The sequence below is a fragment of the Onychomys torridus genome, chromosome 12 (genome assembly GCF_903995425.1).
Source record: "Onychomys torridus chromosome 12, mOncTor1.1, whole genome shotgun sequence".
NCBI classification, from domain to species: Eukaryota; Metazoa; Chordata; class Mammalia; order Rodentia; family Cricetidae; genus Onychomys; species Onychomys torridus.
Window position 1 is genome coordinate 18328728 of NC_050454.1, and position 130131 is coordinate 18458858.

Sequence of the window (130131 nt, forward strand, 5' to 3'; positions counted from 1 at the left end):
TGTCTTTCCCACACCGAGTCTTCTTCCCCCTGCAAACATCCGCTGTCCTCAGTACTGCTGCTCCTGTAGCCTGCCGGGAGGATGGTAGAAAGCACCTTCCACAGCAGTGGTGACAGTCTACATCCGTGCTGTACAATATGGCAGCCACAGACTGCACACAGCTACGGACCGAAGCACTTGGGGTGGGATCAGTGTGACTGAGGAACTGGACTGTTAACTACACTGAATTTCAGTGAGTGTAAATCTTAATTGGAATAGCCGCACGTGGTGAGTGGACAGCAGAGCCCCAGCATTGCGGTCTGGATGCATAGTGGAATCACGGGGGAGAGTCTCTTTCCTTTTCTTTTTTTAGATAGAACTCTTTTCATTGATTCTTTGGAAATTGCACATGCACCCCATCCCACCCGTATCCCAGTTCCTCCATATCCGCCCTTCACCCTTAGAGCATTCCCCACCAAAGGAAATTTAAAAAAGAAATAAAGAGAAAATAAAACAAACAAAAAAAGAACACAAAACAAAGCAAAACAAACAAACCACTCCACTCCCCCCCTCCCCCGTTTTCCTACCTGACTGGGGAGATTCTTAAACTACCAGTGTTCAGATCTCACCCTAGTGGTGTTTCTTATTGCTTTGGAATAAGGTCCATGCCTAAGGCAGTTTTCAGGAGTTTCTCTCCCTCCCTCCCTCCCTCCCTCCCTCCCTCCCTTCCTTCCTTCCTTCCTTCCTTCCCGAGAGCTTGGTTTCCATCTTTAACCGGGTCACATCCACTTCGGCCTCTCCACGCTTTAGCTGGGTATTGCAGCAGGAGGATTTGAGCTAATCAGCAATGAGTGACCTCCAGCACAGGGCACCCGAGCAGCCATTATCCTTTTCCATCCAGTGTCTTCTTTCCTCTTGTCAGGGTTCGAGTGAGCCAGGATGGGCAGTTTCTGCACTACATCTTTCCGTACCAGTTCCTGGACTCTCCCGAGTGGGAGTCATTGCAGCCTTCTGAGGAGGGGATCTTCCAGGTAATAAGGAGCCCCACGGCAGTGCCGCCCACCTCTCACTGGAAGCACCCAACATCGCTGCCTCCCTCGCTCACATCTGCCCTTTGACCATCACCAAACGTGATGCTAAGAGTGGGTGGGGTCATGATCTCTGCCTTCGGTGGGAGAAGCATGCCTGGGCTTCCGAGTCTGGGGAACAGGGAGGGGTCCCTGACAGGCAGTCATGTCACTCGTCACTCGTGTGCCTACAAACCTTCCAAAAGACTAATGCTTACAGGATTTAAAAAAAAAAAAAAAGAAAAAAGAAAAAAAAGCCCATCCTAACTAACTCTTAGCACTCGCTGGCTGCAGCTCCAGCCCTCCTGGGTGATGCTGCTCATTCCAGCTCTGCCGAACACCGGTCCCCCATCCCTTGACCCTGCTGTTGCCCCTCTATCTGAAATGCATTTTCCCCTCTAAACAAGCGCCATGCTCCCCCCTCCCCCGCCCCCCGGCACTCTTCTGAGGGCTGCTCCGGCTCACCTTCCTGCCCCTATGTCCCACAGCTTGCTTCAGCTCTTCCCTCTGTGCTGGCTCTGTGCACATTGCTCACTATTCTACTGACGTGAAGACATCTCCATCTCTCTGTCTCTGTCTCTGTCCCTGTCTCTATCTCCGCACTCCAAAATACAGTCCCAAGAACACAGTTTCTACCGAACTGGTTGCCCATGAGCAGTTGGTGGCCTGGAAGACTTGATGGGTCACTCACACCCATGGGACCACGGGGAACCTGGCCACTTCGCCCCTGCTGACCTCTCTGCAGCCCTTCACATGTGTGCTTCTGGACGGCCGGTGGCTAGAAGGTGGCATGCGCTGCATATTGTATTGTCTTGCTGATTCACACAGCTTGCTAGATTGGCTATTACTCTTAACAGATAAAGCATCTCAGGTTCCAAAGCATCATGCACTCAGCCAAAAAGTGGCAAGGCCAAGGAGCCTGCATTTACTGCCTTTTTTTTTTCTTTAAGAAATGAAAGGATGGTTGGGGATTTAGTTTAGCAAGTGTGAGGCCCTGGGTTCGATCCACAGCTTTAAAAAAAAGGAAATGAAAGGACTTTATAAGAGTCGTTCATTCAACCCCCTTAGGGACCCTGCTAGACAGTTTGCTGATCTTTGGTTCTGTGTGTCTTCTATGATGTCTACCAGAGTCTTCTAGCCAGCATATGAGCTAACCCCAGAACAGATGCTTGTCAGGCAATGCCACTGTCTGGGCTGGCTTCTGTCCCAATCCTGGCTCTTAGCTCTGTGGTGATATTGTCAAAGAGGCAGTTTTGCTACCATTGACAGGACCACTAGCCACTGACCCCCTCCAGTCACATAACCTCTGTCCCGTCCCCACCCTCTCTGCCTCGCCCAGAGGCATTCTCTGGGAACTCCCTCAGACCAGGAGAAAGGCCAGAAGAGCTGGGTGGCTGGAGCCAGCCAGGCCGGGCTACAGCACTGACAGGGAGGAGCAGGTGGGTCATGCTCCAAAGGGAAGGCTGTCACCCCAGATGGCCTCTCGGCCTGGAACGTAAGCATGCTCCTCTTCCTCCTTTTATATCTCATGTGTGTGCCTCATTTAGAAGCAATGAGATCCACACCCTTGCTGTTGGCTGTGTAAAGCCCCATTTCCTCTTTGCAGGTATCAAATGTTCTTGTGTTATAGTTCATCTTGATCTTGCCTCTTGCATAGCTTTGTTGATTGGAAGAGCCTGAATCGCCATTCATAACACATTGAACAGAAATGTCCGCCTCTCAACACTTCAGTTACCCCAGCTCTGCTGGCTGGTGGCACTGTGACGCTTTCATTATTCATCCAGAGCCGAGCAGAGGCACATCCCACGGAATTTACCATTAGCCTCCAACCTGCGCCCCGTTTTACGGGACTCGTGTCCTGTTTACATAAGTTCTCACGAAGAAAAAGCTTGGAACTTATCAAAATTTTATTACAGACAGTCTAGATGCTGGTGAGGGGCATGTGCAATAGGTAAATGCTGGCTATGCAAGCATGAGGGATGACTTAAGATCACCAGCACCCAACAAAAAGCAGGGCATGGTGACACGTGCCTGTAACCCCAGCACCAGGTGAGGCAGAGACAGGCAGATCTAGGAGGGGCCAAGCGCTTACTGGCCAGCCAGTCTAGTTGAATGTCAAGTGATGGGTTTAGTCTCAAAAAATAAGGTGTAAAGCAATTGAGAAAGGTACCTGAAGTCAACTTCTGCCTCCACATGTACATGCACAGGCCAGCACACCCACATACATATATGCATACATGCCCACACATACCCCCCAACACATACACCCAATACCCCCAGCACACACACACACACACACACACACACACACACACACACACACACACACAAGAAAGTAGACTTCTAGAGCACCTTCAGGGAAGGACTTTTTTTTTTTTTTTTTGAGACAGGGTTTTTCTGTAGCTTTGGAGCCCATCCTGGACTAGCTCTGTAGACCAGGCTGGCCTCGAACTCACAGAGATCCACCTGCCTCTGCCTCCCGAGTGCTGGGATTACAGGCATGTGCCACCACTGCCCAGCCGGGAAGGCCCGGCTTTTTAGTCCTTAGTTGTGTGTATGTGGTAGTGGTAGTATATGCACCTAGGTGCAGTGCCCTGGGAGGCCAGAAGAGGGCATCAGCCAAAATTATAGGCTCTCGCGAGTGGCCTGACATGGGTGCTGGGAACCGAACCCAGTTTCTCTGGAAGAGCAGGAAGTGTTCTTAACTATTGAGCCATCTCTCAAGACTCCAAGGAAGGACATTATAAGACATGAGAAAATGACGCTAGGTTGTTTGACAATGTACAAGACTGTTAGTCTTCATTCATCGTGTGTTCCCTTCAGAGATGCCCCTGGAGAACTTAGTATATGTCAGGCACTGCTAAAAGAGTTTGGAATACATCAATGAACAGCACAGATCCTGCCCTTATTTAAGTTACATTCCAGCAGGAGAGACAAAAATAAACCCCAGATATAACAAACAGATGAATGTGCCGGAAAATACTAGCCGCTAATTAAAAGAACAACAGAGAACACAGTGTAAGGTTGCGGTTTAAATACGGTGCTCATGGGTGTCCTTGTTAAACGAGTGACAGCCGAGAAGGGCTTGAGAGGGGACAGTGTGCACTCTGGTCATCTGTGAGGCAAGTGCTGGAGTCCCGAGGGAGAGCTGCAGGTTTCAGGCACAGAAAGGGGAGCACCTAGAAGTGGGATGCATCTAGCAGAAGAGGAGGCTGCAGAGGTGTCGTTGGAACCAGATTACATAAGGGCCAGAGCATGTATTTTCTAGATGGAGCCCAAAGGGTTTTCTAACAAGCTTAATCAATGAAGAAGGAGGCTGCTGACCTGAGCACCGAGAAGGATGGGGTGGCTGCAGGAGAAGCTTTCCAGAGAGGAAGAAGTGCATTTTGGGATGTGTTCAGTTTGCTTCATCTTGAACAGTGGGGATGTTGCAAAGGCAGTTGGAATAGTCCAGTCTGGAACCCAGGAATGAGGTCTGGGCTTGAGAGATGAATTTGGGAATGGGTTTTATGCAGATAACTCTAGAAGCCATTGGATGGGCTAGCCTTGCCTAGTGAATAAGAGGATAGAGACGTGGTCCAGAACCTGGCCTCCTCTGTTACAGTTAGGGAGAAAAAGAAGAACCAGAACTGAACCTTGAAAAGAAGTCAGGAGGTTGCCCCAGGCGTGTTTGACACCCTGAGAAACCCAGGAAGTTAGTGTGCCCAAGAGAGGTGACCCAGCAGAGTGCAGCTGACCTGTGGAAGCAGCAACTGGGAGGCCACCAGGGGTCTTGATTGACAGGAACAATGATTGACAGCCTTATTTGCCCAAGAGCAAGCCAGAAGAAAGGAGACAGCAAGTAGAGACAGGTTTCTGTGGAGTTTGCTAAAACGTGTGAAAGTAGGACAAAGAAAAGGCATTTAATATTTTATTTCATTTTTTTTTTTTTTTTAATGGAAGCAGTAAGAGCCTACACCGGGGAAAGCCCATAGTCACTGTGTCTGATCTTACAGACATTGGCATCATCCAAGTCGGGACACTGGCAGACGTTTATCTGCTCTGCGGCTGGCACCAGGTTCTTGTCTGGGACTTTCTGCCAAGGCAGAGGCTATGACTGAGCATGACAACCACACGTTCAGCTGTTGGTAAGGGACAGATTGTGAGCGTTCTATTCAGAATTCTTAGAGGCGACGTGCCCGGACACCATATTAATTTAAAGGATGTGACCCAGCTAGTGAGGGGGGAAAGCTGAAACCAGCAACAGCCGCTGGCCTTGATGACTAATTTAGGACCTTGGTCTAACAGTTAGTTGAGGTAGGCAGCTGTGGGGAGTAGAAGCAGGAGATGGTACATCGGACACTGAGGAAGAGGAAAGGGGGGTGATGGGATGTAAAGTAGGCAATGCCAGATTTTGTAAGTTGTGTCTTTTTAAAAGACTTATTTTTTTATTTTTATTTTTTAAAATTATTTATTTATTTATTTGTTTGTTTGTTTATTTTTGAGATGAGGACTGAACCCAGGGCCTTGTGCTTGCTAGGCAAGCGCTCTACCACTGAGCTAAGTCCCCAACCCCGATTTATTTTATTTTTAATCATGTGTGTATGGAGGGGTATGCGCCTATGAGTGCAGGCCCCTGCAGAGGCCAGAGGCTTTAGGTCCATTGGAGCTGAAGTTATAGGCAGTTGTGAACTGCCCCAAAGTGGGTGCTGGGAATCGAACTCAGGTCCTCTGCAAGAACATCCAGTGCTGTTAACCTGCTCAGCTATCTTTCTGGCCCCAAATAACAAAAAAATTTGAGGATGCTTCAAAAGCCACCAACTGTATTTCATAATCAGTATAAAGCACCCAACATGGTGCCTGGCATATAGTCACAGCTCAGTAAAGGTTAGTAGCCTTGATGTCCATCTTCTCCACTCACACCCTAACCCTGCCAGCAAAAGGATTGCGTCAGCCAGATCTTAGCAAATTGTCTAAGTCTATTCCCTTTCCTATGCTATCCTTGCAATGATTCCATTTTAATCTTAGCCTGCATGCTGCTCATCTTTGGTTTTGGTTTTGAGACAGGAGCCCACTCTGTAGCTCAGGCTATCCTAGAACTCACTATGTAGCTCGAAAGTGGCTTCCAGTTCCTAGCCCACTGCCTGCACCTTCTGAGTACTGGGCTTTTAAAGCATGAGCCACCATGCCTAACTCATCATTTTAGCAAGGATTATGGAGGCCTACTGTGTGTCAAGAACATGTTGTTGTTTATTTCCTCTGCCTGCATAATCTAGTTTGCACCCTGGGCACAGTGAATATGCAGATATCCCTCGGCCCTTACATAAATAATTGAAGGAGGGGACCTGTTCCATTCTGCTCATGAGTTTCTTTTTCTATGCTTTTATTCCTCAATTCATGAGATCCTCTGGGTTTGTAAGCAAGTGAAGAGCCAATTCGGAGACTTGTACCCCAGTGCTCTGTCCATCTGATACATCCTGGTGTGCTAATTTGTAGCCTTTTCTCTCAATAACCCCACCCCCCAGCTCTTTTGGTGACTGTGTCCCAGTGCATGGCTGCCTCTCCTCTTAGTACTGGAAATTCAACCTAGGTCCTTACATACCCACGCTAGGCAAGTGCTCTACCTCTCTACCACTAAGTTATCTCCTTCCCAGACCTTGAGTTTCTCCTCCAAGGTGCCCCAAGCTGGCCTTGAACTTGCGTCCTCCCGCCTCAGCCTCCTAATTAGCTGGGATACAGGCGCAGGCCACCAAGCCTGGTTCTTACGTCTTTGTTCTTAAAGGTGGTTCATCTTTAGTTCGTTCTCTCTTCAGCCCTGGGATGCTGCCCTCCCTTTCTTAGCCTTCCAGTCAGAATCTTTTGCAGCTATTGTTACCAGCAGTGGAACCACAGAATGTAAGAACCTAGGAGAGGGCACGCCTATAATCCCAGCACTCGGGAGGCAGAGGCAGGCAGATCTCTGTGAGTTGGAGGCCAGCCTGGGCTACAGAGCGAGTTCCAGGACAGGTTCCAAAGCTACACAGAGAAACCCTGTCTTGGAAAACAACAACAACAACAACAAAAGAACCTAGGAAAGGAGATACACAGACTGAGGCTCCAGGAGGTCGTGGACAAGTGAGCAAGGGACTGTCCCCAGTTCCCGACACAGGAAATGCACATCACAATGCACACAAGAAGCCTGTTCCTGGATTTCTTCCCGGCTAGGCCGTAGAGAGCTGTCAAAATCAAAATACTTGTTTCTCTGCACTTTAAACCTCCCTCTGCTCCTAATCCCGTAGGTCACGCTGACTGCCGAGACCGAATGCAGCTACATTTCCTGGCCCCGGAAAAATCTCCACCTTCTTCTAAACAGAGAGCAATACATCTCCCGCCTCTTCGCAGCCCTGCTGGGCTATGACATCTCTGAGAAGCTCTACACCCTCAATGACAAGCTGTTTGCTAAGTTTGGGCTGCGCTTCGACATCCGCCTCCCCAGCCTCTACCACGTGCTGGGGGCCTCAGCCTCAGATGGAGGACCGGAGTCGGAGAAGGACGACGAAGAAGTCTTTGAGGCAGCTGTGTCCCCTGCTCAGGCCAGGCCCATCTGTATCCTGCCCACAGCCCCTTGTTCCCCACCTCCAGCTACCACCAACTTCCCTGTGCCTCTGTCTCAGGCCAGGATGTCCAGACCTGACAGCGGCACCCTGGGTGAGGATTCCACCAGTCTGGTGCTGGAGGATTTCGAAGAGGTGTCAGGATCAGAGTCGTTTATGGATTATAGGAGTGATGGGGAGTACATGAGGTGAGGGCAGAGCTAACATGGGCACACCACCAGCTAAGGATCCTGTGTAAGTATGCAGAGGGGAATGTGCCCGGTTCTGCCAGTGCTGGTTGTCTTGGCCTCTTACAGTGGAAGCATGGCTTCGGAGGAGTCTCTTTCAGAGGACCCGCTGCTGTAACCCAGACCTGTGCTCACAGCAGGTGCATGCCTGCATGAAGGATTTTCTAAACCTACTCACAGCTGTGGTTACATTTCAGAGAACGGACTGATTGACATTTAGAGCAGGCCGGAGGGCCACTAATTTTGGGGGTTGGGAGGGGCTAGATTTTGCTACTAGCTACTTAAAAGCTCTGCTGGGACTAAGGAGGTATTGTCTGTGGCATGTATTTCCAAGGGAAGAGAATGCTGGCGTTATTCTACTGATGGTCTCCCTGGTGGATAGATTAGTTCTGGGAAGCAGCCTTTCTTAAGACTTGATGGGACGGACTGTTAAAATCAAAGAGACTAGTGATGGCAGGCAAATAGTTCTGGAAAGCAAACGGCCCTGTCTTGCTTTCTCCCTGGCCAGTGGCAGACGGTCCGGTCACTCAGGCAGAGGCCTGGACACTGCTTCGATTTCAACATTACCGTGACAGGTGCAGGGCAGCCGGGCTTTTCCCAGCAGCCCACATGTGTGGGCAGTGGCCTGGGCCTGGACCTGGGTGGCCTCCCCATGCAGGCAGGATTTCCCTCCTGCCAGTGTGTACCTGGAAGACGGCTGTTTTCAGTAGTTCTGGGAAGTCACTGTCATGTTCCCCTGCTTGATCTTAGAATACTGTGACATTTTCCTCCGGGCTCTACCCAGTCTTGGTGGAGGCTTGGCTTTTCCTGAGGAAAACCCCTCCGTCCACAATCTGGAAGGCATTTTAAGTACCAGGGGCACCGCCAAAGGGACCTGTGGTTCTTTGGGAAGCACCGACAGATTTGAGGAACTAGCCCAGTGCGGAAGGCCTCTGAGGTGCACGGAGTGAATGAGTAGATGTGTATTTCCAAAACAATCCACGTAGCCGGTGAAAGAAGCAAGGGAGATGAAGGCCGTGAAGACAGACATTGGATGTAGAGATAGAGAACTTATCATCTTCCGTGGAGGAATTCCAAGGCGCTGAGCCCCACGATAGCCTAGTTTATTTTCCTGTTCACTGGCCGCCTCTCTGTCTTTCCACACCTCCATCTTCCTCCTTGCTGACCAGTGTGACCTGTGGGTTCTGGTGCTGTCCAGCCTGCCTCAGCACCTCTCCGGCTCACAGAGCTCTGACTTCTGCCTCCTTTCCATCCCTGACTCCTCCTCGTCCTTATGTCTCAGTTGGTGGCTCTAAGTGTCCCTCTTCCTCCCCACCTGCCCTGGACTTCTCCAATGTTAGTTTTAGCTCTGTTACCCCCTCCACCCACCTTTGCCCAGTCTCTGGCTTGGCTCTCTCTTCTCTTCCCTAAGCACCCTTGTGTCTCCATTTTGCTAATTCTGAACTCTAACTCCTCCAAGGCCAGTATTTCTCTGAGGATAAAGAAAACCACTCAAATGAAGGTCCCCAAGGCCCTGACTTTAAGGATCTTTCCCAAACGTCAGAAAACAGGCAGCATAGTAAATAAGAAGGAGACTAGAACGTTTGAGTCTGGCTCCTCAGCGAAGGAAATCAGGACAGAGTATACTTCATGTGAGCGTTAGAAACCGCCTCAGCAGGAGTAATCTGAGGCATCCTTTTCCCGGAGCCTAACTCACTTTGGAAAATCAAGAGATGTCTTGGGGTTCTTGCAGGACCTCTTCATACAGTGTGTGATTCGCACTCAGGAGCAATCCATTGCTCACACCAAGCTGAAATCCGTCTAACTTTCAGGCTTGAACTCATCTTGTCCCCTCCGAGAATGATTCCAAATTGTCCTTAAGATCTTTCCCAGAACCACTGTTTGCCCCCATCCTCCTGTGTTTCCCTCTGTTATTTAAAGCAGCAGAGAGGAAGGAAACCCCAGGTGACTTCTACTTTCAAGCCACTGAATGTTCCGAAAGAGGTGAAGACATAGTCATAATCGGTCATATGTTAGACAGTTTCCATGTGTCTGCCTCTCCTTCCCTCCCTGTGACCTACCCTTTGCCATTCCCACAACTCGACAGAAACAGGACCCGGTGGAAGTGGTTTGGTTTCTGACAGCTGGCAGCGTCCTCTCCCAACCGAGGAGCAGCCTGGGAGGAGGCGGAGAGAGACCACGTCTAGCTCCCAAGCTTCAGAAGAACCGAGTGGTGCTGTACCCCATGCTGCCCCCACCCCGCCCCCCTGCCGTGTGTGTGTGTGTGTGTGTGTGTGTGTGTGTGTGTGTGTGTGTGTGTGTGTTCTGACAGAGACAGCTGTCACGCTGCCTTCAGACTCTTCCCTCAGAGGGAAAGCTGATGGCCTCCAGTGCAAGTGAACAGCTCCTGGGCAGACTCCTGGGCTAATTTTGCTCTTAGTAGGCTGGCAGGCTCTGCAGTCTCCTCCACCGTGGCTGATCTGCTGGCAGAGGCCCCCTGTGGGAGTCAGGTCCAGGGCAGCAGTCCCTCCCCGCAGGGTTCTCAGTTCATTCTTCCAGTTCTGCTCTGCAGGCCTCATCTTCCCACCCCTCTGTTTGTAGAAATGAAAGGCAGGGTCTTAGAAAGCCTGTTGAATTTCAGTGCGGGACTGGGGTTGTCTTTATCATCCATGAGCAGCACGTGGGAAGCAGTGTTTTCCTTAGAGCATCCCGGAAGTGTCGACAGAGAAGGATAGAACTGTAGACCAAGAGAACTTCAGACAGACAGTTTCAGAAGTGCTCCTCCCCCACCCATCCCAGAATGGAAGAACTGAAAAGCACAACTGCCCATGGCTAGGCATTGGGCATGGGGTCCACAGGGGAAATGGAAACCCAGCAAAGATCCTGTGGTACTGGGCAAAGCACTCTGGAGCCAGGTACTGATACCCTTTTTATGTTTCTCTCCACAGCTTCCAGAACTCCTCTCCAGAACTCTTGTCAGGTTATGTCCAGAGCACAGGCCCCTTTGGCTCCAACCCATACTCCTGAACTTTAAGGATCATAGAGCTGCTGTGTCAGTGGCCAGATGGCTCTCTTCCATGTTCCCTGAATGGTCACATCCCTCCTATCATCCATCTTAAAGATCTGGGGGCACGATGGGAGACGGACATGCCCTGCCGGCACCACAACTGCCCCAAGGGTGCCATGGAGAAACTTAGCTTCATCAACTTTACTCGTAGGAGGAAGGTCCAGAGGCATCAGGCCTGACTCCTTCTTTTATGGCTTGTAGGACCTTGGCTGGTTACACAGCCTCTGAGCCTGATCTGTCAAGTGGGGCCAGGAACTCACCTCACAGGGTTGTTGTGAGGAGCCAATGAGTTGATTGGATAGAGCACCCATGGTGTGGCATGGCCTTGGGCATGCACTCACTAAAAGCACCCCATGCCTCTCCCGATGTTGTGGCTTTAATTTGTCTGAAAGGATCCAGTGAATTTTCCGTGTGGTTATTTTTTTGTTCCCAAATAAGTTGTTTTTTTTTTAGCCGAGGATCGCCCAAATAAGTTTCTATTGGAATAGAAAATTTTTTAAGCCCTGATAATAATAATGCTTTGCTGAATCTATTCTACGTCGTTCTTCTTTTCAAAGTTCCTTGTATGTTCTGGTTACCTGATGCTGTGTCACAGCTATCCCTAATACAGTGACTCCAGACGGTTGTCATTATTTGTATTGCAGTGGGGACTAGCTTGGGCAGCTAGGCAGTGCTCACCTAGCTCCGTGCTATTTCTCATGCGGCTGCTCTCCGTACATGCTTGGAGCGGGAGGCATCTCAAAGGCCTCCTCAGTCAACCTGTCTGGGGTGAGACTAGAAAACTCATCAGGACTGATGGGCTGAGGAGCCTCGCCCCATCTCCAGTGGTGGGCTGTGGCTGACATGTAACTCTCTAGTATATGAATATACCACGATGCACTCATGCAGTCTACTCTTGGTATGCACGTGGATTATTTCCAGCTTGAAGTGATTAAAACGGTGTTCCTGTGGACATCCTTGTACAGATGTTTTGGGATGCATATATTTGCATTCCCTATACCTGGGAGTGGTACCCTCAAGGCACGACTCAGGCATTGAGTGTGTACACGGTCAACGACTGTGGATTCTGCCAAAAAGTTTTCCTCAATGGCTGTGCCAACGTGCATTCCTTTCAGCAGTGATTGAGAATCCCTCTCCAGTAGTTGTCATGATATTTTCCTCATCTTTGCCTTTTGGGCATGAATAGCAGCATTTCATTGTGGCTACAGTTTTAATTTTCCTGATGAATACTAATACCTTTTTTTTCTGCCCCCCCCCCTTTCTTGGCTAGCCTGGAGGCTAGCAAACTCCAGCTTTCTCCCACACCCCCGCCCCAACTTCCTCAAAGCTGAGGCTAACATGCTGGGACATGTGGCTTTGTTACATGACTGTTGGAATCCCAACTCCATTCTTCATGGTGTGAAACAGGTGCCCTTAACCATGGAGCCATCTCTCCAGCCCCCCCAATGCACCCCCCACCCCCACTATTATGAAGTGGCTAGTCTCGTCTCTTAGCTATTTCTCTATTTGCTTGTTTCTCTTTTCCTTACCAGTTTAGAGAAATATTTTAAATAGCCAGGTTAAAAATGTTCTGTTGGCTTTTATACATTTCCCCCCAAATACATACTGTTTCCTCTAACTGGTGCCTTTCGATGAGCAGAGGTTTGGTTTCCCTGTAGTCTTGGCTTTGCCCTTTTCCTGAGGCTAGGGCTTTCTGTGTCACGTGGAAGGATCTTGTGTCCCCCTGAAGATGGCCTCCGTCTCGACCTCCTAGATGTTTTACAGTTCATGGTGAGGCCTGGTGACAGCCTGTAATGGTTTTGAAGTATGGCATGAAGCAAGGCTTCGTTTGGGTGTCCGGTTGCCTGGGCAGTGGTTACCGCAATGGTTATTTTAACCCTAGTCCTCATCACCACCTTTGTCAGAAGCCAAATGTCCCCGTCCCCAAGGCTCTTTTTGGAGCTGTGCCATTGCTCTGTTTGCTTTTTGTACCAGCCCTGTGCTACATCCCGGCTCTCCTGTCTGTAGTTCTATCCATTAGTAACACCACCTTGTCGTTGTGATGTCGTGCTATAGGAAGGTTTGCTATCTGGGAATCCAACTGTTCCTCGGGTCTTGGTTGTTATAGGTCTTTCCCTTTACACATACATCTACACAAGCTTTACAACCGGCATGTCCGTTTTGAAGAACAAACAGATCATGTGTGACAAAGCATTATCTTTACGACACTGGGTTTTAAACCTGTGAACATGGTTTGGCATTTCATTTACATTGGTCTCCTTTGAATCATATTTTTTTTGTTGTTTTTGAAGTAGATGTCCTTGCATATTTTTATAGTTATTCGATGAATTTGATGTGATTATAAATACTATCGTTAAATACTTTTTACATTCTGATCATCCATGGCTGCTTACATAATACAACTAATTTTTGTGACTTCATCCTCCACCCAGTGATTATGATAAATACATGTATTGATTCTCATTATTAATCTATACGTTCTGCAGCATTTTCCAAAGATGAAATAGTGACAGTTTTATTTCTCCATTCCCAGCCCATACCTCCCCTTCTTCCTTCTCTTCCCTTTCTGGTACCTGTTGGTTAGGTAAGACCTTGTACAGAGACAGAATGCATGGCAGACTGTAGCTAGGTAGGACCTTCAGGACAGGGGCAGAGTGTACTGCAGACTGTTGGGTAGGTAGGACCTTCAGGACAACAGAAGGCATCTTCCTTTTACGCTTATCTAGAGGAAAATATTTTTGATATTTCGCCACTAGTCTAAGGGGTGCTGCAATTTTTGTTTTGTTTTGTTTTTGTTTTTTGTTTTTTGAGACAGGGTTTCTCTGTAGCTTTGGAGGCTGTGCTGGAACTCGATTTGTAGAACCAGGCTGGCCTCAAACTCACAGAGATCCACCTGCCTCTGCCTCCCGAATGCTGGGATTAAAGGCGTGCGCCACCACCACCTGGCTGCAATTTTTTTTTTTTTTTTTTACTTAAGAAAAAAGCAAAACAAAAACAGGGTCTCTCAGTGTTTTCAACTAGCAACCTTCCTGTCTCTGCCCCTGAGCATTGCTTCCACCAGCATGTACCGATGTATCGTGGCTTTTCTCTTTCAGATGAAAGTTCTCTATATTCCTATTTCTTTAAAACATGAATGACTGTTGATCATATCAGATGGTTTTCTTTGTCTTTTGTTGCTCTTGTTTTGTTTTGAGGATTTCATGTAGCCCAGGCTGGACTGAAACTTGCCATGTACCCAAAGACGGCCTTGAACTCCTGGTCCTCCTGGCTCCACTTCCCAAATGCTAGGATTATAGCAGTGTGCCACCACACCAGGCTTCTCCATTTATGGAGATTATTTTTCTCCTTTGTCCTGTTAACACCACAACTTCTACAAATAGAATACTTATTTTTTTTAAAAGCCAAGAAAAAAAACAAAGAACAAAACCCCCTCTGCATTCCTGGAATGAATCTATCTTATTCCTAAAATACACCCAGCTTTATGATAATATCATGTATTTCTGGATTTCGTTTGAGAACATGTTGTCAGGTTTGAAGATCAGAATCACACTCACTTTATAACACAAATTGGGATCTCCCTCTCCTCCCCTTTCCCTTTTCCCTTTCCATCCATTCTCTGGAAGAGATATTTAAATCAAGCATCATTTTTAGTCACACCCAGCTGCCTCCCGCTTTGCTCACTCTCTCCTCTTTGCTAATTTGTCCCTGCCCCAAACCTTGGGGACCTTCTGTCAGACTGCCAGTTCTGTCCCCAGACTCTACCCTCCTCTACGGTCAGCACTAACATGGAGCATTAGACTCCCTGTAATGTAAGGGGTAATGTCCCTCCTCGCCACAATCTCTTCCGCCCACAGCACAAGGCTCATTTGGATGTGTGGGAATCTGAATGCCTTTCACCATTGTGTGCAAGAGTCCAGTGAAACCACCAAGCTAGACCACTCCATGGGGGAGAGAGAAAGGTTTATTGTGGGTCAAACTGCCAAGGCTGTGGACAGGGGCAGGAAGAAGTAGAATGGCGGAAAAGCAAACGGATTTTACATGACAGTCATCAAGGTGGGAATCTTTGAGCTGAGATTGTTCAGACTGACTAGGAACTAGAGTCCCCTTGCTTAAGGTAGTTGGCCTTTGGGGACAGATTAAGGAATTAAGGGAGATCACTGATAAACAGAAATATGCCGGATGAGATCGGATTTTCTGGTAAACAGAAACCCGACTTTAGGCTCTGTTTACCCGATAACAATCCTTGTGTTTACCCAGCCAAAGTCCTTCTGTTTAGGACATTGTCACCAGCACTACCATTTTGGGGAACCCGATTTGGACCTGACAGCGGTAGGTCATCATTCTCCGGCTCAAAATTTCAAATGATTCTCTATTCCACTTGAATAAAATCTGAACCTCTTACTGTATGACATTGGCATAAGGTTTATTTACTGAGGGGCCCTGTGACTGATAGGGGCATCTGTCTGTCTTGCTGCAGTTCAGTGATTCAATTGATTTTGATCATTGGGTGCTGTCATCTTTCCTCTGCTTTGACCTGGGAGCACTCACAACCACTCATTGATTAGATTTTGTCACACTGACCCAGTTAACGTCAGCTTTGACTTCTGTCTTAGTTAGGGTTTCTATTGCTGTGAGGAGACACTATGACCATGGCAATGTTTATAAAGGAAAACATTTAACTGGGGCTGGCTTACAGTTTCCAAGGTTTAGTCCACTGTTGTCATGGTGAGAAGCATGGCAGCGTGCAGGCAGACCTGGTGCTAGAGAAGGAGCTGAGAGTTCTAGACCTTGATCCACAGGCAGCAGAAGGAGACTATGTGCCATGCATGGGCATGGCTTGAGCATATGAGACCTCAAAGCCCACCACCCACACAGTGACACACTTCTTCCAACAAGGCCACACCTACTCCAACAAGGCCACACCTCCTAATAGTGCCACTCCCTATGGGCCAAGCATTCCAATAAGTGAGTCTATGGGGCCATACCTATTCAAACCACCACAGCTCTGTTGATCAAAGGGGCAGGCAGAGACTAAGGAGAAGCAAATGGATTGCTAGGCAATTTCTACTCTTCAGTCTTTCCTGTCTGTCCTCCCCCACCCCGCTTCTCCCCGACCCCATCCACACTCCAGCATGTGCTCATCTGCACTCCTGGTGTTCCAGCCACAGCAACCTTGTATTTTGGGTCTTTGCAGTTGTTCACTTTTCTGAATGTTTCCACCCATTCCTTCTCTTGGCTAGCTTCTTCTCATCTGAGCCTCACAGCAGACGTCACCAGCCCAGCCAAGAAGCCTATCTTATCTCCACACCATCCCGTGTCCTCTTACCCTACTTAAATGTCAGGGGTCATGTTTTCTCTCCTCTCCCCCTCTAAGGTTTCAATATTATGCTTGATAGAACTTAGGTGCCCCATACAGCTCTGGTGTTATTTTTTTTTTTCCTGAAATAAGATTGTATATGTATTGTGTCTCTTTCATATACATTTGATGATTTTTTTAAAAAGGCCCCTGTTAATCTTCAGAGGTTCTTATCAACTCTTGATGACCTTCTCTGTGTTCTGGACACACTGGCTTGCCTACACAAAGCCCAGGGATGGAAGGATGAGTGAGGATGTCGGCCAGTGTTTCACTTCCAGAGGGTACTGTGTCCATACACAGAGCTGTCTCCCCTTCAGAAATTTACCTAGAAGCTGTGAGACTTCACTTTTGGTATACTCCTCCAACGTGATCCTTCCCCAGAGTACAGTTGACCACGGTCACATGTTTACTTTGGACGGGGAAGCCCAGGACATACTCACTCCACAAATCTGATTCACACAGCCTAGAAACTGAATCTTTGCTCAGATGCCGGAAGCAGCCCTCTGCTGGCCCACTGCCTGAATCCAATCCACTACTCAAGATCCCTCCATTCCCACTCAGCCCTGCCATGCACCCACTCTGTCATCCTTCTCTGTGGGGCCCCTGGACCACCTCCCTCAGCTCATTTCTCTCCAGGTTCCCTCCCAGGCACGTGAGTGCTAGGAAGTTTCTCCTCATTACTATGGCTGGGCATATCACAGGGTCTCAGGCTTGGCACTCAGTTGGCAGTTGTTAGCCATCTATTCACCTCTGTTGCTGTTATTGGAATGGCTTGCACATTCCTTTCAAGGCTGGTAAGGTGAACACTTGGGATTTCTGTATTTCTCATGCCATTTACAATTTTCTCAGCTTCTCTCTTCTATCCAAGTCAGGGCGCTTTCTCTGATTCATTTTTTTTTTTTTTTTTTTTTTTTGAGACAAGGACTCACTATGTAGCTCTGGCTTTCCTGGAACTCACTCTGTAGACTCTATGACACTGTGTAGCCCAGGCTGGCCTCGAACTCACAAAGATCCACCTGCCTCTGCCTCCTGAGTGCTGAGATTAAAGGCATATGCCACCATACCTGACTCTTTCTCTGGCTCTTTAAGAGCAGTGAGGAAGGAGGTTTTTCTTTGTGGTTTCTTGAGACCCTGAGCAATTGCTCAGGCCTGATTTTTCCCCACCTACTGTCCAATGAAGCTTTGTCTTTACATACATTCTCTTAAGTGCCAAAGAGGAAAATATTAGTTGTTCTTAACCTTTATCCTTTTCAGTTTCTTCCCCTTTCCATGAATTTCCTTTTTCACAATCCAATTTCTCTTCACTTAACCACTTATATTTTTCCTGTTCCCCAAACATAGTTCCTAAATTATTTTAACATTTGACTTGGACATAAAAATGCACTTAAAAACTCACATTTACAGGGTGTCATTTTATCTAACCTAGTAAGCATGACTTTGATGTAACTTAGCATATATATTTGATAAAGTCTTTGGTTTCCTTGTGTGTGGATGCATGATGCCAGCTCTGGCCAGGGACTCTGTTTGGGATCCAGAAATCAGAGATGCCATTAGCCTTGGAGACTTCAGGATCCAGGAAAGGGTCGTGGAACCCTCTGTGGTCAGAGCTCATTGGCCCCCTTCCTGTTTTCTTTTTGTCCAACAATATTTCTGTCTTTGCACGAATCGTTTAGATCCACGGTCTCCACTCTGACTACATGGTAAAGTAAACTGAGACAAAAGAAGAACACCATGGGGGCTGATTGTTGCTAAGGCAGGCTGGTGGTATGTGAGTTTTTACCTTTCTGATTTTTTTTGTATATGGTTGGTTCTTAATAAGATAAATACATAAAAATGTTTTATACATGTGCTTGTATGTGCACTCTAAAAATTGAAAAAAAAAAATACTGATAACAGGCTCAATAGAAGACCAGTAACGACAGACTTCTTAGGGACCCTGGGCCTGGAATCTAGAAACACTACCTGGGGGTTCTTTTTGTTTGTTTGTTTGTTTGTTTGTTTGTTTGTTTTGTTTTTTGAGACAGGGTTTCTATGTAGCTTTGGAGTCTGTCCTGGACTAGCTCTGTAGACCAGGCTGGCCTCGAACTCACAGAGATCCACCTGCCTCTGCCTCCCAAGTGCTGGGATTACAGGCATGTGCCACCACCACCCGGCTACCTGACAGGCGTGTGAAGACAGGAAGGTAACTGAACTGGCAATCCTGGCTTCTTGAGACTGTGAGCAATTAGCTCTCTCCACCTCCTCCTCCTCCTCTTTATCTTCTTCTTAGTCCTTTGAGACAGAGCCTCATTCTGTAGCCCAGGCTGGACTCAACCTCACGGCAATCCTCCTCTCTCAGCATCCCAAGTACTGGGACTACGGACAGGAGCCCCTCCCTGCACCGGACGTGGGACTATGGACTTCTGATGAAGTGCCAGATGGCTGCTCCTGACTAAGCAGCATCGGTATAGCCATCTACACACCTCTCACACTATCTGAGCCGCAACAACTGAAGTGAATTGTAAACCAGCTGCGCTGGCCTGGGGAGCTCTGGCTAGGGCTCTCCTACCAGGGTGAGCCTCGGGAGCGAGTGCTTCTCACCAAGTGGGTTGGGACCCCTCCTACAGCGGTTGCATATCAGCACCCTGCATGTCAGATGTTTACATGATGATTCATACCAGTAGCAAGACTACAGTTCTGAAGTAGCAACGAAATCATTTTATGGTTGGGGGTCACCACAACATGAGGATCTGTATTAAATTAAAGGGTAAAGTTGAGAACCACTGTTCCAGAAGGAAAAGGTCTGCCTGTGTTAATCATACTTACATTCTTACCATACAGGATATGACCAAACACTTGATATTACCAGAAAAATGTCTATTAAATCAAGTTTGTTAAAAATAAGGGTTGGGCCGGGCGGTGGTGGCACATGCCTTTAATCCCAGCAATCAGGAGGCAGAGCCAGGCGGATCTCTGTGAGTTCGAGGCCAGCCTGGGCTACCAAGTGAGTTCCATGAAAAGCACAAAGCTACACAGAGAAACCCTGTCTTGAAAAACCGAAAATAAAAATAAAATAAAAAATAAGAAGGACCTATGATATGGCTCAGTATAATTACACTTGCTGCCAAGCCCGATGGACCTGAGTTCAACTCCTGGAACTCACATAGTAGGAGAGAGCCAACTTCCAGAAGCTGTCCTTTGGCATCTGCATACATGCCATGGCATGCTTCCCCCCAAATAAATACAGGGTAATATGAGAGGGCATTGAGTTAGAACGTTCTGTCAACAGGGAAGCAAGGTTAAGAATATAGACCCAGATTTTAGCTCTCACTCACCTGGCTTTATATTCTTATCTAGTTACTTTATTGTGGGGCATTTCAGCTCGCTCAAATGTAAAACTGCACAACAAGCAAAACAGCGACAACCATAAAAACCAAACAAAACCAACATTTTGCACCAAATAATTGTGAGAATTTAATAAATCTATGTCTAGAAGTATAAAAGCCTTTAAAACTGTACCTGACACATAGTGAGCATTCAAACCCAATACATTACAGTTTCTATCAAGAATATTAACAAAGACACAGTAGGGACACAGAAAGGACTTGCTGAATGAGGGAATACGCCTTCTGGTTTTGTGATCGCTCATCTCTGCTTAGATCCATTTCCCTGTACTTTCCAGATAAGAAACATGGCAGCCGGCAGGTTCTGAGTTGAACTTTGGGTGAGTGTCACAGAAAATAATCAGGAGTGGAGGCAACAAGTTCAGGAGCTCCGGGCCAGCTTGAGCTACTAGAGTCTCTGTCTCAAAAATCAGACCAGCAAACAAAAAGAGAGAGAACTCACGCTTGGGCTGGCTTGACTTCTGAATCTCAGCCAGGAGCCTGAAATGAACACGGTGGGAGTTTTCAAGTTGGAGTTACAAGAAAGAGGGGACATTCATAGGTGAGCCATTTCGACCCCAATGCCGCAAAGTGAGGGAATTCACCAACTGGGTTGCCCTTTCCAGGAGATTTTACCTAATTTTCCTTCTACCTCTCAATGCAAAGGGGTTAAGAATTGCTTTCAGGAAAAAGTAAATGAGAATCAAGAGGAAAGATATAATGATTTAGCGGGGGAAGGTCCTGAAATCCAAGATATTCTAAAGACATCAAGAGAATTCCATGACAAGTCTGGAGCAGAAGAAAGGGTTTCAAGTGGCTTTGGGCAGAGCTATCTGGCAGAGTCGAACAGAATGGACCGGAAGTGGAAGGGCCGGAAGAAAAGAGTCCAGTACAGAGGTCAGTGCCCAAATCCAGGGCTCTCAGATAGCCTAGAGGGGAAGGAACAGATCCCAGACTTGAAGAAATCAAGAGCCATTGTGTGAGTGTGAATCAGGTACTGGGACAGCGCTGGGGGAGAGAAATGACTTTTATTTTTAGTGCTGTTATGTTCTGAGTCAAAGATGACTCAGTCCTCAAGACTGGACAGCTGAATTATCATGGCCGCTGTTATCACAGGAGAGGACAGACATCTGGGCCAAGACGCTGATTTAGCTGTGGATAGTGAGTGGGCTGTTGTCAGGGTACCAACTGGACACATGAGGCAAGCTGCTAGGTGCTGTGGGATGTCTGTCTTTCTGTCTGCTGTGAATGTATGTTGCTCCCATTGGTTAACAAATAAAGCTGCATTGGCCTATGGCAGGGCAGAATGTAGCCAGGTGGGAAATCCAAGAGGGATAGAGAAAGAAGAAAGGCGGGGTCAGGGAGAAGCTGAGAGCCACCACCAGGAGAAGCAAGATGTGAGAGAACCGCTAACACCATGAAGCCACGTGGCAAAACGTAGATTAATAGAAATGGGTTGGATTAAGTTGTAAGCGCTAGTTAATAATGAACCTGAGCCATAGGCCTTATAGTTTGTAATTTATATAAGCCTCTGAGTAATTTTTTGTTTTGTTTTGTTTTTTGAGACAGGGTCTCTCTGTGTAGCTTTGCGCCTTTCCTGGAACTCGATTTGGAGACCAGGCTGGCCTCGAACTCACAGAGATCCACCTGCCTCTGCCTCCCGAGTGCTGGGATTAAAGGTGTGGGCCACCCTAAGCGGCTGTGGGACCATGGGTGGGAGAGATTCATTCAGACCACAGGATGAGGCAGGATTGGAGAAATTTCTGGCTACAGCTATGGCTCATAAACAGTGTGTGTGTGGGGTGTGTGTGTGTGTGTGTGTGTGTGTGTGTGTGTGTGTTGAGAATCAGAGGAGACATCAAGTACAAGGACTGGGTTTTCTTATCACCCCCAAACTCTTCACAAAGCAAAAAAAAAAAGCCTGTCTTTCTTGAGGAGGAGGTAGGGGGCTGCGATGGTCATCCCATGTTCAGATGTATGCCCAAGGGTGAGACCAGGAGTATGTACGAGGCTGGGTAAGCAGTATATCACTTTCAGAATGCCAGGATAAGGAGATCTAGGGCTAGGTGAAGATTCAGTAGGTAGGAAGATTTATATTCCAGCCTCATATCTCCTGTGTGTCATATCTTTCGGGGATCTGAAATGTTAAACTGTAACACTGGCAAATTCTCAAGCAAGATCCATAAATGAAAACCATTCTGGATACCTATGAAAAGACAGCAACTGCTCCTCTCATCTTCTCTGAACCTTTAACTTTGCTGTCTTTAATTCGATTTGAGCTTTCCTTGTATTTCCAATGAATTATACTGTGGGTGGGAGACACAAAGAAGGAGAAAGCAGAGCTCCTGCCTTTAAGAAGCTAAGTCTTAGCTATCACAGAAGCCAGACATACATGCAGTAAGCCACTGAGGACCATTGTAAGGCACTGTAGACACCCACTCAAATGACATGTGAGTCAGGTTTCCTAGAGGTGGACCCCAAACAACTGGTGGACCCCAAAGGAGGACTGCAGGCTCAGGAGCAGAGGCATGGAGCTGAAACTGGCCACAGGGTATTTTAGGGGACTATCAGTTTTGGCACACTGGGGAATATGGCAGATCATTTTTGATCAGGCAGAGTGGCACTCAATTGAGTAGAGCTCTATGTACATAGTCATTTTGGTATAAAATACTTGTAGCCACTTAAGCAAGAGCCATGTAACATGATGGATAGAGCTCAGATTCTGAGGTCAACTGGCATTGAATCATGAGTTCACCTACCAATAGATGTATTTGTTTGTTTGTTTTTTTTTTTTTTCTCTTTGGGAGCACGCCACTCACCTCCCAAATAAACACATGGAGACTTATTCTTACTTATAAATGCCTGGTCTTAGCTTGGCTTGTTTCTAGCTAGCTTTTCTAACTTAAATTATCCCATTTCTCAGTTTGCCTCTGGGCTTTTTACCTTTCTTTATTCTATATATCCTTCTTTCCTTCTTACTCCAAGGCTGGCTGTGTGGCTGTGTGGCTGTGTGGCTGGCCCCTGGTGTCCTCCTCTCCTTCTTTTCTCGATCCTCACTCTCACTCCCCAGATTTTTCCTTGTATTTTTTTCTCTGCCCAACAGCCCCATCTGTTTGTCTCTCCTGCCTCTCTGTTGTTCGTTCATCTCTATTAGACCATCAGGTGTTTTAGGCAGGCAAAGTAACACAGCTTCACAGAGCTAAACAAATGCAGCATAAAAGAATGCAACACATCTTTGCGTCATTAAACAAATTTCCCACAGCATAAGCAACTGTAACACATCCCAAACTAATATTCCACAACAACTAGATGTACCAGAGTGGGCAAATTATATAATTTTCCTTGTCCCTTAGTGTTTTCACATGTAAAATAAGGTAACACATGGAATTATTGGGAAGTTTATGGAAGATATCTAAGATGTGTGATTAGAGCCCTACCCATCATAAAATATGTGTTCTGGGAGTTTTATTTTCATTGACAATGGGATTGATGGAGCAAAGGGAAATTTATTGTAAGAGTACAGAGTGACCTTATGGAATTAATGTCAAGACTACTGCTAGGTTTCAAAATTGGACCAATCAGAGAAACAGAAAGTCATCGGGAACCCAAACACTATCTCCTTTTCTGTTTCTCTCAGGGGATAGACATTGTGTTTCTCTTTCCTTACAGACTAGCCTTCCCTGGTTCTCCATTCTTGTGGGGAAATGGGCTGCTTTCATTGCTCAAGTTTGTACATAACAATTCCATCCACCAGAAGAGAAGAACTGGCTGTCTCTTAGTTGTAGTTTCAAATGTTGAAGAATAGAGTCTATCTGGTCCAGCTTAAGTCAGATGTCCACTGCTGGTCCATTCAGTTGAGGCTAAGGACGGGGTCTTTCCTTTCAGTTCTCAGAGAAAGGGCCCATGAAAATGCCTTCTGACCTGAGCAATATGATTTGTAGACAGTGGTTCCCTAGGAATTCAAGCTCAGGGTATCCAGGAAACAACCTCTGAGGTCTTTGACTTGAATGAGAGAGTGAGTATATGTTTTATTTCAGATTTTATGGGGACTTAGTGCTAGGGAACTACATTAATCTTCTTCTGAAACTTGTCGCCAGGCATGATGGTAACTAAAGCACATGTAGCAGAATAATGTCTTGCTAGAATCCGCCAGGTTTCTTCAGGAGCTGAAACCCCGTGACTCTGTCTCTTCCGAGGGAGGTAGTCGACAAAAAAGTCTGTGATCTCAGAAAGATTGGCAATGCAAAAGCAGAAACACAAAAGCAAAGTGACATGCTGGGCTTTTTCTACTGAAAACAAACAAACAAACAAACAAACAAACAAACAAAAACAAAACAAAACCTAAACAATATTGAAAAACGCCCAGTCAAGGGATAAAATAACAATTAGTGACAGTAAACAAAACGGAGAATGGAAAATGAGTTTGTTTGTTTGTTTGTTTTTAAAGGATCAGTAAAGCTGATACATCTTTAGCAGGACTTACCAACAAAAATGTGAGAAGATTTAGTTTCTAAAATCAAGAATAAGAGACATCATACTGACCTCATAGAAATAAAAATGTGTTAGAGAATACTATCAATAATTGTACATCAACAAGTTAGATAACAGGTAAAATGGACAGGTTCCTAGAAATGTCTAAACTGCAGAAACTGACTCAAGAGAAAAAGAAAATCGGAACAGATCTCTAACAAGCGAAGAGATTGAATTAGCTAGCAAGAAAAGAAAACTACAAAGAAAAGCCAATGCTAACATTAAATTAAGTCATAGAAGAGAAAATACTCCATGGGACAATTTATTTGTCTTCTAATAAGTAGTGGGACTATATTATCCTCGTGTGCTAGCTGATGGTGAAAAAAGCATTTCTTTTTTCAAGGAGGGATTTATAGCCAAGGCACGATCCGTGAACCACCAGACACTACCAGAGTCATAGAACTCCAGAGAGAGCTGTGTGCCCAGGTCTCTCTGATTGTAGTGATCTCCAACCAGGCTCGTGTCTCCTCGTTCCTCTGTCTTCCTGTTCCCCTCTCTGTTCTCTCTGTATTGATGGACCAGCCCCGTTCTCCAAAAAGAACTCACCAGCTGAAGGTCTGAGTTCTCAGTCGGCTGTCTACACCTGCTTGGCTGGGATTCCCATGTGAGGGTGGCTCACTTGGCTTGCAGGGCTGGCTGCCTGGTCACATGACCTGCGGTTCTGTTTCCTGCTTGGCTGTTACTATTTGAAATTTTTAATAACTTTTCTTTTTTTAAACTATGAGTCCATATGTTAATTTCATCTGGCCTTCAAAAGTTCTGTAGCCAGTCTTGGGGGTTCCACTGTGGGCCTTTGAGGCGAATTTACTCGACCATGGTTTTAGAGCTCTTTATACATAGAAACTAATCACAGTTCTGTTAATGCCCTGGATCGGGACCAGACTGTTGGCGTTTGAGTCCTGGCTCCTTTTCATACCCGTGACCTTGAACATCCTTCATTGTGTGAACTGGGGTGATCACTGCATGTGTGTTACAGGTGTGTTGACCACACGTGTGGTCCACAGGAAAGCACTGATTCTCTTGTGTACCTGTTCCAGAACCAAGTTGCTTTAATCTTCCATCAGCTGTGTAGACTTGGTGGTGAATCTGACTTTTGAGGTGAATTAAGCCACAATCATGCAGATCTCAGCAGGGTTCTGTGAGGAATGCATCAAGCATTGCATCCTGCTAGCAACCTTCCCTACCACCGACTACCTCACCACCCACTACCTCCACAGACATCCCAGCTACTTAAAGCCAGGTTTCCCAAAGAGAAGGCTATGTGCTTGGACAGGACGCTTTTAGGAAGTGCCCAGATCTACTGCTGTGTGGTACAAAAAATTAATAGTAAGGAACTTCCAGTCCACTGATTACATGTGTTGTTAATAGGAGGTGTAGTGTTTTTATACACACACCCCTGTGTGTGTGCATGCGCGCGTGCATGCGTGGCGCGCGCGCGTGTGTGTGTGTGTGTGTGTGTGTGTGTGTGTGTGTGTGTGTGTGTGTGTGTATAATCATCACAGTGCATGTGTGGAAGTCTGAGGAAAACTTGGAGGAGTTGGCTCTTTCCTTTCACAGTGTAGGTACTGGGGATTGAACTCAGGGCATTAGGCTTGGAATCGACGTTTACCCACCAAGCCATCTTGCTAGCCCAGTGGATGAGTTTTGAAAACTTCTCTCATAAGTTGTTAACATTTGTTTTTAGTTAGGGGAAAAAAGGGCCTGCTGCTCAGGGGCCAGGAGGCCACAACATCTATTTGGAACTTCAAACATTACTATGTTCCCATTGTATTTATTTCTAGGGTTAGTCTATGATAAGAGAAACTAGTTTCCCATATAAGGCAATGAACTAATACTTCTAATGGGACACACAATAACATGTGGGTACATTTAGCGATGCTTTAAAACAAGACGACATTAGTAAAGAAACACAGGCTGGCCGGGCAGTGGTGGCCCACACCTTTAATCCCAGCACTCGGGAGGCAGAGCCAGGTGGATCTCTGTGAGTGTGAGGCCAGCCTGGTCTACAAAGCGAGTTCCAGGAAAGGCACAGAGCTACAGAGAAACCCTGTCTCGAAAAACCAAAAAAAGAAAAAAAGAAAAAAAAAGAAACACAGGCTGTTCCCCCAAAGACAGTGCAAAGCTTAACCAGAGTAGCAGAAGCAGCAGCATATGATATAATTTTTTTAATCACCGAAGTGTAATATGGCTTATCCATACTTGGAAGAAAGTAACCAGCATAAGGGAAAATTGGGGAAGATGTATGGCTAAGTCGTGTCTCCCAGGATGGCCAACCTCAGTTATAACCATAGGAACCTCAGCTTGATGAAGCCCGAGCCAGCTGAGGTCACCTCCAGAGAAATCCACCAGATGTCGGGTCGATTGGAGGCTTTAAAAAGGAAGGAAATCACATGCCTGCTTACTGGAGAATGCGTGGAGTCTTCTTCCCATGTGACCTTTTCCTACAGGCTGTGGCAGGTGGAGAAGGAGGCTCACGGGTGAACATTGCGTCACTTGTCTGTGGCTTGCACTGTAATAGCTCAGAAAGGCTGAAGCTGTGGCTTCTGCACCCTGCACGACCTGCCCAGATGATGTAAGCACACCCTCTGGTTTACATCATTCTTCCTGCCTTTGTGACAGATTGAACTAAAAGTCAGCAGTTGCTTCAAAGCACATGTATTTGAGTTGTGTTTAAAAAGAGAAGTATCGCTGGGCGGTGGTGGCGCACGCCTTTCATCCCAGCACTCGGGAGGCAGAGCCAGGTGGATCTCTGTGAGTTCGAGGCCAGCCTGGGCTACCGGAGTGAGTTCCAGGACAGACACCAAAACTACATAGAGAAACCCTGTCTTGGAAAAGAGAGAGAGAGAGAGAGAGAGAGAGAGAGAGAGAGAGAGAGAGAGAGAGAGAAGTATCTCAGAAGGAAAGTAATGAGGGTAAATGTAATCTCTTCATTCTTAAGCATCCTCTGTCTGTCTGTGCCCTGCTGCATGCCCTGGACCTCTGTGGACCAAGTTGATGAGTTTCTTCTCCTCTTGCTTCTGCGGGGGCCATGAGCAGGAAGAGGGAAGAAGAGTGAGGCGGAAGAGTCGTTCTGGCTGCCTTCTTGCCGTTGTCCATGACTGCGGCTCCGCACCCCCAGCCTCTCTTTGAACCGTCAGAGTCGTGGCAGCTCTCACCCCACCAGCCACAGAAAACTGTACAGTTCCTTGGAATTTTACCCACAGGATTATTGTAAAAAGTCTTCTTTCTCATTTGTTTGAGAGTGTCCCAAGTAGCCCAGGTTGGCCTCTCACTTGCTAGGTAGCTGAGGATGACCCTGGGTTCTCATTCCTCTTGGATTTACCTCCCAAGTTCTTAGGTTTCAGAGGTTCGTACCACCAGCCTAGTTAAAATATTCTTAAATTCTCTTCAACTTACCCAGTGTGAGATTACCGTTGGAGTTTCACTGAGCTGTGGCTCATATAAGTTACTTTAAAGATCAAAATTTGGGAAGTAATGACCCAGTGAAAAGCCACTTTCTTCCCCAAAGCTGTCTCATCCTCCAAACCTCAGTCACCTGAAATAAGCCAGTGCAGACCTGAGAATTCCACATCTGTTGTTACCTCCTACCCCATGGACGATAGATTTCCATTTTAAAAGAGAAACACTCTCAGGTATCAAATCTGTATTTCTTTTTATGTTCTATAACAGATATCCAAGAATAACAGCTTAAACAATAAATCTGTCTTTCAGTTTTTGTGGGTAAAGGATCCAAAACAGGCAGAATTTTCTAGGAGGTTTCATCTACTTTGGCAACTGTTGAATGTTGTTTTTGAGACAAGTGAATGTCGTTTTGTTTTGTTTTTGAGACAGGTGATAGAGATTCACAATACGCCCCCATGGTTGTGCATGCCCAGCAGACCTAGACAGTTCCGCCTAGCCATTTCTGGGTCAAAATAGCCATTTCCGGGTCAAAACTTCTTGTATGACCAGGACCCCGTGGCTTTGCCTAGTTGTGTAAAGTGCTCAGCGCAACCATGTGATCTACATGCATGCGTGGAGTAGCCACATGAGCCTGTGTGCGCAGGCGCCATATTCCCCGGCTCCTCTCTATTCATGTGTCTTTTTGCAGGCCTGTTCACATCTGTCTCTCTCTCTTATCTTAATAAAACTCTTGTTAGGGGATTCTGTCATGTTTTGTGACATTTCCTCGCAGGGTAAGAGGGCTGCCAAATAACTAACAACAGGGTCTTATTGTGTGTCACTGGATGGCCTGGCACTCACCTGCCTCAGCCTCCTAAGTATTGGGATAAAAGGTGAGTGCCACCATGCCCGGTCCATGATTTTTTTTTTAATTGCTTGCTCCACCTAGAATGTTTCCACTTCTAAGTTCAGTCTGGTTATGGCCAGAATTAAATTTCTACTCTGCCCAAGACTGCTAAAGATTGCCTTGTCAAAAGAATTAAAGGTAATACAGAAGATTATATGTATCTGTGATACGCTGTCCATTACAAAATGAACCTGTTCTCCTTAGATGAACTGCAGATCCTCTGTAAATCACTTTTTAATTTTAAAAAACCTTTATTTGCTTAACTACTCTCTCTATTTCTATGTATATGTGTGTATGCATGCACACCAGTGTATGATCTCAGTGGCCCTTTAAATAATTGTGTGTGTGTGTGTGTGTGTGTGTGTGTGTGTGTAATAAAATGACATTTCAACAAAACAACCAAAATGATTCAGATATTCCATGATAGTTTATTTGAAACATTTCTCTGCGAGTGTTTTCCATTGAATCCTAAGTATATATACTTAAGGATGTGAGACAACTGCAATTGTGTAGAAACAGGGAAGCTGAAATGGTATCTATGTAAAGCTTTGAAGCTGGTGATGGAGATCAAGTTCTGTAAGATGAGTCATCTGTACCCTCCATATTAACTACTTACGGGGAAAACCACCAAGAATTTGACCTTCCCCCTTAGTAGGAATGGAGTGGAATAAGGTGCCCACAAACAAATCTCTTCCCACACCGCCCTAAAAAAAAAAAAAAAAAAAAAAAAAAAATCCAGGCCCCTGCCTCTATGTCAGCTTGGTCTACACACAGGCTATTTTCAGGTCCTGAAAAACAGGCATGCTTGCTTGCAGACTCACTGGCTCGGGTATGCAGACTGTCTTCTTACTGTATGTGAAGAGCAACAGCAGGCAGCTTCTTGGTTACCAGAAGAAAGAGCTCGAAGTTGTATGCTTTTCCTGTCCCCTCATGTCTAGTGAAAGAGGTCTGCGTTTTCCTACAATAAGGACTGCTCCTGTCCTCAGTGTGCTAATCATAAGGTGGTGAGACTAATCATTGAAGTGCCTACTCAAGGCAGAGGAAAGAGTCGACACCCTACACCCAAGAGTGCTGCCGATGACACATTTGAAGTAGAGGCTGAGGCAGGAGAAATACACCATGATAAACGTTCCGATACAATCTTAACTCAAACCGAATGCATAAAGCAGATGTAAAAGTTGCATGTACTTAAGCAGGGAGGAGAATTAAGACCAGCTTCTCTGGCTTCCTTCCTAAAACTCTCAACTCAATATGACCCTACGGAAGATCCAGGAAAACCCAGGGTCTCAGTCAACTCCTCTTTGAAGATGGCTATCACTGTAGTGAGGGTGAGCTTCATCCAACAACATCCCTAAGGTCCAGAACTGGCCTTGGTGGTGGCGTGGGGATGCCTGCCCGGGGATGGGTTCTATGACTCACCTGTCATTGACTGGCAGAGGGGCAGTACAGAAAGTCCCAGTAATGGTAGTCCTGTCTTTTTTCCAAACCCTGCTGGGAACTTGGAACTTGAGCTTTACTTGGTTTGTCTGGCACTGGGGGTTGGGGTGGGCAATGACTCCTCTCCCTTCAAGTTGCTGTCTAGGTCTGAAAGGAAAGGGGAGAGGGGATGAGTCACCATGGCTCTGCATTCCACTTCCTCTTTGTTCCAAGGGGCTCTGCTGGCAAACCTGGTTGGCTGTGTGCACAGAGGCACTAGCTCCTTGAAAATGGAGACACAGCAGTTTGTGCTGGCCTCACTGGCCCCTCTGCCCATAGATGAACAGTTTTGAACATGACCCAGGAAACACTTGTTATTATTATTATTTTTTTTTTTAATGATTGGAAAGTCAATAAATGTTTATTTAAGGGACTTCACGTGTGTTTCCTTTGCTGTCTATCGAGGTCACTCAAGTTCAAGATTTCTGAAACAGGGGTTGGGGATTTAGCTCAGTGGTAGAGTGCTTGCCTAGCAAGCGCAAGGCCCTGGGTTCGATCCTCAGCTCTAAAAACAAAAACAAACAATGATTTCTGAAACAGCTCTTTCTCAAAGAAAGATGCTTAATTCAGTTGTGCTGTGGGAAGAACTGGTTGTCTGGGACCTGGGCAGTGGATGGTGGCTGTGTCCTTCTTTCCTGGCCTCAGAGGCAGTGGGGGACTCTGAGAAAGAGGGAATGGAACCGGGTACAGCTACTTCTCCATTTCATAGTAGGTTGGGTCCAGCTTCGTCAGCCCAGTTTCCTGCTTCTTTCCCATTTACAGAGTGATAGTTCTTCTTGGTGTATTTTTATCACCCAGAACTAGGCATACAATTTGTTTCCTTGTTTTGCAGGAAGAGTCTCTTTAAGTATATATAAGTTGCCCCTGATCTGAGTGTTTTATAATATGTCAGAAAAAAAAAAAAAAAAAAAAGGTTTTTCTCCCTTTAAGAAACTGCTTAGCTGGTCGGTGGTGGCGCACACCTTTAATCCCAGCACTCCAGAGGCAGAGCTAGGCGGATCTCTGTGAGTTTGAGGCCAGGCTGGTCTACAGAGCAAGATCCAGGACAGGCTCCAAAACTGCACAGAGAAACTCTGTCTCGGAATAAAAAAAGAAAAGAAAAGAAAAAGAAACTGCTTATTTCAAAGGCCTTGTAAATTAAAAGGAATATGAAAGACGCTTTGTGTGGGTGGCTGGGCCTAGGTAAATTCTCCAAATAAAAGGAAATCTTGGGGTTTTACAAAAATAATAGGAAGTTGGGAAAGAACACACTTCTTCCCGGCATCCATCCTTCTGATATCTGAAATTTTAATTAAGAAATAATAAATGAAGGTCAAAGCAATTGCATTCTGTGTCTTTCTTCAGAGTCCTGCATCTTCCTTTGGGAGTGAATCTTCCTTTGGGAGTGAAGGCTGACTGCCTGTGAGGTCCACTGAACACCGAGAGCCTCAGATGTGGCTTGTGCCCAGAGTCTCCAGTGACTGGTGGGAGGGGGCAGGGTTTTTAAGTCTCTCTAGAAGACCCAACAAGTAGGTGCCATGATCCTGCTAGTACCCATTGATCTACCCTTTGGCTGGAGAGACAATGGGAAGCCGTTCTGGAAGCAACATAGCTTGGAACACACACAGTGCAAAGCCCTCAACTCGCTCGATCCCCCTGAAATCCACAAGCTGCTGTGGGTACCTGCAGATTCATATGGCAGTGTGACCCAGAGGGGCCTGTATTTGCAGATAGACCACTGTCCAGTGGCAGGATGTTTGGGAGCTCAGGAGAAATGATCTCTTCCTGGTGAGACTTGTCTTCTCTCATAGTGCAGTTCAGCAGGGCAGCCTGAGAATGTTCCCCACCCAGAGCTCAGAGTGGTCACTCTCCTCTGTTTAAAATGCCCAAGGGCTTCCCTAGCTCCTCTCAGAACAGAAGCAATCTCTAGTTTGTCCTTCCAAGCCTGATTTGTCTCTCCAGCCATTTCTTGTCCCAGATCCCACACCTTGGCTTCTCCTCCAGGCACACCTATGGGTCTGTTTCTCACTAACCCGTCAGCCAGCTCACTCCTGCAAATCCTCTGTTCTTCTTGTTACATCCTTGGACCCACTTAGGTGTCGACCATGTGCTCTAGTAGCTTCTGTTCAGTGGACCAGGGAATGTTTAAAGGAGTGTGCACTGATCATTTCCATGTTTGCATTCAGTTCACTTTGCAAACCTTTGTCTGCAGCAGATTCTGGCTAGGGCACAGGCCTCTGAGGGTCTCTGGCTTGGGCAGGGCTTGTGCAAGGGTGATACTTCCTAGGGGGTTCCAGCTCTTGCCCAGCAGCCTCTGCTGAGATCAGGTTCGGTGGGAGTCAGTCCTCTGGCTTTGCCAGTTTACCCCTTCTGTGGTAAGCTCTCCCCTGCCTCCCATCTCCCCCAGCTTTCCCAGTACAGTTATAATTAGCTTACTCTGTCACATCCCTCCCTGGGTCTCCTCTGCATCAGCTCTGTTTTCCTGACGGGACCTTAACAGAATCAGTGTGATACATGATAGACTGCTTGCTACTAGCTTGTGAGTAACTTATCCCAGTTGCTTTTTAAAGAAACATAGACCCTTGTTCCGGACTTCCCATCCTCTGCCAGGCTTGTAGCACCCTGAATCTGTAGTTCTTTGCCCTCTGGATCCAAGTCTGGTCCCACCACCTCCCTGCAGCCAAACCTGCCCCGAAAAGGAACGGAAATGATAGGGTCTGGTTTCACTCACTGGAGCCACCCCTTCCGGCTCTAAGCTCATACTGTAACTGGCCTCTGCCTTGGGTTCCATTCAGGCAACAGACCCAGTTCTGCTCCTCCTCCAACATGGAGCAGTTCCTCAGGCCCTGGTCATCCCTGCAGAGATCGTGACTGAGTCTCTCCTTCATTGTTGATATCCCTAATACAATTCTACCTGATCCCTGAGCACCGTTTCCAACTCAGAACTGGATTACTACAGGCTAATCACCTTTGGCGCTGCCCACTAGCCTTGCTTGTCTGCCTCTGAACACACTGTGCTAAGGGTGGTGCTGATCTCAAACATGCAGCTTGTATCTGGGAGGAGATCTATAGTGGGCACTGTCTCCAGCTTGGTGGTCTAGGCCCAGCCTTTAGCACTTACACTGTGCCTGACCTGGGCGTAAACATGCATGAAAGAGGGGCTCAGCCATCTAGGACACTTACGTACATGGTGATCTTGACTGAGGAGGTAATATTGTTGCTAAGGAAGGTGACCTCGATGATGGTATCCTTTTTCCTCTTCTCCTTCAAATTAAACTCCACGAGGCTGTGATGCACTAGGAAACCAAAATACAGCAAAGGCTTGGAAGACGGCATAGGTGCCAGAGGGAAAAGTCCCACAGAGCAGCCGCGTGGCTGGGATTCTCCACCTCCAAGGCACTGCGGGAGGCACAGGCTGCTAGTTACCATGGGTCCCCCGCTTGCTTCCTCCAGTGCAAACTTCCTAAAGTGGAAGTAGTTATCCCACAGGCCAGAGTGAGGACTGAGAGGATCAATGTACACAAAGTCCTGAGGACAGTGTCCTCGCCTGGAGGACATTCAGAAAGCGTTAATTTTTATTATTGCTTGTCACGCAAGAGCAGTTCACGCTTCCCTGTTCGGTGACCTTATTGCAGTGACGTACTATTTATAAAATTGCACTTGAGTTTACTCTGTGTGTGTGTGTGTGTGTGTGTGTGTGTGTGTGTGTGTGTGTGTGTGTGTGTGTGGTACATGTGGAAATAAGAAGACAATTTGCAGTAATTGGTTCTCCCTTTCCTCCATCTGGGTCTCAGGGAATAAACTTTAGGTCATCTGGCTTGGCAATAGTCAAGTTTACCCACCAGCCTGTTTTGATAGTGGTAATGTAATCCTGAGACTATCAAAAAGGAATCATCATATACTGCTAATGTTTGAATTTCCAGAGCTCCTCTAAAAGTCATACTTAAACTTCGTCCCTGGGAGATGGGCAAGTGCTTGATGTGAAAGCATGAGGACCTGCATTTGGACCCCAGCACCCATGCAAAAAGCTGGGTGTGGCAGCACTTGCCGGAAACCCCACTGCTGCAAGGGTGGGGGTGTGGAAACAGGCAGGTCCCTAGATCTTACTAGTGTGTTGTTAACCAGTCAGGTTCAGTGAGCACCCCAGAGCCTTCCTGAGTAGATCAGTACCTCATACAAGGGATGGAAGAAGAAGGACCTTTTGGCCCTTCTACCCTCTATTATGTAAAGACCCAGTGACAGCAGCAAGATGCCATCTTGGAAGCAGAGAACAGCCCTCAGACACCAAATATCAACACCTTGACCTTGACCTTCCTAGTTTCCAAAGGCTGAGAAAGTAGACTTCTGTTCTCTATAAATTTCCCAGTCTCAGATACTTTATTACAATAGCATAAACAAACAGGGACATATACCAAATGAACAACCCATGTAACAAAAAACAGCCTCCTTCTTCCTCTCCCACATCCAGTGTCGGTGGCTGTTACTCTGACACTCCCTTGAGCAGTGAGAGGCTCGGGCTCTCAAGGTGGGTGTCATCAACATAGACTAGGTGAACATCTTGGCTCATGGCGACATGAAGTAATAAGGAGCTGCTGACTGCCTGAGGTACTATGAGGTACCACTATGAGATATCTCATAGTATTTTGCTGTCACTTTGGTCTCCACTGTTTTCCCTGGCTCCTTTCATGATGGGAGCACAGTTAGAGATGTAATCATCCTTCACTCTTCCCTCACCTGTGTGTACTTTTTCCGTCTGACTGTTGGGGAAACAGCCAATGGATGCAGGTACGGAGGCTTAACTTTGAGAAGTGGTGTGATCCATTTGAGTCCAGTGGGCTTAGAAACAGACTCATTGACAAGCGTCAACATACTAAGAACTCACGAGACAAAGGAACCTGCAATCCTGTCCCCTCCAAAGAGAAGAACATTCAGTGTCACATGGCTTCTGTCTGTCAGTTGATTACTATGGGCTGTGAATTGGTATGGGATGGGTAAGGTTTCTGAATAGGAGTAGAAAACATTAGCTGACTTATGAGACCTTCAGGAATGTGATTCTTTGGGCTGAGTTTAACATATAGTGTATGTCATCTCTTTCTATGTTTGTTGAGATGGTTTCTTAGGGTGGCTTCTCTTTTCTCTACAGTGCCCTAGAAACCTGGGGAGAGCTGGGACTGCTGCTGGGTGGATGGGAACCTGCAGTGAACAAAACAGCACAGGAAGTTGACTCAGCTGGTGGCACACTGAGCCCTGGGTGGGTAGTCAGAAGGCACAAACTTAAGGCCAGGCCCCGATGCTGACAAGCTGCGCCATCTTATCTAAATCACTGAACCTCGTTGTCTCTCGGTTCCTTTACATGACAATGGTGAAGAGTTCAAGAAGTGAAAAGCTGTTCTACAAGAGGAAACTAACATTGTTTTTAAAATTGTTATTTGGTAGACAATCAGCCCTCGCTTGCACATGCCTGGCAGAAATTGAGGCAGTGGGAGGAGGGGGACCATTCTGAAGATCAGTGCTGAGGTGGAAACAGGTTAAGAATGCTGAGTGTGGCAGTCCAGCGCCATGATGGCCTGAGCCTCTCTAGAGAGCTGGAGCTGGCCCATGGCCCCAATGAAGCCTAGTTAAACACCCTTCGCCTAGGGAAAGGATGGTACCCTGCATCTGTCCTTAGAAAGAAAGGCTCAGGGCTGGAGAGCCGGCTCAGAGGTTAAGAGCACTGACTCTTCTTCCAGAGGTCCTGAGTTCAATTCCCAGCAACCACATGGTGACTCACAGATCTGGTGCCCTCTTCTGGCCTGCAAGCATGCATGTAGGCAGAATACTGTATACAAAATAAAAAAATAAATAAATAAATCTTTTTTAAAAAATGCAAAGAAAGAAAGGCTCAGAGTTTAGGAGCAAGCAAGCGTTCACACTGGCTGGTTTCCTGTGTCCCTCTGTGGTGTTTGAATGGATAGGAACGTGTTTCTGTGGGTCTATGGGAAAGAGTTTGCATCAAACATGAAACCAGAAATGCTCCGTGACCCTGCCTCAGCAGGGACCTTTCAAAAGCTCAGAAGCTCCAAGCTCCCCCGGCTTCCTACCCAGTCTATTCTTAGCTACACAGACACAGAGGAGCTGCTGAGGTTGCTGCCAACTTGCCCTGACTGGAATGAGAAGCCGGGACATCTGGGCTCAGAAGCACTGTCTCTGCCACCACACACCACAGCCTTCCTGCTAACCTCTGATGGCTCCACTGCCAGGAGAGTGTCAAGAAGAAGGAACCAGGAATCGAGTATGGTGGCATGAGGTGACATGGAAAGGGTCAGAAGACCAGATGTCGAATCCTGATCTCTCCGCTGCCCCTCTCCCCCGTTGTGTGCCTCAGGCACTATCTCTCAGAACCTCTCTCAGAAAATCCCACCTCTGACTGAGACAGCTTTGTTCTTCAGACATAGCCACATCCATGAAGCTCAAAACATCCCAAGCTCAAAGCATCCCCATTGAGGTCTCCAATTCTTTGCCTAAGGGGAGAGAATGATTAGGTCCCCGGCTCTGAGTCACCACACCACTGACTTCCTCTCCCCTCCTTTATTCTCACAGTTGATTGTTGCATATGGGTACTATTATTGTTCCCATTTCCCACAGCAGGATATTGGGTTTCAGAAAGATGAAGTAACTTGCTCCTAATTACTCAACTAGAAAGCAGAGGAGCTGAGATCCAAATCCAGGTCTGTGTGGCCACAGAGTCTGAGCCCTGAGCTCCAAATCACTGGGCCTGTCCAGTAAGTGGAAGGCTGTCGCCACAGACATCTCTCCAACAATGCAACACAGGCTAATGAGGAAATCAGCTCAAATTGAGGTGACTTTATAATTTATCATCCAAGCTGGCATGTCTTTTGTCCTGTCAACATCGTAGAGCAGACAGGAGTCAATTCTTTCATTCCACCATGTGGATCCTGGGGGTGGAATTCAAGTTTTGATGGCCCCAAGACGATGAACACAAGCCAGGAAATATAGTCACCCCAGTGAAGCTACGAATAACATGGGTAGAGTTCTGGCTTGGTGTCTAATGGTTTCATGGATTCCAAGACTAACTTTTACTTTAATGTTGCATCCTTTATAATCATTGGCATCTTAGCTTCAAAGAAATGCAGCGAGCAGCATCTGTGAACAGCTGGATTGTGTCTACGGAGAAGAAGGTGGCAGAGGTCATGAACCCCTGGGTTCTGGCCCAGGAGGCTCTGCTGGAGTGAGAAGTATGTGGTGTGGGCACCAGGAGGGGAGAGAATTATAAAGGATGGCATGAGTCAGGTATCCCAGAGTGAGGGGTACCCCTAGGAGGGAGACAAACACCTGCCTTCCTTCCTCTCTCCCTTTCTCCTCCCTCCTTCCCTCCTCTTCTCCCTTCCTTCTTTCTTCCTTTCCTTCATTTCAAGACAGGCTCTCTCTGTGTAGCCCTGGCTGTCCTGGAACTCACTCTGAAGACCAGGCTGGCCTCAGACTCAGTGATCCTCCTGTGCCTGCATTCTGAGTGCTGGTATCAAAGGTGTGTGCCATCATAACCAGCTGGGCACAAATTCCAATGAGGGGAGGAAGGAGGGTGACTATGCCATCAGAGAGATGCTCTTGAGTCTTGAGTCCTCACTGTAATGATACTGCTTGGATGTATTCTCACAGTTCTGGTTCTGCCTGAGATGACCTCTCAGGATATCTCTGCCCAAACCCATCACCTCCCATCTAGACTCCTACGCTGGGGTAGATGCAACTCAGTTGGGAAGCCTGGACATCCCCGGCCTCCCACCAACACAACTCTACCTATTTCCTTCCAACTCACCACAGTACGGGGCCCTGGACGTAGTCAGGAGATACACTCTCACTTCCTTGGGGAGCGGCTCAATCTTGACACCACCTTGTTCCACCAGCCCTGGAAATAAAGAAGCCAAGATGACATAGTTCTGAGAAGGCCATTTCTAGGACCCAGAGTCCCCAGTCAAGTGTGGACTCACTCATGTACCCAATGCTCCACAGATACTTGACTGCACATGAGTTCAGGCTCATGCTACATGATGAGTCCCAAGAGCCTATCCAAGTTCAGTGTGGTGTAAACATGAAAGTCAACAGGAAGTGCATTCTTCGGCCCATTCCACACATTCATTTGTTCTCTTTTAAAATGTATTTGTTTGTTTGTTTTGTGGGGGCACCAGGGGATACTTGGATGCTATAACACACATGTGGAGGTCAGCGAACAGCTTATGGGTAGGTAGTCAATTCTTTGATTCCACTCTGTGGATCCTGGGGATGGAATTCAGGTTTTGATGGCAAGAACCTGGCTGCTGCGCCATCTCACTGCTCTCATTTGACCCATACTTGGTAGATCATTGTAAGAAACGTAATGTTTTGTGTCTAACTTGCAAACCAACTCATCATGGTTGCTTTAACGGCGCCTGCATCCTGTTGCTCTGAAGACTGGAAGACAACACTTGGATAGAATGTGCTCAGAGATGAGATCAGAGTTAGGACAAGGACCCGCAGGGTGAAGAACCTTGGATAACACACTTGGAAGGGTATGTGGCCAGCATCTCTGAGGTTCAGTGTGAGGGAGAGCAGAGAGAAAAGCTAGGTTGTAGTGATATTTAATCTGTGTACCCCAATAAATCTTATCTGAAGATCAGAGGAAAAAGTCAGCCACTACATTAAACATAGAAGTCAGGCAATGGTAGTGCATGCCCTTAATCCTAGCATTCGGGAAACAAAGATCCATCCCAATCTCTGTGAGTTCAAGGCCGCACTGGGAACAGAGCCAGGCATGGTGGCACAAGCCTTTAATTCCAACACTAGTTAACCATAAAGGTCTGGAGGTCTGTACAGACAGACAGGAAGTGACAGTGCTGGGCAGGAAGAGGAAGTGATGTAGCTGGGCGGAGAGAGGAAGTGAGATGGCAGGGCACAGGAAGGCATATATAGGCATGAGTATATAGGAAGTAGGTTTCTTTGGAGGCTGAGGGTTGGTAAGGTGAGGTTGGCTGTGGCTTGTTCTATTCCTCTGATCTCTCAATTTTAACCCCAATTTCTGGCCTTTTTTATTATTATTAATAAGACCGTTTAGTAATTCATTTTAAACTGGGCAGACAGCGGGAAGCAGCTGTTAAACCATTTGGTCCAGCACCTCTGAAGGGAGGCCAGACATTTGTCCATGGAGGAGGAAACAATGCCAGTGTAGGCTGTTATGGGGCTGTATCTGCCTTTCACGTTTTGTCAAGCTAGTACCATGTCACCGTATGAGCAGTGACAAGCTGCTGTGTTCTGAGTGTCAGCCAGGGATGGTGGGGAGTGGAAAACTGGGGAAACAGGAAAGAGCTATTTTTTGTTCCTAGAGTTTTTGCCCCTAGGATATGAGATGCAGTGATCTCCACAGGTGAGGAGAGGTGTGATCATCCCTCAGTCTCCTGAGAGTGTTTTCCCCAAACTGGCCTGGGTCATGCAGAAACACACTTGACCTGCCCTGCAACGAGTCACCACCCCTACCCCAGATGTCATGTGGCCACCACAATCTCCCACTTCTAAAGACAACCTGTGTGCAGCTCTGGGGAGGCTCTGCCAGGCATACACACAGAGCCAGCATGACATCAGGGAGCACATAAAAGGTGATGGGGGACACAACCAACACCCATTGTCGTCTTCCAGGTGAGAGCAGGCTGAGTACTTGGTGGGATAGTTCTTTTCCCAGATGGACAGACTCTTGGCGTAGGTCAGAGGTGCTCTGACAACGTGGTTGTCTAAACAGGGCAAGCACAATCACAGCACCTGTCAACAGGCCAATATGCTAGGGAAATCTCACAAGGCCCCACCCCTGGATACAGAACTACAGGCAGTCAATGCCCAGAAAAAGAGAATCATTCTTCTCCAAGGATGAACCTGATAGGTTATCCAATCCTGAGTGGTCAGTCCTAAATGTGTGTACATGAGAACAGCGCTAGCGCTAGATGGATATGGTGTGCGTAAGTGTATGTGTGTGTGTGTGCGTGTGTGTGTGTGTGTGTGTGTGTGTGTGTGTGTGTGTGTGTGTGTGACAATAATAATTATAGAAGAAGACATCTTGACCTTGAGACAGAGAGGGAGCAGGAGGCACTGGAGCAGGGAGAAGAAGGGATGAAAGTGATGTCAATACAGCACTCATATGTGAAGTGCTGGAAAAAAATTAGTTTTTTAAAATTTTAAGCTATTTATTTATTTTTAACTTATTTTATTTTATTTTTGCCATTTTTTTAATTTAAATTTTAAAAATTACACATCAGCCATGGGTTCCCCTGTCCTCCCCCCTCCCGCCCCACCCCTATCTTCCCCCCCCACCCCCTCTCCTCTATTCCCATCTCCTCCAGGGCCAAGATTCCCCTGGGGATTCATTTAAACCTGGTGGATTCAGTACAGGCAGGTCCAGTCCCCTCCTTCCAGGCTGAGCAAAGTGTCCCTGTGTAAGCCCAAGGTTCCAAACAGCCAGCTCATGCACTAAGGACAGGTCCCGGTCCCACAGCCTGGGAGCCTCCCAAACAGATCAAGCTATTCAATGGTCTCACTTATCCAGAGGGCCTGCTCCAGCTGGGGGCTCCACAGCCTTTGGTTCATAATTCATGTGCTTCCATTCATTTGGCTATTTGTCCCTGTGCTTTTTCCAATCTTGGGCTCAACAATTCACACTCTTACAGTCCCTTCTCTTTCTCGACAATTGGACACCTGGTGCTCCACCTGGGGCCTGGCTGAGAATCTCTGCGGCACTCTGCCTATTCCTGTTCTCATGTGGAATTTACAAACCCAAAGAGGTGGCGAATAGTTAGTCCTTGAACTCCCCTACATTGCCAAGGGAATGAGATCTTACCAATCCTTGGACAGGAGAGCAGGAATGGGTTAAAACAATCCAGACAGTCTCCAGCCAAGAAGGCCTTGTAGCTGGCGCAGGGAAAGGCCATCAGTGGGCAGGTGTTCTCCAGAGCACTGATGTAGAGATGGACAGCCCTCATGTGATCGCAGATCAGGTAACTGTAACCTGAAAGAGACAAAAGCCACATCAAGGTTTCAGTCCAGACTGGCGGGAACTCCCTCCCTGCCACTTACTAGAACTCCACTGGATTTTATAACACAGAAGCCTTTGAATAGACAGCTGTCCCCTGAGCCACACCTTAGCAACATTAATAGACATGGTACCTCAGTCTCTCTTTCGCTTTTAATTTTCCTGAGAAGCTTTGCCTGCCGAGACAGTTGCTTGATTTGATATTGAGTCTTATGTGATCAGGCAAACTCTCTGGTAAAGAGGGAGCATGCAGAGCTGGGGGTACCACCTCTACAGCCAAGATGGTTGTCTCTCTGCTTGTCTATCTCCTCATCAATACCCACAAAACAGTTTCCCTACCCAGCAAAGAAATAGTCTAGAGCAGTGGTTCTCAACCTTCCTAATGCTATGACCCTTTAATACAGTTCCTCACTTTGTAGTGACTCCCAACCATAAAATTAATTTTGTTACTTACTTCATAACTGTAGTTTTGCTACTGTTATGCATCATAATGTCAACATCTGATATTTCTGATGGTCTTTTATGACCCCTGTGAAAGGGTTGTTCAACTTCCAAGGGGTCACAACCCACATGTTGAGAACCTCTGACCTAGAGTCAACAGCCATTCATGATTAGTCTTTTGATTATATGTGCTGTAACTTACCAGGTCCAGTAACTGATCTAAAGAGCTTTCCAAGTATCCCAATTACTCCAACTTGATTTTATTGTAGTTATTTACTATGATTTTTATTTTATGTGCTTTGGTGTCTTGCCTGCATGTATGTCCGTGTGCAGATGTCAGATCTTGGAATTAGACAGTTGCTTTGTGGGTGCTGGGAATTGAACCCAGGTCCTTTGGAAGAGCAGCAAGTGCTCTCAACTGCTGAGCCATCTCTCCAGCCCTGGTTATTTACTGTTTAAAAGTTATAACCACTCTGGTGCATGCAACACACACACACACACACACACACACACACACACACACACACACACACACACACACACACACACGCACGCACGCACGCACACAATCCACGTTAAAAGGTAAGGAGCAAGGCACAGCCATAGCATCTTGGGGCCCTTGGCTCCCCCTACGCCACATACTCTCTTGGACTGACAATTAAGGATAAACTGTGTTCACACTCCTTTCTCCTGTGGTCTGGATGCTTTCTACTGCCACGCTCCTCTTAGCATCACCGGGGAACTGAGACAGGCTAGCTCCCCTTCTCAAACTGCATTATAAAGAAATGAAAAGCAGCTAACTGAAGTGCCACTAAGAGCTTCTAAAATCATTGAAACCAAATCAACCCTCCTGATCAGAAGAGCTGACATGTTACTAAAGTTTTCTAAGAAGCACGTTTTTGAAAAACCAGAAAATCTGCCCCCCCCCAAAGTACTTATTTGATAAAACTGTCAAAAGAATCACTAAAATGGAGCCAGGTGTGGTGGTGCAGGAGGCTGAGGCAGGAGGACAGCTGGGAGTTTGAGGTCAGCTTAGACTACAGCATGAGATATTGCCTCAGAAAGCAAACAAAACAAAAATCCTTAAAATATTAAGAATTTGGTAAATAAGAAACTACTACAAACATACATGAATCTGCATTTAACATTCCAAATGAAGTGCCAATATATTGATTTTAGTCATAAGCAAAATGTAAGGCTGAACACTCTTTGGTGCTTAGCTCTTGACGGGTTTAGTATGATTTAAAACATATTAAATATATTTGTTATTTAAATACTCTTATAATTTAAAATACATGTTAAATATTTTCAAAAAGAGAATTCCAGAAGAATATATTTAGGAGAGAATACATTAAAAAAATTATCTTTAAGATAATTTTGGAGGTTGGGTATAGCAGAACTTTGTAGGCACAGGCAGATGGATCTCTGTGAGTTGTGAGGGCAGCTGGGTCTCCAGAGTGAGTTCTAGGACAGTCAGGATTATGTAAACAGACACTGTCTCAAACCAAACAAAAAGAAAGGAAGGAAGGAAGGAAGGAAGGAAGGAAGGAAGGAAGGAAGGAAGAAAGAAAGAAAGAAAGAAAGAAAGAAAGAAAGAAAGAAAAGAAGAGAAAAGAGGGAGGAAGGGAGGGAGGGGAGGGAGGGAGGGAGGGAGGAAGGAAGGAAGGAAGGAAGGAAGGAAGGAAGGAAGGAAGGAAGGAAGGAAGGAAGGGAGAGGAAGGAAGAAAGAGAGAGAGAAAAGAGCTGTACAGTGCTAGGCAAAGAGCCTTCGGCCACGCAGCTCTGGTCTGATGGCTTACTTCTGCCACAGTTCCATTCTGAAGAGGACGCAGCTGCTGGGGCCTTGCCACAGATCAGGTCTCGGGAAGGAATAGGGGTTATTGTCCTGACTGACGTTAGATCATGGCAGAGCCTAACATGAAATGGGATGACATCACAAACATGAGGCCAGCTTCCAGTAGCAGAGACAACTCTCCGGAATCCATGGGCTCCAAAAATAACTAGTACATGCTAAGACACTGTAGAACATAGGGGGCATCATCAGGAAGACGCCACGTGACCCACACTGGCTGTTCAGAGGGAAGACATGGTGAATACTAACTCTCCCCGGTTTGCTGACCTGCATGGAAAAATGTGGGACATCCGGGCTGGTCTTGACCTCCATTGACAAAGTAGTCCACATGTCCCACAGGAATCCGGATACCCAAATCTGAAAGGGCGGAACCCTGTTAGCATCGTGCTTCAGAGCATACTTTCCTGGTCCCGCAGCAGGGTGTTTGGGAGTCAGGGTCTTCCTCACTCCGAAGGGTTAAGCCGCTTCACAAGGCAAACCATGCTGAGCAGAAGCACACTACAGTTTATAGGATAGCCAGATTTTCCCAATAAAATCAGTCTTCCTTTTCCATCACATTTGAACCACATGGTCCTCTTTCCTGTTTCTAAAACAAGTCAAGCACTGGTCCACATCTAGGCCTTCCTTGGTCCATCTTCTTCTTCTGGCTCTCTTCCCAAGGCTGACTCACTCTCCTCCACTGAGCCTTGCCTACTGCATAGATGCTACTCAATAATCCTGCTGAAGCAGACCCCTCTGAAGTTACCCTCTGTCGACACCCTTTCTTACACAACATATCATGACCACATGCATGTGATAAGGACAGTCTGGAATTGGGTCTCTTTCCTCAAATGAAGCCTTCAGGTATTCTCCTGACCTTTTGGTTGTTTTTCTGAGTCCTTGACACCTACCTACCACAATACCTGCTCACAGTGAGTGGCTAGTAAGTAGTTATTGGATGAATAAATGAACAGATGCCTAACTTCATATCCCTACTCATTACTGTATTCTCAGGACTAGCTACCTAGCTCAGTAAATATTGATTGAACAAGCAGAATTATTATTTGCAGTCCCATAAGGAAGAGGCTCCAAGTTCAAAAGGCCAAAGAGACCTCAGCCAGGGAACTATGAATCTAACATGAGACATATTTAGTAAGATTGGCGACAGAAGAGTTTTACTTCATTTTTAAAATTTGTTTTTTTTAATATGAAATCAATGGTTCAATTTTTATCATATAAGACACACATAGCAAAAAGTTACCATCTTAATTTCCTTTCTTTTTTCTTTTGGTTTTTCGAAACAGGGTTTCTCTGTGTAGCTTTGGAGCCTGTCCTGGATCTCACTCTGTAGACCAGGCTGGCCTTGAACTCACAGAGATCCGCCTGGCTCTGCCTCCCAAGTGCTGGGATTAAAGGTGTGCTCCACCACCGCCTGGCTATCATCTTAATTTTTTTTTTCCGGAGCTGAGGATCGAACCCAGGGCCTTACGCTTGCTAGGCAAGTGCTCTACCACTGAGCTAAAACCCCAACCCCTCCATCTTAATTTTTAAGTAGACAGCTCAGTGCCTTTACTGATTGTCTACATTTATATAGACATTATTCTATTATTATATAGAATTATATATTGAGAAGTCATTGCCACTCTTTATTGCCTAAATGTCACTCTCCCAAACTGAAACTGTACACTAAGTGCTAACTCCTCATTTCCCCTCCCTCATTCTGTGGTACCCATCATTGCATTTCTGTTTCCATGAATGTGACTACTCTTAAGTAAAGGACTTACCTTGGTCCTGAGCAAGATAAATTAGCCTAATAGAGGAAGTGTTGAAGGATCTTGGTATATATCTGCACAGTGAGGTAGGAACAGGGTTGGACAATATGACTGCACAGGCTTCTTCATGCCTTGTGTGCTTTGGAGGCTAGAAGGCTAGACCTAAAGGGATGAGACACAGACATCTCTCTCCCTTGAATGGTAATCCCTTTTGGTCTAAACTGACATTGTTTCTCTTGTTCATTGCAATACACTGGGCACAGTGCACACCACAGGGACATTTCATTTCTAATAGAAACAAGGATGATTGTCTAATCCTTTCCCAGGTGGTCAGAAAGACAAGCTGGACTGAGAGTGGAGACGGACTTTCCTGTGTGTGACTATTGGAAGGGGATTCTCTCTCTTGACCTGGGACTGGGCTTATCCTCTGGGGAAAAGGGAAATCCTCACTGACCTGCTTGTCTGGGGAGTGGAATGCCCCCCTCCTCAGGGGCCAGACACATACAGCCTAAAAAAGCAACATGATTTTCCCATATGTAATCCAGGCAGCAATGCCCATCAGCACAGGGTTTGGTATTGAATCAGTGAGATTGCCAAACAAACAATTTTGGTCCATGATTGAGAGTCCTCTGGCCTGCTGGTAGCTTACAATAAAACTACTAATCTCCATGGTCACAACAAGGACAATGATAGCCAAAGAATGATCTCAAAGCTGGAAGAGACCTTCAAACTCATCCCAATAAGTTCCTCACTGTTTTAACAGAGGCTCTGCCAGAAATAGGGGCTCTCTGGCCAGGGCCACACCACTAGGTGCATCCTAGCCCTCATCCCAGGTACATCATTCCAGCTCACAGTCAGTGTCTGTGTGGATGGCTTCTACAAAGAGGGCATCTCCAGCATCCAAGCGTTCCTCCAGGCTGGCTCTGGTGTACTCTGGTCCAGCAGGATCTAGCCCTATAAAGACAAACCGCTATTAGGATCCTCTTTCCTCTCACCTCCCAGAAACACTATGATCTACACTTTGCCCTCCCCCACAATCCCTCCAGTTCAGCTCATAGAATCATCCAACCAGGACCAGGGGTTGGAAGAAGCAGCCCAGGACCACTTTACCCAGGAAACCCCATACTCTGTTGCCTGTTGTGGTACCCTCTCAACGGCCCAGTTTTCTGGCTCTAAAATGAACATAACAACAATAATATCAATTTGGCAAAGCCAGTGACAACTGGTTTCACCCCACAGGGCCTCTCTGGAGGATTCTATGAGGCAGACAGAAGGATGTGGGCTCAACATTCCCTGTGTTCACTTCAGAAGAGTCTCTAAAGAAAGCTCTCTCTGTAACAGCTGAGAGGAAAGATAGAGAGGAGATTTTTTTTTTGTTTTTTTTTTTGTTTTTTTACCTGTGATCCGTCCCAACTGGCCTTTGTAGAATTGCCCCACCATGCCTCCAACATGAGCTCCTAGACTAACACCGATGATGTGGATTGAGGACTCCGACACACCCAGCTCCTGGAATGGGCAATGGTAGATGGTGGCTTCCAGCTGGGCTGAAACAAAGGCCTTGGACACCACGAACCTTCCCACATGCTTCAGAACAAGGAAAAACCTCTCATCCACCAATCACTGTTTCTCTTTCTGGGTTCTGCACCCCCGGTTCCCTCACTTCCAAGTATGCAACGACCATGTCATTTCTTGGGAGAGACCACTAAATTTTACAGTGTCAGCAAACCAGTTGTTGTCCAGTGACATGTTTTATGGAGGCCTGAGGACCTTGGGGAGGTTCAGTGCCCTGCCTGTCAGCACCCCAAGAATCCAGCTCCAGATTTAAGATGAAAACCAGCTCCCTGGCTGTCTCTGCTCCTGCCCCCAATCTCCAGGGGGATCCTTTTCTTTCTGGCTGCTGTGTCCTGCGCAAAACTTACCCAAACCTTTCCTGACCTACCAAAAGTTTGCTGAGGAAACGGGAGATCTCCAGGCTCAACTTGACCACGTTCTCCACAGCAAAGAGGTAGACACCTGTAGAGCCATAAACCCAGTCCACTGCAATCACATTGGCATCTGTTGCCCGCAGGAGAGTGTGAATGAACTTGTCGATCCAGGAAGGCTTTGTTCCTAATGCCCTAGATGTGAGTCAAAACACAGAGGAACATTACTTGCCAAACTGACAGCCATTGACAGAAACCCCAACTAGTCCCCAAACTAGAGAACTCAAGATTGAGGACAGCCAGTCACACAGTCCAAGGGGCAACATCATTCTAGAGTCACCAGTATATGTGGAATCTTTGTGTAAATTATCTGAAAGTGCCTCTTGTTCCAGGTAGAATGGAGAACTCAGGGCAGATTGCACCCACACCTACCTACCTTCCGTCTGCCCCTTTGTACAAAGCTCTGTAGACTGTCTGCACTGCTCTGCCTCTGGACTATTGGAAAGATAGCTCTGCACTTGAAGTTAAAACGTGCAGTTTGAAACGTGAAGTTTGAAAGATAGCTCTGCACTTGAGTTGAAACGTGCAGTCTAAGTTCTGATTCTAAATGATAGGTTCTTTCCTTGAGGAGGCTTTCATTCATCCACGTGCCCTTCCATTCATTCCCAGCATGTTTATTGAGTACTTATGGGTTTAAGGGTATGCTGGGGGATTTCCAAGATATAAAGACAGGTCCCTGTCTGCCTAGAACCTACTTTTCCAGGAAGATAATGTTAGGAAAATTTCAGAAAGATTTGCTAACAGTGTGGAAAGACATTCCAGCTCCTGTTGTGGGACACTGCGAGCATGCTCACAAGGAGACAGGAGTACAGATGGGATATGCCCTTTGGAAAGTGAGCCCCGAGGTTAAGAGCCGAGCTGCCTGATGAATGCTCTGATTCCATCAGCCATGCCCGGGCTGGAGACACACACTCTGCCTGGGATAGTGACTGAATTTAAGACTTGTTAAAGACATGACTTTGGGAAAAGAAGGAAGAGTGACAGCTCGGGGAAGATGTGACTGGGGCCCTGGAGCATAGAGAGGCCAGATGTGAAGAAGTGAGGAGCACCTCTTCAATGGGTACCCCGACTCTATGTGCCCTACAGTCTCTTTCTCCCTTTCTTTTCAGAAACTATCCCATTTTTTGTTTGTTTGTTTGGTTGGTTGGTTGGTTGTTTGGTTGGTTGGTTGTTTGGTTGGTTGGGTGGGTTTTTTTGGTCTTGCCAGTGGGCTTGGGAGAAAAGACATTTGAAGAAAGGGTTGTGATTGAACTGGACAGTAGGGTACCAGAAACTGCAGAACTGTCAGGCTCCTGAGAAATGCTAACTCCTGGATATGATGGAAGTAGTACCATACACAAAAGTTTCTCCAGTCAAAAAAATCATGGAAAAAAGCAAAGAAAAAAAAAAGAGGAAATAAAACCCTGGGCAAAAAGTACCATGTTGTTATCCTCAAGTGAGTGCGTAAAACCTGTGACCTCATTTTCCAAGATGAATCATGCTGTACAACCACACTTTGGGGGATAACAGCACAGGTTTTTGCCCAAGAACCATGGAGACTATTCCTCTATCCTCCTCTTTAATCCAGATGTGGAAACTGGGATGACTTTTCCAGGGTCATAAAAACTGGGGAGAGGCTTAATGGTGTGCTAGCAAGAATGGGGAACACCAAGTGTGCAGAGTTCACAAGAGACACCTTCAAGGACATGAGCGAAGGAACATGTGAAGGGCAGTAAATCCATGCCCCCTCATACCCCCAACAATCGTCCCATGGCATTATGGTCTCTTGGTTCTTAACTGAGAAGAGCCTATTGGTTACTTAGCTCTCACCTGAATCCATGAATAATTAGTTTGGTTCCCAGACTGATGTTGAACTCAGAGTTTTGGATGTCACTGTTTTCTTCTACTAGCTGCCCACAGCTGGGGTCTGAAGGGGTAAAGAGGAGAAACTGGACCTTGAGGTTGGTGCCTCTGAGGAGGTTGGCATTCTGGAAGTCAGTGCACTTTGGCTGGGTGGTAGGAGGTACATTCCCTAGAGGAAACAGAAAAAACACTCAGAGCGCGGCCATCTCTTTTTAGAAGGACGATGTCCCCAAAGGAAGAAAGGAACAGGAGCCGTGAACACAAGGTGTGGTATGAGTCAGCTAGCTCAATGGCGAACCGCCCATTCGTCAAAAATCACATCAGTTCTGGAAGCAAAAATCAGTGCATAAGTCTCATGCCTCTGGGGGAAATGCCAGAGAAGACTGTGAATTTTGTTTTAATCGAGCACATTAAAGACCATGGTGAAATGGCTGATGTGGGACAGAGTGACGTGGCCTGTGAAGTTAATCCTGTCACCTTGACTAGATTCAGAATTCCCTTAGAAGCACACTTTCTGGGTGGGACTTTAAGGTGTCTTCAGAAGGGATTAGCTGAGGAGGAAAGAACCACCCTGGATGTGGATAGCATTATCCCAAAAACCAGGATCCCAGACCAAACAATGGAGAGAAAGGGGAAAGAGCCAGATAAAGACCAGTGTTCATCTCTCTCTGCTTCCTGACGTGGATGCCATGTGGCCAGAGCCAGCACATGACCAGCACCTCATGCCCCACTGCTGTGCCTTCCCATCATAAAGCATTGTATCGTTTTTTAAACCCTCAGATGAACCAAACCTGTCTTCTTTTAAGTTGCCTCTATCAGTTACATTCTCATGGTGATGAGAAAAGGAGCTGGTACAAGTCCTTCCCCCTAAACCATACCTGAAGTCCTGACAACATGTGCCTCAGAATGCGGCCATGTTTCGTAAGGGGACTTTTTACAATGATAACTAAATTACAATGAGACCTCAGTACAATATGGTTGGTGTCCTTATGAAAGGAGAAATTTTGACGGAAATGGAGGAGAGGTGATACAAAGTGGCACAAGAAGAAACCAAGGAAAGCAGGCTGGGATAGGGTCCCTATGAACCTCAGAAGGAACCAGCCCTGTTTGACACTGTAAAGAGCCTTTACAAACCACACCTGCTTATAACGCTTTTCAATATACTCCTTAGACACAATATACTTCAGTGTACTGGATATTTTGAGCCAAAGCCACCAAAGATCTTTGAACAGCATCAAACCAAACAAACAAAATGGCGATATAAAACGCTTCCTTTCCCAAAGGGAACATACAGCTCATCTCATTTGAGCAGCCAATCTCCATGTCTACCTCTGTGATGAGGAGTTGTGGTCCCCAGGTCCCAGCACTTCTCACAGGAACAGACTGGAGCGGGGGTGAGATGTGTTCTCACCCAATACACAGCACTGTGGCAGCTTTCTAGAGTTACTGCTATGGAACAAAGATTGCAGACTTGCTTTTTTGGTTTTGTTTTGTTTTGTTTTGTTTTTTCAAGACAGGGTTTCTCTGTGTAGCTTTGTGCCTTTTCCTGGAACTCTCTTTGGAGACCAGGCTGGCCTTGAACTCACAGAGATCCACCTGCCTCTGCCTACCAAGTACTGGGATTAAAGGCGTGCGCCACCACCACCCAGCGCAGACTTGCTTTTATGGAGACCTCTTCTCTGATGATGACAGCACCTTTAGATTCTGCCATGGTTATATGTAGTGGGTAGCCGGTCCAGCTTTGACCTGGAAATACCACCCCCTTTGAGGCTTCGGTAACTGTCATGTCTACAAGGCAGAGCCAAGAGAGGACTCCTGAAGACCCGAGGTCCCGATGCATGAGCTCTCTTGGTTCCTGGACCCTGGACGCTGGAGGTAGACCGAGCAGAGTTCTCCAGAGAACACCTCCAGACTGTGCCATACCTTTCCCAGACCCTGTTACCTATCCCTTCACTTGTAAGTTACCCCACAAAATAAACCTCCCTTTTAACTTCGTGGAGTGGCCTTAATAATTTCACCAATAGTCATATGTTATCAGAAGTAACTGGGACACACACACACACACACACACACACACACACACACACACACACAGAGCACAATGAAGACCTAGGATGCCCTGGAGTGTGAAACTGTTGTTCGTGGCTCCTGGGAACCCAGCCATAGAGAATCCCCACACAGCATCACTGCATTGCTGAGTCTGAACCCTCTGGTGTAGCCCTTCCAAATAGCCAGGTCCTCGGCACTCCTGGATCAAGCCCACTCTGAGCACAGCAACCTTTCCAGTCGACAATTCGAGCTCCCACAGTCAATGAGAAAGATGCCTGTCTCTTCTGCGTCATCTGCCTTTCCTAGCCTGGCAGTAACTGATTTTCCTTTTCGAGCATTCCCTTTCTCTCCCCCTTCTCATTTCGTCTCCAGCAGCACTGGAGATTGATCTAGGGTAATGTTAGTTAGGCAAGTACTCTACCACTGAGCTGGAGTACTAGTCCTAACAGCTTTCTAACACGATCTTCTTACAGGGCTCCACACTGGCCTCAAATTCATTGGCTCCTTGCCTCGGCTTCCTGAATACCAGGATTATAGATGTGTGTCCCCACCTTTGGCAGAACTAAAGCCTTTCAAAGAAGAATAGTATGTCCCCTTAGTAAGCACTATGGCTTGAGTATAGCTGTGGTATTCCACCCCGCCCCACCCCCATTCTGTCCCCAAGATGACAGACAGTATTGAGAGTTATAGTGGGTTTTTAAGAGGTGGAGCCCACCCAAGTGTGTGGCACACACATGTAATTCTGTCACCTGGAAAGCAGACAGAAGGATTGTGATCTTGGGGCCAGACTGGGCTAAATAATGAAACCCTATCTCAAGAAACAAAGACCGGGAAGGTATGTCGGTGGTGGAACACTTGTACAAGGCCTAGGTTGGATCTGCAGCACTGGGAAAAAAGTGAGGCCAATGACCTCACTATGGATATGCCCTAGAAGGGGATGGTGGGACCTCAGACTCTTTATTAACTCTGCCTATGCCTGACCCCTGACACTTTTCTCCTGTATGTGTTTCCATTATGGCATCCCACTCAAAGAAGAGGCCCACCCAGTGGGGCTGCCTGGTCTTGGACTTGCACTTCCGAAACTAAATGACGCTCACTTCTTTTAAAGTTAGTTACATTAGGTATATTTTGTTGTAGAAATATAAAACTAACTAACACAGCAAGGCCTTGAAGTCACCAAAAGGATCGATATCACTCAGACAGCATCATCTAAATAAATATCCAAATTAGAGACCAATGGCAAAATTAAGTTTAAGATGCATGGGAAGTATAAGAACACTCTTAGGCAGCGTGCCTGTTAAGGAAGAACCACAGTGGGAAAGGAATAATAAAAAACTGAATGGCTGAGAAACACATCCGTGTTCAACTCCGTGGGGTGGCTAATGCAGCACTGACCTGACATACTGGGAGGCCATGGCACCAAGATGACTGAGTTCCCAGGTTAGCAAACAGAAACTCAGTGCAACAAGCGGAGAGCTGGAAACAGAACGTAGGCCTGACCAACCAGAAGCAACCCACTCACCTCTGGCCAGGGACTTTAAGCCCACCTTAACCAATCAAATAGCTTCTTGGAACTGTTCATCTTTTAAAGCTTTTATTTTAGGGCAATCGTGGTGGCACACACCTTTAATCCCAGCATTTGGGAGGCAGAGGCAGGTGGATCTCTGTGAGTTCGAAGCTTGTTTATGTGAGTCAGTCCTTTAAGGAAAGAATGACACAGCTCCTCCAGATAGAGAGAAAGAAACAGGAAGGTCGCGGTTGACCTTGAAGAAGTAGAACATGGGAGGTATGAGCAACACCCTCAGCAACTCAGTCATTGCAGTGTCTGAGGACAAATGTCTTGGACTCATTTCGCTCCATCACCTTTGGCTTTGTCATCAGAATTCAGAGTTCAACCATCCCTGTCTGCCTAGTTACCACTTTGGGCTGAGCCACAGCTGTTTCTCAAGATCACTGCCATAGCTTGTCGCTGCTCTTCCTAACTACACTGTGGTTGGACCCTTTGGTCTAATTGTAGCGCAGTGACCAAGATAAGCTCCTCTATGCAAAAGCCTTTGGTAGCTCATTCAGCATAGAAGCTGATGTCCACGGAATGGACCGCGCCGCTCTCAAGGATCTTGTCTGACCCCTTGAGAGCCCTACCCTGTAGAGGGCATAGAGGTCTTTGTGTTCACAGACATGCACTAAGACAGTAGTTCTCAACCTGTGGGTCATGACCTTTAGGGAGGGTGGGGTGTCGAATGAGATCTTTTCACAGAAGTCACCTAAGACCATCGGAAAACACAGATATTTGCATTATGACTCAGAACAGTAGCAAAATTACAGTTATGATGTAGCAATGAAAATAATCTTATGGTTGGGGGGCCACCACAACATGAGGAACTGCATTTAAGGGTCACAGCATCAGAAAGGTTGAGAACCACTGCACTAAGAGAATCTGGAATGTTAAGTACCCAGGGTTGTTCCTTCAAGGGAAGGAATGCAAAACCTGCTTTTCTCCCAGAAGGCTGGAGCAGACATGCTTTCTAACCTGGACACCTTTGTGTAATCTGTGTGGCTGGAGACTTTCTGGCACCAGACCCTCCTCCAGACACATTCTCATGAACTTGTTTTTTCTCAGTCAGTCTATGGAATCTATGTGTATGGAAGGTGTCACATGTACTTTATGAAGAATTTCAGTAGTCATAGCTCATCTGTATTTAGCTTATTTTGTTCCTCAAAGAGATTTAGTATGCTTTGTGTGAATGTGGGACTGAGTTAATCATCACAAGAATAGTTTTCCCCAGATTGTGCTATGTTTAAATAAGCCTAAAATAAACCCCTCAGGTCAGACTCACTGGCGGTGTTGTGTGGAACTGCCTTCTTATCTCCCATGGCTTGTCTCTCAGCTGCCAGTGAAGGTCACAGGGACCCCTGTAAGTTGCACCCAATGTGTGGGGCTTGACCCTAGAAGGTAAGACATATTTTTCTTTAAATAGAAGCAGAGGGTAGGAGTTTTGTCCTCTACCCAAGGATTCACGACCTAAGTGAGAGAAGGAAATAGCATAGGTTCTTTTCAGTCCTCTGAGACAAATAATTTTATGTTATTATTGAGATGTCTGTTCAGATCCAGGGAGCAAAAATATTTAAAGCAACAGCTCTGTGACTTTGTACAAATGACTGTAAAATTCAGGGAGCCATTGTTGTTGACAGATGGGAACACATAGGAGCTAATATAGAAAGAGCCATGAAGAGGGGGATGAAATCCCTGCCATTATTTTGCAATCTAGACTATAATGAATTGGTTGAACCCTCTTCAGGAGGACCACCTGAGGAGGATCATCTGGACACACCTCAGCTGGGGACTACTGCTCTTACATTCAAGGAGACAGGTTTAGACATGTTGCCTTCCCTTTCCAACACCCATATCTATATACATTTACAACAAATATTCATTCTCGTCAATCTGCATATACTCCCTCACTTTAAGAGACTGTCATGGAAGATGAGGGACATAACCAACAGGAAAATGATTGGACCAAATGCCCTATCATGACGGCTTTTACAATGCCTGTGATTTTTAAATCCTCAGAACCCATGTGTGCTTCAATATTGTCCACTTACTTTTGAGTTCTTAAAGAAGTTCATAAAACTGGCCTCTGTTAATGGCATACATGCTCCATTTACTGATATAATGTTGGAACACTTAAACAGGGGTATTGTTGCTCCTTGACACTATAAGCAAGTATTTAAAATTTCCTTAGTCTCAGAACAATACTTAATGTGGAAAGCAAATTAATATGACAAACATGATGAACAGGCAGAAAGAAACCTTAACAGTAACACCCCTATTAATTCCGACATGCTTCAGGGATCGGCACAGTATAGTGATACTCCAGTACAAATGAATGTTTCACCCCAATATTTTGACAAAGTATGCCTTTGTGCACTGTGAGCTTGGAAAGATACTGATTGAGAAAGTGCATTCTCTGGCCTCTTTACAGCAGAAGGTTAATGAGCTTTGGCCTGAGTTTCTTGCGTTCACTGGGAGAGCAGCACCACAGAAGGTGGCTCAGGGGGCGCACTGCAGATATCCTCATCAGCCATCTTTGATGGGGCTGTCAGAGTGTGGAGCTGCCAGAGCATGCTGGTTTTTCTAATGGGGTGCAGCCACTCAAGACATTGGCAACTTGTCTTGTGTTGCAACAGTCACTGCAGCAGCTACTGAAAAATCTTTCAAAAGAGATCTTGCTTGGAATTCCAAAAGAAAGGATCTTGGAAAAATGAGTGCAAAAAATAAAACTAAATTTAAAAAAAAAATCTAGTAATCTGGGCCTTTGCCTTTGCCTGTGATAAAAAAGGAAAACATTGGGCTTATAAATGTCAATCCAAATTTGGCAAGGATGGTAAGCCTTTAAACTCCCAAGGTGGCAACATCCAGCCTTAGAATCAAGGGGGAAATGGACCCAGACAACCAAAAATAAACTAGACTCAAGGGAAGTATCCAATTATTTAGGAGAAACAACAGGTTCTATGGTAATGGGATTAAATCCCTTGGCTTTATGGACAAGATGGTTATCAGTGGATGGGTATCCCATGTTGACCTTATACATTGAAAACTATCACTTTAGAGGCATTCTGGACACTGGGGCAGATCATTCAGTTATTAATCAACAACAATGGCCCCCACACTGGCCAATGTCTAAAGGCTGGCCTTTACAAGCCATTGGAGGCTAACAGGATTCTTTAAAATGTACTAACATGTTAAATTGGGCTGACAAAGATTCTTCTGGCACTGTGCAGCCTCAGGACTTTCACAAAATTTGTGGGGAAGAGATATATTACAACAAATGCTAGCAATACTACCACTGCAACTAATGAATCATCTGATAATTCTAATACAGGAAAGTATAACCCCCTTCTATTGGAGTCATTGATCATGGTCCGTCCATACATCCTTTAAAACTTCAAAGGGTCTCTGATAACCCAGTATGGTATAGAAACAATTGCAGCTAGGACGTATAGAACCTTCAGTCAGCCCTCGGGATCCCCCCAGGGCACGCCTGTGAGCACAGAGATCTCTGTGCCCCCTACACTTCCCTAAATCTTATTTTGCACACTCTGTTCCAGCTAGGTGTCCCCTTGGTTCTCTCTTCTGTCAGAAGCTCTTCAACCTGCCTGTCCTCTCTTTCTGGAATGTTCTGCTAGGCATGTGCATGGTTAATTCCCTCCACCCCATCAAGCCTGCCTGTCAGATGCCATTTTCTCTCCTCCTTTGTACCTTTCCTCAGATCCCCTCAATCTTCCTTACCCTGATCTCTTTACTTTAGTAGAAACCATCATCTTCTAATCTACTCTGCACTTTTTATGAGATTTTTTTTTTTATTATCTCCTGCATTAGAATAGATTTTGGGTTTTTTGTTTTGTTTTATTTTGTTTTCAAGACAGGGTTTGTCTGTGTAGCCCTGGCTGTCCTGGAACTCCCTCTGTAGACCAGGCTGGCCTTGAACTCACAGAGATCTGCCTGCCTCTGCCTCCCAAGTGCTGGGATTAAAGCTGTGCACCAGCAGCAGCTAGAATAGATTTTCAAGCAAGGCAAGGTTTTTTATCCATTCTGTACACTCTGTTGCTTAGCTAGCACCTGCCACACATAGTACACTCCAAGAGCTGGTTCTCCAAAAAGGATAATAAACCAGATGTACTTTTGATAAGACAGAGTAAGAAAAAAGGAGGAAGTCACAGGTAAACAATATCAAGAACAGAAAAAGGAAATCAATACAGACACAACTGATTCTTTTTCAAACCATCAAAGAACATATTTAACATATTTATACCCAGTCAGAAACTGAGAGCACTTTTTTTGTTTGTTTGTTTTGTTTTGTTTTGTTTTGTTTTCAAGATAGGGTTTCTCTGTAGCTTTGGAGCCTGTCCTGGAACTCACTCTGTAGACCAGGCTGGCCTCGAACTCACAGAGATAGAGATCCCCCTGCCTCTGCCTCCTGAGTGCTGGGATAAAAGGCATGTGCCACCACCGCCCAGCCAGAGCACTTTTAAAACTAAAGCACAAAGGAATTAAAATGGTAGTTTTGAAATCATTCATAATAAAACTCTAAAAGGACAGATAGACTTACAGAGGGCTTCTACCAACCCCCAAATCCTCAATTTCACTTATTTTTCCAGAGAACAACAAACAGGAGACAGAATATTAACTTGTTTTATGAGAATAATCAAATTGTCAAATCTAGATAAAATACCAGCAAATCAAAATCCATCAAGGATAACAAGAATAAAGGGCACAAAATATACCATTTTGCTGGGCAGTGGTGCTCCGTGCCTTCAACCTAAGCACTTGGGAGGCAGAGGCAGGAGGATCTCTGTGAGTTCGAGGTCAGCCTGATCTACGGAGTGAGTTCCAGGACAGTCTCCAAAGCTACCCAGAGAAAACCTGTCTCGAAAATAACCAAAAAAAGAAAATGAGTGAGTTTCAAAGTGAGTTCCAAGGCAGCCAGGATAGTTACACAGAGAAACTCTGTCTCAAAATAAAACAAACAAAAACCTGAAACCAACACAAAAGTAAAATGAGAAGACCAGCATCCACAAAGTGTGCTCTGGTCTCCACATGCTGACCCCTCCCACACGTCAAGTACATATACACAGTAACAACAATAAGAAGAATGAAATTACAATTTAAAAATCCCTTTATTCCTTGGACTAGCCTCTATCTGACCATCATGTGGTCTTTGTACTTTTTTCGTTTCAATTTCCAATTAGGTTTTTTGCTACATGCATTCTTATCGTTGGGCCTGTTTTTATTTTGTAACATTTTCTGCCTTCACTTTTTTTTTTCCCTCTGTATTTTCAGTTTCAATTTCCCAATTAGGTGTTTTTTTCCTGTATGCATCCTTGTCATTGGGCCTATTTTTATAACATTTCTATCTTCATTTTTCGTACCCCTTTGTATTATCCGTATATTTATTATTTTAAAGTCTCTAGCAAGATTTTTTTTTAAGTTTGTTTCATTTGAAAATGAAAAAGGCGATCATCGAAATAAAAAAGGAATCAACACTGCAGCTCTAGAATGGACGTATTAGAAACTTTTAAAATGCAAATGTATAGGAGCTATGTGTGAGTCTGGAGGTAAAATGTGTCCTTCGCATGTGCAAAGCACTAGCTTAATTCCTAGTGCCACACACACACACACACACACACACACACACACACACACACTTGAGGCTGTAGCTCAGTGGTAGAATGCTTCTTGGAATATGTGAAACCCTGGGTTCAATGTGCAACACCACCAGAAAATAAACACAAAACAAGACAGACAGGCTCTAATGCTAACCTAGTCATCGCTCTCTGAAGGCTTCGGAGGCAGAAGCAGGAGCACCAAAGCAAGTTCAAGGCTAGCCTGGTCTACATACACACCAAGTTCCATGCCAACCAGGGTTCATAATGAGACCATGTCTCAAAACACAGAATAAAAAGACCTCAGTAAGACATGAGAAGAGAAATATTTACAAAGGTAATTATTAGAACTAAAGAAGTTTGGTTTCTCAAATCAAAAATTCTCAGAGTGATGGGCAAGAATTAAAGAAATCTGCAATCTCTGTGAGTTCAAGGCCAGCCTGGGCTACCAAGTGAGTTCCAGGAAAGGCGCAAAGCTACACAGGGAAACCCTGTCTCGAAAAAAAACAAAATAAATAAATAAATAAATAAATAAATAAATAAATAAAAAATAAAAATCTGCAATAGGCATCAATTTGGCAATAACTAAACAGTACAATAATGCAGATGATCAGTGAGAAGAAATGAGATTTTATATATTGCAGGCGGGGCTATGGCATGAGTCAACTACTTTGGAAAACAACTTGGTGATAACGACAGAGGACCACTGAGTCGGGACTCCATGGTTCCGTTTTCAGAAAACAGTCTTAAATGTTTCACATCGCAGCAATGTACATGACAGGGGAAAAGTCTGGGGAGGATCTAGCTGCATTTTAGTGGAGAGAAGTGAAGAAACACTGTGTTAGTTTGTGATTTCCTAACCGGTAATGTGAAATCAAAGAGGATCAGGGGAAAAAGAAGTTCACATTTCTTCATTTGTTTGGATGGTTAGGACGCTGATAAAAGACTGTCGTGGTTTCTCAATGATTTTTCTTATATCCTCGTTATTTTATAATTTTCTTACATTCACATTTAAAAGACCAAATAGTCAATGGAAGGAAGCATCAAAAAGTCAGAAAGGGGTTAAATACACCCCTTACTTAGCCTGGGCCGCAATGGCGCATGCCTTTAGTCCCACCACTCAAGAGGCAGAGCCTGGTGGATCTCTGTGAGTTCGAGGCCAGCCTGATCTACCGAGTGATAAAGGCTAAATATTTGTGTCTGTGCGGTTGGGTATGGGCAGTTATTTTCCCAACTACTTTATTGAAGTTTTACATAACTTTTATATAAAATTTTATGTATTTTCTAACTTTTGTCCAGAGTCTCCATTCCTTTTTTTAAAAAAAGATTTATTTATTTGTTTTCATTTTATGTGTATGTGTGAGTGCTTACATGTATGTCTATGTAGCTCATGCATGTTTGGAGCCCAAAGAGTCTAGAAAAGGTTGCTAGATGCCCTGAAACTGGAGCTATAGGCAGTTGTGAGCCACCAGGTACATGCTGAGAACTCAACCCTGGTCCTTTGTGAGAGCAACAAGTAATCAGTGAGCCATCCCTCCAGCCCCTTCCATTACTTAAAAAATTAATGATTCAAAACAGTGCAAAGGGGATGATGGAGGTAGTATATAATCTATCAATATAGAAAATCCCTGCACATCCCTAAAAATAAAATTAAAAATCTTAAACTTTTCTCTCCATATGCCCTCTCCCCAGAGGTAACTTCTATGCAGATTTTATTAACTTTTTTTTAACCTTCAGAGAAAAACTAAATATTAGCAGGAATAGATTGCATATATTTATGTATTCAGTTGATATTGGTTTTATAAATGGAAAATACCTAGAATTTAACCAAAGAGGGGGGGGAAATCTATTCTGCAAACTTAAAAGCACTAGGCCTCCAAGAATACGTCAATCAACTCAGAACACAAGACTCTTCAGAGAAAAGAGAAGTGGCTGATGGGAGAAAAGACCATAGAAGCCATTTCAGGGTAGTCTTTTGTAAGAAGAAATGGAAGGTGGTAAGGATGTGTTCCAGGTAATGGAGCCCAAATTCCCTGGGAATGGAGAACTGGACTTCTAAGTTCTCTAGTCCTGGGGTAGATTTTCTCTGGATAGTTAACTCTGACAGTGCTATTAGGCTTTAGGGGCCAAAAATTCCCTTTTAAGCAGACCTGGGAGTTCCCAGCACAACAAGGGCTTTATGGAGGCAAGGGGACCTGGAAGACAACCAGCCAGCCAAAGACAGAGTCTCTCATTCAGAGGGAAGGGAACATGTCTATACCCAGGACCATTCCCTGACCACAGTATTCCTCTGAGGCCATGAGAGGTTCTTAGACCATATTGCGCTGGTCACCTTCACTCTTGGGAAAGGGAACTTGGAAAATTCATGGATGGCAGATTCGGCAGATAACAAGTCAAGTGGCATAACTCCCAGGCTCCGGGGAGGGACACACTCTATCTCTTTCATCCTCACATTCACACAGAGCTTCTTGGGTCAGGCACACAGAATGGAAGCTACCCCAAGCTGAATTCCATCCACCCTCCTTTACACAGTCCCCCTCCCCTACTCCAGCCCCCTTGACTCTAGGTATCGGCGTGTTTCATGTCAAAAATGTGCTTCATGACTGTTCCAGTGATCACTCTCTAAAGTCCTCTGGAACTGCCCCGTAGCCAAAGTAAGAAGCTGTATTCAGTTCCAGAGGGTGGCTGTGTTTCCTCCATAGCTTCTCAGGGTTAGTGGATCTCAAGAAAGCTCTGGGAGCCTTGCTGTTTGTCTAGCTGTGCCATGGGGGAAATGATGTAAGAAGGAAGGCATAATTTTGCCCTCATTGAGATCACACTCTGATGGGAAATGGCCAAGTCGGTATTTGTGAGACCCTGCATTAGTGTGGACCCAGTGAGAGAGTGGGAGCCTGAGGTGGAAAGACTGTTGCTCAAGAGAAGAGGAGAGCTCAACAGATTAGATGTGATGGAGCACATACATGTCAAGGCAAGGACAGAAGATGGAGGTCCAGGGCCTCAGCTGTGGGAATCAAGGGCTTGGGTGAGGTCAGACAAACTAGGCCAGCGTGTGGAGTGAGGACTGAAGAATCTAGGCTGATAGTTGATGAAATTGAAAATGAAAATCTTTCATCATCATCCTAGATGCCTTACCTACACATAAAAGCATCCTGTCTGTTTAGGAGATGTGAAAGGATCATTGTCCCAAGACCACCGAACCTTGCTTTTGGGTTGAGATGAATGAATAATTAATTTGGCCTAGATTAAACCAAGGATCTTACACATACTGGGCAAGAGCTCTACTACGAGCTATATCCACAGGAAGGATTTCACACCCAGGCACAGAACATATATTTTACAAATATAAAAATATTTTGTGCACATAAAATGTCTGTCATAAGGATCACACTATATCTTCAGAGCTGTTTCTATAATTTGAATACAACTTCATACCTTATTACAATTGAAATCTTAAAATTGTGGCTCTCGCTTTATTTGGTTGTCTTCATTTTGGTGGCATACCAGCTGGCGAGGGATTTGTAAGCAAGAGGAAGGAGGATGTAGACTTAAATATTGGCTGGCCAAGGGTGGAGCTTGCAGAATACTTCCATGTTCCAAGTCGTGGCCTCCCTCCATCACATGGCCCTGAAGATACTTCAGAATTGGGAAGGGTGGAGATTCCCACCACAGCTGAATGGAAGGTGGGCTCCAGCCAGACATGCAAGGGATGGCATCACCTTCAGCTGCCTGTGGAGGGATGGGTATCACAGGCCATACTGACTACTTCTTTGCTGTTTCTGCCTGAGCTTCCTGAAACCCCAACTAAATCTCTAGCCTCTCCAGAGAATACAACTGTGCTCTTAACTGGTCTGTGGGTCACTTTGTGAGCAATAACTAATGTGGGTCACCCTAGAGACTCTTTTTGGGGGGATGAAGTAATTTTTCAGGCTAGGATTATTTAGCCAGCCTACATAAATGTCGGGAAATGGAAAGAAGGCCCACACCCAACTGTTTCCTCCTAAGAAACTGAAACTCCAGGCTCAAAGGATTCAAGGGTAAGATACCAGCCACTTCGGCTCTCAAAAACTCAAAAGTTTTGCTGAGAAAGTGTAAATAAACATGAAACCTATGGGAAGCTGGACCATAAGGCCTGTGGCTAGGAAATGTGGTGTTCAGAGAACACCTGGAATACCATCTGACTCAGGTTAGGAGTGACTTCAGAAAATACTCAGGGACCATAATGACTCCGCACCTAAGGCTGCTTGTCACACCCAGCCTGATGCCCTACGATGATACCCACTGATGTCCAAGTTGTCCTCTGACTTCAACATGATCACTGATGAACACACACACACACACACACACACACACAATCAGTTAATGTAATTCATAAACATGTTTAAAGAAAGAAAACACCTGAGGCTATGACCTGCGTGGCCATGAAGAATTATGCAGGTGCCCAGCCAGGACAGCAAGGTGGGTGGCAGAGGGGTCACCTTGGTCAATAGGTACATTGCCACCTCCCTCCCTCACACCCCTTTGATCTCTTCCTTTCCCTTGCCTTGACCCCCTGTCTCCTTTAATCCCCCTTTCCTCTCCTCTTCTTCCTGTGGCTGCCCTTAAAACAACTATGCTCTTTTCCCTGTTCAATCTCCACCTATCCGCCAACCATCTGGACTTCTAAGCATAGTTTTTAACAACAGGAAACATGAATCCAATAAACACGGTCACTGTTGACAGCAGTTAAGGAGGGAAGGTAGAGAAGTCACTGAGAAATCAACAACCTTGGCTTGCAAGGTCTGTGTGAAGAAAGAGCGGCAGATACAGGCAAGCCAGATGATGAGGACTCCTGAGATCTTGCTTGCAAGTGTTGCCTACTCTCGGCTTGCATGGGCACCTGGAATCCTTCCCACACTTAGAACTGGATTCGTTTTTTTTGCCTTTGCCGCAGGTACCTGGCTCGGGACTTCTGATCTCCTTCCTTCTGTGCCTGAGACTCTGAGCTTGCTGAGAGGTAAGGTTACAAAGTGTAAAAACAATTCCCTTCCAGTCTTCCCACCCTCCGATTTCAAAGCCCACCCTGCAGTGAATGCCTCCTGCCCCTCAACAGGGATAGAACAGCCCTGTGGTGGCAAGGAGCCTCCTGAGCTCTCTTCTCCCAGCCACGCCCCCAGCTCTCTTTGGAGCATCAGGGATCCCTCCTATCCTTTTTCCAAAATGGCTTCTGGCAGTTCTGTCCCCCTTTATCCCACCAACTACGCACTAATAATAAAAATCACCTGAACATAAGCAACTGTCAGAGATCAAATCTGCACACAAATTACGTTCAGTCCTTTACAGCATCCCCATTGGTACAAATAATCACCAAGGACACATATAGAGAAAAGCCACTTCCTCAAAGCCTTGCAGCTAGTCAGACACAAAGCCGGTATTCCATCAGTGTCTGCCGCCTCAGCATCTGCTCCCTCTGTCCCTTGCCTGGCCGTCCACTGAGCAGCAATGCAGTACTGCTCACTGAGCATGCCCTGGTCGCCTTGCAATGCAGTATCACTCACTGAGCATGCCCTGAATGCAGAGCACTGGGCGAAGTGTTTACAAGAGACTGGAGAGCCCCAAACCCTCCCGCTGTGGGAACAAACAAATGGAGCAGCACCTTGAATAGGCACCCAGGCTGCTCCGAGAGAATAGATCCATGCGAGTTGGACTTGGAGCAGCGAAGGAGGGCTGAGCAGGGTAGCAGATTGCTGTGAGGGAACAAGGGAGTAGGAAAGACCCCTTGCGAGAGGTGAAGGCTAGAAACAGCCCCAAAGTCCGAGCAGCTCCAGCTGGGAGTTTAGAAGCTGAGAGATGAGAAACATTTAAGGGAGAGCAAAAAGCAGTCTGTTTTGGGGGGCAGAGGGGGGGCCCTTTTGAGAGTGCTGCTCCTCCCTCCGTGTGTGTGTGTGTGTGTGTGTGTGTGTGTGTGTGTGTGTGTGTGTATGGATATGTGTGCATATGTGTGAGTGTATTTGTGTGCATGTGTTTGCACATGCATGTGTGCGTGCATATATGTGTGCATATGTGTATATGTGCACATGTGTGAGTGTATTTGTATGCATGCGTTTGCACTTGGGGGGAGGGTGTATGTGAAATTACTATATTAAGAACGTGGGTAGCATGTTCTAATTCTCACCAGGGGAAAGATACAATGCAAATGGCATCGGAGGGAAGCAACTCTACCAGGCAGCTGTGGTTAGCAGGGACTACTTATTATGATCCTACCAACGGACACGGCTGACCTGAGCCTGAGTTGGGTTGGTAGAATTAGAACACCTGATAATCTCAATGACAAAACTGTTCTTAAAGTTTGCCAACATTCATTTGGCAAAATTTAAATTAACTGCATCTTGAAACAGTGGCTATTTGTAGGGTGAAAACACGTATCTATTGGTTACACGTATTTGTATTTATAGGGTGAAAACACGTATTTATTTGGTTACAATCACCCTGACTTGCACAAGGTGAAAAGGATTGTAATTGGGGTGTTAGAAAATGAGTCAGGAGGTCAGGGGAAGTTCAGTTTTGGTAAGCAGAGAAGGCACTGATCTCGCCACCATTCCCATTATGATAGTAGGGTTTTTTTCCTTCTTTTAAAATCACCCCTGGGGAGATAAAGGACTTTTAGGGGGCCTTCCAAGATCGGTGCTGTGTAAGATGACAGGTTAAGAATAAGACTCCTCCTCCCAAGGTCCCAACCAAAGCTTACCTGAGCTTCCAATGCTGAGCCACAACAGCGGTCCCCACAACCAGAAGTGTCTCTCCCAGAGGGCAAGAGGCATCGCTGGGCTGGAGTCTTGGAGCCAGTGGTGAAGGAGAGACCTAAGTATCACACAGTCCAGCCTCCCACTGAACATGCAACACCCACTTGGGACTTAGTGATCATTTGCTGGCTCCATGGCTTATAAAATAAGTAAATAATAAATAAATAAATAACGCTTCCTGCTTGTATAACCTCTAGAGTTTTCAGTTTCTTCTTCTCAATGAAAATGAGCACCCTTCCCACACTTTTTTTTTTTCCCCTTTCTTAAACCAGGGGACGTTGAAACACACTGTTCTTCCTCTCTGTGCCAAACAAGATCAGGAAACGGCTTTCCACGCCTCTCCCATTTCCCATTGTGAAATGTCAGTGATGACCAAGGCAGCCTTTCATCTCCCTGTGGTTACAAAACTCTCACTGTAATGGAATTTCTGTGGACATGTTTGGCCCTGGGAAGACAGAGCGGCTGGGGCCTGAAAACCTCTTTCACTTTTGGATGCCCGGGGCCTCAACCAGTGTGCAGCCAACAACACCCATATGTGTACATCTACTGGAAAGGGTAAAAGGAGATCAAGTGTGGTTCTGCAGAGTGTGGCACCACAGCCTCTTGGGGTTAGAACATAAGGTCCAATGGAAGGGGTAGCGCTGAGGGGACTGTGGTTGACGTGCGTGCTTTACAGCCCTGCCAGGGAACATTAGGAAACTTATACAAAGTGATGCAGAGTAGGGGGCTTAGAGCAAGACAAGTCAGACCCAGAACACAGGCTCTGAACTACTGCCCTGGAAATGTCCCTGGGGCAGCCTCGTCAATTGGTGAGTACCTGGTTCAGTAAGAGAGCCTGTCTTAAAAGATAGAGTTAGTGAAAATCAATAGACATGGACCTCTGCTGTACACACAGACAGACAGACAGACAGACACACACACACACACACACACACACACACGCACGCATGCATGAAATAAATAAATATTTAAAAATTGCAATGTATAAACATGTAGGATGAAGAAGGAGTCTCTACTCACTATTATCCCCTACTTCCAGTCTCCAGAGGGCACAGAAGGCCACATAGTCATGCACAGAAGGCCACATGGTCACCATTTTCTTGTAAGTCCTCTGGAGATAGTCTATCTTAACTCCCACCCCTGCCTTTTAGAACAATACAGTTATAATCTATTACATACACCGTGTGTGTGTGTGTGTGTGTGTGTGTGTGTGTACAGGAGTGCATGAATGTGCAATGGCACAGCACATGTTGTCGTCAGAGGACACCTTGATGGACTCAGTTCTCTCCTTCCACTTTGTGAGACCCAGGGATCAAACACATGTCATCATGCTTGATGGCAAGCACCTGTACCCATTAAGCCATCTCTGCAGCCCCACAGATCTTCCAGACATTGCTTTTCAAGCTCACAAATGTATCTTAGAGCTTCCTTGTTCTTGTTTCCAGGATGCTAAGACCATGTCATAAAGTTCTGAGGCCCAATCCCAAATGTACCCATCCTACAACACCCGGGAGCCTAATTTTCCCCCAAGTTCCTCTCCAATTTGAGTTGAGGGTATGACATAGGAGTTCCCACTCCTGGATGCCCTGTATGTCCTACATGTAAGCATGTGAACACATGCACACACACATGAACAAGGCTCTATAAGTGAAAACAGCCAGGGACAGTTGAGCCATCTCCAACTGACCCAGCTCACCTTTCTTGCTGGGAGCTCTCAAGAGCAATTGCAGACCATGCAGGGAACGAACATAGCATGCCAAACCAGTAGAGAACTGGCCAGATGAATCTGGGCCCTGATCCAGCCTTTCCGCCTCCTCTTTCCCAGAAACAGGAGGATCTTCAATGTTTTAGCCCACAGAAGCACGTATCTCTTGTGTATAAAACCCAGGGCTGACTGCCCTCTGAGTCCCCGAGCTGTTGTGAAGTGGGACACATACAGGGGACAGCATTCCTGAGTCGTGGGGAATGGCTAAAAATGCATCCTAGGCTTATGGTTTCCCTACTCTGTGGGTAATAAGTCTACTTCCTATAACTTGGGAGGAGGAGAGGGAGCCCTGACTCCGGTCTAAGGCAAGTTAATAACAGGAATGCAATGAAGCCATTTCATACAATCTAAAGTCTTATGGAGAAAGAAAGCACCATATGATCTTCGCACCACACCACATGGTTTTAGACCCCTTTCTGGTTTTTTGTTTGTTTGGTTGGTTGGTTTTGTTTTTAGCCAGGGCAGTGTTGACAATTGCCTGTTTAAGCTAGACAAGGGCTATGAGACCGAGCTACATCCTCAGCCACAACTTCCATTTCTAAAGCAATATTCCTGCTTTCCCAGAACAAATAGATGGAGACCTGCGCTACATTTGTCCAGACAAAAGGTCACAGGGGAGGGGTGGGGTTTCTCAGAATAGAAAGATGCTGAGTTCACAAATGACTCCAAGGCTCCAACTGTGCAGAGAACCGTTTGTAGCTTTGGAATGAAAGTTTGGTGCTAAAACTCTATGGCTAATGTTTGTTCTCAAACTAAAAACTGTAAGTCTTGCAGGCTTATCTTTGGGGCTGCAGTACTACAAGGCAGAACCAAGAGACGCCCTCGGGAAATAAGACATGTGGGTCCCTTGGATTGAGTCAAAAAGTTTCCCAAGTGGCAGAAGCAACCGGCTTGCGGTGGTGTGTTTGGGGATCTCCCTGTATCTCCCATTTCATCACAGGCTGGCAGAAAGAAGACGCCAGGTGCACGTTTGAAAGAGATGTCACTAGCATTTAGATAGCCTAGTTGCACATTGCTACTCTTCCTTTGAGTGCTTGTCATATGTCAGGTATGTGTGCATGCAAAACATACAATCCACAAGGCAGGTGATGTTACTACCTCTGCTTTGCACATGTGGAAATCAAGGCAGAGCCTGGTTAAATAATGTTCCCAAGTCCACACACAGTAGCAGGGCAAGTTTTCAATCTAAAAAGCTGGCACCAGCAACTGCATTTTTATCCATTAAATATGGAGACTATTGTGGGTATTGCGTCACCTCCCAGCAGCCCTCAAGGTGGGCAACATCACCCTACTTCCATTAGTCCTAGTGATGTGAGGCCCTGGGAGCAAAGTGGGCTCTCAGAGGCAGTTTTCTGCACAGTATCAGAGCATTGCCTTCCTTAGTTCTAACGGTACAGCTGACACCCATCTTAATGCCACCTCCACTGGGCTGTCTCTGGCAGAGGTCATCCTGTTGGAGTTTTTTTTTTCAACCATCGTTTTTTGCCCTCTCAATTCTTGCCACTTTCTTCCATTCACCAGTTGTACTAAGAAGAACTTGAAGTTGTTATTTAAACAAGTTTTTGTGTGGCGGGCAAAGGTAATTTGAGAGTATGTACCCTAGGCTTGCCTGGAACTCATTATGTAGACCGGGCTGATCTTACATTTACTATGTAGCCCAGGCTAGCCTCAAAATTATGACGATCTTCTTGCCTCTGCTTCCAGAATGCTGGGCTTACAAGCATAGAATACCATGCCTAACTTAAACTTTCGTAAATGTCTTTCGTCTAGAATGCCTATATGAAGAAAACACAGTCAGCCCCTGAAGTGGGCTGACAGGTTCAGTGTTACCGTTACCTACTAGCACTGACCAACATGGGGAAGGGTGTGCTGGGGAACACTGTGGTTGGAAGCACCATTCTTTATTAGTAAATGAAAATGTCAGTCCACAGTTTCACAGAGAGGAGAAGTCAAAGGATTCTCTGCTCATGTGCCCTGTGCATCTCCTCTATCTGCTCCCCATTTGTAGCCTTTGCAACAAACTGGTGCAGTAAGGTGTGTCTTTGAGGACAAGCTGCCCCAGCACTTAATCAGACATAAGAAGGAAGTTGTGGGAAGTCTGGCTTACAGTCATGAGACACACACAGGTCAGTCTGGGATGTGAGGAGAGACTCTGAAATGGGAAGGTCTTGTGGGTTGGCACCCTCAACCTGCAGATCTGATGCTAGCTCTACGTAGATGGCATCAGCACAGGATTTGAGGGCAAGCAGCTGGTGCCTTCTGGGGATTGGCTGGGGGTGTGGGGGAAACAACCACCTCAGATCGGCTGTTAAAGTGTCAGGTAGTGTGGGAGGAGGGAAAGTACTCCAAAGCTTAACCCATTTCTTACAGTCAAATCTGGGCATAAAGCCCAGCTTGCTCTCATCCCAGCTGTGCCTTTGCATAGACAACAGCGCTCTGCCCCACTGTCATGTTTGGTTGCTCTGAACGATTTAAAACGGGGTGACACTTTGTCATCTCCCCCCCCCCCCCCCCCCCACCCCAGCCGCTGCCCTCTTCCTTTCCCTTTGCCATGTGGAAAAACCCTTAGCTATTCCTTAGAGGCCACTCCTGAATTCCAAAGATTAAATGATGATCGTAATATCGGCAAGGCTGCCTATTCCTTATCTGGATGCACTGGGCGGATAGGCTCCACTCCTACCCTGCAGTAGCTCTGTAGCTGCTAACAAAGGGAAGATGCAGGGTTTCTTGTTCCAGTGAGGTAGAGAGTGAGGGGCGATGGTGACTATGGTTAGAGACTGGTGAACACGGGACTTAGGACAATGTCAATGTTGCAGGACATAGAAGAAATCAACTTCAGGCAGTAATAAGGCACCATCAAGACAGCAGCTGTCTGTCCAGGACTGCCCTGGTTTTCAGCATGTGTGTCCAGTGGATAAATATGATGGGCTTATGGTGGGACCACACTTCTATTGAGGTGCTTGGACATTATGCATCTTACTGATCATCATTTTCTTGGTTCTCATCCTTCCTCTCTCTCCTTTCCCTGCTTTCCAAGGTCACCAGTTCAGAGTAGTGTTTGAGGAGGAGGTTTGAGAAAAGACATCTGAAATTCTGGAATTTCCCAGTGTGCCTGTGGTGAAGTGAGACTCGGCACACAAACAAAACAGGATGTCCAGCATCTTCTCTTGTTGTCTCAGTGGTTAAAGCCCTACCCTGGATCTCAGCAGACGCTAGAATGCCCGTAAGTCTCCTGAACTCCCTCCCCTGCATTTTAAAGAGACCTAAAAGGGCTTGGGAAGGCAAACCCCAAACTAGTGTGATGAGCCTTCTGTCCCACAAACCCAGTTTACACCAGGAAACCGAAGTAGGAATTGCAGGAGTCAGAATTTTGTGGTTGTAGTGAGAAGGGAGGGAAATGGGTTCCTGTCCTTACCCTTGGCGGTGAGCCCAGTGAGGCCTCCTGGAAGACTTAAGTAACTATGTGGACTTCACTGTAGTAGCTGGGCCTTTGCCAGGCATGACCTTGGGACTGACCAAAGATACCCAGCCACCTCCCAACAGATTCAGTGTGGGAACAGAGCTATGAAGATATAAAGCAGACGACAGGCTCACTGGAAGACAAGCAGTTCAGTGCCATCAGCTGGCTAGTTGCAAAGGTAACTTGGAGAGCTATGGGGGATGGGAGGCTACCTAGCAATGCTCACTTAATAATATACTGATGAAATGCCTGCTTTGTACCCGGGCACTGTGCAAGTGTCTGTGTGGAGCATGGAGACAAGCCAAAGGATGGGAACACAGTGTGAGGAGTCATGACGGCAAGTCCCGAGAACACCCAACAACAGCATCTGCCAGGCTTGCACTGCTCGGGGACTGCAGGAATCCAGGTGAGAAAGTCAGTGCCATGATGTCGAGGGAGATTTAGAAGCAGGAGCGGGCTTGGTGGCATGCACCTTTTTATCATGGTGCTCGGGAGGCAGAGATCTCTGTGAGTTTGAGGCCAGCCAGTCTCAAAAAGAGAGGAAGGAGGAAATGATGATAGTTTTAAAGTACAGGGCTGGGGATGTAGCTCAGCTCACAGAATGTTTGCCTAGCATGCACAAAGGTCTAGGTTTGATCCCTCGCACCAAATAAATTGGGCATGGCATTGAACGTTCGTAATCCCAATACACAGAAGGTAAAGGCAGGTAGATCATCTTCAGTTACTTAAGGAGTTGGAAACAGCCTAGGTAAAGACCCTGTCACAAAACAAAGAGGGAAGGATAGAGGAAGAAAGGAAGGAAGGAATGTACATTAGTGCATTTGGATGTGGAACTGTCAGCAGATTGTAGTGGTTTGAATAAGAATGTCCCCCAAAGGCTCATATATTTGACTGCTTAGTTGCCAGGACATACCACTATTTGAAAGCATTAGGGGATATGTTCTAGTTGGAAGAAGTGTGTCACTGGGAGAGGGGGTGCTTTGAGGTTTCAAAAGCCCATGCCAGGCCCAGTATTTCTCTTCTTGCTGCCTGCAGATCCAGATGTAGAACTCTCAGCTACCCCTCCAGCACCATTTCTGCCTGGGTACCACCATGCTTCCTGCCATGCCGGTAAATGAAATGAAGTAAACCTCTGAAACTATAGTTAAGCCCCAATTAAATGCTTTCCTTTATAACAGTTGCTGTAATCGTGGTGTCTCTTCACAGCAACATAACACTAAGAGTGATGTCTTAGGATCCCCATTGTGGCCCTGTTCTCAGGCCTTAAAACTGACACTTCAAGAATTTCTGAGTCTTTACATGAAGACATTCACGTTTGGCTTGCACACAGCAAGCTGAGAAGTCCCAGGGAGTTAACAGCATCCCTGGGGGTGAGCCTTAACCAATCAGGTGAGTCAGTGGATATACACTCAAAACTGGCATGGCCTTTCACCAGGACAAGGCTAAAGGCTGCCTTGGATAGAGGACCCAGAGAGAATGCACCCCAAATGGCTGGGGATCCCTGCTCATTCACACACCCCATGTGTCTCCCTTCCCTCTTGGCCTCACTTCCCTGTTCTACTTCCTGGAATTGCCACCCACATAAACTCCTTGCACTCAAAGCTTTGCCTGAGTCTAGTTGGCGTAGGTGGGGGACCCAATCAAGGAAAACTCAGACAAAGCATTTGGAACAATTCCATGATAAATACGGAGACTCAGATACAAGGCGTTTCTGGAATGGGCAAAGTGGACATCATCAACTGAAATAAAAAGATTCTCCAACAGAGATGAACACAGGAGATCAGGGAAGTGTGCGAACACAGGAAGGGAGTGTGGGAAGGTGCAGCTAAAGGCACCCAAGGAACTTGTCGTCTCAAAACTCTTTGAGCACGAGATTAGGATTCTTGACTCTTGAAAGGTTGAAGAAACTGAGCAGAATCACAGCTTCGGGGAAAGGAACCACCAGGAACAAAAAAACAAAAAAACAAGAAAACCACCCTCTCCCTAGGGGCCAAATGTAGTTTCTTTTTTTGACCCAAGAGAATACAGAGCCCTGGCTGCCTCTTCCAGCCGCTCTCTGTACTCTAGCTTCTCATAGTTAGAAGGACTTACTCCTTCAAAACCATGCATAACTCCCCACCAGCAGCCAGCGATGGTTGCTGTGGAATCACTGTCTCCACCATGAAAAAAGGCTCTGTGCGCAAGCTCCTTCCAGGAATCCCCTGCAGCAAGGAGGGCATCATAGGCAATCATGGGGGCATCGTGTCCGCTGCTGCCACCCCAGCCCGAGTAACTCAGGGAGATGTAGAACTGATCCCTCTCCTTCACATCCAAGGGCTGATCGAAGACGGGGGCTGACTTGCCATCCAAGATTCCTCTAAGTTCCAGGTACTTTTCCCATTCTTCCTGGAAGTAGGACCTGCGGAGGGGAAATCAATTAACAAACTACTGTCAAAAGCTATATGGAAAAGTACCAGGTAGCTATGTAAAGAGAGAAAAGTCCAGAATGGCTTCAACTCCTCGTACTGGTGCCATAAACTCATAGGAGGGAGGGAAACCCTAAATTAAGTCTACAAGCCATTCATACTTTTTTTTTTTTTTTTTTGGTTTTTTGAGACAGGGTTGCTCTGTGTAGCTTTGGTACCTTTCCTGGAACTCTCTCTGTAGCCCAGGCTGGCCTCGAACTCAGAGATCTGCCCGTCTCTGCCTCCCGTGTGCTGGGATTAAAGGTGTGCGCCACCACTGCCTGGCTCCATTCATACTTTTACTAACCACCCACAGAAACCAGGTATGGATGAAGTTGCTCAATAAGGAAGATATGTGTCAGGCTTTAGGATGAGAAATAAATATTTGTTTTTCTGGGTCCAGAGCAGTATCTTATTGTCCTTCTAGGGGAAACTCTGGGACACTGCAACCATGGGCAACTTCAATAACAGCCTCTGAGCCTTTTTCTTCTAAGAAGGATAATGTGAAAGTCAGTCATTAAAAGGGGAAGAGGTGGCCTGGTCACTTAGCTCCTAGAGAAACCTATCTCTTGGGCATTCTAACCAAGGGTTCTGAAACATTGCTTCAAAGCAATACCAGAAAGGCAAATCTTAGGGAAATAGGAAATAGGCAAGAAAAGAGCATCTCTGCATCGGCTGGTCATAAAACTTATAGAAAGCTGGACTCCAGAATAGAACCCATACTTAAGAGATGACTCCGGGTCCCTACACACTGAAGCATCCACTTGACTGCTTCTGGCAACCATGACTGGAAAGGAACTTGAACCCTTAGCAGGCACCTTGAAGGAGGCAGGGTTGTGAGAAGTGTGATGGCAGCCGTGACCTCTGAAGCCCTAGGCACACATATGGTGCATGCGCATCCACAGACACTCACCAGTGTTGCAGATTCTCCTTCACAAAGTGGCCTGACTGGGTAATGTACTTCTTGGCTTCTGGAAGCACCTCCAGCAGCCCTTTTCCCCACTGCCATGGTGATTTGCCACTCACGGCATACGCTGTAAAAAGAGCCGATGCAAGGCTTCCAAGGTAGCCTGTGGGGTGGTGGTGGGTCATCCGGCCACTCTCAATGCTCACTTGGATCAGTGTGTCCAGCTGGCTGGGGTGAGGGAACCTCAGCCCGATGCACATGGCACGCATAGCAGCCCCGCAGCCACCCTCACGGCTGCTGAAAGGAATCCTCCAGCCATCGGCCTTATTGGGCTCCAGTCGCATGGCATTCTGCATGCAAGCAACACCTAGGGGTGAGTCGGTAGAACAAAGGGTCAGAATCACCAAAACAAAGGACCCAGTGAGAATAAAGAACTAAACAGACTCCCAAGGTTCTCTGAAACAAAAGAGAAGCCATGAACATATGATGGGGATGGCTTATCAACTTCAAACCCCAACCCAACAGTAAGCCTTCTTTATATATAACCCTAAGTGTGATATTATGAATTAACAAAGCAGCATATACAGAGTAAGCCTTGAGATCTCTCCAGTTATTAGAAAACTCACAGTATCTCAAAAGGTAGCTGTACTATATTTGCTTTTATTTATTTTTGAAAGAAAGGCTTTCTACATAAACCAGGATGGCCTGGAACTCTCTATGTATCCTAGGCTGGCCACAAACTCTTATTAATTCTCCTGCTTCTGCCTCCCAAGTTCTAGGACCACAGGTGTGCACTACCATGTATTATTATTTTTTTAAATGAATAAGATAAGACTCAAGACTTAGGGAACTTAAGGTCATAGAACCAGCTAGTCTGTGACCATCAAAAAATAATCAGACATCCGGGCGGTGGTGGCGCACGCCTTTAATCCCAGCACTCGGGAGGCAGAGCCAGGCAGATCTTTGTGAGTTTGAGGCCAGCCTGGACTACAGTGATTCCAGGAAAGGTGCAAAGCTACACAGAGAAACCCTGTCTCTGGGGGAAAAAAAATCAGACTCTATAGCCGAAGTCCTCTTTGAGTGTAATAAGAGCCTATTAGGGTTCCTGACTGCCAGAAAGAAACTCCAAGTTGCAGAAGAAACACTGGGCTTAGATCGGGAACTATGGCTGTCCTCTACATGACGAGCCGGAGGAGGCTTGTCCCACTTCCGGAGTGGACAGCACCACTGAAGGAGCCAAGCAAGGGCAGCAGCATGCTCTGAAATGCAATGTCACTGTCCCCTTACTCGGCAGTTTATACCCAATATCCATGGCTGACATAGGTAGGCAAATAAATCCACATGTCAAACTCAGAGGATAGTAGATGTTAAGAAAGGATGACCAGAGATGGGTTTTTAAAGCCAGTCCTTGGCATCAGAAGAGGTCCTGCATTTGATGGTGAGGAATTCTTCAACCAGGAGTTATTATGGCTAAACTGTGTTCGTATGCTGAAGTCCAAATACATACGTTGAAACTGTAACATGCAGTGACTTAATTTGGAGATAGTGCCTTTCAAAGACGTTTAAGCTAAGGAGCCATTAGGGTGATACATAACTAAATCTAGCAAGAAGCATACGGACACACAGACACAAGGGATGCAATGCACAGGAAAAGAGCACATGAGGAGCAGAGATGGTGTCCATCTGTAAGCCAAAGAGAGAAGCTCCAAAAACAAATCCAACTTAATGCAATATGGCTGAGGCTTTAGAAACCAGAACACAGGAAGTCTGTTTTCTAAGTTATCCAGCCTAGGACACCTTGTGATGACTAATACAGGAAGAGAGGTGGGTCAGGGAAAAGGTGACCTAAACCTGGTGGTCTCCAGGGGGCCAAAGTCCCCAAAGTGGGTGAGAGCCACTATGAGCAGAACTGGAACCAGAGCATCTCCATTTTGTTGTTGTTGTTGTTTGTTTTGTTTTTCAAGACAGGGTTTCTCTGTAGATTTGGAGTCTGTCCTGGACTAGCTCTGTAGACCAGGCTGGCCTCCAACTCACAGAGATCCACCTGCCTCTGCCTCCCGAGTGCTGGGATTACAGGCGTGCACCACCACCACCGGCAGATCACATCTTTTTTTAAATTAGAAAACAAAAACAGTTTTCTTTGTAATTGTTCACAACAAAAGGTAGAAAATACAAATAGAAGGAAAATAACAAACTGTAACTACTTCCGTAACTTAGGTAGAATTATGAACAAATTCATGTATATGCTTTTAGACTTCTCTCAATGGAGATAAGCAATTGTTTTCGTAGTGTATGTGCAAGCGTCCATGTGCGTGCAGAAGCCAGAGGAGGTTGCCAGGTGTCCTGTCTCTTTCTCGGACACTTGATGCAGGGTCTAGAGCAGGCCAGCAAGCTCCAGTGATCCTCCTGTGTCTGTCTCCTTCTGCACAGGGGTTACACATGTGATTTTTTTTTTAATGTGGGTGCTGGGGATTTGAATTCCAGTCCTCATGCTTGCACAGCCCATGTTCTTATCTGCTGAGCTGTATCTTCAGCACTTCCCACATCACCCCATACTCCTGATCTTCCTGCTTCCATCTCCCAAGTGCTGGGATTACAGGTGTGCACCACCATACCTGGCACACTTTTGTACTTTAGCAAAATTATTTTCATAACATGTTGTCCTGAAATCCACTTTTTTTTCTATTTCATAAACAAAACCTTTCCATATTAGTAACTATTCATCTGCAGAATTTACAAAACTGTGAATGGGCCACCATAAATAAGTTACAAGAATTCAAATCTACACTACTATTTCATTGATATTTAAATGTCCCACAACTTTTTTTCTCCTTCCGAGTCTCTGGAACAGAATCTCACTATGGAGCCTCGGCTGGTTTTGAAATAAAAAGTCCTCCTGGGAGTGGATGATAGGCTCATCACTACTCTCTAATCCCCATCAAACTTCTGTGTCTTCCCTGGACCTGTTTCTCCATCCTCAGGAGCCTCCTCCCAGCAGCACTATGGGAGCCCACAACTGACTCAGTTTCCCAGTTTGAATCTGAAGTCTATTCTGAGTCAATAGAGTTCAGGCTTGCTTGTTCCAGGGCCGTGAGAAAGTCTTGATTTAGCCTATGGAAAGGAACACACTATCTAGCTAGACCCAAGCTGCTGCTGCCAGCCAGAGGTACACTGAGACAGAAAATGAATCTGCCTGCTCCTTGACTCAAGGATGGGATAGATAGTGGTTGAATGCCTGTGCTGTGCATTGTTTTACCTCTGTCCTTCAAAACTGTATAAACTGGCTCTGAAATAAACTCGGGACTGTCTGGCATTGACCGGCAGTCCTCTCGACTCTTTTCTGTCTTCTTCATTGTCTCTACAATCCCCACGCCTCTACCCAGCTACCCGGCTGACTAGTCAGCAGGCTCCTCCGACACAGCACTCACCTGGTGCCCGGTCATTCATGTCTCCCATGCAGTCCTGGTAATGTTTAGCTAACAGGGAATACAGCTGAGGCAATTTGGGGGATGCGCCAGCTTCCACGAGGGCTTCTGCGGTAGCCAGGTGCATGACCGTGTCATCACTGACTCTCCACTGGGCCACGTCTATGGCTTCCAAGTCACCCATCTGGGCCAACTGCCGGTGTATCTCCTCCCCGTCCCGGAGGAATTCCCACTTCCCGTTGAAGTACCCCAAGGCATCTCCAGCCGCGCTCAGCACCATGGCGGCCACATACCTCTCTATCAGCCCCCCACCCATGCTGAGCTCGGCACCGTCGGTCTCGGGGGAGGGGGGCGGGCAACTCAGATGCCTGCAGGAAGACGGGGAAGATGAATCAGAAAAAAAAGCAAACCAACAAAAACCCGTGTTTTATTGAGGACTACCCCCGTAGGCACTGTATTGAGTATTTCCCATTTAATCCTCATAACTGATCTATGAATTGCTACCCGATGCATCTTAAACACGAGTAAATCAAGCATCGTGGAGATAATGCAGTTTTGTAAGTATTAAGAGAACTGAATCAGGCCCCAGAGCTAAGGAGCCAGGAGGACTCTAGCACAGAACTGACTCCCAAGACGTGTCTCTGGGTCTCGGACTCTTGGGTAGCGGCACACCCACTAAGTCCTACAAGCCAACCTAGGCCTGTGGTTTTCTCCTTCGGTGACATGCGGCTTGAAAGGCCATCTTTCCCTTATGTAGATTGTGACACTACGGGTAAGTGTTCACAGATGAGGAAACAGAAACCCAGGGAAGCTAAGTTCACACAGATAGCCAAAACGTGCAGACCCCAGTCTTTGGGTTCCCTGCTAGAATGCTTCATACTACATTACATGGACTCAGCCCTGGCCTTAACCTGGGGCAACTTCTTTTTTTGTTTTTTTTTTTGTTTTGTTTTTTTGTTTTTTTGGTGGTGGTGGGGGGTTGTTTTTGTTTTTTGAGACAGGGTTTCTCTGTGTAGCTTTGGAGCCTGTCCTGGAACTCACTTTGTAGACCAGACTGGCCTGGAACTCACAGAGTTCTTCACAGGAACTCACTTGCCTCTGCCTCCCGAGTACCAGGATTAAAGGCGTGTGCCACCCCTGCCTGGCTTTGGCAACTTCTTGATGGCTCATGTAAAATGATAATGATTTAAAAAAAAAAACAAACAAAAAAAAAAAACCCAACAACCTCCCAGACGTGTTATAAGGAATGAATGAGTTTCCATAAAATGCATACTGAGCACAACTTTGAGATTATTATTAACAACCAGTTCTATAATTAAGCTAGAATACTTTGCCCACATGCTTTCCTTTACCAGAAATATTTATATTTTGTTTTTCCTTTTTTAAAATGATTTATTTTTATTTTATGCGCTATGGCTTTTTGTCTGCATGTGTGTCTGTGTGAGGGTGTTGGACCCCTACAACCGGACTTATAGGCATTTGTGAGCTGCCATGTGGGTGCTGGGGATTGAACCTGAGTCCTCTGGAATATCAGCCAGTGCTCTTACCTGCTGAGCCGTCTCTCCAGACTGTTTGTCTTCTATAGGGTAAAAGCTGTATAGTACCAGAATCCAAATGATACTCCCACCACAAATTAAATCCTTGCTAATGCACTGGCTCCCCTGGGCATGCATTTCTTAAGACCCTACTCCTCCTGAGGCCAGTGCCCCACTGCATTCTTTCCCTGTGACACTCAGGTTCAAAGGGCTCCGATGTCTGCCCACTCCATCCATCCATCTACCTCATGACACTCTCGGGCAAAAATGTAGTTGAAGTTTTCCTGGGTCCACCTGGCTCTTGCGTCCTTGTGTTTCCAAAGTGCTCAGACCCAAATAAACACACACAGGCTAATATTATTTAAAACTGCTTGGCCATTGGCTGAGGCCTACCACTAACTACACTTAACTCTTACACTTAAACTCCGCCTATTTCTGTTAATCTAGATGTTGCCATGTATTCCATGGCTTTACCTGTGTGCCTGTTACATGCTGCTCCCTCAACGCCAGGCTGGCATCTCCTGACTCAGCCTTCCTCTTCCCACAATTCTCTTCTCTCCTTGTCTACTGGCCAATCAGCACTTTATTTATACAGAGTGCTATCCACAACACAAAAAGACTAGCTCCCTCATGCCCTCAGATCAAACTCTTCCCAGACCCAACTGCCCTTCTTCCCCTCTACTTACCTAAATGCTATTTTAGATTTAGTTCAAGTCCAGGCACTTCCACAGTCCTCCATCGAGCCACACGGCTCAGGACTAGGGTGTAGGTCAGCAAAGACCTGGAGAAGCAATAAGGGATAAAGACAGATTGAGCATTGTAACAGCCAGCTCCAAATCACGTCATCTAAGTATTTTCTTATGTATAAACAAGGCCTAGGAACTAGAGTTCTGTATTCTCTTGAATTAGTTGTATGACCATAATAAACAAGCCATTCACTCTGGAATTGTTTCCCATCTGTGGGGGAGGAGAAGGATGTAGATAGTAAATGTTCTCCGAGGTACTTGTCTTGGCCTAGGTTTTCGAAGCCCAAGCTTTGTTGACCTCTGAGAGCGGAGGACAAACACCCACACCCTCCCAGAGCATGAGGTTCCCTTTCCACAGTTGTCCGTGGCTCTACCCAAGCGTGTGGGAAGTCCATGGGGGAAGCAGCCCAGCATCTTTTCTCTTTGAAATTCCTTTTCACCCGGCACATGCATCCATCCCTACTGCCCCAGTCCCAGCCTTCAGAAACCATTCTTTAACCCACTCTAAATTGCTACAGATCGCATAGCAATCGACCTATACAATCAAAACGGACATCTACTTCCAGATAATCCTATGTTTTCCTGGCCTGGGTGGAAGAGAAATAAGGAAAGAAGAAGAGGTAAGGGGAGATGGCGGCGACGCACTCTGCAAAGTCTCGGTGGCCACGGGGGAGGGCCTGGCACCACTCTGGAGGTGAGGGCCCCGGCCCCGAGCGGGTACCAGTTCAACGGGAGGAGAGTGATTCGGGGAGTCTGGCAGTACCTGCTGGGGCGGAGCTGGGAGCGTGGGGAGAGGGTCGGGGGGGTCCCCGGAGCCTAGGCGACCCAAGCAGGAGGAGGGGGAGCAGGCGCCGGAGCCTCGTGGTCGCAAGCTGGAGCCCCCGGGCCGAAGAGGGGCGGAGCCGCGAGCCCGCCTCCGGAGCTGGGGAGGGGCGGGCGCAGAGCGGCTTCCGGCGGGGCGCGCTTCGTCCTCACCACCAGCACCGGGCGGAAGGAGTAACTGTCACGGCGTCCGGCCCCGGGGAGGGGCGGCCGGAAGGAGCGGCCTGGGAACCGCTCTGCTCTGCGTGTCCGCCGATTGCAGGCCCCCGGCGAGCCGGCGAGCACCCTGTCGGGTTCCGCCCCTCGCTGTAAGAGGACCTGACCTTGGTACCCATCTCCTTGAGTGGCGAGGGCTCGTCAGTTGCCGCCCTAGTCTGTTAGGCTCTGCGTGCGTGCGTGCGTGCGTGCTCTTCACGCAAGTGTTTCTAACGGGAACTCTTGGTTTCTCGCCCCTAAATTATGATTCTGGAATGATTTAATACCCCAAAGGTAGCGAGGGACGCGCTGAGCCAAGATGTCGGGTTCCAAGTATAAGCCTGCGCCCCTGGCCACTCTCCCCAGCACCCTCGACCCCGCAGAGTATGACGTGTCTCCGGAGACCCCAAAAAGCGCAGGTCGAGCGCTTGAGCGTAAGGGCCCGGCTTAAACGGGAATATCTGCTTCAGTACAACGACCCCAAACGCACATCGCAGATCCTGCCTTGACTCGTTGAACCTGAGCAGGATCAACAGCTGTTTATCCTAACTTCAGACCCACTCCCAAGAACTCTCACCTTTAGGAGCTGTGCTGGGAATTGGGCCTCCTCGTCTGACATTTTCAAAACAGGGAGTGAAAGGCAGACTTATCTGGGAAGGAAAAATTGCATCGAATAGTTAACCTCTCTTACTAACTTTGGCAATGATGACTCTATTCTTGTATAAATAAATCTTCTGTTAATCACAAAAATAAAATAAAGGAGGCGTTTGTGTGGAGTTTGGGGACATTTTTATTAAGCAAACATAAATCAAGTTTTAGGATGATGAATAGTAGCAGTTTTCTGAGCAGGGAGAGAGATGAAGGAAATTTTTTAATTTTGGTGGGTTTTTTGTTGTTGTTTTGTTTCTGAGACAGAGTTTCACTACAGCCTGGGCTGGTCTCAATCTCATGATCCTCTTGTCTTCACCTTTAGATGCTGGAATTTCAGTTTTGCAACACCACACCTGGCTTACAACTTTTAGAATATCTTCTATGTTATATATAAAGAGATTTTAGGGGAAAAAAATAGAAACCGCAGGCTACCTCTCTAGTTATATATACTTAGAGTTTTTATGGTATGCACATGATTTTAAAACAAAAACGGTCCTTCTGGAAATAGAATTTTATATCCTTTCTTTAAAAACTGGATTTCTCAGGTCGGGTGGTAGTGGCCCACGCCTTTAATCCCAGCACTCAGGAGGCAGAGCCAGGCGGATCTCTGTGAGTTCGAGGCCAGCCTGGTCTACAAATCGAGTTCCAGGAAAGGCACAAAACTACACAGAGAAACCCTGTCTCGGGGGGGAAAAAAATCTGGTTTTCTCAGCTACTAATGGGACTCCAAATGTTCACCTACATTAATGCTGCCAGGATAAGCTCCCTTCTACTTGGATACAGTAAAAGTATGAGGCCCCAGTGCCCAGTGGCTCCCCCACCACTTCATGACTAAAACAGAGAACAGATTCACTGACAATCAGAAAACAGACCAGTTAAACAAAGCCTTCACATGACATAGACCCGTTTATACAGTGACAGCTAAAGGTTTAGAAACTGCCTGCTAACAGGAAGTAGTTAATATGCAAGAGTCGGTTGGTTTCTCTAGCAAAGCTTAACAGCCAAGCAGCAGCAAGGGTCAAAGGAGAACAGGCTAGGACCCTGCATCAATATGAAAACAGGAAAGCGGCCAGGTGGTGGTGGTGGCAGCGGCAGTGGTGGTGGCAGCGGTGGCGCATGCCTTTAATCCCAGCACTAGGGAGGCAGAGCCAGGCGGATCTCTGTGAGTTCGGGACAGCAAAACTACACAGAGAAACCCTGTCTCAAAAAAACAAGAAGGAGGAGGAGGAGGAGGAGGAGGAGGAAGAGGAAAAGAAGGAGGAGGAGGAAGAGGAAGAGGAAGAGAAGAAGGAAGAAGAAGAAGGAGAAGAAGAAGACGACTTGAGAGAATATTTGGGCAGCTCCCTCTATGACCTCTTGGTTGGACCACAGCATTCAAATCTCCAGATGGGAAAGTATTTTAAAGTTGAGATAGCCTTTATATTGGTGAACACTGAGTAGAGTAGATTATTCTCCACAATGTGGGTGGACCTAATTGAATCAGTTAGAGATCTTGAGAGAAAGGATCCCCCTCCCCTAGAAAAAAGAATTGTGCTGACTGACTGCCTTAGGACCATGGCCTCCTTCTCAGGGCCTCCAGGCTGGCAGCCCACCCTGCAGACTTTGAGTTTGCCAAACCTCATGTAGAAACCTAGTGTAGCTCTGGCTGACCTAGAACTCACTGCATAGACCAGGCTGGCCTCAAACTCACAGAGATCCGCTGGCCTCTGCCTCCCGAGTGCTATGGTTAACAAATCCAATTCCTAAAGTGGATGTGTCTCTCTTTCCTCCCCACTCCCACCCCCTCCCGTGTGTGTGTGTGTGTGTGTGTGTGTGTGTGTGTGTGTGTGTGTGTGTTCTGGTTCCTTGACTAACACAGTATCTAAATGTGCCAAACTTTTAAAGAGGTCAGATAATAACCAGACTAATAGGCCGGGTGGTGGTGGTGGTGGTGGTGGCGGCGGTGGCACACGCCTATAATCCCAGCACTTGGGAGGCAGAGGCAGACGGATCTCTGTGAGTTGGAGCCCAGCCTGGACTACAGAGTGAGATCCAGAAAAGGCACAGAGCTACACAGAGAAACTCTGTCTCAAAAAAAAAAAAAAAAAAAAAGGAAAAAAAAATAACCAGACTAATAGAAGATGTGTCTAGTGGACAAGAATAGCATCAGGCTGCAAGGAACATGATAAAGAAGACCATTCCAGCCAGGCGGTGGTTGGCGCACGCCTTTAATCCCAGCACTTGGGAGGCAGAGCCAGGCGGATCTCTATGAGTTCGAGGCCAGCCTGATCTCCAACGTGAGTTCCAGGAAAGGTGCAAAGCTACACAGAGAAACCCTGTCTCGAAAAACAAAACAAAACAAAAAAGACCATTCGAGGTGCAGGTTGGTGAATGAAGACAGAGTCAGTCATTAAACTCAGACAAGATGTATGGAGAGAATTAGACCTGAGCTGATGTTTGAAGACAATTAGGTAAGCAAATAAAATTACTACAAGCACAGAAAGAAACACACACACACACACACACACACACACACACACACACACACACACTTGCTGAGCCAGGAAGATCTTGAGGCCTCCCTGGGCTACATAAGGTAGCTGTGCCTCAGAATAGAAAGAAAAAATAAAAGGAAAGTCACAGGTTTAGTTTAGCATTTCCTTCCTGAAGGATGCACAGTTGCTGGGCCCAGAGTTCAGTTGAACCAGGTCCTGAGTTTTAAGGTGATAACTTTAGCATTCTTTCTCACTTCCCGTTTACCAAGACATTCTAAACATACCATATGTAAGGCCGCAAATCCTGAAGAACACTTGGGGAGAGACTAGAAGAACGACTCACCAAGGAAAGCAGGCTCTCTGGACACCATCCTTGGGGAACCCTTAAATTGTGTTTTGTTTTTGGCGGGAGGTTACAAGGGCAAGGGTGAATGTGAATGCAAGGGGACAGAGAGGTGAGTGAGATCAGGATGCGTAATGTGAAATCCACAAAGAATCAATAAAAAGTTTTTTGGGTTTTTTTGTTGTTGTTTGTTTGTTTGTTTGTTTGTTTGTTTTTAAGAATAATACACCAGATATGGTGGTACATAGCTTTAATCCTTGCACTCTGGACACAGACAGATCTCTGTGAGGCCAGCCTGGTCTAAATAGTAAATTCCAGGCCCGCCTGGCTGAATACAGTCAGATGTGGTGGCTGGTGCCACCTTGTTATCCCAGCATTTGAAAAGCTAAAGCAGGCCGAACAATACCAGCTACGCATCAAAGCAAGTTTGGGGACAGCCTGGGGTACCGAGGGAGACTCTGCCTCAAAGCCGTGGCAAAAATAGAATGCACATGTCCATAAGAGTGGTTTAAGTCATCAAATGTTAGTTTCATGGAAGTATTTGTTCACCACATTCCAACAGGGAAACCAAAGCCAGTGAAGAGAGCTCTTCAGAGTCTGGGTGACCCAAGGGCACAGAAAGTGTCAGGCCTGGAACCCAGAGTTAGCCCTTCCATTCCCCATACTGCCACTTAGGAAAAAAAGTATGTGAAATGGCTTGCAGTTAAACATTGATTACATAAAAGGCACAAAGCCTGATTTTATGTTTTATATTTTATGCCCCCCCTCAAGTAGGCTTAAGAATCTCTTTTGTGACCATGTAAAAGTAGTATTTAAAAAATAGTATATGATATTTTTGGTTGGGGATTTAACTCAGTGGTAGAGCGCTTGCCTAGCAAGCGCTAAGGCCCTGGGTTCGATCCTCAGCTTTATATATATATATAAATATAAATATATATATATATATATAATGAAAAAGCAAAACTTAGATATGCGCAGTAATTTTAAGAAGTGGACAGTAATCCCAGAGAGTAAACAGGCAGGGAGTCTTGGTGTCTGACTGTTAGGAAAGCTTTGCACTTCCAAGCAGAACAGAAAGACTGGGAAAGTCCTTGTCGCCGCCCCCAGCTGCGTGCGTGAGTGCAGTGGCGTATTTCCACAAGCCAGGGCTTCCCAACCTTTGGTAGAGACCTGGCAGTACATTTTGAAATCTTCTCTGGAGAGTTCCAGCCGATGGCCTCTACTGCCGCCTCCTTACTTTTAATGGAGTTCCCACAGGAAGGGGAGCACGCCCCGCTCCCCAAACCCAGCTTCATTTCCTGAACTTGCAAAGGCCTTCCATGTTCCGCCACAGTCACACACTAAGGGACTTCACTGGCCACTGGGCTCTCGGTAGATGAAAATGCAGCCTTCAAGAGAAAACGAAAACCAAAACGAACAACAATAGTGGGTGTTTTGTCGGAGTGATTTTTTCCTTCCACGCCCACTGTGCTCAGTGGCTTTCACTGACCAGCCTGGACTAGCCGCGGTCAGTCCGCTCTCACTGCTGTTTCTAGAAGACTCCTGGACACACACAAGCAAAGAAATTGTAGCAGGAGACATTGAGTTGCCTTGTCTTTCCGGTCTGTTTCCTCCAGCACTGGGATGTCAGTCCCTCATCCCTGGGTCACACTCTATCCTAAAACTGTTCGTCGAGGAGAACCCCTGAAAGCACCAAATAGACCATCTGAGGAGCCACTCAACTAACCCCCAAAAGAAATAAGCAGGAGGCTCAGGAGAGATGCCATCAGAGGTTCTGAAGCAGTATGAACCCCACCCTCCTGCAGAGCCTTCCAGTGGGGGGAGGGGTGGGGGGGACGGGGGAGGGGGAGACGGACTAGCTACATGGGTCCTCACAAGCTATGATTAAATTATTGCGCTAGGTCAGCAGACAAAGAGAACATTCTGTGTAATTATATTGACATAAAGTTCCAAATGTGTAAACAACTCAACAGAGGAAGAAGGCAGAGAGGCAGGAATTGGTAGGGGACAATTTCAGAACCCATGGAAATGCTAGGGGTGATACACACGTGTTCACTATCTCCACTGATGATGACTTGTGTGTGTGTGTGTGTGTGTGTGTGTGTGTGTGTGTGTGTGTCCACTTAATATTTTAAATATTTGTAGCTTTTTACTCTCTCTCTCTCTCTCCCTCCCTCCCTCCCTCCCTCCCTCCCTCCCTCCCTCCCTCTCTCTCTCTCTCTCTCTCTCTCTCTCTCTCTCTGTGGTTTGTTTGGTTTTTTGTTTTCCCAGAACTCACTCTGTAGACCAGGCTGGCCTCAAACTCAGAGATCTGCCTGCCTCTGCCTCCCAAGTGCTGGGATTAAAAGCATGTGCCATCACGTCTGGCTGCTTGTTAGTATATTTTAATGAATAATAACCTTAACAAAGTTATTAAAAGCAAATAATCATGTACGTAAATTATTAAATCTTGTCTTCCCTAGAAAGAATTAGCACAGGGGAAATTCCACTTTTCCTCTAAGTCACAAAATTTCTCTTTAGTTTTATGAACAGAATTAAGTTTCCCTTTTTAACGAAATCTGGAAACCATGACCTTTTGTTCAAGAGCGTATTTATAATGTTATGTTGATACAATGTTGCAAATGCAAGATAAAAAGGCAGCTGTCTGGTTCACTTTTCAGGAAAAATACCCAAGAAGGGAAAAGGAAAGGGAAGGGTAAGGGAGGGGAGGGGGACAGTGGACACTTGCTTGATTTTAGGGAGGAGCAAATAGCCAGTCTGAGCTGTGTAAACACCCTACTAAGTCTTTATCAGGCTCTGCACTCTCCAGCCATTTAAACTCATACTCACCATGACCACACTGTCCTGTCCCCCAAACACCAAGACCCTCTCTGACTTTTCCTACTGCCTGATCAGGTCTTCTTACTCCATCCTCAGAGAAAATGAAATCAGGAAGTAAAGAGTGGTCTTTGCATCTATGTTCTGTTGGGCAGAGGATGGGGTGTCGCTGCCAAATGTGACTCTTAGTGCCTGAAATCCTGCAACCAGGGACCAGTCGGGTTCCAGAGTCAACAAAAGGCCCCAGCAAGAAGCCCCCAGAATATCCCCACATCAATAAGATTCAGATTGGGTGAGATGTGCTTCTTTTTAAATAGGGGCAAGAGCCAAATCCTCTCACCATAGATAAATTTTTAGAAAGAATATACAAAGAAGTAAAAAATCTAGAAGTTGATTTTCTCAAAATTATCAGGGCTATACTCTGATACAGCTTCCTCAGTTGGAAGACCCTGACTTTGTCCTCCTGATAAGTCTTCTGGCCGGCTGGTGGATGCCTTACAGGGTACCAGCAGGAATGACGCTTGGGAGGTAGACCTATCAGGCCCCATCAGCTAGCCAGTGCTTGCCATAGCCCAGGCCTGACAGCAAAGGGGCGTTTTTTGACATGACAGAGCCTTATTCCTGCCTCTTCCTTTTGTATGATCTCCATTGCTTCCTGTCCTAGGGAAGTTCATTGACCTCAGACTCCTGTCATACTTCTCCGTCAGTCTTTTAGTTAAACAGATTACAGTGCCTTCAGTAACACTGAAAAAATAGAGGATAAATAGCAACTTAAATTGTGATTTTCTTTTTGTCAGAAAAACTTTGTCTCCTAGTAACACTAAGTCATTATTTTAGACATTTCTAGACCATATTCTCCATGTAGCACACTCATGCACTATAACTACTATCATTTTCTTTTTTCCCTCTATCTGCCCCCTAGTTTAGAAGGAAACTATGTGTCTCTAACATACTCGGACTCCTGCTCTCTTATTCTGGGTTCTCTGCAAAGCAAAACTAGAGACAAAGAACTCAAGTGAAAATTAAGAAACTTCAGTGGATAGAGAGTAAAGGAGAGAGATGAGATCCAATACAAAAAAAAAACCCTTAATACATTGATGGCTAATAAAGACAGTGGTTAACCTATCCCTCAGGACCTTCTGGGAGTCCCGTGAAAGGCCTTAAGAACTTCCACCTGGGAGACAAATGTGGAAGCAGCTACCTACCTATTCTCAGTTCCTTTGGTCAAGGGTTGTCCCATGGACACCGACTCCCCCACAATTAAGGGTCCTCTGCAAGCTTGGGTACAGAACTTCCAAGGCAACGTGGAAGTTAAGAGAACTTGTCATGTCGAAGCAGCAGAGGAGGTCTAGGTGGGTCAGAAGCCAACTGTGAAAACTGTAGGCTCAGTCAAGGGTCTGCCTGCGTCTACGTGTGCAAAGAGATTCACGGTCCGGCATGGCTGGTCGCTTGTCGACAAGTCTTCCGAAATTCCATCTATAGGTTCCCAGGGTATCAAACTGGCTGCAGATAGCAGTTGTAGGGGAGACTGGAGCCTTCTTCACCCCATCCCTTGGTGCTGTCATTATGTTCATTGAGCTATACTAGCTGTGGTAAGGTGAGTGGAACACACCATGCAATGTGAGTTCAGGGAGCACACTCTTTGAGAATGGACAAGATGCAAATACAGAAAACACGCCCCCCAAAAGTGCCTGTTCCCACAGTAGTCCTACCACAGGTAGGAAAAGAGTAACTTTGAGTATAAAAACATAACTCAAGAGCAGTGCAGAAGCGGTCAGGAAGCTCACACATCACTGTCCAGGTCCAGCCAGTGACTGACCCTTGCTCTTCTTCTTCTTCTTAGATACCCCGAAACTGTCACCATGGTTAGTTTATCCCCCGTGGTGAGGGCAGCCTGCTTGGCGACTTGCCCAAGTCACACTCTCTCAAAGAGCAAGGGAGCTTCCTCCAGCCTGCAGTGAAGGGAAGTTGGAAAGGGGAAATTCCGCCTCCCTGCTCTTTTAGTCATAAAGATGGCAAGAAGAGAACAGCTCGTAAGTGGGCCCCATCTTTTGATTTTTAAGAAAAAAAGAAAAAGGAATCTTCTTCAGCCAGTAAGTAATACACTTACTATTTATTACACCATGGGATACCTTAGTAGAACAATTTAACACCAACCTGACTTTTTTTTTTTTTTTTTTTTTTTTTAAAAGACGGGGTCTCCTATATCCCAGGCTGGCCTCAAACTTGCTGTGTAAACCAGGATGATCTGGAACTTCTGATCCTCCTGCCTCCACATCTCCAGTGCCACCACACTGTTTATACAACTCTGGGGATCGAACTCAGGGCTTCCTGCATGTCAGGCCAGCATTCTACCAACAAAGCCATCTCCTCAGCCTCAAAGTCACTGCTTTTAAAACCAACATATGGCCGTGTGGTGGTGGAGCATGCCTGTAATCCCAGCACTCGGGAGGCAGAGGCAGGTGAATCTCTGTGAGTTCGAGGCCAGCCTGGTCTACAGAGCTAGTCCAGGACAGACTCCAAAGCTACAGAGAAACCCTGTCTTGGAAAAAACAACATATGATTGTGTCTTGCCCTCACAGGAGTCTCTTTGTGGTCTCTTATTCTCATGGCTGTGGCATTCCAACACTGCTAAAAAACACCCATCAGAATTCTTTTGTGTTTCCTAGATGCTAACAGATTTTTCTGTAGGCTGAACTTGAGTTTTTCTAATCAATAGAATGCTAATGGGAAATTCTCTTCAAGCTTACCAGTTCGAGTGTGGCTAGGCAGACAATCTGGTATGGCTCAGGGATAGCTCCAAAAGAGGAGAGTCCCACATCTGGCCAGTTGTAGGTGTGACATCATTCATTTTCATTTCTCAATTTTGATGCATTTACTGGAAGAAAAAAAAATCAACAAGCCTCTTCACACCATACTGCATAGTCTAAATATACAGTGTTTGCCCTGTCTTGTCTTGTCTTCATTTTTTACATTAGATCTCTCTATTGGTTGATATCCCTGTAGGACTTACTGTGTTTAAGATCTGAGGTTCTTGATTTCCTGTTAATATATCAAGATGTCCTTTCCTAACTGAAATGCAGTCTTGGACAAATACACGTTGGCCAGTCACTCTGCGTTTGTGCATGTGTGTGTGTGTATGTGTGTGGGGGGGGGGATTTTAAGCTTTCTTGAATTGGCTGATACTGAAGGGTCTCTGTGCTTTTTTGCTGTTGTTGTCTGTGAAATGGGGGCCTCACTGTGTTCTAACAACATTAGCCACACCCCCAAGCAGAGAACCCTTTCACCCAACTGTGGCTGGTTCTCGTAACAGGCCAGGACAAGTCACCTCCCCTAGAGTCCCCTCCACCTTTGAGTTCCCTTCATGGCCACACCCTGATGTAGAGGCCACTCAGATTCAGAACTCTCACTCATTCTAGTCTAGCTCACAGCAGACAACGGAACGACTCTTACTGGTTTCTTTTTCAGGTTGTGAAACACAACCTTCGGCGACTCAAGAACTCTGTCCCGTCTCTGTGGAGCAATAGAATTATCTTCAGTACCTGCTTGCTGTGTACCATCCGGGCTTCTCTACTGCTCTGTTTGCCGGTTTTTGTGAGCCTAGGAGGTGCCCAGGCTCTGCTTGGCTTTCACCATCTATCCAAAGCATCTGAAGCTATGGGGTGCCAACTGAGGCAGGATACTCCGCGACCCAGGTGCCCACATCTCAGGCTCACTCATCTCTTTGTGCTGCTGTTCGGTCTTTTTCGACTGTCTTCAGGTAAGGAAGGAGCTTTCGGGAACTTGACTTAAGCTCGCCGCCGGGGTTTTGAGGAAGATGACACTGTTCTCTGTGCTGTCTCCCTCGGCTTACTTTGTGGCCATCTCCTTCTGCTCACTTTGAGAACTGGAGGAACCCTTCAGGGTGTTCCCAGAACTCTTTAAAGATAAGAAAGTTCTGGTTCTAAGAGGGTAAAAGGACATGTAGGGTCACACAGCAAGTTAAAAACCAAGTTAAATTAAGAGCTTCAACTCTAACTTAGAGGTGGGGTCAATATTATTTTAACAACACATGAAACCAGAGAGCAGCTTAGAGCTGTGGCCTCCTCCATCTGCATTGGATGTTCATTACATCTTGTTATGTGCCAACAGAGTTGGCCTGGGATTCTAGTTTCCAAAGTATGTTTCTACAGTACAGCTCAATGAATGTGGCCTACCTGTAAGATCAAACGATGATGACCTTTTCCACTTGGGGGAAGGCTGGTAGTTGAGAAATGTCATCTTCCTCGTGTGAAATCTTTCTCTTAATATTTCCTCTTAAGCTTTGCTTTCTTTCAATGTGTCAACACTGGCATCCGGCAGCTTAGAGTTAGTGCAAAATGATTTTTTTTTTTAGTTATTCCTAACTGGCTGTGTTTTTCAAAGAGTATTTTGTCCTCAAGGTGGTTCTGTTTCTGTGCAGGTGGTCTTAAGGAAGCTGGACTTTGGGCACTATAAAGAAGGGGTGAGGGCTCTGTGCAGGTCATGGTTTATGTGGGAACTGTCATCCATCATGTCCTGCATGACCTTTTTTTTTTTTTTTTTTTTTTAAGGGGTAGCTGGTCTATGTGACTTTTTTAAGGTCAGGAAATGAAAGATCTGCTTTCTAAGGAGTAGAATATAAACTGTTTCTCACAAACAAGGAGGGAGCTAGAGTGCCACACAGCGATGCAGAAATTGGACTCTCACCTGCCCTGATGTAAAGCCGTTCACCTAAAATCCTGCCCAGAATGTCTAAGAGCATGAGAGACAAGGAGAGGGAAGGAAAGAGGATGAAGGGTGCGTAGGCCACCTGCTATAATAGTATTTTCTGTCCCAAGCTGTGAAATTTGGTTGTTGAACCCAGAGAACCATGACTTAAGTGCCCATTCATATATTCAAGTTCTGTACACAGTCAACACACCCAACAATTACACAGTTAAAATGTGTAATTGGAGGTTACCCTGTGCAATCTGGAGGTTAGGGAAGCACTCCCAAACTCATCTTCTGGAGAAACTACATACACCCAGACATGGGGCTTGGGAGTTGATGGATGGGGTGGGAAACTCTTAAAAAGAGAGAGAAAGCAGGTAACAGTTAAACCAAGGCTTGACAATTGCACCAGAAAAAAAAAAAAAAAAAAAGAGTCAGAAACAGACCATAGATGATACATTTTTAGACATTAGGAAAGCACCATGCACTTACTGCTGCATTCAATTTCTAAACCCGTCTGTGAACATCTTATTCTGAATGTCCACCTTGCCCCCAAAGTAGTTGGGCCTGCGATGTGTGCCGTCAAATAAGTTTGCATATGTAAGCCCTGGAATTAACAAGAAATATGAAAAGTAGGAGATCCCGACCACCAAAGCCCAGGTTCTGAGAAATGAGAAAACAAGGTCACTGGAGGAATAGACCTGATGGAGGCAAAGAAGGGTTCTGCTGCAGAGTACCACAGTGAAAAACACCAGCACAAGCATCCCCTCTCCCCTTTTTAGGTAATCTCATGTAGCCTAGGCTGGCCTTTAACTCATTAGGTAACAAAGGATGACTTCGAACTCTTGGTCCTCCTGCCTCCATCTCCTTAGTACTAGGATCCCAGACATGCAGCACCATGCCCACTTTATGCAATATTAGAGATCCAGTAGAGGGCATTCCAGGCAAGCACTTTGCCAATTGAGCTACACCATAGCTGTCTAGCTCACTCTTTTTAGAGTGATTCTAAAGACCAAGCAGTTTCTGGATACAAGAGGTGTTTATTGGTCCTGGGAACAAATTATGAGCTCTTTTGTTCGTGGAATTTAGAATTGCTGGAAAGAAGAAGATGAGCAAACTAATTAATCATAGCACTAAATATGTGACTACCACAGAGATGAGAACTTTGTAGAAAAGGTATTGTTCAGAGGCACCATTTTGACCTGCAGACAGACAGTATCGGATAGAGGAGAACTGGAAGGGAGCCGAGCCTAGGACCTGGACTTTCAGATCACCATCAGAAACCTGAACATTATTCATACTGTGCCGGGATGGAGGTGGCACTGTCCCATACATTAATTATGCATATTATTACCTGGGGGGGGGGTGTTAAAAGTTGGTCTCTGGTTCAGGGGATTTTTCAGAGAAGTGAAACTATTTTGTATAATACTATAACGATATGTCTGTTAACCGTAGACATTGCAAACCCATAGAAAGCACACCTCCTAGGGAGAATGCTAAACCATGACTTCGGGTGAGGAGGATGTGTCAGCACAGGTTCATGGAGTGTGACAAATGTGTCACCGTAGCGTGGGATGTTGATGATAGAGGAAGCTGAAAGGTGAGGACAGGACTGGTCCGTGGGCATTCTTCATGTTTGTCCACCTGGCTCTACTGGGAACCTAGAACTGCTCTGAAAAATGCTTTCAAGATCTCTTAGGTTTTGGTGGTCAGAGTCAGGATCTCAGTCTGTAGCCCAAGCTGGCCTTTAATTCTGTCCGTTGCTCGGGCTTGCCTCAAACTCCCACCTCAGCCTCCAGAGCAACAAGGATTATGTATGTGAGTTACCATGCCCAGTTTAAAACTGTACTTTATAATGCTGCTTCTGCTTAGGTGGGTCTGGACCGGGGCCCTGAGATTGTGCATTTCTAGCAAGCACCCAAGTGATGTTGAGGTTGGTGGGTTGACTATACAGCCCTATTTAAGAAGTAAGTCTGTATGTAAATAATGTTCAAAGAAAAGCAGGAAGCCAGACATGCTAACACTGGTGTCAGTAATCCTAGCTACTCTGGAGGTTGAGGCAGGAGGATCAAAAATTCAAGGCCTTGGAGGAGGCGGGGAGGGGAGTCGGTAGTTGCATTCACCTTTGATCCTAGCACTTGGGAGGCAGAAGCAAGCAGATCTTTGTGAGCTCGAAGCTAACCTGGTCTACAAAGAGAGTTCCAGGACAGCCAGAGAGCTGTTACACAGAGAAACCCTGTCTTGAAAAACAAAACGAACAAACAAACAAAATTCAAGGCCTCCCTGGGCTATAAAGTGAATTCAAGGCTAACATGAAGAGCTTAGTGAAACCCTGTCTTAAAATAGAAAGCATGGACTGGTAGGGAGGGAGAGGGCTTGCCCAGCACCCACAGGGCTCTCGCTCCATCTCTAGCAAGGTATAAACTGGGCACAGTGGCACATACTTGTGATGTCAGCACTTTGGAGGTATAGGCAGGAAGATGAGAAATTCAGAGTTACTCTCAAGGATATGGTGAGTTTGAGACCAGCCTGAACTACAAGAGTCTATGTCTTAAAAACAAAACAAGGGGCTGGAGAGATGGCTCAGAAGTTAAGAGCACTGACTTTTCTTCCAGAGGTCCTGAGTTCAATTCCCAGCAACCACATGGTGGCTCACAACCATCTGTAGTAAGATCTGGCACCCTCTTCTGTATACATAATAAATAAATCTTGCCGGGTGGTGGTGGCACATGCCTTTAATCCCAGCACTCGAGAGGCAAGGCCAGGCGGACCTCTGTGAGTTCGAGGTCAGCCTGGTCTACAGAGCGAGGTCCAGGACAGGCTCTAAAACTACACAGAGAAACCCTGTCTCAAAACAAACAAAACAAAACAAAAGGTGGGGGCTGCAGATACAGGCCAAGGTGCTTGCCCAGCACATGTGAGGCTCTGCGTTCAAGTCCTAAGACTGAAAACACACAAAAATCTTCCGAGTTGCTGAAGCGTGAACAACTCATAGAACAGTTACGGTGATCGTACAAAACCTAGCAGGATGGTTTTGATGAAGAGAAAGGGGTCAGAGGGAAAAGGATGGACTGAGACATGAACAAGATGAAGCCGGTGAAGACTTGGCAGACTTTGGTGAGGATCTGAGTGGCCTTTTGGTCCCTGCGGTCAGGATGATATAAGGTGGGAAGTAAGATGACAGAGGGCTGCTTGGGGGCTTTGGATGTGCCACACCTTCAAGTCTGCCCTGGGTCAGGAAGCCACACCCTGGTGGCATGGTCCCCTCTGTCCTACTACTCTCCAGCCATTGGCTTCCAGAGCAAGTGGACCTCTTTCTTTCTTTCTTTCTTTCTTTCTTTCTTTCTTTCTTTCTTTCTTTCTCTCTCTCTCTCTCTCTCTCTCTCTCTCTCTCTCTCTCTCTCTCTCCCCCCCCCTCCCTCCCTCCCTCCCTCCCTCCCTCCCTTCCTTTCTTTCTTTCTTTTTGTTTTGTGTTGTTTTTTCGAGACAGGGTTTCTCTGTGTAGCTTTGGAGCCTGTTCTGGATCTTACTCTGTAGCCTAGGCTGGCCTCTGCCTCCCCGAGTGTTGGGATTAAAGGCATGACCACCACCGCCCAGCTCTTTCTTTCTTAAGACAGGACCCAGCCACATCCTCTCCACCATCAGGTTTCAGGCATGGTCTCTTGAGGCAGAAACACATGGCTGTATTCCAGAAACTAAGAAGCTAAGAAGCAACCATCAGGGAAGCATAAGTGGGCAGCCTTTCCTTTGGGGCTGGGATCCTTTCAAGATGGCTCAGCGCTGAGGGCTGGGGAAAAGCTTCCTGAGGAAGCTGGATATAAATGCATTAGGAGCTCTGAGGTAGAGCCAAAGCAAGTATCCTCAAGGTGTCACAAGTAGCAAACTTCCTACACACACCCTGCTGTCCAAACACAACTGGCCAGCACATCTCAAGAGTTACCATTGCCAGGCCTTTAATCCCAGCATTGGGGAGGCAGAGCCAGGTGGATCTCTGTGAGTTCAAGGCCAGCCTGGTAGACAGAGCAAGATCCAGGACAGTCACCAAAACAACACAGAGAAACCCTGTCTCAAAAAACAACAAGAAAAAAAGAGTTACCTTTGTTACTGCCATCATTACCCTGATAACAGTAGTCCAAATCTCAACGTTCTGATAATTTATAATTTAAGAGAAAAAAAAAATAAAGATCTGATTTCTACACACTATAAGGGGCTGTATCTAAACTGAAGGGAAAGTCAGGGGCTAGAATAAGTCTTCCAATGGTTCGTGTGCCAGCCCACATCCTCCTCCTTGTACTGCTGGAACTCTGTGCAGGCCTAACATCAGACCTGTGGTGTTCACTTAATGAAAAGCTTAGAAGTGCCCTATAATATCGCTTCCATAGAAAAGACTGTGCACAGACATCAGTCTCCCATCCACATACTAACCAGACCCAACCCTGCTTAGCTTCCAAGATCAGAAGAGATGGGGCACGTTTGGTATGGTATGGCTATGAACCTGAATATTGACATTAACATCTCCAGCTGTTAGGATGATAGGTACTATTTATGTGTTTCCCCCTTTCATTCTTTCCAAATTTAATGTGCGAGCGTGTGTGTGTGTGTGTGTGTGTCACAGCTCTCATTGGAAACCAAAGGAAAACTTGCAGGATTTAGTTCTCTCCACCATGTGGGTCTGGGGATGGAACTCACATTATCAGGGTTAGATCAAATGCCTTTACCCATGGAGCCATCTCATTGGCTTTTATTTTACTACTTTCCTTTTATTATTTTCTTACTTTTATCCAAAACACCCTTTTCTGAAAAATATAGAAGTGTGTACTTTTTGGTTTAGGTTTGGGGCTTTTCTTTTTCTTTTTCTTTTTCTCTCTTTTGAGACAAGGTCTCATTCTGTAGCTCTGGCTGGCCTGGAACCCAATAAGCAGACCAAGTTGACCTGTGCCCGCCTCCAAGTGGTGGTAGGATAAAAGGCATAAGCCACCATGGCTGGCTGATGGCACTCTTAAAAAGAAAGAACTACGTAGCCCCTAAGCTGTAAGCCAATCATAATGTCAAAAGATAAATGAAGATAAATGAGTAAATAGAAACTTATTAAAATTTGTCATTTTGAAGTGAATAGTTCGCTGGGGTTTAGCGTCTCGTGTTGTTATGAAGCTCTGACTACGCTGCAGTTTCAGAGTATTTTTGTCACCTCATAATTAGAACATCTCTGCAGCCACTCTTCCGTGTCACCCTGGTCTTGTCTCCTGGTAACCACTTACTCCACTTCCCCCTCTCGTGGACCATGCCTAATTCTGGGCAGAGTGGAAGTATGCTTCCTGTAGTGTGTGTACAGCTTCTTTTCAAGACTCATCTGTGTTGTAGTATGTATTGGAACACCATTTGTCTTCATGGGTAATAATGCACTGCTGCAGACCGAGTTCCTAAAAGGTGAGTGGTTTGTCTAAAACCAGTGGCCTCACTCTGGTTTCTCTTCAGGTCATATGAATCTTTTGCCTTTTACTCAAACCAGTGGTCCTTGTGTCTGGTGACTAGTTGCTTCCTCTCCCAGGGTGCTAGCGGCTGGGAGTTGAAGTCAGTAAGGGAAGAAGATGCCAAAGCTGTCAGGAAAGGCAAGGGCTAACTGCTTAGTGTCCCCAGTTTACCACCCAGAGGAACGATGTACACATATTCATTAGAAGTTGTCTTAGGGTTACTGCTGCTGCGACCAAACACCATGACCGAAGAGCAAGTTGGGGAGGAAAGGGTTTATTAGACTTACACTTCAGCATTGCTGTTCATCACTAAAGGAACTCAGGACAGGCACTCAAAACAGGGCAGGATCCTGGAAGCAGGAGCTGATGCAGAGGCCATGGAGGGGAGCTGTTTACCGACTTGTTTCCCCTGGGTTGCTCAGCCTGCTTTTTTATAGAACCCAGGACCAGCAGCCCAGGGATGGCACCACCCACCATGGGCTAAGTCCTCCCCTACTGACCACTAATTGAGAAAATACCTTACAGCTGGATCTCATCCACTGAGGCTCCTTCCTCTGATGCCTCTAGCTTGTGTCACAGAAAGCCACTCAGTACAGAAGTAAACAGAGTTGCCTCCTATTTCTGCCCAATCCCTCTCATAGACTCAGCGGGATCCAGCTGTTGATGTCTAAAAGGGGCGTGATGTGCACCCCAAGCCAGCTGTGGGCCTTCCATTCAGACCACAAGTCAGTTTCTACAGTTCCATTCTGGGTGTGGTTCAGCAGAGCAGGATGTGGTAGGGTTGTTAGTGGAGCCTACCAACATCTGTATTAGAGCTGGGGTGATGACTCTGAAGGTGAACACTTGTGTAGGCCTCACGGCCCTAGTTTGATCCCCATAATCAACAGTAAAGGGAGAGAACCAATTCCTGAGATTTGTCCTCTGACCTCCACACTCATGGCATGTATCCATCCACTTACTCACGCACATAAATAAAAAAAATGTAAAATTTTGTGTTTAAAATCATACCACGTCACAGTTAACAGGGCACTTTGCTTCTGTCCTAGGATCACTGTGGAAATTGTGTACTGTGGGGAAGATAACATACCCACTCTGCAGAAGTGAGCCTGAGGCCCAAGGAGATTTACCTAGTTATTCAAGGTTATACTTCTAACTTGTGGTCATCTAAGTCCCTACTACTTAGCTATGCATTCAGCAAGTATCCACTTTGTACTTTCTAGGCTGGGCCTCATTCTCAACACTACAGATGTGGCAATGAAAAGCAGACAAAGCTTCACATATGGACTCGCATGTCATTTGTAAGGGTTCCGTCCTTAATTACGTCATCAGCCTGGGACGGCCCTGCCTAAAAAGTGGGCGGGTCCTCTGTGTGTCTCCCTTTTCTCTTTCTGCTCTCTTCTCTCTCTTTCCCTCTCCCTCCCTCCCTTCCTCCCTCCCTCCCTTCCCCGCCTCTTTCCCTCTCTCCCAATAAAGCTCTAAAAGGTAACTATGGCTCCTGTCTTTCCTCCAGCACTCTTCCGTCAGCATGGCCGCTTTGGGCGGCAGCCAGCCCCGAGCAGCGCCACCGCCACCGCATTAACTAACATCATTTATTATAGAGTCCGGGGAAGATGCTACATCCAGCATGGGATATCTGAGGGGAAAAAAAAAAAAATCTACTTACACTATGCTCCTATGTCTGCTAACTTTATTCCTCTAAGACAAAATTTTATCTATATAGCTACAGCTCTGTCAGGCATTCAGGGCAGGAATAAATCTAGATACATCAAGTTGGGTTTTTTTTGTTTTTTTTTTTTTTTAAGATTTATTTATTTATTATGTATTTAGAAGAGGGTGCCAGATCTCATTACAGATGGTTGTGAGCCACCATGTGGGTGCTGGAAATTGAACTCAGGACCTCTGAAAGAGCAGTCGGTGTTCTTAACCACTAAGTCATCTCTCCAGCCCCACATCAAGTTCTTTATCCGTCTACTTTATTTCTCTGGGATGAAATCCTGTCTCCATAGCTTCAGTTCTGTCCTGACACTCAGTTCCTCTTTGTCCCCTCCTTTACTGCCCTCTCGTAGTCCTGCTAACGACTAAGCTCTCATGCTTCCAGCGTCATCTTCGTCCCCTGTTTCTTTGCCCTCCATCTCCACTTGTTCTCTACTCCTGGCTCTGGTGAACTCTATAAGAGTTCTGCCTTACCATCTACAAACCCTCTGTGTTCTTCCCTTCTCCCTGGTCATGCCATTCGGTCTGCATCTACCAAAAAACACCTGTTTCTTCTTCCCATGCACCCTCAGGAATGTTGCTCCACCCTACCTTCCACCCTGATATGTAAAAACCTCTTTTGTTCTCAGTCAATTGCTCTGAAGAGCCACTAGGCCTCAAAGCAAAGGGATAGTCTGAGCTTCATTTGCACAAGAAATAAAGCTATGCAACTACCACCTGCTTGGCTTGCCTATGTGACCTCATCCAAGTACTGGCTTGTGCAGGAAGTTCACACACACATTCTATGGGAAATGTGAGCACAAGAAATTCGTGACAAGCCACAGCTGAATATTAAGCTATGGAACACCAAACAGTCCATGCTACATGGCTTCCCACTTGACTGACCCTTGGCCTGGTCAAAGTATAGCTTTAATACGCAGTTGGACTCCTTATAATATATTCTTGCCGGGCGGTGGTGGCGCACACCTTTAATCCCAGCACTCGGGAGGCAGATGCAGGCGGATCTTTGTGAGTTCGTGGCCAGCCTGGTTTACAGAGTGAGATCCAGGAAAGGTGCAAAGCTACACAGAGAAACCCTGTCTCGAAAAACCAAACCAAACAAACAAATATTCTTATGGCTTGCTACAATTTATATCTACAGGTAGATGTACATATATCTCATGTGTGACCTATATCAGCTGGGTGGAGCAAAACTTAAGACAAAGCTATGTGCAGTTGTATATACGTGTAATCACAGTGTTCAGGCCAGATAAACGACACATAGGGGTACACCTCATTTCAAAAACCAAAACCAAAACCAAACAAAAAGATTGAAGACAGACATATCAGAGCCTAAGGCATGGCTAGATCTATGATGATAGAAGGGACTATCTGGGAGAAACAGGGAAGGCTTTCTGAGTAGGAAACACCAGAGTGACGTGAGCCCTGGACCATGTGGACCTCCTCTGGAAGATGTTGCCTTCTCTCCTATCCTAGGCATGGTGAGGAGAGTTAAGTATGGTGTCCTGTTTGAACCCTAACTCTTGCTTTGTCAGGGGCATTGAAGTGCCAAGTGGTATACCAGACAAACTCAGAGATCCAGTAAGGCCTGGGCCCCCTGAGTCACCGACACAGACAAAAGCCTTCCAAGACGCTTCTTCCATTTTCTCATCGCTCAGCCCGAGAGTGCAAACCTGGTTCCTGTGGGAATTTCCAGGTAGCACAGGAAAGTTTTGATTCCTCTTTTCAGTCTGGTTCTTCTTCAGCATTGGGGTGGATGGGTGGGGACTCAGACAGGAATGGAGAGCAGCCCATTGATGAGATGCCATGACTTTTAGAGAGAGACATCCATGCTTCTCTTCATGTGACTGTACAAAAACTCCTCAGGAACCACCATTGAAATGAGACAGTTTTGCTTTTGGTTATGATTTCTCTCTTGTTTGGCTCACTGGATGTCAAAATCGGCTGGATATATATTGCATTCTGTAGGACAAGAACAAGCAGTTCTAGGGAGGGAAAATTATACCAAATAAATTAGCTGTTTTGTGTCATGGTGTCCATCAGGTGTTGGTTAGATCGGCACTGCTCATGGCTGGCTGGCCACTGGTGGAGAGTGCTGGACAGAATAGTCAGTGCAACATAGTTACCTTTAAGAGCTTTATTGGGAGAGAAAGGGAGAGAGAGATAGAGACAGAGACAGAGAGACCATGCAGAGGGAAGAGAGCAGGAAGAGAAAAGGGAGGGATGCAGAGGGCCCACCCACTTTTTAGGCTGGGCTGCATCCCAGGCTGATGATGTAATTAAGGACAGAAGCCTTCCATCAGGTTCAAGCAAGACCAGACTTCTATACAGCTGATATGATCCCTGAGTGAGATTAAAGTAACTAGAGGGTAAGATTTGGGGCAGGCAGAGGGAGAGCAAACACTCCTGCAGAAGACCTGCTGTCCCAGGGTCCCTCCTGTTTATATCATTTATTTGAATTTACTTTGCAGTGCTCTGGAATGGGCCGATATCACACCCCTTTTACAGATGAAAAGAGATAGATAGGTATATCGGCAAGTACCTAAGCTGAGGCTAGAATTGAAGTCAATGAGAATACATAGTCTATGCTTTGTGACATATCCTTTAGTTTTCCCGTATCCCCGAGTGTGTCCAGGTCAGAGCTTGATCTTTAGCTATCAGAGCTCGCTTCAGGCTTGTCTTTTTACTCCTGTCAGTAACGACGCTAGAGTAGGAACTCGTGACATTCAGCAAAGGTGCTTAAAGGAGAGCCTGAGAGTTCAGCTGCCTCACATGAAGGTGCTATTGCCCCAGATCTTGCTTTTCAAGAGACAGGGTGTTAGTTATTTGGCAGCGCTTTGACCCGGAAATTGCTATTTTGACCCGGAAATGGCTAGGCGGAAGTGTCTAGGTCCACCAGGCATGCACAACCATGGGGGTGTATTGTGGATCTCTATCATCCTAGACTCTTGTTTTTGTTGTTGTTGTTGTTGTTGTTGTTGTTTGTTTGTTTTGTTTTGTTTTGTTTTTTAAAGAAAGAAAGGAAGGAAGAAAGAAAAAATGGCGCATGAGTGGGTATGAGGCGTCGTTTCTCTCAAAGACTGCTTCTGGCTGAATGGTGGGCATCAGTTGGCTCTTGGGGGAAATGGGGAGGGTAGCTTCTGAAGTCCTGGGATGATGGTGGGAGTCCTGGAATGAAGTTGTCATCCCTTGTTCTGCAGCTGTCCATCCTTCGTGGTGTGGCTGGGAACCTTTTGTCTGACAAGATACTGGTGACATAGAAAAAGCTTAGAGAAAAAAGAATCATTATTATTATTTTTTTTGGAGTTGACTTTTTTTAAAGATTTTATTTATTTATTATGTATACAGTGTTCTGACTGCATGTATGTCTACAGGCCAAAAGAGGGCACCAGATCTCATTACAGATGGTTGTGAGCCACCATCTGGTTGCTGGGAATTGAACTCAGGACCTCTGGAAGAACAGCAGGTGCTCTTAACGGCTGAGCCATCTCTCCAGCCCCCATTATTTTTGGAGTTGACATTTATCTGAGGTAGATCTGGCCTGCCCAGATGGAGACATGTTAAAAAGGTGGCTGTGATAGAATTAATGAATACTATTATGTTTTAGTACTCTGCTTAATTTTTCACCTGAGACAAGCCTTATTAGAGGTAGTTTATTTAAGGCACCTGTTTCCTTTGTTAGTTTAGCATTTAGGAAATGCAGGTGATCAGTTGCGGAGTATTGAACTATTATTTTACATTTTTCCTTACCACCTGGATATTTCTGATGGTTCTTTTTGCCTCCGGTTCTGTGTGGCCCTAGTTGGGAAAGGAAGGGGTGATACCTTATTCCTCTGGAATTGGTGACAAGGCAGTGGATCCTGATGTCCTCTGAAGCTTGAGAGTACAAGGCCCTGTTTGTTTTACTGTATATGAAGAGAGATTTTTCTGGGATGGAGGTGAGATAAAAGGTTTTAGATGAGACAGGTGGACCTCAAGTTTAGCAGCTGTAGGTGACACAAGAATTACCTTGAAGGGTCCCTGCCACTTAGGGGAAAGAGGTGAAGGGTGCTGGCCTGGAGGAAAGAGAAGAACCTGATCCTGGATGTGTATTGGAGGTGGATAATGATTGTCACACAGCTGAGGTAATGGCCAGTCTGCGTAGGATAGACCTTAGGTGACATAGAAGGGGAATTAACAGGCTGTCTGGAACAGTTGGAGGGTTGGATAAAAGACCTGGTGCTAGAACTGGCCTTCCATACATTAGTTCAAATGGAGAAGTTGAAAGAGGCTTTTTAGGAAGAGCCCTGAGCCTGAAAAGAGCTAGAGGCAATCATCTTACCCAGTCGAGGTGAAGCTCCTGTGACATCTTAGTAAGAATAGTTTTTAAAGACCAGTTGGTACGCTCCACCTTTCCTGAGGATTGAGGACGGTATAGGATAGTAAAGAAGGTGTCTTTAAAATCTAGAACAGAGAAGTGAGAGGTTCCTGAATGTTGGTTAAAGCAGTCGGCAGCCATGCCGACAGAGGAGAGTGCTGGAGGAAAGTCATGAGCCATGGTCACCTTTCTAGAGCTTTATTGGGAGAGAGAGGGGGAGAGAGGGAGGGAGGGAGGGGGAAAGAGAGAGAGGGAGAGAGAGAGAGAGAGAGAGAGAGAGAGAGAGAGAGAGAGAGAAGAGACCGTGTGGAGGGGGTAGTATGGGAGGAGAGAGAGCTGAAAAGGGAAAAGGATCACAGAGGCCCACCCACTTTTTAGGCTGGGCTGCCATTGCAGGCTGTTGATGTAATTACAGACAGAATCCAGGGGCCTGGAACTAATGCTGTACACATAGGCTTTCCCCAAGGGCATCTTTGTGGCTCTGGAGGCACAAGGCAGGGTAGGTGTCAATAATGGCACTGGGTGGGTGTTGGTTATTTTGCGCTCTTACCCTGCGAGGAAATGTCATAAAACACAACAGAATCCACTAACAAGAGTTTTATTAAGATAAGGGAGAGAGACAGATGTGCACAGGCCTGTGGAAAGGACACATGAGTAAAGATGGAGCCGGGAATATGGTGCCTGTGCACACAGGCCCATGTGGCTATTCCACACATGCGCATAGATCACATGGTTACCCTGCACGCTTTATGCAAAGCCACGGGGTCCTGGTCACACGAGATGTTTTGACCTGGAAATGGCTAGGCAGAAGTGCCTAGGTCCACTGGGCATGCATAACCATGCCCAACCGTGGGGACGTGTTGTGAATCCATATCAGTGGGGGACTGAGAACTTTGGCTTTAGAAGGATACTGCCTCTAAGTTATAACCCAGAGGTCTAATCTACTGAGGAATTCTGTGATATTGACACTTGCTAGGATCTAATGAGTTGGAGTTTAGATACTGAAAGGTTGGTTTTGGGGAAGGGGGGACATATTGATGAGGAAATATGTCTGATTTTTTGTTTTTGTTTTATGTGTATAGGTTTTTACATGCATGTATGTGTCATATACTATAGGTGTGCCTGGTACCCACAGAGACCAGAAGAAAGTGTTGGAGCCCCTAGAACTGGAGTTACAGATGGCTACAGATAATTGGAGAGAGGTCCTCTGGAAGAACAGCCAGTGCTCTTAATGGCTGAGCCATCTCTCCAGCCCCAGGGACCGAGTTTTAAATGGAAGCCACTTAGCAAATCCAAGCTGTAGGATAACTGCAGGTACAGAGTATAGAAAGCCAAGAGGACTGGATAGAAGGGCCATCAGGTTGCTGAGAAGGCAGACATAGTCCTGTGGCGCAGTGAGTCATTCCAGCCTGAAACCATGAGGTCAGTTGAAGCCCGGAAAGAAAGGGACTCTTTCTTTTTTATTCTGTTGGTGTTTTAGTTTTGTTCATTAGAAACAGTGTTTCTTACAGTGTAAGCTGTCCTCAGACTCTCTGTGCAGCCAAGGATGACCTTGAATTCCTGGTCTTCCCACTTCTACCTCCCAAGTGTTGGGGTTACAGCCCCCTAGGCCTCTTTATTTTTATTGCTTACTTAGTTATTTATTTGTAGGCACACCCATGGTACTTGTGTAGAGGTCAAAGGGCAACTTGCAGAAGTTAGTCCTCTCCTTTCAACACAAGGGCGCCAAGGATCGACCTGGGGATGTCAGGTTTGTTAGCAGTCGCCTTTTCCGGCTGGTCCATCGAAAGATCCCTTCTTAAAGTGGAAGAGCTCCATTATGGGGCCAGGATGGAGTGAGATGCAGTGTTGGCTTAGTTATTCTGGAAGTGAACCCTAAAACTGGGGGGAGCAGTCATCTTGGTTTCTTTTCCCACCACTCTAATAAAATGGCCAGACAAAAATAACTTAAGGGAGAAAGGGTTTGGTCTGCCCCACAGTTTCAGGGTATAGTCCGCCATGGCAAGGGAGTCACAGCAGGAAGCAGCTGGTCACATTGCATCCCTGTTAAGAGATTGAGTAGAAATGCTTATGATCAGCTCTCTCTCTCTCTTTATACTATCTAAGACCCAGCTTAAGAAATGGTGCCACCCACAATGGGCAGGTCTTATCTAAGACCCAGCTTAAGAAATGGTGCCACCCACAATGGGCAGGTCTTCCCGCCTCGATGAAATCAGGATAATTCCCCATAGGCATGCCAAATGAATGAAAAAATGACATGACCACTCCAAGGTATGGTTGAGGAGAAGGTTTTTATTGTAGATATGAGGGAGAGTACATCCAGAGGTGTCTGGAAGCATCCAGGACAGAGAGAGAGAGAGAGAGAGAGAGAGAGAGAGAGAGAGAGAGAGAGAGAGAGAGAGAGAAGTGGATTGAACATGGCCTGGAGAATAGAGCAGGCCATGAGAGGAGAGAGGGTGGGGAGGTCAAGAGAGGAAGAGAAGAGAGAAGGACAAGAGAGAACCAGGAGAGGAAGAAGGACCAAGAGAGTGTGTGGCTGGAAATGCCTGGGTTATACAGGAGTTAGAAGCTGGGGGAAGGGAAGGGAAGAGAAGGGAAGCAAAGCTCAGGAACTGGGGAGGTTTAGGGTAGGGGCGGGGGTTGGGGGGGTGAGAAGAGCAGAAAGGAGCTAGGGCTCTGTAACAGTACTTGCAATGCCCAGAGAGCCTGGAGGCCAACCTGGGTATGTTAAGTAGGCACCACAGGTAGCTGTTTGTCCTGAGATCTTTGGGAGCTGACACTGGTCTCTTAGGTGATTCTAGATTCTCTCAAGTTGACAACTAACACTAATGATGATTACAGCCATAAATAAGAGAGTGGCCTTAAAAGTCTGAGCCAGGAAGAAATACATTTGGGCCTGGAGAGATAGCTCAGAGGTTACAAGCATTGGCTGCTCTTCCAGAGGTCCTGCATTTAATTCCCAGCAACTACATGGTGGCTCACAACCATCTGTAATGAGATCTGGTGCCCTCTTCTGGCCTGCAGGGACACATGCAGGCAGAACACTATACATAATAAATAAATAAAATCTTTTTAAAAAATGTTAAAAAAGAAAAAAGAGAGAAAGAAAGAAAAGAAACACATGTAAAACTGGGGCAGTGCCTTTTCTTTGGCTTAGTTTCCTCATCTGTAAAATCAGCTACAGGAAGAACAAATGTTGGTAGTGCCTCTCAGGCTGCATAGTCCTCAACTTTGTCCTCCATATGCTTTTGGGGCACTGCAGATTGTTTAACCTGCCTCTGCACTTTCATTAGGGTCTCTTAAAACCCACCTGCCTTTTCATGGGACTGGAGGGCCATCCCATTTCCTGGGTGTCCCTGCATCTGACTCTAATCCATAGTCATTAGGGTCTGTGTGTAAAATGAGCAGGTGTTTTTTCCACACATTAGAATGCTCACCAGTTGTTCTCATACGATGTATGGGAGAGAGGAAGAATTGGGGCAATTCTTTGAAGCGACAACACCTTTCCAGGAGGCTTAACTAGGTTGTATGTATGGTAGAGAAATGGTAGTTTATTTGCCACTGTAGTAATAGGTATCCAATGTAAGGTTGCTGCAAAAAATACTTTAGGCTGCATAATCAGAAGATTTATATAAAAGTAGCATCCCAGCTCTCCTCTGAGTCATTCTCTATAATCTAGAGGTAGGTTTCATGGCCTTTGTCCTCCCAAATCAAACTGTGTAGGAAAATGAGATCCCTCAAAACCATATTAGTAGCCAGGTATGGCAACTTACACCTTTCTTAGAATTCAGGAAGGAATACCTCCAGCTGAGGCAGGAGAATAAGATGGTCAACCTAAGCTACCTAGGGAGACCTTGTCTCAAACCACAAAACAAAATGCAGTTCTGTGCAACTTTGTGTGCGTGTGTGTGTGTGTGTGTGTGTGTGTGTGTGTGTGTATGTGTGTATGTGTGTGTGTGTGTGTGTACACAACATGGGAAAGAGCTCTAGAAGGACTGAAAGGGAAAGAGTTCATTGGGTAGGGTTGTTGTTTGTTTGTTGAGACAGAGTCGTGTTATGTGAGAAGTATGGCACTAAGCAGACTGAAATCAGACAAGAGCCCTGTTGCTGTATGAAAGGTAAAGTAAGACGACAGAACATCATGCTTTATTTTATCATGGTTGGGAATGTCTGGCATTCACATGCTTTGCTGTTCTGTCCATGTCTAAAACCCTACAGGTATTTATTCTGGGCTCTAAATAAATTTTGGAGCTGTGCATGATGGTACATTTCTGTAATCTTAGTACTTATGAAGTTGAGGCAAAAGGATTGCCATCAGTTTGGGGCCAACCAGAGATACATAGCAAGACCCTGCCACACCCCAAATAAAATGTAAATAATTTTGGAGACCAGGCCAATTCACTAATGTGGACTCTAAGAATAAGGACGTTCGGTTGTATTACCTATTTAGAATATGGCCCTTTTAAATTTGTATTTTCTCTTATCTGCCTTCCTTATTCTTCATGATGAAGAGCCACAGGCCATAGAATCATAGCCTCCTCTGCCCTGAGCTTCCTAAACATCTCAAAGTCTCTGTAAAATGCTATGACCTCTATCCCAAAGACCAGGTCAAGGGAATAGGTGAACTTGCAATTAATTGTTCCCATTCAAAGAATGACTACAAAGTACCGCTGCCCTGAGGACCAGCCTCTCACAGCTCAGGGACTGAGGGAGATCCAAAAGAGTTGGTGGACTATCACTCAACTTGACTTTTCTATCTGAGGGAGTAAAACTTAATTCTGTGGGGCTTGTGAAAGGGGAGCTAAGCTTAACTCTCTGGGGCTGTCAAAAAGGCAAAATACACACATACACTCTTATTTTTTTCTCTCTGTTCTTTCTTTTCTTACCTCTGCCCAGATGTATCCTTTTATCTCTCTCGATGTCTTCCTTCTAACTTTATTTTTTCCCTTACAGCTTAAATACCCTGTGGGAGTCCACAAAGGTTTCCTAGTGAGATCTGAGCTTTACACGGTAGGGCTTCATTAGGGGATGGCTGGATCATGTACAAGGTCACCAGGTGTTTGGGATGCTCTGTATTTGGCTGTGCTGGGGAGGTCTTTTGCTCCACCCCTTGGCATTCCTTTAAAACCCCTTTAATAGAGACAGAAGGGGCTGGTGGGTTTGGACTCAGGCCCTCCTGAGGCTATCCTATGTTTTCTAACTGTCTCTCTCTATGTATACTTCTATCTACAAATTTCTCATTTCTCCCTGCTCAAGAGTACCCTGGGAGAATAAGAGGGAGCTGGTCTCCCTCAAATGGTACCAGGAACAGGGACACCCAGAGTACTTGGCGAAAGCTTGGGAAGAAATTGGACCAGTCTGGTTTTGTAAAAGTAAAGGTGGTAGTGGGAGGGGGGGGGGGGGGGGGGGGTGGTTTATCCTTGGGAGAAAAAGGAAAAATGAACTGGAGGATGTCTGAATATAAGGCTGCAGTGTAGATTTTTTTGCTACCTGGGTTTCTTTCTTTTTCTCTCCACTCCATCTTTCTATCTTAAGGGAAAAAATACAAGGTAGTGTAGGAAAATTTAGAAATATGGCTTAAGAAAAAGATTTAGGACTAAGATAAGCTACGAGACAGAGAAATTGGGTCCTTGATTTTCTAACTATGGGGCTATGAATGCAAACTAGGAAAAAAAAAACTATCTTCTCTGAGCTTAACGGGTAGAAAAAAAGATTCCTATGGAAGCTTTTGGTCTGGAGACAGCTAAAATGCTAAGTCCAAGCAGCAGAGGAAAAAATTTCCCCTGAGGCAGATACAGACGAAGAATTAGTTTCCTCGTGGCACGAAAGCCAAAGTTTAGAGAACTGAAGTTTTGGGGAAAACTTTGCACTCTCTCTCCAAAAAAAAAAAACCAAAAAAACTAAAAAGCCTTTTAGATCTTTGTTTCTCAAGAGATTTCTCCTTCTGTAAGGGCGTACGTAATTAGATTCCCCTGTTAAGGACATCTATGGGAAAATCACCTGTGGTTCACTCTAAGAAGAAACAACAAACCTCTGGGAACGGGGCAAAACCTCTCTGCTAAGCTCTGTCTTTCTTTCAAGACAGGAGAAGCAGCAGTTCGAATCCTCTGAGGTTAGAGAGAACTTAGCCATAAATGCTTGGGACAATCACCTGTAATGGCTTTAGAAACAACAAGCCTCTTGGAATATGGCAAATCCTCTCTGCTAGTAAAAAACAGTAGCCAGAAGTTCCCTGCGGTTAGTGCTTGGTGAGGGGGTGCTGGTAGAGAGCCAAAGCAGGGACAGCTTCCCCCAAGGTGAAGGCATAACAAAAGCTGTAGGGACCTGGGGAGGGCTACTGGCAAGAAGGCAGTAAAGCCAAGCTTCTCTGGCTTCGGGTGTCTGTGGCATTAGGGGCTTTGTAGCTGGAGGAGGAGATAAGCCATGACAATATCCGGGGAAAAAGCTTTCTTTTCTATCTGAAAACACAGTCTCTCTGAAAGGGCTGGGAAAAAAAGCTTTCTTTCGAGTGCTTTCACTTTCTTTCACTGACCCCATAACTCAAAAAAGCAAGCCCCGAGGGAATTTTGCTTTTAGCACGGAGGGACCTGCCTGAATACGCATGAGTGGGCAAGTACACTCAGCTTCGGGGAACAGTGTCGGGAAAGAAAAACACCTAGCAAGACCAGCTCAGGGAGAACAGAAATTTCTTGATCTCCTGTGGTGAAATAGCAAAAAGCCTGGTTCAAATCTCCGGTTGCAAAAGCTAAACCATGAAAACTAAGCCCTGTAAAGGGAACCAGAAGTTGACTCCTTGACCAGAAAGGAACTATGGGAAATGGAGTCCAAAAGGTAGCTTGTAACAGCGGGCTGATATAGAGAAATGCATTCTGGGAAAGGTAGTTTTTAGGCTCTTGATGGCGATACTGTCCCAAAACTGTTTTTGTTTTTGTTTTTTTTTCAGCTCAGAATGAAGTTTCTTTTCAAAGCAATGCTAGAAAGCTTAATCTTACCTCTTGGGAACTAAGATCAGACTAACATCTTACCTCTCAGGAGATGATTTAAAACACTAATACCGTTTGTCAACAAACCACTTTAAAATCCTAAAAAAAAAAAAAAAAAAGCAAGGGAAAGCAGTCCATACACTGAACATTGTTTTAAGTATGAAGAAACTTATGGACAAATAAAAAAGTTATTTGCCTCTTGAACAAACAGCCTGCAATGAATGATTCCTTTGCAAGTCTAATAAGGAGACAAGGAAACAGGGATTCAAAAAGAAATGACTGCTTTATAGATGGGGGTCAACTTTCAGAAAATCTAACCTTATCACAAAATAGTTGCTTCACTTGAAAGTTCCATATAAAAAAAATCAATGCTAAATCAGAATGTTTGCTTAGTGAATGTACTGATGTTTGTGAGAACAGTCTGAGTTAAATAACTTATGGTTAGAGTATATTACAGCTGCTAATAATAACATCAGGGGTTGAGAAGGTAATGAATGAGGTGCAAAATACTAAATCATGAAATGTTCTTCCTCAGAGTAAGCTAATGAAAAATGTGTTTCATGAAATAGCATCTATGAGGGTTGGGGATTTAGCTCAGTGGTAGAGTGCTTGCCTAGTAAGCACAAGGCCCTGGGTTCGATCCTCAGCTCAAAAAGAAAGAAAGAAAGAAAGAAAGAAAGAAAGAAAGAAAAAAGAAATAAAGAAGTAACATCTATGTTCTTGACTCCTTTGAATAGTAGCAGTTTTGGTGAACAAATAACCTTGCTATGAAATATTTGGCCAACTGTCAGAAGAATTTTCAAAATGATATCAAAGCTGACTATAAACTCTGAAGTTTAGAAATAATTTGCATACTTCCTGTCTTTTTAAGAGAGTCTTTCTAATAGTTCTAAGAAAGTAGTCCTATAGAATGTAAGTTTATATTAGGGTAGATATTGTGTGAGTCTTTCTAATAGTTCTCAGAAGTATATTTTCTAAGGTAGTCATATAGAGTTTCCTTAAGAATATAGGCTTGTAAGAAATATAAATAAGTATATGTTGAATGTGAATTTGTGAGAAGTGCAACTGTTGAATGTAAGTCTAAATGTTTAATGTAAGCTTGCAAGAAGTGTAAATATGTATAGTGATAATAGTTCAATTAAGAGAGTTGTAAATATGAGCCAGGCGGTGGTGGCACATGCCTTTAATTCCAGCACTCCAGAAGCAGAGACAGGTAGGTCTCTATGAGTTCAAGGCCAGCCTGAGCTACAGAGTGAGTTCCAAGAAAGGCTCCAAAGCAACGAAGAGATACCCTGTCTCAATAATAAATAAATAAATAAATAAATAAATGAATAAACAAATAAATGAATGAATAAATAAATAAATAAATAAATAAATAAATAAATAAATAAAAATAAGGGCTGGAGAGATGGCTCAGCAGTTAAGAGCACTGACTGAGTTCAATTCCCAGCAACCACATGGTGGCACACAACCATCTGTAATGAGATCTGGCGCCCTCTTCTGTATGCATAATAAATAAATAAATGAATATTAAAAAAATAAAAATAAAGAAAGTTATAAATATGAATGGTGTGAATGGTGATGTTTATGCCGGAATTATGTTAAGGTTAATAAACCAGAGTTTGGTAAAAAGCTAAAGGAATCTTTAAGTTGGATGTAGTTTATTAGATTCAGTTTGCATCAAGAGTTTTAGTTGAAAAAGGGCTTGGCACAGCTAAGGCTATTATAGACACCTTAAGACCCATTCCAAAGAAGAAATGCCATCTCTATTATTCTCTACTCCTGTACTGGGAGGTGTGGCATCTATGGAGATTGCTATGGAGTTTGTAAGCTCAATAGGAACCTGGTCCAGAGCTGAGTTATGATCAGTACTCCCTCCTATCAGAGGCTGAGAGTTAAGGATGGACAACTTTCTCTTGGTAGCTTCCAGCCTAAGACAGTATGCTTGATGGAAAGCATATCTCCATGATGGGTAATGGAAGAAATAATCATAGACAATGAATGACCTAAGACAGATCTCAGTCTATCTGAGGAGCCTGAGGGGTTCCTTAAAAAATTAAGAGGGACCTGTAGGAGCCCACAAAGGTTTCCTAGTGAGATCTGAGCTTGTTTTACACAGCAGGCATATTAGGGGATGGCTGGACCACATTCAAGGTCACTGGGTGTTTGAGATGGTCTACACTTGGCTGTGATGGATGGAGGTCTTTTGCTCCACCCCTTGGTGTTCCTTTAAAAAGCTCTTTGATAGAGACAGAAGGGGTTGGTGGGTTGGGTTTGAAACCAGGCCCTCCTGAGGCTATCCTATGTCTCTCTCTATATATATACTTCTATCTACAAATTCCTCATTTCTCCCTGCTTAAGAGTACCCTAGGGGAATAAGAGGAAGCTGGTCTTCCTCAATACCCTAGCAAAATCTTTCAAGCAATATTAAAAATTACAGTGTGGTTACATTCTATTATTCAAGTGAATGATTACAATGAATACAAGTAAAAAACATCATGTTTTCCATATCCTTTACATGATTAAACATATTACATATTATAGGTGAAAAATAAGTTGTCCCAAGAACCTACATACATTCATACCCAAGCAACTTGATATAGATGAACAGAGTGTAAGCAAGCAAGGTATTTTTTTCAGCCAGTTCTTTTGTTTGCAGGCCATTTTGCAGTTACAAAGAAAGGACCAATCATTTTATTATCTATCTCAAAGGGTAATCTTATAAGAAGTCTTAGAAGAATCACAAATATAAACTTTTCTTTTTGATTTTTCAAGACAGGGTTTCACTGTGTAACAGTCCTAGCTGTCCTGGAATTCCCTTTGTAGACCAGGCTGGCCTCAAACTCACAGAGATCCACCTACTTCTGCCTCCCAAGTGCTGGTTATTAAAGGCATGTGCCACCACCACCCGACTCAAATCTAAACTTTTATATATTAAAAAAAGAATCAGTTGGATCTATTTTAAATGCTCAGGGTACACACCCATTCACCAACAGTTTTTTATATGAGGAAGCTGAGGGCAGAAATGGGTACAAGGAATTAATCATCACCCTTGATCACAACCACTCCTAGCAAGAAAGACACTTCAGCCAGCAATAGCCAGACTGTCATTATTCTTTTTTTTTTTTAAAAGATGTATTTATTTATTATGTACACAGTATTCTGCCCGCATGTGTCCCTGCAGGCCAGAAGAGGGCACCAGATCTCATTACAAGTGGTTGTGAGCCACCACATGGTTGCTGGGAATTGAACTCAGGACCTCTGGAAAAGCGGTTGGTGCTCTTAACCACTGAGCAATCTCTCCAGCCCGAGACTGTCATTATTCTTGTTCCCTGACCTCAATGAGTACCTCATTCAGCTATTAAAAATATTCCTTTAAATTGGTTTTCAAGTTGTTTTTTTTTTTTAACCTCAAAGCCATTAACAAAAACAATTCAACCTAGTTATTATTTAAAGCTTTGTTTCATCTATGATGCACACTGAAACCCATGAACACATCTCTCACCATCAAAAGAACTTAAGCTAACTTAGCTTCTGGGACTCAATTGTTTTTCTCAATCATTAACCTAAGCCACAGTCTGTCTGGCTCCTCAAGAGAAACCAGCTGTGTGACATTTCCTTGTTCTGTTTTTCTATCCTCTGCAGCCATGTTTCATCAGGGGCAGGGAGCAACACTTACAACAGTTCAGCTTAGGAGGAAATCATCTTTAAAATAATCCACAGGTAAAAATGCCCAGTAGAATGGGATATTTCCAGGAGAGAATCACAGCACATCAAAGGCAGTGGGCATCCCCCCCCACATCCATTCACACCATGCCAGATACCAGAGAACAACAGCAGTGGCAAACATGTAAAGACAAATGCAGTAGCAAGAGACTTTCTGGGGCCAAAGCCCTCAGGGCCTTGCCTTTCCAAGATTCACCTACTGGAGTTTTGAATGCTGGTGGGTTGATCCCTTGAAGTCAATAGCCACCTGCTGCTTCTCTGACATCGCCACCAGCAACAAAGGAAACAAAAAAGAAGGGTATGATAGGCACTAAGATGCAGTGTATGGTCTACAGGCAAATGGAAGCACATTCACCAGAGTTTTGGTCAAAGCCATTTTCTTTTTGGGGGATCAATATGTTAGACAGAGGATGTAAGAAGTAATAGAGCCCCAGGCATAATGGTGTTTGCTTCTAATTGCAGCACTCAGGAAGTGGGGACAGCAAGACCAGGAGTTTAAGGTCACCCTTGGCTACATAGAGAGTTCAAGGCTAGCCTGTGGTAGGACCGAAACCTGACCGATTTCAGGGTTATGAAGAGGCATTTGCGTACCCGTGTTGACAGCAATATTATCCATGGTAATAGCAAAGAGGTGGAAGCAGCCCATATGTCCATCAACAGATGAGTAGATTTATCAATTGTGCGTGTGTGTGTGTGTGTGTGTGTGTGTGTGTGTGTGTGAGATTATACAACATACAAGTTGGGAAAAGGATATATAGCTAGAGAGACAGACAGACAGACAAAGAAAAACAGAAATTATTTGTGATCATTATTGTCATACCATATGGCAAGGGAATCTTGTCATGTAACACAAGATGAATAAACCTTGAGGACATAACATTAAGTAAAACAAGCCACCCACAAAGGCCAGTATATCTAAATAGTCAAATTCATAGAAATTAATGGTAGAATGGAAGAGAGTTTGTTGTTTAATGGGTACAGAGATTCATGACACATACAAACGCTCTGAGATCTGTCTCACAACAATGTGAAGGTATTTCTCCACTGTAAACTTAAAAATGGTCAATATAGTAAATTTGGTGTATTTATTTCAGTGCTGGTAGTCAAACCTAGGGCCCCACACACAATATACATGTGCTCTACCATTGAGCTACATCCCCAGCCTTTGGTATTTTGAGACAGAGCCTCCCAACGTAGGACAAGCTGGCCTCAAACTTGTTCTCCCGCCTCAGCCTCCCAAGTGCTAGGATTATAAGTATCCAACACAGGGCTGGAGAGATGGCTCAGAGGTTAAGAGCATTGACTTCTTCTGGAGGTCCTGGGTTCAATTCCCAGCAACCACATGGTGGCTCACAACTATATGTAATGAGATCTGGCTCCCTCTTCAGTATACATAATAAATAAGTAAATCTTTTTTTTTTTTTTAAAGTATCCAACACACATGGTGGTTTATGTGGTTCTTTTTTTTTTTTTTTTTGATTTTATTTATTTATTATGTATACAGTGTTCTGCCTGCATATATGCCTGCAGGCCAGAAGAGGGCACCAGATCTCATTACAGATGGTTGAGAGCCACCATGTGGTTGCTGGGAATTGAACTCAGGACCTCTGGAAGATCAGTCAGTACTCTTAACCTGTGAGCCATCTCTCCAGCCCCTTATGTGGATCTTTTTTAACCACAATAAAAATAATATATGAAAGCCAGTAATGGTGGTGCATGCCTTTAGTCCCAGCACTTGGGAGGCAGAAGCAGGAGGATCTTGTAAGTTCAAGGCCAGCCTGGTCTACATAGCAAGTTCCATGGCAGGCAGGGCTACATAGAGAGACCCTATCTCTAAAACCAACAAAATGTGTTGGGGCCAAAAAAAAAAAAGAAAAAAAAATGCATTCTAGAGTCACTTGTCACTTGATAGAAAGAGTTGGGTTTGTTCAATAAAGTTTGTTCAATCTTTTCTCACTTGCCTTTTAGGTATTGGCCATGTGTCCAAGTCAGTGAAAGGAAAGGCATCATTGCCCTGTGGTTATACGTTTTCTGCTAAAGAACTGACGAAGCTCCGAGTCTACTGGCAAAAAGATGACAAAGCGGTGCTGAGTTACACCCCTGAGGAGAGAGAAGTGTGGCCCCAGTATAAGAACCGGACTGTGCTTGACATCCCTAACAACTTCTCTCTTATGATCATGCCCCTGTTCCTGTCGGACAGGGGCAAATACACCTGTGTCATTCAAATGTCTGATGGAGGACCTTACAAACGGAAACACTTGGCTTCTGTGAATCTGACTGTCAGAGGTTGGTAGGATTCTCTGATTTACTGATTTGTAATGTCTTTAAAGGCACATGTCTATTGATATAGGTGGCAGTTTTGTCAAAGAAGGATGCATCTCATTTCATATCTGAGGAGTGAGTTTCCAGCTTTACAGAAAATCTAACTGATGGTTCAAGGTGGAAAAAACATTCATCAATGTACTTTTCTATTACTTGTATAACAGAAGGTCACAGGAATCATGCCAGGCACTATAATGGCCTGAAATGCCTTCTGAGTTGTAGGAACATAACTTTGAAGTAATGTGCCTGTACTGTGAACTGCACTTGAGAAATATCTATTCCGGGTAACAAGCTAACTAGGTCACAGACTTTTAACCTTTCTGAATAATTTGCACCCCTGCCTTTGTTCATAAGGTATCCTTACCCAGCTCCAGTAAGAATGGCCAAAGCTTGTGTTAACCGAGTCATATAAGATAAAAAGGACAGTCAGAAGAACGTGTTGGATCCCTAGGAGCTAGAGTTATATACACAGTTGTGAGTCACCCACTGTGAGTGCTAGTAAGTGAACTGCAAAAGTAAGTTAAGAGTACATACTTGGAACTGCTGAGCCATCTGTCCAGCCCCCAGGGCTAATCTTTAGATGGTTCAGAGTCTGGCAAGAGTTTCAGAGTAGTTATTCTAAACAGATTATCTTGTAGAAGGGCAGGCCACAAGGCTGAGGCTGTTACAAGCTCAGTCAGACATGGAAAAGATGGCTCTTACTGAGCTGTTTCTCAGTTTATTTTGATTGAGTGTTATAAGCTATTAAGTAGAAAATAAAAATGCAAACTATAACAGCTCAGGGACACATCAAACTGTTGTGGTTTTTTTTCTTCTTGGTTTTAGTTTTGGTTTTTGAGTTCTACTATGTAGCTTTGGCTGGCCTGGAGGCTACCCTCAAACTCAAAGAGATTCACACCAATTAATTATTATTATTATTGTTTTGGTTTAAAGTGACTTCAGAATTTAGGGTTTTCCCTTTCCTGTTCACCTGTCAGTATCTGCCCTTCTGCCATTTCTCCCAATGCCACTATGCCATTTTAGAAGCATTCCTTGACAACCTGTTCTAAACGAGAGCATCTACCTAAATATGTCCTGTGTTTCGGGCTCCGTGCTAAGTGATTTCTAGTAATGGTGTCATTTCAGCCCTTCAGCGCTGGAAGCACATAATTATTAACTCATCTTACTGATGAGCAAATCAAGACTAAAAGCCAATTAATTGGCCCACAGTCACAAGACAAACCTCAGCTGAAGAACTTGGTGACCACTGACCTCTGCTCATGTGAGCTCTGTAGCACTCAGCCTTCTAAGAAGAAAGCTCGGTCTATGGACTGAAGTGGGGGGGTTGAGTCCCCTGTGATAGGGGAGGAGTTCAATCCCTGATGTCTGAGAGTGGGCGAGCAAGTGGCTAGACGTTTCCACACTTTGCTCTGAGTCTACCTCATTGTCTTACTGGAGGTCAAATATGCAAATGATGTAAACTCCTGGGGGCCTTTCCATCCCTTTAAAATGTTAGAGTAGCAGGGAATTAATAAAACATCATGGCTGAGATTACAGACTCAATATTGTACACATTGTACATAGTTTTATCTGAGTACAAGTCTTTTTTCGAGACAGGGTTTCTCTGTAGCTTTGGAGGCTGTCCTGGAACTCACTTTGTAGACCAGGCTGGCCTCGAACTCACAGAGATCCACCTGTCTCTGCCTCCCGAGTGCTGGGATTACAGGCGTGCACCACCACCGCCTGGCTTTTTTTTTTTTTTTTTTTCTTTTTAATGAGAAAGGTCTCACTCCTAGCCCAGGCTGGCTCGGAACTCATTGTATAGCCCAGGCTGGCCTCAAACTCCTTCAGCCTCAGCCTCCAAAGTACACCTGACTTATAGGTGTGCCCCACCATGCTCAGCTGAACTTACTTTCTTTTAAGAAGCAAGGCATTTTGAACATGGACTTGGGGTGATGGCTACTGAGTGCTGAGAATTAGAGGTCCAGCAGGGGCAAGACCATATAAGCTCCTGTTTCCTGGTTCTGGGGTTGGAGGGTAGGTAGGTAGCTTCACACATATGCATTCCTTACTAAATAAACAGAGAGAAGGAGTCGCTTGTGTGCCTACAATATTAGGGTGGAAAGACAAGATGAGTATATAGCAACCACAGCTTCTGGTGTTGAGAAATGTAATTGTGGGTCTCAGTTCTGCTATAGGGTTGTGAGTTCCCCCAAATTAGTTTATTTAGAAAATAAAATTACAAGCATCAGTCCCATCAAGTTAGTGCTATTGAACATTTTATTTATTTTGTTTGCTGCTGTTGTTTTTTGTTTTGGGGGTTGTTTGTTTGTTTTGAGACAGGGTCTCTCTATGTAGCCTTGGTTGGCCTGGAACTCCCCCTGTAGAACAAGCTGACCTTAAACTCATAAAAACACACCTGCCTTTGCCTCCCCAGTGCTGGGATTAAAGGTGCCTCCCTGGCTAGCTATTTTTTTTTTTTTTTTTTTTTTTTTTAAGGAGACAGGGTGTCACTATATTTTTCAGGCTGGCCCCAAACTTGTGGAGTTCGAGAAATGCTTCTGCCTCAGCCAGGGACTGCAGACATATACTACTCACTTCATTTGATCCATAACCCTTTCAAATCGAAGTCCAAATCTCCTAAGGTTGTCATAAAGAGAAGGATTTCCAGAGGGTTTTTTTTTTCCCTCCTATTATCAGCTTGATACAGTACAAATTCTTATCCTAATAGTGAAATGTTTCACTGAGGCTTGCCCAGTGATTGAGTAAGAACAGAGTTAACTAATAGGAACTCAATAAACATTCAGTTGTCTCTGCCGGGCGGTGGTGGCTCACGCCATTAGTCTCAGCACTCAGAAGACAAAGCCAGGTGGATCTCTATGAGTTCGAGGCCAGCCTGGGCTACAGAGTGAGTTCCAGGAAAGGTGCAAAGCTACACAGAGAAACCCTGTCTCGAAAAAACAAACAACAAACAAACAAACATTCAGTTGTCTCTTCCCCTCTTAAAATAGCAAGCAGTACATCAACATTTATCCACATGAACCTATTTCTTCTCCAAGTGGTTCCTACCTCCTTCAAGGTGAGAGACAACTGACACAACCAATTCAAAGTAGCTGTTTTACTAACGACTTGTGGAGACTTGCAAATTTGACCTTATTTGTCATTTTTATTGATTCCTGATAACTTATTTAACCGACACCTATGCACACAGCTCTGTACCTGTGTGTAATTGTATGTTTATTCTATCTCTAGCTGACTACCCAGTCCCTAATATAACTGAGCTTGGGAATCCATCTGCGGACATTAAAAGGATAATGTGCATAACCTCTGGAGGTTTTCCAAAGCCTCACCTCTCCTGGTTGGAAAATGGAACAGAATTAAGTGGCATCAATACAACAATTTCTCAAGATCCTGAATCTGAGCTGTACACTGTCAGTAGCAAACTGGATTTCAATATGACATACAACCACAGCATTGTGTGTCACGTTGTGTATGGAGACTCTCAAGTGTCGAAGAACTTCACCTGGGAAAAACATAAGGAGCATTACACTGGCAAGTGTCTACTATACTATACTACTATATAGTATCCAAAAGAATAACCCAACTATCTACATTTTTAGAATCAAACTTACTGACTCTGACGGTAATTTTAGTCATGTCAGACATACAAGATGTTGTAGAATATTATTTTAAGATGTGTTACATTTGTTTATGCTGTGGAACATTTATTTTAATGATGCAAAGATATGTTGCATTCCTTTATGTTGCATTTGTTTAACTCTGTGAAGCTGTGTTTGCCTGTCTAAAACATCTGATGGTTTAATAAAGAGCTGAACGGCCAATAGCCAGGCAGGAGAAAAGATAGGCGGGGCTGACAGGCAGAAAGAAAAAAATAAAAAGAGAAACCTGGGAGGAAGAAGAAGAAAAGAGCAAGAAAAGAAGGTAAGGAGGACACTGGGGCCAGCCACACGGCCACACGGCCACACGGCCACACGGCCACACGGTCACAGGGCCACACGGCCAGCTGTGGAGTAAGAGTGAAAGTAAAATATACAGAAGTAAGAAAAGGAAAAAGGCAAAAAGATAGATGAGGTAATCTAAGTTAAGAAAAGCTGGCAATAAACAAGCCGGGTATTTATAATTAAGAATAAGTCTTCATGCGTGATTTATTTTGGGAGCTGGGTGGCAGGCCCCCAAAAGACTAAAGACCAAAGAGAGAAGAGTAAAGAAAATCCAGCAACAGGATGTGTCATTATGACTTACTGACATCACTAAACAAGTATAATGGTGATATTACTAGACTAATTTTATTTTCTTTTAATAAATATTCTAAATTTTATAGGTCTAATAACTGCTGACAATCAGGTAGTCATTTTGCAGTTTATGTACTGTCTTTTTTGAAAGCACTAAATTTTGTCCTTCTTTGAAATTTCCTGACTTTGGCATTTTTCTTTAGGATATCCAATCCCAATGGTCTCATGGTATCAGACCATTGTCTTTTCTTGGAATAGATGTTTGTTTTTAGAACTACTCATTCACTCTGGTTGTGGGGTCAGAGAGCACTGAGCTCCCAAAGTCCTGACTCAGCAGTTAAGAGCATGGGCTGTTCTTCATGTCCAGCACCCACAAAGTGGCTAACAATCATCTGTAACTCCAATCCCAGAGGAATCTGATGCCCTCTTCTGGCCTATTGTGCACATACATACATGCAGGCAAAATGTCCATATACATAAAATTAAAAATAAATAAATCTTTAAAAAGAAAGCACAATGAATTTACTTTTCATCAGCTGGCTTCCAGCCATGTAATCATTAGCTGGATCTATAACACATCTGGAATCCAGAAAATGAGATAAGAAATGTAATATTCAAACTCAGAAATTAGATGGCATTTCAAGCTTTGGTGTGGATGAGATTAAGCAGGCAGACCAGGGTCACACACAGACACCATGGGAACAATGACATTTAGAAGCTAAGAGGAAGATGTGCCTGCCAAGAAAGATGAGTGTTACAATTATAAACAGAGGAGTGTGGAGTCTCAGAAGCCAAGGACAAGGTGGTCTACTGGGCCAAATGCTAAAATAAGCTCAAAGCTAAACTTCATCCATGAGGCTTGGTAATTGGAGAAAATGAAGAATGAGGGAGTATTTAATATTCACTTGTAAGCCAATCCAGAGAAGCCCAAGAGGTTGTGCTGCTAATAATCCCTTCAGATTGTGTCCTTGTCCATTGTTCAGATGTTGCAATTTCTCAAAGAGTTTGAGAAATATGTGGTCTAGCTGCTGCCTCCATGAGGAGGACCGGAGGGCAGACACACACACACACACACACACACACACACACACACACACACACACACACACACCAGTCTCTCCTCCTTCCCCACCAGCTTTGTATCCGTCCTGCAGTCCCTAGGAGACTAGAAGTTCATCAGAAGCTAGCCATAAAGCTGTCTTCCAGGACGGTCCCCTCATGCCAATTCATAGCCATTGTTAGTTCTTTTAGTCTCCCCAAAACTTAAGGCTGGAGGGCAAAAAATAAATCCTGAAGAGAATGTGAGACACCTCCTGAATCTTACGGCAGCTACTGTGTGGAGTATAACAGTGGAGGTGAAGGATGTGGCAAGAACATGCAAGAGAAAGACAGAGAGCTAGAGGAGAAAAAAAGTAGGTCTATCTATCTAGATGATGACATCCCTAGCAAGACTTAGTCAGAAGAGCTACAGAAATGAGCTACAAAGATGATAACTTTTAAGGTATCTCCTTAGAATCTCTCTTCATGCCAATTTAGCTCAGTCCATGAAGACATTCAAGTTGCTTTTTTCATATCTGGTAGCCATCATTTGAATGTCAGCTGCCCACAGGATATTTTTGGTAGGGTTGTTTATGAGAGTGCTAGCAGCTGTGTGTCTGTGGGATGATCGGCAGGGTCAAGGGGTCTCCACACTGCACATTACAACTGATGCTTATTCTTTTCTCTCCACAGCCCCAGAAGCCCCTCCTAATAGAAATCACCTAATTGAGGTGACCCCCACAATTTTGATAATACTCTGTTTGGCCTCAGCAATAATAATAATCATTGTGTACCGTAAGTACTTCCTTGTCATCATGTTTAATTCCTGGAAGCCTAGACTCCATTAGTGCATTTCAGAACCTCCCTAGCATTCCAGTCTAGTCTTTGATCATATTTTGCAGCAAATTGATGGGACTTTAGATTCTTAATTATTTTTCTCACCAAATTCTGTCCATTCATCATTTTAAAAAAATTCCTGGGTCCCTACTGTTTGTGTAGTATTCTCCCAGGCATTCAAATTCCAGAGACAAGAAGTCACTTAGATCTGATCTGGAAGCTGACTGTAGTGGTACACATCTATAAACTCTGCACTCATGAGACTGAGATGGGAGACAGAAAGCTAGAAACTGGACTGGGCTATCCAGAAACTTGGAGGCCATAGTAAGATCCTGTCTTAAAAGGGATGAGTGCATTTTAGTTCAAGTCTGTCAATTTCCCATAACTCTCGATTTCTTTTGGAGACACCAAAGATTTCAGACTTCTTTGAAAGCATCTCTAATGCTGACTGACATTCTAATCTTTGGATTTGGAGAAAAAGAAAAATGACAAGCTTTAGAGGCAGAACCTTTCTTTGAGAGAGGTCACTAAGACTTGAGAAGCTAGATGCCATAAGTGGTTTTTACCAAGCCTCAATTCCTCAAACTATTTTTGTATCAAAGAGGCTGTAGTTGGTTAGAAGAGATGTCTAGGACACTATAGGTTTTAAACTGGGGGCCTTAGACATGGCCTACCCTCGTCTCAGTGATTGACTAAAGAGGGCTTTCTGTTTCAGTCCTATGGCCATAATACCCAGAAGGTATCAACTAGACTAGGACTCACATCCACTGAGCAAATAAAATTAGAAGACCAACATCTGCTGACTTTATAATCTTCAACACACATAAACAAAAAAAGTTCAAAGCTCAGATAGCAGTCACCAGATACTATGCTATGAGAAGCTCACCTTAGGGATAGGATACGGAAGCTGAGTGGACTTATAGTGTTTCTAATACAAATTAGGTAATCTTGCTCTTCAATTCAGAGTCTGTCATCCTCCCCTATACTAGTATTGGCATTTTGGGTCAAATACTACTTTGTTATAGCGGTATTCTACTATATATAAGATGTTTACAAGAGGAAGCTTCCTCATCTTTCAACAAACAACAATAACAACAAAATGTCTTTCAGGAATTACCAAACGTCCCTGGAGATTGGGGTGGAGGTATTGGAAACTCTTCTGGTTTAAAATATCATAGTCTAGGTGTAAGATAGTGGGAAGGCTTGCTGAAATACACAGGCATGATTTGAGATCCTCATTTGTTGTTATAATTTATGCTTATCTTCAAGTATGTTCCAGAAGAAGGAATGAGAGAAGAAACGAAAACAACATGATTTACCTAAGGCCTGTAGAAGCATCAACTGAACAGAATGTCTGAAGGTAGCCATCTTCCTTCCTTTAACTCTTCTCCACCATGTGGTATACATAGTATTATGTGGATCGTGAGAAACAATCTTCCTTTCAGCACTGTGCTAGTTAACCTTTTGGACAACTGGACACAAGATAGAGTTTTTTTGGGAAGAGAAGACATTAAATGAGGATTTCTCTCCATCGGGTTGCCTATGAGCAAGTTTGTTGGGCATTTTCTTGATTGATGATTGATGTGGGAAGGTCCAGACCACTATGGGTGGTGCCATCCCTGAGCAGATGATCCTGAGTGGTATAAGAAAGGGGGATGAGCAAATAATGGGGAGCAAGCCAGTAAGTAGCATTCTTTGGTGGCCTTTGCATCAGTTCCTGCTTTGTTTCCTGCTTAAGTTTCTACTCTGATTTACCTCGATGATGGGGAATATAACTTATAAGATAAAGTAAACCCTTTCCTATTGAAAGTTGCCTTTGTTTAGTGTTTTATCACAGTAACAGAAACCTAACTAGGACATAAATTGGTACCAGGAGTGGGGTGTTGTACTCACAGACCTGACCGTGTTGTTTTGGGGAGGATTGTGAAAGTGCTTTGCACTCTGGAAAGCCATTGATGCCTGATGTTCAATGCTTAATGGAATGTTCTGTAGAGCTTGGAAAATAAGAGTGTTGAGATAAATGCAAATGATGAATGTCTAGCTTGTGAAGTTTCACAGGGAAGTTTGAGAGTATCTCATACATTCTATCAGGATTTTTGTGTATGGTATATTTGTGTTAAGAATATGTGGTATTGAGAATCAAGACAGTGCTGGTGGCCACTAGGGCCCGAGTATAATGCTCTGGGCTCTCAATGATGGCTACAGCAGCTGTAGGCTTGGCTAGGGACTCTATTTCTCCTCCAGCCTGGTGAGGCAGGACCAAAAGAGGACCACCTTGAAAAGAGGATGCTGTGAGAAACAGCAAGAGTGGCACTTGCCCCTGGCAGGCACCATGACTGGAACCATTAAGAAACAGATCCTGGATGCCACGAAGTACCTAGACAACACAGAGACCTGGCCCAGGTTCACAAAGGGTCTGGGAGCCCTGGAAATCACCAACACAACACCATGGCCTGATGCCCAACTGGGTGTGGTGGGAAGTGAATAAGTAGATGGTGGAGTGATGGGAGAGAAAGAAGAGAGCAAATAGGTTCTGGAGAATGTTGTTCCTTGGGAAAAAGTGAATTACTCCGCCCATTAATACAACCAGTTACAAACACAAGTGCTAGTGGGCCTATGCCTTCTTCCTTTGAGAAAACCGACCACTGTATGAGTCGCTGTGACTCCCAGAGCTGCATCCTCGCCCAGGAAGAACAGCACCTGCAGAATGGAGATCTACAACTGACTGGACATGTTCGCTATTGGTGAAATTATTAAGGCCCCTCCACGTAGTTAAAAGGGAGGTTTATTTTGTGGGGTAACTTACAAATGAAGGGGTAGGTTACAGGGTCTGGCTAGGGTATAGCGCAGTCAGGCGGTGTTCTCTGGAGAACTCTGCTCGGTCTACCTCCAGCGTCCAGAGTCCAGAGTCCGGGAACCAAGAGAGAGAGCTCTTCCCGATCCTCGGTCTTCCGCTTCCTCCTCCGCCCCACCTTGTGGGCGTGACCATTACTGAAGCCTCAGTGGGGGTTGGAACTTCCAGGCCAATGCTGGGATGGCTACCCACTACAGTTCGCTGTGTTCACTTCTTGTCATTAGCCTATGTGCTAATCTCTATGGTTGTGGTGGAAGTTCAACCTTGAGACTGGACGACTCTATGTTGAATTACAGTTTTACCATGCTGCATCTAACTCTGGCCACGGATTTATTTCCTCTGGAAGCTTTGGGGTGGAAAAACACTTGAAGACACCCAGAGGCCCCACCTGCCATGCAGAGTGGGCAGGAAGAAGACATCAGAGATCCTGCCCAATGTGTGGCCCATGAGCCATTATAGTGTGCAAGTATGGGCTGGAGAGATGGGAGAGAAAGAGAAGTGGAACACCTAGGCACTATGAAAATGACAGATCTGGAGATGCAAAGGTGAAGAGGAACAGCCTGATGTGAGTAGCCTGTGAAGCCACGTGAGACCCTGGTGAAGTCTTGGCCCATGCTGCCACTGAGGGCCATGTTTGGGTCTGTAGCCATGCAGCATCAGGTGTCTGTGTCAATGTCCGTGGCCCACATCACCACCAAAAGCCACATGGTTGTCCCTGATTTGCACCGCCACCTGGGATCATGCTGATATCCAAGGACTGCACAGAGTCGGCCCCGCCCTTCACTGGCTGCAGTGCTAGGGAGAGCTGGCTCTGCCCGTCATCTGCCATGCTGTGGCATGGGTGAGGGAGAGATGCCCTCCCCACCACTTGACCCCTGCTACCTGTGGCGTGTCCGAGAGCTGGCCCTGAGGCACGAGAGCAGGAGAACTGGCTCTGCCTTTCACAGGCTGTGGCACTCAGGAGAGTGGGCCCTGCATCTCGTTTGGAAAGCACTATAGAGTTGATCCTGGTGGTGGTGGTGGGAGGGGTGGGTGAGCTGCCCCTCCCCCTCAACTGTCATGTGGTGGCATGGGCAAGGGAACGATGCCCTCCTCCCCACTTGCCACCTTTGGCAGGCAGGAGAGCTGGCCATGCCCATCACCAGCTTCAGCATTCAGGACAGTGTGCCCTGCAACTCACCTGGGCAGCACAGTAGAACTGGCCCTGGTGGTGTGGGTGTGGGAGCCAGCCCTGAGAAGGTGAGAAAAAGAGAACTGACCGCACCCCTTGCTGCCTGTGGCATTGGGTAAGCTGGGGCAGTGCTGGAAAGCTCACCCTAGAGATAAGGTTTCAGGAGAGTGGTGGGCTGACCAAACTCAGCTACCATCCAGGCCCAGATCCACGGTTATGAGTTGGCTCACCTCATCAATGAACTGCTGGGGCATGTGAAAGAGCTGGTCCTATAGATCCAAAGCTGCAAGATCTCCATGACACAGGGCAACAACAGGATATCCAAGAGGAGTCCCAGTGAGGATCCAGGGTAGCAGAGGCCTCAAACCCAACCATTGACTCTTTGCAATGAACATTTGCAAGTAAAGATGTTTGGACCAAAGTGTATACTGAGTGGCTCACGGTGACACACTACAGCTTCCACAATGAAATTTTGTTTTTGTCTTTTTTAAATTATTATTTTATTTTATTTAGGGGGGTTGTAAGGACAGTGGGTGGATATAAAGGGACAGGGAGATGAGTGGGATTGGAGTGAATGCTGTGAAATCCACAAAGAATCAATAAAAAGTAAAAAAAAAAAAAAAAAAAAAAATCTGGCCTGCTGGGGCTTATGAATCAGCTGTGATTAACAAGAGATCTGCAACCACTAAAGTGGAGCCTTTTTTTTTCCCCTGGGACTGGATGGTTAGTGCTGGATGGGTGCTAGTTAGCTGGGGCTGGGAAGTCAGCTGTGATTGAGAGGCCAGCATCACTGAGGTGAAATCTGGGAAGTGTTTCTTCCTTGAGCCCAGTGCACAGATGCTGTGGTCCATGGGAGGCAAGACAACATCTCAAGTGGATAGCAGAACTTGGTAATGTCTAAGGGGCTCACATATGGGACTGGTTTTGAAAACATGAAGAAGTCACAGAGAGCAGCTGAGGTTTGGCACTGTCAGAGGCCACCTGCAAAAGTGAAGGTTCGGTTGCAGCGATGACCTTAGGATAGTGGAGACACCCACCCCATGGAATGTCAAAGACAGCAGCAGGTGTAGAGAGGGGCTGGCCTGAGTCTACTAGGCAAGCTCCACTTGCTGGAGAGAGCAGAGCCAGAGAATAGAGCTGCCCAAGCCTTCTAGAGCCCAGAAGATCATGAGGGAGTCCAGGACACTGAACACTGAGTGTTCTTACTGTTAGACTTTGATTTTGCTTTGATCTGACTGTAATTGTGCTCTGAGTCGCCCCCTGGAATAGAGTATCTTAGTTTTGTTTTTAGTTATCTCCTTTTTCTGAGACTATAATTACATCATTTCCCTCTCCTGTTTCCTTCCTAAGAGTCCCCCCATATACCCTCCTTGCTCTCTTTCAAATATATCCTGCTGCCACTTGTACAGGAGCCCACAGTTGAGAGACTGGACTTCCAAAGTGATGTTGAAGTTTTAGAGACTGAACTTGTACACTGAAGTTTTAAAAGGTGATAGATAGGACTTGTAAAGTTATACAGCATTTTGTACTGTGATATTAAGATGAGATCTTGGGGATAAACAAGAACGGTTATGGTTTCATAGAGATGTATTTGTGTGTCAGATTGACAAGGAATCAGTTGTGCTGGTTAGATTTTTTTTTTTTTTTTGCTAGCTTGACACAAGTTAGAGTCATCTGAGAAAACCTTAATTGAGCAATTGCCTCCATCAGATTGTAGACAAGTCTGTGGGGCATTTTCTTGATTGATGATTGATGTGGGAGGGCCTAGCCTACTATTGGTGGTGCCATCCCTAGGCAGGTGGTCCTGGGTGGCGAAAGAAAGCAGGATGAGCCATCCCTGAGGAGTAAGGCAGCATTCCTTCATGGTCTCTGCTTGAGTTCTTTATTTATTTTTTAAGATTTATTTATTATGTATACAGTGTTCTACCTGCATGTATGCCTGCAGGCCAGAAGAGGGCACCAGATCTCATTACAGATGGTTGTGAGCCACCATGTGGTTGCTGGGAATTGAACTCAGGACCTCTGAAGAGCAGCCAGTGCTCTTAACCTCTGAGCTACTTCACCAGCCCCTTCTGCTTGAGTTCTTGTCTTCAGGTTCCTGCTTGAGTTTCTGCCCTGACTTCCCTCAAGGAGGGACCATAGGCTGTAAGCTGAAATAAACTTTCCACCCCGTTGCTCTTTGGTGGTGTTCTGTCATCACAGGAACAGAAGCCCAGCTGGGGTAGGTACCAAATCTGAACTCTTATGCTTCACCTCAAACACTTTCGTCAGATTGTAGGAGCTTGGGACCCCTTTCCTTTCTCTCTACATGGCATTTTCTTATCTGACACATTCCTTTCCTGTGCCATTCTGCCATCTTCTTGTGCCCCCCACCCCCTGCTGTCTGCCCATTTGGTATCTTACGCTATAAAACGCTGAGTTCCTGAAGTGACATCCTTGGCCAACTTCCTATTCTGAACACCCAACTGTTTCCTGCCATCTCTCACTCTTGTGAAGACAGCTCTGGGTTACTTGTACAAACACAGTACCACTGTCTGAGTTCTCTCCTTCATTCTGACAGCACCTTACTGAAACATCACTGAGTCAAATTTCATTTGAAAAATTATTCTGCCAATGTCCTTTTCCAGTTCAGAAACTCAGAAGAGAACCTAGGGCCTACAGGAGAAGCTTTAAAGCTTTATCTCTCTACAGACAAAATGTCTTCATCTCTCGTCGTTTTTCATGACATGGTTTCCAGTCACTTCATATGAAATTACTAGATGCCAGCAAGTGAAAACTAACATTTTGGATTTGGTCCTATGACTTACACATAAAATAGGACAATTAAAGTCCTAAAAGCTCTTTCAGTTAGTGGAGTGAATACAGTATCCACTTTTGTGAAAATTATAGTTTACCTATGTCAAATGTGTGTTCCCCTAAAACTCCCTGGTCTTTTATGAAAGAGAACATTGGATCTTTGAAATCTGAGGCTGACCTGAATGTGGTAGTACATGGCTGTAAACCTGTAATGCCAAGCACTCAGGAAGCAGAGGCAGGAATACTGACTGCCACAGGTTTGAGGCCAGCCAAGTCTACAGGGTAAGTTCCAGCCATTCTTGGTTAGAAGCAAGACTCTGTTTCAGGAAAAAAATCTGAGGCTGATATTAAGCCCAAGATAGTTATAACCTCTATGTAGGGCGGAGCCCTTAAATTTGAAGTTTAGAGTAAACACCAGCATAAGAAATGAGAGTTTGCAGAACTTGCTTTTAAAAAACAGAGAAAATGAGTCAGGCATAGTGGCATATGCCTTTAATCCCAGCACTTAGGAAGCAGAGGCAGGTGGATCTCTGTGAGTTCAAGGCCAGCCTGGTCTACAGAGTGAGTTCCAGGGCAGGTGGGGTTATAATAGTGAGACCTTGTTTTGAAAACAAAAGAAAATAAACAATTATAGAAAGTGATAATGAACTATTTTTGCAGCATCACTGTTTCATCTTCATCTTATTTAAAAAAAGTCTATATACGTAAGATCTTTCTATCTCCTTTGATGGGAGATAATCCTGAGGTTCTCAGAGGCTGAGTGGTCTGGCTGAGCTCTCAGTTTGTTCTTTGGTTCCGCCATTGTGGGCCTGTGTGAGGCAGAACATCATAGGGAGGGGGCAGTGGGACAGGATGGCTCTCTTCACTGCAGTTGGAAGCAGCAAGGAGCAAGAAACATCTTTCCAGGCCATGGTCCCAGTAACCTGCTTCCTCCAGTTTAGTCCATCTCCTGCTTTCCACCATCTCCAGCAATGTCCTATGAGGCCAAACTCCTCCTTCTGACAAGCCCATCCACTGGTCACCAAGCCTTTAACACAAGAGCCTTTGGGAGAACATTCCATCTAGACTATAATCATCACACAGACTAGAAACAAACCAATAATCAAACTAGATGACCACTGTTACTGCTATGCTACTCCATGGCAGCCTAGCTGTATGCTTTCCAAAGCAGTGTTTTAAATTCTCTCCTGTTTTCTTTTCAGTTAAACATGTTACTCCTTAGAATGCCTTTTCCGCAATGTTCCTCCGCTTCAGTTCTGTGATGAAGAAGAGTTGCCCCAGCTTACACCTTCTGGCCAATATGCTATACTTCACAACCAAGTCATCAATCCACCTTTCTCCACACTGCCTTCTGTACTGAAATCCACCTTTCTCCACACTGCCTTCTGTACTGAAATCCACCTTTCTCCACACTGCCTTCTGTACTGAAATCCACCTTTCTCCACACTCACTGCCTTCTGTACTGAAATCCACCTTTCTCCACACTCACTGCCTTCTGTACTGAAATCCACCTTTCTCCACACTGCCTTCTGTGCTGAAATCCACCTTTCT

The 130131-nt window shown here is 45.5% G+C and overlaps 4 protein-coding genes and 1 long non-coding RNA gene across 6 annotated transcripts in view; 2 read left to right on the top strand and 3 right to left on the bottom strand.

Annotated features, from left to right (window-relative positions):
- Positions 1 to 13696, top strand: part of Popdc2 (popeye domain containing 2) — a 19363-nt gene extending 5667 nt beyond the window's left edge. The window contains exons 2-4 of the mRNA XM_036203771.1: positions 902 to 1010; positions 7304 to 7712; positions 10773 to 13696. Coding sequence (XP_036059664.1) covers positions 902 to 1010; positions 7304 to 7712; positions 10773 to 10858 — 604 coding nt within the window. The 3' untranslated portion in view covers positions 10859 to 13696. The remainder of the gene's footprint in view (positions 1 to 901; positions 1011 to 7303; positions 7713 to 10772) is intronic.
- A 15478-nt stretch (positions 13697 to 29174) lies between these two features.
- On the bottom strand, positions 29175 to 65058 carry Pla1a (phospholipase A1 member A). 2 transcript variants are annotated; one of them, XM_036203804.1, is made up of 11 exons: positions 64732 to 65058; positions 48762 to 48963; positions 46910 to 47087; positions 46368 to 46476; positions 45823 to 45924; positions 43487 to 43576; positions 40735 to 40902; positions 37696 to 37785; positions 33070 to 33178; positions 29847 to 30011; positions 29175 to 29276 (listed from the first exon to the last, which is right to left on the bottom strand). In XM_036203804.1, exons 1-11 carry the CDS (start codon positions 64877 to 64879, stop codon positions 29192 to 29194), a joined length of 1446 nt encoding a protein of 481 aa, XP_036059697.1. In that variant the 5' UTR covers positions 64880 to 65058; the 3' UTR covers positions 29175 to 29191. The 2 variants fall into 2 exon arrangements, with proteins under 2 accessions (XP_036059697.1, XP_036059699.1); XM_036203806.1 differs by lacking the exon at positions 29175 to 29276 and having other exon boundaries at positions 29960 to 30011; positions 33066 to 33178.
- Positions 65059 to 71673: 6615 nt separating this feature from the next.
- Positions 71674 to 80073, bottom strand: Adprh (ADP-ribosylarginine hydrolase). Its single transcript, XM_036203998.1, has 5 exons — positions 79832 to 80073; positions 79009 to 79103; positions 76791 to 77155; positions 73369 to 73729; positions 71674 to 72409 (listed from the first exon to the last, which is right to left on the bottom strand). The coding sequence occupies exons 3-5, from the start codon at positions 77101 to 77103 to the stop codon at positions 71995 to 71997; spliced, it is 1089 nt and encodes a 362-aa protein (XP_036059891.1). The 5' UTR covers positions 77104 to 77155; positions 79009 to 79103; positions 79832 to 80073; the 3' UTR covers positions 71674 to 71994.
- Positions 80074 to 80404: 331 nt separating this feature from the next.
- Cd80 (CD80 molecule) lies at positions 80405 to 119215 on the top strand. Its single transcript, XM_036204102.1, has 3 exons — positions 80405 to 80519; positions 115299 to 115616; positions 118884 to 119215. Exons 1-3 carry the CDS (start codon positions 80405 to 80407, stop codon positions 119213 to 119215), a joined length of 765 nt encoding a protein of 254 aa, XP_036059995.1.
- A 9945-nt stretch (positions 119216 to 129160) lies between these two features.
- Positions 129161 to 130131, bottom strand: part of LOC118594037 — a 1611-nt gene continuing 640 nt past the window's right edge. The window contains exon 3 of the long non-coding RNA XR_004946319.1: positions 129161 to 130131. This exon is cut by the window's right edge and continues 70 nt beyond it. This is a non-coding gene — a long non-coding RNA (uncharacterized LOC118594037).

What these genes read in the sequence shown, in the direction of transcription:
- Pla1a (XM_036203804.1), bottom strand. Translation starts at nt 64,879, where the DNA reads ATGTTCAGTGGGAGGCTGGACTGTGTGATACTTAGGTCTCTCCTTCAC. An exon ending in CTAATTATTCATGGATTCAG is followed by an intron (nt 47,088 to 48,761) that starts GTGAGAGCTAAG and finishes ACTCACATCTAG; the next exon opens with GGCATTAGGAACAAAGCCTT. An exon ending in TCCCACATTTTTCCATGCAG is followed by an intron (nt 40,903 to 43,486) that starts GTCAGCAAACCG and finishes TGTCTCTTTCAG; the next exon opens with GTTACAGTTACCTGATCTGC.
- Adprh (XM_036203998.1), bottom strand. Translation starts at nt 77,103, where the DNA reads ATGGGTGGGGGGCTGATAGAGAGGTATGTGGCCGCCATGGTGCTGAGC. An exon ending in CATGAATGACCGGGCACCAG is followed by an intron (nt 73,730 to 76,790) that starts GTGAGTGCTGTG and finishes ACTCACCCCTAG; the next exon opens with GTGTTGCTTGCATGCAGAAT. An exon ending in AAGGAGAATCTGCAACACTG is followed by an intron (nt 72,410 to 73,368) that starts GTGAGTGTCTGT and finishes TCCCCTCCGCAG; the next exon opens with GTCCTACTTCCAGGAAGAAT.
- Cd80 (XM_036204102.1), top strand. Translation starts at nt 80,405, where the DNA reads ATGTCGGGTTCCAAGTATAAGCCTGCGCCCCTGGCCACTCTCCCCAGC. An exon ending in CGCAGGTCGAGCGCTTGAGC is followed by an intron (nt 80,520 to 115,298) that starts GTAAGGGCCCGG and finishes CTTGCCTTTTAG; the next exon opens with GTATTGGCCATGTGTCCAAG. An exon ending in TGTGAATCTGACTGTCAGAG is followed by an intron (nt 115,617 to 118,883) that starts GTTGGTAGGATT and finishes TTCTATCTCTAG; the next exon opens with CTGACTACCCAGTCCCTAAT.